This window comes from Polyodon spathula, chromosome 13 (genome assembly GCF_017654505.1).
Source record: "Polyodon spathula isolate WHYD16114869_AA chromosome 13, ASM1765450v1, whole genome shotgun sequence".
Taxonomy (NCBI): domain Eukaryota; kingdom Metazoa; phylum Chordata; class Actinopteri; order Acipenseriformes; family Polyodontidae; genus Polyodon; species Polyodon spathula.
The window spans coordinates 1644304-1788482 of NC_054546.1; the positions used below are offsets into that span (position 1 = coordinate 1644304).

Here is a 144179-nt window from a genome sequence, read left to right on the forward strand (position 1 = left end):
TTAGGGTTATCTTTCTGATAAATGTATTGTTTTCTTTAAAATGAGATGGTCTAGCTCTCTTACCTCTCCTTCGCCATTAGAAGCAAAATAGTTCATTTCTTCAACATCAGCCAGTTTTACTATGTTGCATGTAATTGGTGGTCCAACATGGCCTATATATATAAAGAATAAAAAAAATGTCTCATTTGGAATGGATACACTACAACATAATGACTTAGTAAATTAAAAAGTTTGCTGTATAGAGTGACTGAGACTGTTTGAGGGAACAGTTCAGTGGAAAGAGACTGCTATTTCAGTGCCAAACTTGAGAACAGGGGAGAATGAATGCCCTGTAGATGAAACGGCAAGGTCTTTGAAAAAAATCAATATTTTTGTTGATTGTTTTCTCAAAAGCTCGCCACTGTTTTGCAGGTGGTGAAGTGCTTTACCAAGTCCCTACAGTGCAATTGCACTCTCACATTGCAGCATGTGATACCCTGAAGCGCACATATACACAAATAGGATGACAAGGAAACCATAATGACAGCAATTCATGCTGTGACTCTACCTGATGTCCAGTCCCCAGGCATGGAAAAGGTGCACCCAGCTGTGCACTCAGTCTGTCCATAGGCCTCAAAAATCTGAAAGGGCAAAATAATACATTTGTTCTTAAAGGAGTGACAGCCAATGTCTTATTAGCTTTGTCTCACTTGACTGTGCTGAGAATATTTAGGTTCTTAAGCAAACATTATAATTACAATTCAACAGAAATTCCTGGTCCTTTACAAGCATTGGGTCCATCATTTATTTGCAGGATTTATAAATATTCTGTTATTAGGTGTGCTGTGCACGAATCTTCTGCATTGTGGTGAAGATGCTCGCTTGCAGTCCACGGGGTCAACGGTTTGCACCTAGCCTCCGCCTGGTTACATATTTTACATAAATGTTCATATATATATATATATATATATATATATATATATATATATATATATATACACACACACACACACACACACACTCACACACTCATAAATTACCGGACATCCAAGGGCTGCTCTGAGAAAGTTAAGAACAGTTGGAGAGATCGGAGCTGCCCCAGTGACCATCACACGAACACGTCCACCCATGGTTCCCTTTAGAGAGAACAGGACTGTTAAAACTTTTTAACTGGAGGGGAGAAACATGAAAAATAAAATCCAAGCAATAAGGAAAAGGAAATAAGGAAATTGAATCCATTAATTGCTTGATTTCTTGATTTCCTGTTTACTCAAAATGCTTTCTCTAATAACACATTCTGGGTGAGAGTCGACTTGACAGAATCTCAATGATGAGATATCACATGTCATATGCTGAATGAGCTGTATTATAGTGGCACATTGTCACTCCACTTTATCATACCTGGACTTTATGGAATATAAGCTTGTCCCAAATGCTGTCATTTCTGCTGATTCCCTGTTTAACCTCAGAGAATTTTCTATTTACAGCAAAGTTCAGTAACCATTTTTTAAATGGTGTCTGGGCTTCACTTTGAACCTAAGAGAAAAAAGACAAATGAATGTTAAAATTGAAAAAAGAACAAATTAACTTTAAGAGTGGACAAAAAAAACAAACATTAAAAGCAATCCCCAGCCATTCAATTGTAGCCCAATTGATTGGCCGTCTTAAGACTGGTGAAATGCACCTTGTCATAGACCCTGTTGAGCAGGCGCGGCACCACTGGGAAAACTGTAGGCCGCAGGGCTTTCATGTCATCGGGCAGCAGTCGGATATCCCCCTGGAAGAACCCCACCCTGGCCCCACTGTTGTACATTACAGTCTGTAGAGAGGAAACATAAACCATTAATACATCAGTCAAGATATACACAGACAATACATCATTTAAATACTCGTGAGCTTAATGCTAATATTGGCAAGGCATACAGTCATTTAATAAAATATTTTGGAGTTCCTCTATGGATATTAAAACCCACCCAAAATAAAATGTAATATATATATATATATATATAGACAGAGAGAGAGCGAGAGAGACATTTTTAAGTAGCTGGTGGATCTGTGAAGGATAGCCTCCCTTCCCTTGCAGTAAGCAATTAATGTAGCCAGTGGCACTGATTCCTGACTACAGTGGGTCAGACCTCACATCTGTGTTCTGTAAGCTATATGAAAGTAAGGTTAGACTGCAGCTCAGGGAGTGGGAATGCCCAGTGCTGAGATATTAAGGCAAGCATAGCACATACTCTGGGTTAATCATGTACAATATTAGAGATACACAGCTGTGGCCCTGAACAGAATCAGTTTTCAATTAACAACATAGCTAATTGAGAGTGCAATTATATCGCTGCTTAAATCAGAAAAATCTGAAAAAAATGTAATACTTAATTAAAAAGACAAAAAAAAAAAAAAAAAAAACACTCTTGTTATCTTTTTTCTGGCTTCATGGTCTGAAAAAGATTCTACATCTGTCTTACAAGGCAGATGGATACTGCAGAAAAAAAAAAAAAAAACTACAGAAATAACACATAATGCATGAAAACTGAACTAAGCCCATGTGGTTGAAATACCACACTTTACAGTCTGGAATCTTGTGTTCTATGTGTACCACAAGACCCAGGCAGGCCATTCTGTGCAATTTACATCATCACCTTCCTCAGTCTTACCTGAACAACCCTCTCAAACATGTGTGCAAGGGGTAGGAATGAGATAGAGATGTCTTCAGGCACCGGGCCAAAGGTGCTCTGTGAGGAAAACACATTGGGATTCAGTTGCAAAGGATACATATTATTATTATTATTATTATTATTATTATTATTATTTACAAACATGAATGCTGCCCTTGTGCTGCTATTGCCACTTTGTACAGAGCCATTTCATTGTAATTGCAGTGCTATTGCAGTCCTATTGAAGTTCTTTTGGTAAGAGCAGTTGTGCTTTGATAGTGTGTCCTATGAAAAGGCTCTGGCATGAGGTTGTGTTTTGATCATGTGTCCTGTGAAAAGGCTCTGGAGTGAGGGTGCGTTTTGATTGTGTGTCCTGTGAAAAGGCTCTGGAGTGAGGGTGTGTTTTGATCGTGTGTCCTGTGAAAAGGCTCTGGAGTGAGGGTGTGTTTTGATCATGTGTCCTATGAAAAGGCTCTGGAGTGAGGGTACGTTTTGATCGTGTGTCCTGTGAAAAGGCTCTGGAGTGAGGGTGCGTTTTGATCGTGTGTCCTGTGAAAAGGCTCTGGAGTGAGGGTGTGTTTTGATCGTGTGTCCTGTGAAAAGGCTCTGGAGTGAGAGTGTGTTTTGATCGTGTGTCCTGTGAAAAGGCTCTGGAGTGAGAGTGCGTTTTGATCGTGTGTCCTGTGAAAAGGCTCTGGAGTGAGGGTGCGTTTTGATCGTGTGTCCTGTGAAAAGGCTCTGGAGTGAGGGTGCGTTTTGATCGTGTGTCCTGTGAAAAGGCTCTGGAGTGAGGGTGCGTTTTGATCGTGTGTCCTGTGAAAAGGCTCTGGAGTGAGGGTGTGTTTTGATCGTGTGTCCTGTGAAAAGGCTCTGGAGTGAGGGTGTGTTTTGATCGTGTGTCCTGTGAAAAGGCTCTGGAGTGAGGGTGTGTTTTGATCGTGTGTCCTGTGAAAAGGCTCTGGAGTGAGGGTGTGTTTTGATCGTGTGTCCTGTGAAAAGGCTCTGGAGTGAGAGTGTGTTTTGATCGTGTGTCCTGTGAAAAGGCTCTGGAGTGAGGGTGTGTTTTGATCGTGTGTCCTGTGAAAAGGCTCTGGAGTGAGAGTGTGTTTTGATCGTGTGTCCTGTGAAAAGGCTCTGGAGGGTGTATTTTGTTATACTGCTTTGCATGCACCAGTGCAGGCCTGAGCTAGTAAAAGTGTGAGTAACTATAGAGTTGCTGTATCAACACTCGTACAACATATTTCAAAATACAATTCACCCAGAAGAGTTCAGTATTGTTAGGAGACTTACTGAGCCTTTACAATATTTGAATTGGTTAATCCTTGATCTATCTTACTGAGCCTTTACAATATTTGAATTGGTTATTCCTTGTTTTGTTAAATAAATATATACAGGCTTGTAGCTGTTCACATAAGGATAGCCTGTCATGGAGACATTTTCAGCTAATTTCCACTTTCTGTCTTAACAAACAAAAAAAAGCTAACCAGGATGTCAATGCTATTGAAACTTAAAAAAAAAACCTTGATCTGAACCAACCTCAAAGCTTTTAATAAAAGCAGCAGCATCTGCTATTACATTTTCATGGGTCAACATCGCTCCTTTAGGATCACCTAACAAGAGATCAGATATAATGATTAGATCAAATGTATGTTGCACATCTTTTTTAGGCACCAGAAGCTATATTATTGCTTAAGACATTGCAACATCTGTTTCTGTGAACTTTATTTTGTTTGTTTTTTACAAAATCCACTAACAATTACTCAATTTGTTTAGTCATTAGCTGCAAGATCTGTGATACTTCAGAAGCAGAGTGCAGACCCTTCTTTAAAAGAGCCTAGTGATGCCAATGCAATGAAATTCCAGACGATCTGTGATACTTCAGAAGCAGAGTGCAGACCCTTCTTTAAAAGAGCCTAGTGATGCCAATGCAATGAAATTCCAGACGATCTGCGATACTTCAGAAGCAGAGTGCAGACCCTTCTTTAAAAGAGCCTAGTGATGCCAATGCAATGAAATTCCAGACGATCTGTGATACTTCAGAAGCAGAGTGCAGACCCTTCTTTAAAAGAGCCTAGTGATGCCAATGCAATGAAATTCCAGACAAGCTGGGATTCAAACCAGGTAATAACAATGTCCCCACCTGTGGTGCCACTTGTGAAGCACACAACACTGAGATCCTCTGGTTGAGGTGGCTGTGGAGATAAAACATTGCTGTTAGAAATTTAACCGCTCCTGCAACAGCTTACTGCTTATTAAATGTACAATTCGTTGGGCATGATCGAGGGCTGCGTGGAGTAAGGGACCTTGGGAATTAATGGAAGATATGTGCTTATAACTTAAACAGTAAGGAGATTCCCCTTGACTCACAGAGCAGAACTAATATTTCCCCCAAGGCTATCTAGATGAGAGAAATGGGAGGTGTCAGTGATAGATACATTTGGACAGGGGTCCCCCTTGACTCGCGGAGAACCTTCCTCGAGGAGGACGAAGCCAGGGTGGCTGGTTTTCTAAGGCTGGGAAGTGAGCTTCACTCACCCCCAAGAGGGAGACTGTTGCAGAGGAAGGCGCAGTTGCAAGGTGGAGTAGCCAGATAGCAGAGAATGCTTAGTGGGGGAGAGCAGGATGGTGGAAAACAGAAAATGCAAGACAGAGAGCAACTCAAGCTTGGGGTTTAAATAGGGGATTAGCAGGTGTTATTGGTAGGAAGGAAGTAGGGAGAGGAGCCCTCATTCATGCCCCCTGAAAAACACAGAAGTTTACAGGAATGCAACTCTGAAGCCTCCCATTACTTACAATTGGTTTTCTCAAGTTTTCTTTGCCCAAAACCTAAAACACACAACAACAATTATAAGATACAGTAATATTCAGTAAACTTGCTTAAAAAAGGAAACTTTCCCTATGCCAAGTGTCTTTATATTGTAAATGTAAAAAGGAGTGAACCTTGGGGATGTCATTAGAGACAGTATTATGCTGCTGCTCACATGTTGATGCCAAAGCAACACACTGGAAGATTGCTTATTGTTATCATACTGTACTTTCAAATTACAGCTCAGGTCAAAAGGGTTTGCTACAGAAGACGACCTTAAGCAAATCCATTTGAGAGTTACTGACATTACCAAAATACTATACTACCAGTACCCCTGTGTCTTTAGAGTATACAACAGTGTGCAGTGTACCATTTATAATACAGGACTATAAAAAAAAAACACCCAAGTAAAGAAACCATTGCAGTGCACTTATTCATATGTGAATGAACTATTATTATGGTCCATATCCAGTGTTTGTAAACTTGAAGGATGAATGGTCTCAGTCTGATGATAACTGAATCCAATGACGATCCACTCTATTGTGTCCCTGACTCTTCTTCTGTATACTGGCAGGAGATATGATGTACAGTGTGTTCCTGCCTCCAGAAAATACATATGTAACTCAGTCGCTTGGTTTTACCTCAGCTTCCTGCAGAGACAGGATTTCAACTCCACAATTTGCCCCCCTTTCCTTGAGCTCAGTGTTGAATGGGTCCATGAGGATGATGGTGTTGAGGACTGGCGTCAGGCTTTTCTCACAGTTACTCAGAAGAACATGGGCCCTGTCGGGTCTGTCACATATAACTGTTGATAAATCAGCTGAAAAAAAATAAAAATAAAATACAAATACAATTTTAAAAATCCTCCTAACTCACTTGCTAAAATAATATTTCAAATTCAATGCAATAACAAAGTAGGTAGAAGACCCATACAATAAGATATAGTGTGTGTTTTGTGTTTTACCTTTATTAATTATAAATACGAGAGCTTCAGGTCCTAGTGTGTCATACAGTGGAACAACCACCATGGAGAAGGTATAACAGGCGTACTCTGCAATAATCCACTGCAGAATGAAAAACAGCATTAATTCCTAATCACCATCTGCTTACTGTTGGCATGGTAGTTAAGAACTGACTGCAACTATACATCATAAAGGTCTTGTGAGTAAGTTGCTTAAAGAGCTGCATAGAATACAATGATATGGAGAGTTTCTTCAAGAAAAAAATAATTAAATAAAACAATAATAATGCTTAAAGAGTACGTAGTTTCAAATCTAATTTGAATTTCTTTTTCTTATTTATTTACTATTTCATATTATTCACAATCATTCAGAGTGGCTCTTGGTTCTGGTGTTCCCTATATTGTATTATTATCATTTCCTCTAAATCTTCCATTAACTGCATGGCTCAGAGCTTGCTTTGGGTTTGTCTGGGGTGTTCTTAGTGCTGCCACCAAAAAGCCTTCCATAGAAATCATGTGCATTTCAGCGCTGCCAGCCCCCACTATTCTATATGTACTGTGTGTACATAGGCAGAGAAAGTAGGGGGGCGATTACATGGTCACACGATTCAAACAGAACAAGGAAGGCTTTTCATTCCAGACATAGGCATCTCCAGGTAGGCTCAGAGCTGGGTAAAAGGGATGTCTACATTTTAAAAAGGTAATGCCCCAGTATTGAAGCAACGGACCCCAGAACATAACCACACAGAATTACTGCAAACACCATATAATAGTAAGGAATATATATATATAATTTAATTTTTTAAAAAAGCAATTCAAATGAAATGTGAAGCTGCTTTTTCTTTTCAATAGTCTTAAATAACAGCAGGTGCAGTGCATATCTTTTTAAGATTTGAAACCTGTGTTAAAACCCATGTGAATATAAATATGATCTTTCAGTTCTTTATTTGGTACTTTACCTCAGGCCTGTTCTGAGCAAATATGCCAACAAGTTGTTCAGGAGACGCTTTCAGTCCTCTGTGTATCAGCGCAGAGCCCAGGTATTCAGCTCTGTCAGACACCTGCTCATTGCACAGCAAAACATTATGTCAAGTGAAACCTTCACAGGACTATGGGATGCATCCTTCTCTTGTGCAAGTCTAAAGGGAGTTACCTGTTTGTATGACAGCCACTGGTAAGGCTGGTTTGGTTTTCTGTAGCCTAAACAAGGTCCATCCCCTAAAATATATAAATAAATAAACTGGTGTTTCAAAGTTCGTGAAAATATCAAGGGTACGTTTCCTTGCTTTTTCTTTTTCAATATCAGGAAACTATGCTTTTTCAAAACGATTATTACCAGACACTTGTAGTCCCCTCTGGAAACCATCATATAAGGTCCTGGCATCATCATAATAATATGACATGAGTGTATCATTCCTAAGCAGAGCACTTCTTCTTGCACCATCCTGATTGTGAACAGAAAGAAACATGAAATAAGAGTAATGCAAATTCCAACATTCACTTGCAACTTTATACTAGCTTTTCCAAGTTCATTTTTCAACACTTTGTTTTTTTCATCATGATTTAAATAGTCGTCAACCAATTGCCAAATAAGCACTCTTCAGGATCTATGACCACCTCCTTAATAAGGTGCATTTAAAGATTATGTAGGTAATAAATTATATAGCTAATAGAGTTAATGTTATAACAGAATAGGTACATTTATCACTTAGCATATGCTAAATATGGCATTAAGGATTTGATATTGTAAAGTTATGGAGTACACAGGATCATAAGAAAAACAAAAACTTTATATACTGCACTTCTTCAGTACCTTGGTTCCCACTGTCTGCTTATTAAGGTCTACTGGAGGTATGATAGGCTTGGGTCGGGTTATCAGCCAGCACAGGACACCAGCCCCAAATGTGAAGAGCCCAATAATGGCAGGAGTGGGGAGCGGGGAAAATAAAAACTGCAGAATACAGTTCATCGTAACAATTTGAATCCAAACCTGAAAAAAAAACAAAAGTGAATTGAGTGTACCTGATCTTCAAATCACCATGCAGATAGAAATAAAAGCGTTTTACTTGTTTGTCAACACATTCTGGCTCAATCTATCTCTTTATAACCTCATAGAACATACACAACTCGGCACAAATCCAAATACAGTAATATTATTAATTCACAAATCATTTTTACAAGTTACTGATACTACCCCAAATATAATATATTGCAGTATATGTCAAATAAATAGAAATCTATTTAAAATACATGGTAATATATTGTAATCTCTTTCATTTATGTTCCTAAATACATCACTGTATATGCAATAATTTTTTTAATATATTCTCATTTTCAGAAAACATTCTATTATATATATTATATATATATAATATATATATATATATATATATATATATATATATATATAAATATATTTTCAGTGCATTCCTACAAGAATACAATATATATATATTTTATAAATATATTTTGGATTTCATCAAACTATACTGCAATACATTTAAAAAAGGCTACGTAGCAATTTGTATGTCTCCTTTCCTGAAGAGGAGTAACACTTTATATTATCATATACAAGTCACTATTGTCTTGACCCAAAACAATCTAAATGACATTTCCTCACAGTACAAGGAATCAGGGACCTAATTAGCAAATGGCCGGAGCAGGGCATGCTGGGACTGAGTGACTGGACTTTCTATCGGCTCCGAAGGACAGATGGACTGTTCTGTCTGCTCCTCTTTTCGGATGTTAACCCTTGGGTTATTGTTTCCCATTGTGTGTACCAGCGTCCGGTCCTGTCTGTGGTAAGTTGGATGTGTTACAGTATAGTGTATAGTGGTGTGCCCCCCCCCGTCCTTCCTCCTCCTGTCCTTCCCCTTCACTTCAGCTGAATGGGTTGGATGAATAAAACTTTATTTAACTATAAAGTTGAATCTGACATCAATTCTGGGTTGAATGGATGTATAGCAGTAATACTGCGATATGTTAGAAAACATTATAATATAAATAATGTGTTGTAAAAAATACGTGGAAGCATACTTTGAAATATGTTCCCTTATATTTAATTTTATGGACATGTTACATATTTAAATATATATATTTTTTACATATAGTTCAAAGTATATGGAAGCATACTTAAAAATATGTTCCTTTATATTTCATTTGTGAAAATCACGGAAATGTTTTTTAAAATTCACGGCAGTGTCACGGGTAAAGTATCGTATTTCGCGGAATGTGCACGGAAATATAAAATAAATTATGTGCAGATTTTTTTTTTTTTTTTAAACTGCAAATATCCAGAAAAATGTTTCTGACATCAAAATTAACATCAACTTTATTCAACAGCTTGTGAAACGGTGTTGTAATTAACAGCCTGTAGGTAAAGTGTATCTGCAAGGACAGCGTTCAGTTCCAGTACATCAGGTGCATGTTCGCCATTTAGGGCTTGCAAAACAAATACTATGTGTAACCCATACTGATCTTGGGCATCAGTCGACTCGTCAGTGAGCACTGACAAGCAACCAGACTGTTTACCAATTCCATAACCTCCTGCTTGTGATACCCGGCAACTTTAGGTAAGTATTCAGGTGTCAGCTGGGCCGATGAAGGAATCGCTCCACCGTTTGCTACACTCTGTCTAAAGAATTTCTGTAACTTTTGGTTGTCCAGTTTTTCAAAAGGGATATTTGCGCAAACAAACGCGTCTGTCAGGTCAAAATTTAATAAGTGGACTTTTGGAACATGGAAATGTTTCTTTGCAAGTAAAGCAGTGGTAGTACGCTCTGGATTTCCGCCTTTCTCTTTCAGTGAATACAGACGAGTTTCGGTAGTGATCTGCAGTAATGTTGCACAGTGGCACTGGAACCATTTTTAAAGTGGGGGTGCTGAAAGGGATTGAAGAAAACTGTAACCCCTGTATATGATGGAAGCCTAGCAAAGCCAGGGGGTGCTGCCGCACCCCCAGCACCCCTAGTTCCAGCGCCCTTGACGTTGCAGGACGTACAGAAGAGCTTACCTCCATCGCTGTATAAAACTCCTGCTGGATACTGCTTTACGTGATCTGCTGCAGACACGTTTTTAGCCTTTTACATCCACGTTTTTGTTTACAGTGTGTGGTATTTTAATTTCCCGCTTAGATTGCATATAGTGACATGACAATCACTGCACAGCACCTTGTGCATGGCAAATGTTACATGTAGGCACACAGCAGAGCTGTACAGTTCAATTCAATTATTAAATTATTTTTATTTCTTATGAATATTGTAAAAATTGCGGTATTGAGCTAATTTCACTATTTCCGATCAGCCCATGAAATCGCGATTTTCACAGGGCCCTATCATGCTATATATTGGGATATATTTTAAAATATATGTTAATCTATGTCTAAAATATATTTAAATCTATACAATTATATTTTTTACCATGTATTTCAATATATTTTTGCAGCCGTTTTTAAATATTTCAATATATGTTTTGACATATATTTGTGTGTATTTTTTTTTTCTGTATGGGACTATCTATATATTTTGCCATACAAACATTTATAAACCCAACAGGACAAGTTAGGTTACTTGAGCAAATTCTCCTTAAAGTTATAAATCGCAAAAGAGAAAACAAACAACCAGGATTTCCCAATGCACTAACATGACATTCAAAATGACAAAAGAAAGATTCAACTGCCACACAGTGCATACATTTCCAGCACAGTGCAGTATAGCTCAGTGTCTTGCTGGTTTTATGATTTCACTTCCCTTTTCACTTTTTTAAAGTTTTTTTTTTTTTTTTTTGTCTTCTCTGCTTGTGCAATAAAGTTGTATGCAATTGTTTATGGCCCAGAACAAATGCTGCAGCATGATTCAGAAGGTCATCAACTCTCACCCACAAAACGCATTTGAGGCAGGATGAAATGGCATGTACAGTGGTTAACTTTGGGCACGCCTCGACCTAAATGAATTGAGTAAATCTGTACAGTTTGTGTTGAATGCAGTTGCTCGTCTTTTCTATCTTGGAAACGAGATTGTGATGTTTGCATGTTGCATGTATCCCTTCTTTATAAAACAAATGGTTTTTTTTTTCCATTATTCAAATTGTTTTCCTGTTCACAATACCTCCATTGTGAGGAAATTAGTTAAGTGTATATCTGCAGGCAGTGGGTGCAGAGCAAAAATACAGCAAATGTGCTAGAGCTAGCACTACTGTATTCTTCTGTCATGGCAAAAACAAAGTAATGTATATTTGAGTATACTGTAGTGTAAAAGTGGCATATACAAGAGTGGGACAGTAATTCTTAAAGACCTATAGTAAATCGGTTGATAAATCCCTAGTGTGGTAAAAGTATAGTGACGTGTAGGCAAAGCCACCCTACTGCAGTAGACTTTCTGAAGGGTCTAACTGCCCAGGAGCAGTCAAGTTCAAAGTTCAAAGACTTGCCCCATGGAAATGCACTTCAATTGGAACCCCTGCAATCCAGAAGTTGAAACAGTAGCCACTATTGTCACAAACAGCAGGCTTTGCTTTGCAAATTCTAACAGACTAACGGACCTTCTTTTCACATGCTATAGTGCCAAAAGTTACATGCAGTAGTACCAGCTGTATTATTTGTGTAAAATGTTTTAGAAGGCTTGATGAATTGCAGAATGATGTACTTATTTTCTACCAAAAGAATGATTCTTATTTAAACAATTACATACATACACACTGTACATACTGTGGCAGAGTAGGAACAGGAAAGGTGCAGTCTTTCAGGTTCAGGACTACATCCCCCAGAATACTATGGGAGTGAGCCAGCATGAATTACACCCGGCTCGAATTTAATTAGAAACACCATAGCAGGTCAAAATGTTTGGGCTGGGTCTGTGTTCAGGCTAAGGCCTAAGAGGAGACCTGTGGAGACCCTTAAAGAAAGGTGTGTGTGTAATACTTGTGAAGTATTAGTTAGGGTGACTGGTAAGCAGCTCAGCTGTTCAGTTGAGCTGTTAGGATTTGGGAAAAGTTTAGTAAGCACTTCTTGATGGAGTTTTTTTGTTTTTTTTTGTGCAAATAAATAAAAATACCAGCACCACCCTGTTTACACCATATCTATTTGTTGTGAGAGTACTTCATTTGTACTAGAAGACAGAGATAAAGGTCCCGGAAAGAATACCCCACTTTCTTACAGTACATACGTCTAGATCTAAATTAGGACAAATAAACTAAATTAGTTTAAAGGTTATTTAACTGCATAGTATCTACCTGTAAGTACAACCTCATTACTGCAATATCTGCATTGTAATTACAATTCAAATACCCAGACTGTAGTAGCATTTACATCAGCACTATACAGTTCTTTGTTCAAATGTATTGCACTTTCTCATTAAATGCTGTCAAAATGTTACAAAGAATGATTAGCAGTAGGCCTCTTTCAGGAAACTTTCTCTCAGTAATGCAGGGGTCACTCTTACATACTGTATTGTATTTAATTGTGTCTTTATACAGTGTGTGCTCCTGTCTGACAACAGCATGGGCAAACACATGCTCTGCAAATTACAGAGTTAAAAAACAAACAAACTGTTGCAAATGCAGCAAAGTCTTAAAGCATTCTAGTAAGTTCCTGACAGATAGGAAAGTGTTTGCATACCCTTGATAACTTCTTTGATTACGAGCCTCTCTCTGTTTTCTGCTGCTATTCGGAGCACTGCGTGCTGGGCTGGTGCATACCTCCTTCACACAGTATCTCCACACCTGAAATGCGTTGCTAGACAGACACACCACAGCTTTCATACAATCCCAGGAAACCTTTGAACCGTGACTAGCGCTAGTTTCAAAGGTAACACCTCCTCAGTTAATGTAAATAATGGGCCTGGTTCCAGTCCAATAGTCTAAAAGATATATAATGTGGCATTGCATTGTGCAAATACAATGTTGCTTTCAATTGCTATTTGGTAAGAGTATAGATCTAAAGAATGTTTTATTAGTTAGCTAATGATTAACCATTAACAATGTAACTGAGTTAAGAAAATCTTTCCGTCAGACATACAGTACTGTATGCACCGTTAATGGATCTACATGCAATAAAATAAGGACTGTACAGTATTACCAGGGAATAAGCTTTCTAGTCAAGGTTGTAAAAGACTTACCTTAAGCCTAATAACCTTTGCCCTTATGTCATCCAGACTTTGAACAATGATGCTTTATCCAACTTGCTTCCAATCAGAAATTATACAAACAAATCAGAAACCAGCTGCACTATTATTTATTCTTTCTCTTTTTTGCAGAATTACTTTCCCAAGAAACAGAGAGCAGAAGTAAACAGAACAAGTACTTGGAGTAAGTCCCACATGCATTTGAAAGTATCAAAACAGCTCCTAGGCACCCACAATGAATGAATGGGAAAACGACATGTTCTATGTGTTGAACCTAGAACGTCGTCTTATATTTGACAGAGTGAAAGTAAACACGTTCAGATAAACCAAGAGGATATTTGCACTGATAGCCTCAAAGAAAGACACTGCCCTCTCTATGCAAACAAACAAGTGCTCTAAAACAATGCCTGAAGTCTAAGTGCATCTCTAACTATAGCGTTGTCAGTTACAAAGGCCACTTCAAAGACAGCTCAGGTCATCTGTAATTACATGTGTTTCTGTGTGCAGTGCATAGAAATAAACCCTGGGGGAATAAACCCACCTAAAAGTAGACAATTAGATTTAACTGGTGAAAATTCAGTTTTGAAAAAAAAATCTATTAAAACATCTGAAAAATTATCTTGTGCCCAGTGCAAAACTGCCTTACATGAAACAGGGGAGCAGTACAGGGTAGAATTTGTATTATTATTAACATCGATGCAAAATTGAAAAAACTGAATTGGGCCAAAAGTCAAACGCAAATAATGAGACATCAGTATCAAAGTGTATCGACTGAGGAAGTGCAGCTGAATGGGGGAGTGTTACAATTGGAATAAAATGACATTTTTATAAGGGAATGATTATAACAGCCCACAACTACAGAAATTATAGGCTATAAGTCAGGCTAATGGTTAATTAAGTATTTTATATAAGTTAGGTAACTAATAACTCCTACCTTAGAGTAAACATTTCCTGAGAAACCAAATAAAATGTGTGAATCAGTGGATGGTTTTACTAGTTCTGATTAGTGTGCAGTATATGTAAACCCCTTCAGTAATGTGAATGACTTGAGAAAAGCACAAACAGTTCTCTGACTTGTTTAGGACGTGCCGTATTGCTTCGGTGTTTCACTATTGCAAGGTGTTAATCACTGATTCATTAAACATGCCAAGATGTGTTGGGGCAGGTTAAAGGAAACACAGCACAATAAACACCTGAACAGAGCCAAACCTGAAGCAAAGCGGTAACTGCTTTAATCAGACCATTAACCAACAGGACGAAATGTCAAGCTCGCTCTATTTAGAAAATCGGATTCCCCCGGATATCCATGCTGATGTTTGTCTTGCACTGACATACAATGACGGACAAGGATGGCACTTCTAGTGCCCTGTATCTAATCAAAAAAAAAAAATAATAATAATAATCTTAAAATGCAATGTCAGCTGAGCGTTCTCCTTGCTCAGAACACACTAACTACAAATGAAAAGTCAGACTTACCTGTGAAACACACCTCCTGTCTTTAGTTTACTCAGCTTTGACGTACTCCAGTTTAACAGAACATCTACAGCACTCCTCAATGAATGCCTTTTAAACAAATCATGACTGTGTTCTCTATCTCTCTGAGCTGCTATCAGTCAACATGCATCATCTATATTGAGCAATGCTTTATTTCCCAGCAGTGGTTTAGAGTCATTGGATAGCAGACTTTTTTTTTTTTTTTAAATGTATGAAGTGCTGTGCAAATTCATAGTGGCCTGTGTAATTCATACCTAAGGACATTCTAATCATATATGGCAGGGTTAAGGCCCCACTCCTACCAAAACCATGTGCCAAATGCAGCCAGGTTCTAATTGGTTGATTGCCAATTAGCCCTGGCCACACCATACAGGCCCTTTCTCCTGCTGTTCCTTCGTTTTGAGAAAGGAATGACAGCCACAGGTTCTGCTCTTTGTCCTATCACCATGATAGCAAAGCTTGGGTGTGTTGTCTCTTTGGATTGGTATTTTGTCTAACTGTTTTGTTTGTATAATTAATCGTTAAACAAAAGTATGCAGCAAATGACTAAAAACTGCAATCTCTTGTCTCCTGCCTCTTCTATTCCCACTGCTGGCCTTAATCAAGGTTACACTACCACACTATAGTACAGTATGTAGAAATTGTATAGATTTCACGGTTCTCCTTGCAACCTAGTACTTTCAGGTTATGCAATTTCCACCTTTGACTTCTCCTTTTTTGTCAGAAGAGCATACTTTGTTGAATCAAACCCAAGTGAACTTTAATAATCATCTAACCAATTGACTGGTTAGTTATCAGGGAAAATATACATTTTGAATCCTATTCTGATAAAGGTCAATACAGTTTTGTTGATTAAACATCTTCTTGACAAAAATGACCAAAGACCAGCACAGTGTTGCAACATTTACAATCTTTTATTGACAACAGGCTATAATTTTATTTTACATTCTGGCTTATTGTGTGGCAGGCTGCCAAGATAGGCTAATTAAAGACATTTTAAGGCAATACGTGCTACAGTCAATTAAATATCATATGTTTCTGGTGAATCTTAGCTATTGGGAGAATATTGTGTTCTTACCTCTTATTAGCATTTTTACAGAACCCATTTTATATTAAATATCATTTGTTTCTTGTTTTTTAATTTGAGAGATACAAAACATTTCAAGTACAACACTGTAAATCAGAACAGATCAAAAGTTCCCATGGTATTGAATCACTTCCTGTGTGGTAGGTCACATGGCCTGATCACAGCTAAAGCACTGGCTTGAAATTGAACTACAGCACAAGAAGTGAGTTGCTACCTGAAAGTAGCAGGTTTTACTCCTTTACACAATATGGGATTAAAGACAGGACTAAATGCAACAGGACTACTCTGTTCACCCTGTTAATTGTTGTACTCTGCATTGTGCTTCGTTTTCTTTTAAAGACGATGACAAGAAGACATGCATTTTCAATATTGCCTTTGTTTTTTATTCTGCATTGAGAATGAAATGAAAAAAAAATTGCATTTCAATCTGGGTTACTGCATCTTCATCCACCTTCCTCCAAGGCTTCACAAGACAGGCAAGAAAAAAATGGCGTTTCAGTACTATTTATTACATTTGGACTATACCAAAATAAGTCACTGTCATTGTTCCACTGTTTTTTTTTTTTTTTATCAAACAGACTACTCATACAGCTCTATAATAATTAGAAAACTCCAGCTAGAAAACGTTTATTATTATTATTACTACTGTGTGTAATGCAATTCACAATATTTATATCACCCATTACTAGTGTAATGGTAGAGTCCACTACTTTCTGAAGCCTTGCCAGGAAACAATTGTCTGAGTTTTAAAGCGGCAGCAACAGCCTATTGGTAATCTAGTGAAACCACTATACTACTGTTACATAAACTTTTGAAAATATGCCCAGCTGTGAAGAACATAAAGCATGCTTTTTGATTGAATTCTTCTGAATACTATTTCTATAGGTTTTATCTGACTGATGAACCAGATAGGCTCCATTAAAATATGAACTGCAATAATCAGCAATGTTATGCCTGATGGAAAATGCACTTTGCTTTGATTGCCACACATTTCCAGAGCCCTTGGGCTTTGTACTCTCTGATTGTATTCAGTCTGTTATCTCCCGGCTGCTTGCTGACCAGGTGACTTCTAAAGTGAAGCACTTTTCTGAGAAGCTGTGCAAACGGCTACAAATGAGAGATTTATATTTCATATATATATATATATATATATATGGATTCAATATTTGGTGCTCTTAATTTAGAAGCATGCAAACTTTGCAGCATTACAATTAAAACAAATGTAACACTAGCATTCAACTAATACAGTGACAAATGTTTCATCTAGAAGTCTACTTCTATAACACTGCAGAATAGGTAAAACATTGCTTTGTATATCAGTGTAATTTAAAATCAGTTCATACATTAGATTACACTTTGTGCTTAAATTAATGTATCTATCAATGTATGATCACTATCCTACAGTACACACCCTCAACAACATCCAAATGTTGCATCAATACACATCGTATGTATGCCTGTATATATGTATGTATCTGCCCAAGTACTGTTTTATCTAGAATATTAGACTTTTTATCATAATGCCATATTCCCGATTTTTTAGAAAAACATATAACAATTATTTAACAGATAATTGTAACACATCCATTCCAACATATTGAAGGATATTTTCAATTATTGCAGCTATCATAACAACAACAACAACAACAACAACAACACAGAAACAGACTACTTTTATTTCATTTTAATGATAATTTCAGCCCAAAGGACAGTGCTAGCCAGTTAGCTTAAAGAACCATTTTGGTTAAAGTGATGTTTTATTTATTTTATTTCTAGAGAAGACAACCAAATCTTAAAAATCTGTCACCAAACACATTGCAAAGCTTCAATTGCATAATCAAGTAAATTCTGCTTTAAAGCCAATTAAATGGTTGAAAAGAGGTGATTTTAATAAGGCCATGGGAGTTAAGGATATGCTGTTAATTAAAGCTTGTTCATTAGCAAACGGACGAAGCGGCTCTTGAGAATTAATCATCGCACCTTGCATGTGTCAGTATATATAGGGGCATGCACCTTCTTCAGCACATCAGAAGTTCTTGAGCAGGTGCAGAAGAGCATCACCGCCCAGAAAATGATGTTCAGAACAATATTTCAGAATCTGGCCGGGTTTTATGCTAATGGTCACCACTTTCCTAGCATGCCTTTTCTACTGGCCTTGTGCTTCTTTCTGAGAGGCAGTGAAAGCGGGGCGGAGAGGTCTCGAATCCTGCTGGGCTTCCAAGCTCCCAAGAACATCTCCTTTGCCTTCAGTGCAATGAGACTGGGGGCAGCGATGCAGATTGCTATCGACAAGGTGAATTCAAATCCTGCCTCCCTGAATAACTACACTCTGGACTTTGCGTACTTTGACTGTGACTGTGACGCCAAAACCTCTCTCAGTGGATTCATCAGCCAGGTGTGGAACGACAACATCTCAGCCCTCTTTGGCCCTGCTTGTCCCGAGGTAGCAGAGGTAAAGAGATAATGTGTAAATAATTCCTTTTCAGCTGGAATGTAAATTCAATGAACAAACACAGCACCTGTTCTATAGCTACATTCTTTCACATTTTCCAGTGGCATGGAATATATTTTCAATGATGCGTTTTTAATTTTGTTTGCTAAAGTATTGGTGTGTTTGCAATGTGTTCCAAAAGATAGAATACAGAAATGATTAGTGTCCTTGTATTTTTGTAGGATTCATACTTTAACCACATTCACAAAGCTTGCTCTATTATATTGATTAACCATTTATAACCATTATTTTGTAAAGTACATAGCCATAGAACTTCATTGCATAAGGGTATCATTGTATATTCTCAATACAAAAAAGCACATCCAACTGCAATGTTTTAATGAAAGCTTTGGCTTCTGGTTACAAAGGGTCCTGGGTTGACTATATTAGTGAGCCAGTTTTTACTATACGTTTTATAAAACGTGAACAGTACATTTAGGCATTCGGGTACGTACTACAGTAAAGTGAACCCTTTTTGATGTGATTTCTTCCTCCAGCAAATGATGCAAATTGCACCTGAAGCTAAAATCTGTGATAAATAAGGCCTTCAAGTCTCTCTAACAACCTATTTGTCAAACAGGAGCAATTAGGCACCCACAGTACTCAATGCATGGCTCAAGAGGGGCGCATGAGTGTGGCTTGATCTTTATAGCTCTTGTGATTAGCCAACGGCCTGGAGTGAAGGGCTTTGTGTTGTCAGATGTGTCGTCTACATAGCACAGGGAGCAATTAGTAAAAAATAAGTCAGCATGCTTTATTTGGGAGCAATTAAGTCAAATACTTAATATTAAGACAAAACCTACCAAATAAAAGAGGGTACCCACTACACATTTTACTACTTCTCATCTGCAATGTGTTTTTGTCTGTAAATAGTTTTAAATCAAGCCCTGAAAAAACTATAGGCCAACTATAGGGTGCCCTTTGTATTCTTTGTTACATTTTAAATACAATAAACGTCAGCCAAGCCATGCTCACATGCTACAAGATTTATAACACATTTGTAAAGATACACATTGAAAAAAGCAATGATTTGTCTGACTGAAAATTGTTGACTGATGCAACATGTGATTAATCTATCTGCCCATGTAAACTGGGCTTGACCTGAAAATCAGAGAGCTCATTTTTAAACTGTGTCATTCATTTTGTTCAGGTTACAGGTCTCATGGCTTCCCAATGGGACATCCCAATGTTTAGCTTTGTAGGGCAGACCCCCAAGCTGGACAATGTTGCTGTTTATGACACCTATGTCAAACTGGTGTCGCCCCTTCAAAGAATCGGGAAGACCCTGCTGAAGGCTCTTCAGCACTTCGGATGGAAGAATGTGGCCTTGCTTGGAGGGGGCCGTGCCCATAGAATCGGGGACAAAACGGATGATCTCTGGAATTCTGTGCAGAGCCAGCTAAACCCAAACATCACAATTTTAGCCAGTGTGAAGTATGACACCAGTGACCCTGAACTCAACCATAAGAATCTGAAGCACATCTCAACTGTGGCCAGGAGTAAGTACAGCATCACAAAGGCTCTTTCCTGATTAGGGCAAGAAAACTCTGGTATGGCTGCCTCTTTTAAGCTAGAGTAACAATACTCTGTCAATGAAGAAATGTCAACACTGACAACATTATTCATCCCCTTCGGTTATTGCACACGGCATGTATTATTGTACCATGTTCCTATTTTTACAGTATAGTGATCACTACTGGCATCACATGGTTTGTAAAGACATCACAATACTGCTTCAGATTTAATGGAACACTGATATGATATTGTCCTTTACTTGACAATGTCCTCTTGGTGTGGTATCCGAGTATGTTGGTAGAACAGAATACAGCACATGCGCCCACTGTGGGTTCAAGGGTACTAATACTGCTCCTGTGTTCTTCTCTTTGTGTAGTCATTATTTTAATATGTAATTATGAGGATGCAAGGTCAATAATGCTGGAAGCTCATAACCTCCAGATTGAGCATGGGGATTATGTCTTCTTCATACTACAGCAGTTTGAGATCAGTGGTTTTATGGTGAGTAATGGTTCATGAAGGAGAAATGGCATTATTTAACATTATTAAAACCATAATCACACTTCTTAATACCACATGTATCTCTCTTTACAGCCACTGCATTGAAAAGACTTATTATATTTTGTATTGCTAAGGGATGCATATACTGTCTGTTTCAGAAGAAGCTTTACATTTCTCTGATTTAATAATGAATAGATGGCCAGGGCCAATTATTATTAGAGCTAATATTACAGCCAAATTCATTAAAAAAAGTTTAGCAACTGTACGTCTTGTTAACCAATTCTAAAAAAGGTGGTCAAGTCAATGGAAGTGGCAGTCCATTGCTGACATGTTTTAAATGAAAGTTATTATATAATAACCTGTGCTAATTATTATTTTGTTCATAATGCCATTGAACTTAGCAACAGCGTTGTTAATGGGTACCAAACACTTTGCACGAATGATTAAGACCAGCCACAATATGCTTAAGTTAAGTGTCTTATTTGTTTGCATTCATTTCAAGTCACCAATTGTAATGATCTGTAAGTACACATGTATTTACTAAGTAATTTCTATGTAAAGACAGTAATTAGAGACACTTAATGTAAAGAGTTGCCGATGAGATCTTCAAGCACTGTTACAGCCTAAGAAACAAAATGGGGATGGTATTTTTTTCATTTTACAGAAATGATAAAATGAGAATTGATCTCAATAAACACAATTGGTAATTACAGTGAGTAAATGTTAGCTAGGGGGTTCTCACTGCTGTGAGTCAGAGGGGACCCCCGGACACACTATCCTTTCGCAGCTCATGCATTAATCTTACCTTGTCACTCGAGGCTCTATTCTGTTTTCATCGGAACGTGGCCCGCTTTATGCTCTCAGTGCCGAGTCCCAGACTAACCCATCTCTCCCTGTTGCTGGTTCCCTGCACGATGGCTCTCTGCTCCCGGCTTCGGAGGCCTGTGCCTCACCTCATCCGAGGGCAGCACCAGATCAGTCACAGAACCATTTTCTATTTCTCCTTTCAGGTCCTGAATCATTCCTTCACCTCGAGAGGTGCCTCTGCCAAGTCAGACCCTTTTTATGTGTTTTCAGATACTCAAGGCTTCAGCCTTCGACCAAGCCCGGTCCTATGTAAAGGCTCATCAGTTAGGACCTCTTCCTATCCTAAGTTTTCTGGGCCCCTCCAAGCCTGGGCCATCAGCTCACCTTCTATCCTAAGTCCGGGCGCTCTCAGTCTGCCTCTGTCCCACTAACAATCTTGCCTCTGCTTCCTCTGCTCTATCCTTACAGCCTCAGCAAACGCCCCGTGAATTAACAAATCAATATTCAAATCAACATTTCATATATGACTAGGTAAAGCCTCAGTACTTCACAGAGTAAGGTTTCATTTTAAAGTTTGGATTCAACAACCAAAATTTGATTTGTGACACTTGTAAGAAAATGCTTGGGTTTGATACTCCATGTCTGTCTGTATTGTTAAAGCGAGGTCATTGTATGCAATTAAAATGTTTGCTTTGTTTTTGCCAGGATAACTTTTGGAAATATTCTGAAAATTCAGAAGCAGTTCAGACTACCCTAGCAGCCTTTGAGTCGGTGTTCATAGTGACATTAAAGTCCTATGGAGGATTTGACTACTCTGATCTAGTCAATCAAATCTACCAGAGACTGAAAGGGCCTCCATTCTACAGCAATCTGACTTCAGAGAAAGAGGTTTGATGTAATATACAGTAAAAACGTTTCTTTACATATTCTCTGCAACACCCATTATAAAATTTATTTAGAGTTCTTGTTAAATAGAGATAGGTATTGCTAATTAACCCGGTTTACGTAGTTGGAAAGGAGGTATGTTGGAAATCAATGTTTGAGCAAAAATAAATAAAATAAATACATGTATATAGCTACCTCCCACAGGGGGTCGCTGTTGCTCCAATGTAATCTGTGATAGAAAATAGTATCTAAATAAATAAGAGTTTTTGTTTGTTTGTTTGTTTGTTTTTTGTTTACTAAATATTGTACAAATAACGGCAGGATTAAACATAATGTAGTAATTTTGGTTATTAAAACTGTTGCAGTAATTACTGGCGAGACATAATGAATCAAATGGGCCAGATTCTAGTACTAAAAAAATGCTTTTAAAAGAAAAACAATAATAATAATAATATAATAATAATAATAATAATAATAAAATAATAATAATAATAATAATAATAGTGACTACAAACAAGAATACTGCAAGACTGTGCTGCATATCCCTAGATGAAATGTCTTGCTTGTTCGTTTTCAGTTTAGTAATTATTATTGCATGTATTTTATTTAAATATCAGTTCTGCATCAATTTGGAGAAAGAGCTTTCAGAATCTGTTCTTCATGCAGCAGGGCAGCCAGTGGCGATGGTGGCAGTCACTCCTAGGGTGTAATGTGTGGTTCTGTGGGGCTTACGTCTATTCTATTTTAACTGTAAAAACCATACTGTATTTATGCACTCATTCTTTTATATATGTTCTATTAAGGTGAGTTCGTATGCTGCTTATCTCCATGATGCAGTGCTACTTTATGCCACAGGGGTGAAGAAGCTGATAAAGGCAGGCAAGACGTCCTTTAGAGGGAGAGAGCTGGTAAACAGCTTGAAAGTCAACAGGGTCCAGCTTTATGGTAAGTGATCCTCCTGCTCAGAATCATTCTGTTTATGAACAACAGGCATCACATATTCTGAAAGGGAATGTCTGAGGTACAAAAACAGGACCTCCGACCGGAAAGGGGGTTGTTAAAAGTTTAAACTCCTTTTTACTGTATAAGTCCTACATTCAACCAACAGGAAACGTTAATCATGTTACTGCCGTAGTATTGACAACCAATTCACATTGTGCGTCTATTGCATTAATACTGTATCTTGATTTATCTAACTTGTGCTCAATTTATGTGCTGGCATTTAGTGTTCTGGGAAGGCATATTGAATTCCCCAGGACTACTTCCTCATAACCGTGATGATCCAGGGAAAACAGGGACAAGAAGCAACCCTATTAACTTTGCTGTTCTAAACAGTTGCAGAATACGGTTGTGTTTTATGAAAAATGTACCCTATTGTGTATGGAACAGTGCAGCTTGAAACTATAGTGCAGGCCAGGGAGAGGCTGATTGAAATGATTTCAAACAGCTGCACTGTTGAGATGATTGAAATCACGGTCAATGGCATTTCTTTAAAGGGTAAGCAACTTCAAAGGCCATTGGATTTACCTTTTCACCTTTCTATGGTATTTTCTGAATGGCTCTGAGTTCTGTTGCTGCAGTATTGGATAGTCAGAATCCACGGGGCATTATCTGTGCCTGTAGAACCCTAATTGAGGACTCCTTTTGTGTACCTCCTGGTTCCAACAAAATCACATGATTCTGTGACCTTTCAACTCTGCTGGACTCGAAATAGCAGGTGGGGCCAGCGAATGATCTCTTTGGAAGGTCTGCTTTACTGTATATTGCTTCATGTGTCCTTGTTTGTGAGCTGGGGTAGCATGCTTACACGTACTCATTGATTAACATGTAGTATTAGAACTCTTGCAGAAGTTGATTATTGTTGCAGGTGCGACGGGTGTGGTGAGTCTGGATGAGTCTGGGGAGAGGTTTATGGATTATTCTGTATATGACCTGCAGTCCTTTGGAAACATCTCCAAATTTGTGCCGGTTCTGCACTATGACAGCATCAGGAACAGCATCAGGTGAGTCCCAGTATGAAAGGTGCTTTATGTACAGAGCCTAAATATCACACAACCATGGTAAGGTTACTAACTGTTATACAGTAATTAGAAACATTGTAATTATGCTACTACTGTAAACTGAGTGTTGAGCAGCCCTTGGTTTATGATTACCTAATGGTGCTATCTTTTTTTATGACTGCAGCCCCACACCGGAATTCTCAAATATCATTTGGCCAAATGGCCAGCCTGTTAAAGACATGCCTGAGTGTGGATTCAACAATAACCTCTGTGGATTACCAAATAACAGTCAGTATCGCTCTCACATCTGCAACAACTATGTAAAGAATGTTTGTAAGCCTCATTTTTTTTCCTCTTAATTTGCAGGCATTTGGCCATTAATTCCACCCTTCTTCTTCTTCTTCTTCTTCTTCTTCTTCTTCTTCTTCTTCTTCTTCTTCTTCTCTATCAAGATGCCTCTGCGCTGATCTTAGTGTTGGCGCTCCTGGGTGCGACCACTGCAGCAGGAATATGTGTTGCACTACTGGTCGTAAATAAAAACAAACTACGAAAACAAAATGATGACATCTGGTGGAGAGTAAACTATAATGATATAGAAATTATCAAAGATATGAAGGTAAACATGTTTGGAGCTGTCAGACTCTTACCCCATAATAAAGGATGCAATCAAGCTATTTATGTTCTGAGTTGCTCCAAAAATACCTATTTTATATGGTTTTATTATTAACATAAGATCATGATATAATCATGATGAAATCTGTCAGGGGTTTTTCTTCGCTGATTTCATTTTTTTATGAACTGTAATATTAACATGTGGCGAGATGTATACACATCTACCAACACTGGCTGTTTTATTGACAGTCTACTGATATTACTACATAACTTCCAAGGACAGTTTTTTCAATCTCAAACTGCATATCCTCTTCTCTGTCAGGAAAATCAGAATATGAATAAGTCGTTATCTACTACACTGTCAGCAAAGGAAAGTGGAAGCGTTGAGTCCCACACCATGGAATCCAGCAAAATAGGGAAAGAGATCATTTATACAACTACAGCTCTCTACAATGTAAGTATGTCCACTCTGTGTATCACAGTATGTTTCCCCGACTATATTGATGTCTTATCCCTGTCCCTCCGGTTTCCCTTCTTTCTGATGAGGTTGGTTACATACAGGGCCAGCCTCGTTCTAAGGATACACAGGTGGGATGCGAAAGGCAGATAGTTTAGGTGTCGGTTTCCCAGGAAAAAGGTCCTATATATGGCAGGGAACAGGCTGAAGCGCATGCAGTGTGACGATGCAGGCAGGAGAACTAGTCTTTATCCGATTGTGTGTAGGACTGCAGAAAGAAAAGAATAAATTTCTGCTACTGTAGTTTAGTCTTGACTTGAATGCATTCCTCCAGATAAAGTTTTGAAAACTAAAACAACTGTATTCAGTACCCCTCACTGAGCTCTGCCAAAATACAAAAACAAAGATAATAACACAAAATGAGAGACAAAGGTGAACCATGTTTTGTTCAAATGAACTACTCGGAACACAGAGTTCCTTCAGAAAAAAATACTGCGATGTTTATTACGCAGGATAACATGTTTGTCAGGATCTCATTTTTAAACGCAATTCAGTTCGAAAATGACATATACAGTATACAGACCTAAAAGGCACTGTAGATTGGGGATCCACCCTTCCGGGATTCTGTAGGCCGAACCCCAGTGTACATTCATATCGAATGCAGAAATCTACCCTATTGCAGGCAAGGATTCATGGTAAACAAAGACTGTTGCACGTCCTGGGAATGGTTTGGAACTTTGTGGCAGTGATATGTAAATGTAAATTGTTAATTGTAGTCTGTTTTGATAACAGTTATTGGTATTCTTTCTTCAGGGTGATCAGGTTGCCATTAAATACCTTGATAGGCAAGTAGCTACTGATGTGAGAAAGCCATCAATAATTGAAGAGTTTAAAGTTGTAAGTATCATTTTTCTTTTTAATATTTTGATATTACATGCTGCAAATGTAACTGACATGACCTGCTAATATATGTATTTACTTGTATTTAATACCAGCTGCATAAACTGAGACATGAAAATCTGGTGTATTTCATTGGTGCTTGCATAGAACCACCAAATATCTGCATTCTTACACAGTACTGCAGTAAGGGAAGCTTAAAGGTACAGTGCATCGTATGTGATATCATTACATCAATATGCTGATCTCTACCAGTGATGGGGCTTCCTAACGTTCCCTCTCTCAATGATATTATCATCAGGATGTTTTAAGTAACACAGATATTGAGCTGGATTGGATGTTCAAGTTGTCCTTCGCTTATGACATCGTCAATGTAAGTATAAGAATGGTCAGGTATTAGACTTGGTTTGGATGAGACACTAATCACTATGAAATGAACTTGGATGCAATCAATAATGCATCTGAAAATCATTCAGAATAATTTTCATAAAAATTTGTTGTATGTTCCTACTTTACTGTTTTTTTTTTCCTCATGATTAGTTAAAATTGTATAAAGAAATAGGGCTTTAGGCAGAGAAAGAAGAAAATTTTATTTGATGCTTTCATTCTTATTTCCTACTAGGGAATGGTGTTTATTCACAACAGTAATCTCAGATCCCATGGGAATCTAAAACCGACAACCTGCCTGGTGAACAGTCGACTGCAGGTGAAGCTCACAGGATTCGGATTATGGGAATTCCGATATGGACCTAAGCACAGAGTCATTGCTCAAGAAAACCCCAAATACGACGGTTGGTTACAAAAACAAATGATACAATAAATGGTTCTCTGAAAACCTCCCTCACGAGGATGAGGCAAGAGCAGCCGGGCCACCGAGGCTGGGAAGCGAGCTTATATAATATTAGATAATATTGAGAGGTGGCAGGGGGGAGGATGGAGGAGCAAAATGGGCACAGACAGGGAGAAGTGGTTGAACAAGGGTTTAAACAGCAAACAGATTGAAGGTAGGGGAGGAGCCATTGCTTCTGCAGCCCCTTGAACCACCACCCATGGGTTAAGAAAATAATCTAATCCGTTTGCAGTGTATTTTAGATTATTTTTCATATGGGCATGTTTCTTTCCCGAACATGATGTATGCTGTTTCATTGAACAACAGAACTTTATTGGACAGCCCCAGAAATATTAAGACAAGTCCATCATACCTTTAATGGCACCCAAAAGGCAGATGTCTACAGCTTTGCCATTATATTGAGGGAACTGATCTACGATGGAGAAACTGGTCCATACCATGACTTGCAGATGGAACCGGAGGGTAAGATTTGTTTTCCATGCTGTGATGAGACAACAGCAATTCAGACATTCGCTGTGTCTCCTCAAAAGAGATTCCTCTTAATATTTTACATTGCCTATAAAAATGACCTGATATGTAGTGGATTGTATATCAACAAGAAGTACTAATTCAACTAGAAAAAAGGGCTGCCTTTCTCTAACTTTGTTTTAAAGAAATTATTAACAAAATAAAGGATCTCAGTGCGATGGTTCGATTGAGACCCTCATTATCAGCCGACAAATGCAACGAGAATATCATAGCCATGCTCAACACTTGCTGGGATGAACATCCGGAACGAAGACCAACATTTCTATCAATCAAACGACAATTACAAGAAGCAAGTACTGAAAGGTATGTCTGAGGTATCCTTGCTGAGTACGTTTCTTACTGGTTAGAGTTTGCATTCAGATATATTTATTAGTTTTTTCAAGCTCTCTCAGTCAGAAACTGTATGGATTGTGTGGTAGCTTTGTAATGTGGACCTATACTTAGTGAGTGCTTTTTTTTTTAAGTCATGTGTGCATCGTGAACAACATGGTGAACAAACTGGAGAAATATGCAAATCACCTGGAGGAGGTGGTAGAGGAAAGAACCAATCAGCTCACTGCAGAGAAAAAGAAAATAGACCAGCTGCTCTCCAGCATGTTGCCCAGGTAACAGCTTCATTCACACGGAACTCAGTCTTGGCACAAAAACTTACCAGTAATTAGGGCAAGGGTTACCATAGGACTCCATGTACATGGGACAGTTTGGGAGAGTTCAGGCTTTTCAACTCGCAGTGCATTCTGTTTTACCCGGCTCAGGAACCTTTTACAGCAGGACTACACGTAACAGAATGCATTGGGGTGTGAGCTGAAAAGGCTGAACTGTCCTAAACTGTCCTTGTGTACATAAAGTCATATAGCAGCCTTAATTAGGACTTTTAAAGATAATAAAATCATTGAATGTCTTTAATCTGTGCTTTGTTAGATCCCAGTCCATAGAAGTGAAAACAATAGGGCATATATACATATAGTGTACCATACCTTCCACTCATGAGTTTTAGATGAACATGTGGTAATGTAAATTCTTCAGATAGCATGTTGTTTTCCCTTCTAATTAAGTTTTTTTTTCAAAGTTACATTGCAGAGGAGCTGATAGCTGGGAAGTCTGTGGAACCTGAGAGTTTCGAGTCTGTTTCCATTTTCTTCTCTGACATAGTTGGGTTCACCAGCATGTGCTCTATCAGCTCTCCCTTGGAAGTGGTCAATCTGCTTAATGACCTCTACAGTTTATTTGATGAAATAATTAAGATCTATGATGTCTACAAGGTAAATGTAACTCAGCCTTTTCAGTTCTCTCTTTGAAACCCATGTCTGCAGTTAAGATAATGTTGCTTTCAATTCCCAGGATATATTATTAGTATTACTTGGTAATGTAATGGGCAGTGCTGTGAGATATTCTACCATTATAGATTCTGACCCCTATCAGTGAGATGAGGTTAAAAATGCCAAAACCCCTAAACCCAACTCTTTGGCACTGTGGTTAACACACTTGCTTATGATGTGCGGTGTCGCTGGTTCGTGCCCAGCTCCACGCTGCTAGTGGTCATTTTTCATGACCTGCAGATATTTTGTTGCATGATATAACCCTAATCCTAACCCTAACCCTTTTCAGATACAATTGTGTACTTACATATATCATGCAAAAATATTTAAACGTTAAGTACATTGTAACTATGAATAAGAACTGTAATTATGTGTAAGTACACAGGTGTTTACTATGTAACTTTTATGTAAATACAGTCATCAGAGACACAATGTGAAGTGTTACTAAATATTATTACAATGTAACTTGCAGTACCGTTTCTTTTAACACAGGTGGAAACCATTGGAGATGCTTACATGGTAGCCAGCGGACTCCCCATTCGCAATGGTATAAAGCATGCTGAGGAAATTGCCACCATGTCTTTGCACTTCCTTAGTGCGAGCATGATGTTTAAAATAAGGCATTTGCCTGATGAGAAACTGAAGATTCGCATAGGCCTGAACACAGGTAAAGGAAGTGTCCCAGAGAAACAATGAGCTGAAAATTCTATGAAATCATCACTGCTGCTACACCTGACAGCATATGTGAACAAATAAATCGTTTATTTCAATGAATGTAAGGTAACATGACTTTATGGAACTTGGTTAATGTTCTTTCTTTTTAGAAATGCATTTATTAAAGTAAATGGACAAATATAAAAGGTGTTTTCCTACTGCTTACTTACACAGATTCAGATCGTGCTTCTTTGTTCTTCTACCATTCGTCTCTGTAGGGCCAGTTGTGGCTGGAGTGGTTGGGATCACAATGCCTAGGTATTGCCTGTTTGGAGATACTGTGAATACGGCATCCAGGATGGAAAGCAACAGCTTGTGTTAGTATTTGTCCTTTTACTTGGCTCAGAAAAAATGTTGATCATATTCTTCAGAAAACACTTCAAATGAAATGCATCTTTTCCTTTTAGAGGTAGGAACCTAGGGCTTTTATAACAACTATAGAAGCGGAATGAATGCACACTATGTTTCCATTTTACTGTAGCAATGAAGATCCATGTGTCTGAGAGCACTGCGAGTATTCTTTATAAGATTGGCACATTTCAATTGGACCTAAGAGGAGATGTTGAATTGAAGGTAATTGAGATTAATATAAAAGCCCTTTGGTGCACTTTTTTTTTTTTTTTTTTTTTAATATACAGCATAATAAATAATAAACTGAAGACTTGAAGTAATTTTACTCTGAAAGTGTTTGGTTTTTAGAGCACTGGATGTGCATGTTAACTGTGAAGTGATGGTATATTATTAATATTTCTAGGGTAAAGGAAACCAAAGGACTTATTGGTTGAAAAACAAAAAAGGATTTAATCTGCCACTACCAGACTCCAGCTCTACTGTTGACCTGCTTGAGGTATGCTCTCTTACATTATAGTAAATATACAAATAACACTTTTATAAAAAATACCTTTTCACATCAATTTGTTGATGATCAGCTCCACTAGAGTCTCCATTCATTCAGTTTAACACTTTGATATGACCAATACCTGCTTTCTGTGTGTCTTATTACTGCAGCTTTCTCCTAACCTGAGATGTCTAGCTAAAAACAAAATGTCTATATACTGCAACCCCTCAATTAGGCTACTCAAAGGAGTAGGTCCCGTCTAATGTCAATAGAATTCCTATAGAATAATTAACTTTAATCTCTTTACTTTATCACATGTCTAAACTCTTCTAATTAGTTAATTAATTCGGACGGGGTGGTGGCAGAAGACCAGCAGAATGCCACCAGGGGAAGGCTGCGGGGATGCATCGCTGAGGAGAAAGCGTCAGAATAAAGCCCACGTCTATAGGTCTTCTACCAGGGCCAAGGCATTAACCAGCTCTAGTGTCTAGGAAGATAAATGCCAGCGACCTGCCTCCAATGAAGAAACCTGATGACATCCACCAAACCAGCGAGGGCCGTTTGCTTTGCAGAGAAAATATTTTCACCATTTCATATTTCTGTAGGCTGGTTGCAGCTTTGTAGGCAATGCCAAAATGATGGTGACCCACACAGCCTGTGTCTGTGGTTCAGTTCGGCTTGAGCACCACCAAAGTTAGGCATTGTTAGGTAATTAGGGTTCGGCTACCTGCACACCCTTGATATTGAATTACAGAAGTTCACGTCTTAGTTTCTTAGCTGTATCAGTTATCTGCTTTATATTATTATAAACATTCTCTGGCAAATAAAGGAAAAAACATGATGAACCCTGCTTGTTTTGACTTAAATAGTCTTTATTTGTCACAGACCATCACAGACATTAATCATTGACATTATCCACTAAACATTTCACTTGTTTTATGTTTTTTAATATATAAGTTTCACATATGGGTTAACATTTACAGTAACTTTGTTACACATAAGTACATATCAAATCCATACCATTGTTACAAAAAAAAATAGAAGTCTTCATATTCTGCGACTGACTAATTGAACAACCCTGATTATACCAATAAAATCAATGCATACTTAGAAAGTTGCTTCAAAGCACTCACATATTGCACTAAGAAGAATGTTTTTAAATTTGCCCAAATATATACACATATTTTTTATAAAGTCTTGTGAGATACCCGACATAATGAACACAGTGATGATTGATTTTCAGTCTATTTGCACATTGACTGATATCATGATGGAACAGAACACTCATAGAGGGTGTTATCCCACTAAACACACTACAGTGTCTGAGACAATAGTGCAATATTTTAGACATCAACATATGAGCATGGCAGATAACAATACTGCCCCAGTTAGAGGAGTGGAGTATAGAGAGAGACCAACAAGGTAAAAAAAACCAGTAAGAAAAGAATGGGAGAATCTGAAAAAAAAAAATATTTAGTGAGGATAAACTGTGTATTACAATAATAATACAAAATAACTCTTTGTTGCAATGGATAAATTACCTGCAAGGTTTCTGTGGCTTGATGAACCTAGAGCTGCGAGAGTAGGTGCAAAGCAATCATTGAGTTAAAACAGGAAACCTCAGGAGCTTGCAGTAAGAACAACATGCACAGTACAGCACTGAACGAGCAGTTCTGAAACAAAGTCTCCGTAAATCAATGTGACAGACTGTACATACAGACGGGGAGCATCTGATGTATTAAGATGCTGTACAGCCGCAGTATGCTCAGGCTTGCTCAATCATAATTCACATGTCAATTTCAGTGAACGAATGAAACCAGTTTCTGCCAGTTCCATTAGCCAAGCCAGATCCTATTAATATGAAGGTAACCAAGCGCACCCAAGAATACTCATATCAAGTATCAACACGTGAACATCATATAATTACACATGTAAGTGTGATGTCCGTTTGCATATAAAATATCAGGTAAGGTAAGTATAGCCTGGAACAAATACATGCCCTCGAGTGCAGGGTATTATGTAGATAATAACATAGTGAGATTCTCCACTATATAATAATTCTGGCTGTTGTTATTGACTTGCACTAAACAGGCAGACAAACGTTTCTTTTTAAAAGCTTACCTTTAAGCTGAAACTCTGCAGAGAGCACCCCTCCTTCTGGATCGGTGTGCTGACTTCGTTCTGTACATGGGTGAGTCTGAAAGTAAACACACATGGGAGAGATCAGAATGACATGTAGCAGCATTGAGAAGCCAGCAAAAAAAAAGATGATATAATTTGGTTCCATATGTCCAGTACCTAGCTTGCACTGTCCCCGGTCCTGCCCAGTGTGGCGGTATACAGTAGCTGTCTTATTGAACTTGTACTCATGATAGTGCTGCTGGGTGTCTGTAGCTGGGTATTGCATTGTACTCCCAAACTCCAATCACTTGTCTACTCACACCATTCATTGTCCTTGTGGTCTCAGGGAACCAGTGCAGAGAGAACACACTTAAGAATACAGGTACATTAACTACATGCATATCCACTGTACTTATCGTTTCCTGAGATGTACTAAATTCACGTCGCACACAGTTATGGGATTTCGAGGATACGCACCTTAACAAAAGGTGTTTACTTATATTTTGAAGTGTATCCAACCTGTTCTCTCTCTCTTGTTTTTATTTTTTAATTACCACATATGCAATGATTCAGACGTCAATACAGATCTCTTACTTACAGGCTGGCAAGTTCGTTTTTCACTGTCACATATTTGGACTTGACAGTGTAACCAGACTGTTGAGACTTTCTCCATCAGTTGAAATCGGAATGAATTAAATTTGAACATTGACCTGCTGTCTTTTCCGTTCTCAAAGATGGTTGCTGTGTTATCAACTGAACAGCTAGAAAAACAACAACATTAATGAATTACAATATTTGCAGGTTGGAAGCCTTACATTGCAGTAAGAGCTGTTATAATAGGTAGAATAAGGGGAGCTCCTAAAACCAGCCATCTCTACTAAGACAAAAAAAAGTCATGAAATCAAAAAGGACTTCTGATTTGTTTTAAATTAATACAAAATGTAATAAAGTTTTGACTAAGCTTGTAGTGAAGATGTAAACCCCCCAATAAACCAACCATCACCATTCTAAAACCAACTATCACCATTCTAAAACCAACCATCACCATTCTAAAACCAACCATCACCATTCTAAATTTTAAATAAAATCCTAGAATACAGAAGTTGGCTCCAACAGACTTCACATGAGACTTACCTGTTAATAATAAGAGTCCATCGTTTTTTGTCAGTGGATTGTGGCGAGGGGGTAGCCCAACAGTTGTTAATGACAACTTTGAATCTGAAATGTTAAATAAAATTATGCATGTTGCTTATCTTGTCAATCAGTATCCACAACAGTTAACAGTTTAATAATGTTTCCAGTCCTAAATGCTCAGAGAACATCTAAACTTTCTGTTGTATGGATAATACTATTTCAATCAGCTTTCTTGGAGTGTGAATAGCAATTTTGTAATTTGACTGTGAATTTAGGTTGGGACTTTAAAGTTAGGGTAAGGTTACATTAGTGTTTCAACTAACTGTGTATTTACATAGTAGTTACTCAGGCATTAGAAAAAAAAGGTACTGTGTGAAAGCTTTTTTGTGTTTTGTTAGCTGGTGTAACAGGTAAACAGCTTAGCTGTCCTGTTGTATAGTTTAGGTTCCTGTTCGTGTTCATTTAGTGCTCTAGTAAGAGCTAGGTGTTTGTATTTTATTTTATTTTTTCATAATGGTTGAAAGCACCATCAACCGGGCCCTCCACACAGCAGCATCCTTGAGCACACTGGCTGCTTTCTTTAAATACCCTGCACCTGGCTCTAATTTATAATGATAGCCAGGTGCAGGGGATAATTAACAATAAAACAATTAACACAAATATCATTAAACTAAACCAATTAAACCCAAATGAGCATTATTACATGTTTTTAGGCCCCCCCCCCCCCCCCCCCCCCCCGCTGTATTACAGTACACATGCATTTACTATACTATGTAAATATGCAGTAATTAGACAGGTAATGTAGGGTTACTGAGTTTCCTTGTTAAAAAATATAAATAAAAAAAACAGTAGATGGAAATAAAGTAGGATTGTCATTAAGGTCAGTTTTTTTTCTCTTTTTTGTGTTTTGTTATTTAAAGATGACAGCAGATTAGTGAATGAACTATCATGACAGTAGATTAGTGAATGAACTATCACAATAGTAGATTAGTGAATGAACTATCATGACAGTAGATTAGCGAATGAACTATCATGATAATAGATTAGTGAATGAACTATCGTGACAGTAGATTACTGAATGAACTATCACAATAGTGGATTGGTGAATGAACTATCATGACATTAGATTATTGAATGAACTATCATGACAGTAGATTAGTGAATAAACTATGTCACTATTATTAGTTACACATACCTGCTGCTCAATCCTTTGGCTTCTATCCCAATGAATACTTCTGAACCAATGTCTGACGTGTCAATTGTATAAGGTGCATCCTTAGCATATAGAAACTTTGAATTCTTTAGAATAACAGAACAATTTTAGTGTCATAGCAACAATGGGAAATTATTACATAAACTAAAATAAGAAACGGCCTCATTCATTCTGCTTTCATTTCTGTAAGGTATACTCATATAAAGTTTGCAGATTAAAAAAAAAAAAAAAAAGCAGTGGTTCCCAGATCAATCTTGGGTAAAACTCATGCATAGGTACTGGGTGTGTTTGGTGTTCAGGCTACTCATATCAAAATAGCAGAGTAGTGACCACATGCATTGGAATGTGAGCTATCATTGAATTGTAAATGAAAATCTTACTCACAGTAAACACGTTCATAGACAATTGTGACCTGAAGGAACCGACGCTGCCGTTGTTGATATAGACTGTTGCCACTCTGGAAAAGGTAAAAGATAGACACAGTGTTGGAACTCAAGTGCTCTTTGGAGAGTTGTTTGCAAACCAAACGCGTGAGGCTGTCTTACCTTTGGCTGAACACTGCGCTATTCACTAGGTACGATGCTTTGTAGCTGCAGCTGAAGGAGTAGTTCACAGGCTGGTTTCGGATTGTTAGTGAGGTATCATTGGACACTATTGAGTTATAGAAAACATATTTTGGCTCTTTTCCTCCGACATACTGAAAGGTGAGAGCAAAAAAAACCATCAGTCATTAAACTAGAACTCTTTTTTTCAGTTCAACAGAGAAGATTGAAATATCAAGCTGATTACAGCCAGGATATAATTTATTAGTTTACAGCTAATGAATGAATCATGTACTGTAAATAAGATTATACTGTATATTCAAGCATAGCCCTTCACATAGACGCACAATGCCTAGATTCACAAGTGCACCAATAGACAGTCCTCTCAGAAAGGTCTTACCTCAGACTGGGTTCCACAATATGAATTGTTTTTTGGGGTCAGGTCGGGAATTGCAAATCGGAAATATCCATGGCTGTTTATCCCACTATAGCAGACCCCTCCCAAAGAGAGCTGGTTCACTTCCCACCCATAGGGACACTCCGGGACATTAGCAATGATTAAATTTGGAAAGCAAGAGACCATCACAAAGTCTGGATACAAAAAAATAAAACATGTAATGTAAAACTATTAAAGAAGACATAGATTCTGAGCTTAAAATGTAGAGGTCATGGCAATTTAACACAAGAGCTTTCCATTTTATACTAATGCAGAGTTGCATATATACACACAGTAATAACACTTAAAACATATTAACCAGCAGCTATACAATAATAATAATAATAATAATAATAATAATAATAATAATAAATAATAATAATAATGTCCTGGTTGAGCTATGCAATGTACTGTATTTAATTTTTTTTTTTTCTCTCATTTTATTTGTAACTTACCTGCTTTCTGTGGAGGACAGGTCCATACAGCAGGTAAGAAGATAGCCAGGAGGCCAACAGGGACCACAAACATTTCAGCAAACTATATAAAGATTTACTGTATTTCTAAGAAAGAAATTGAGACACAAAATAAGCAGAGCTTCCAATTGTATTTCCCTTCTCCAATGAAACAGTGCACCCAATCACAAGCACTAGGTTAAAATAAACAAGAAATTCCTTTCATCTCCACTGTTGCTGTTGTTATTGTTTTTATGACTGATTTAATTGGGTTTAATGAAAAAGCAAAATAAGCAGCATAAAAAAATAAAAACAGACATAAATCATTTAACTCGTTGACTGGTGCAATCCCTGTTCCTCCAAATTGAGGGTACAGCAGTAAAAACTAAATCTGATTAAAAAAATCATTTTCCACATGAAGACACTAATACAGACTTATCATTCATCTAGGTGTCTTTTTAGAACTTCTCATTATTTTACACCAGAGAGCACAGAAGGCATGACATACCTGCAGCCCTTGAAGGAAGTCAAATAGTTTTTTTCTAAAAGGAGAAGGCATTCATAGATTCTGAATACAATCTGGACACTGAGTCAGAGATGTGTACAACACCTACAGCTATTCTATCAAACTGCCTGGTTGGAGTTTTATAGCTCCTCTGGTAAATGAACCCTTTCTGAGGGGACTCCTAATAAGGACCATTGTAAACCGATTCACAGAAGAGTGCTGTATCCAAAAGAGATTTCAATTACTCCCACTGAAGTGCAGATGGTAATAGTCACCATTTACTTAGCATCTCTGTTTCTGTGTGATTTCTTTCATCTTTATTTCAACAATGATGGCCCGGTAATTAAATATTTATTGTCAATGCTCATCCACTGTTAGAAAGACAATCCAAACAATCTGCTGGGAGAATCTTGCATAATTAGGATAAATTAATTAAACGGTAAGCTCAGTATTTTGAAGAATGTAAAAGCTCTCTGCATAATGTGATTTTCAGACTAGCAACTGGCTCCCAACAGCAAATATAACAGTGCTTTTTATTGCAGCTTTTTAAAGGCCTGCTATGCTAAATATTAGTTTACTACTATCTGTTGAAAATATTTCTTTATTTAGTGACAGGATTCGTTTTTAAAAAGTCTAACTTCTTAACACTAACTCACGGCTACAAGGGAGGGGGTGGGGGGTGGGGGGTGGACAATTATTTAGTAATTCGTCGAAACTAAACTGGACTACCCTACATATTTGTGAGAAGTTAAAAGTAATGACCACAGTGGAAATAGCAACCTACCTGTACACAATGTATTAAACCAGATTTACTTGAAATTACTTGAAATGTGAATGAGCATCTGGGGAACTCATATCCAATGTTAAGCTGCAGCAATCATGGAAATGTAAAGGTGTTTTTGTCATAATGATTAAGTTCTGAGATCAGCCAGCTACCAGGCACTGGACGAGCACTGATGGGCTGAATGGCCACCTCTTGTTAGTAAATGTGCTTTGAGAAACTGGAACCAAGTCAAACGTATGGAATAAATCAACAGCATTGCATGACAAGTAGCATTAGATAATGCAGAACTATAGTACCATACAAAAGAAGAAACCTGACCATCATATACCTGCCTGTTTCTATACTGAATGCTTGACAAGGAGAAAGAGGAACAGGGGTGCAGTTTACCATGAAAATGCTGATCGTGGATGCGCTGTGAAAAAGGATATTGCCATGGCAAGGTTACGGCAAATAACCTGATAAAGAGAGCAATTCAGAGTGCACAACCATTCTGTAGAAGAGATGGGATCTGTACCTTCAGAGATTCAGAGGTTGAGTTACACACAATACAGGCTCACACTATAGATGAAAGGTGCATCTCATCAATAAGGACACTGTTTGGGAATAGCAGATTGTATTTTGTCCTGGCTAATCTTCAGTGTCCCACAGTTGTAAATTAGTCTTATTCTTAAGAATCGTTGTATGTCTCAAAACACTAGGGTAGGATCTTAATGACAGAATAATGTAAGTTAGGTAATTTCCATGGCCTTTTTTGTTTTTTTTCAGATCCTATTTAGGTGTGATTTTGTGAAGGGGAGCATTCCATATTGACACTAGCTTGATCTGAACCAGTTTTTAAGGGCCATAATTTGTGTAAATGTCTTTCCAGTTTTAAAAAGGCTTCCCTCTAGATACTGTAAGCTGCTATTGCCTTGCTTTTCGTAGCTGCCAAACACCCCAACAGGACCTTTTAGGGCCAAATAAGATTATGGATCTCAGTTTGAGTCAGTTTGAGTTGATTAAAAAGTTAGGGGTTTAGCAGGCCAAGGTGTTCTTCTAAAGAGTAGAAGCTATTCCATCCATGATGTGTTCTGTATAGGGGGACTGTACAAGTGTTGCTGTGGGGAAATGGGGAACTGAAGTGCTGTCTGCTTTGCAGATGTTTAATTAACTTTGAAGATGTGGTTGAAGAAAGCATCTTTTCACTGTGAGACATTTCCTGCCTCTGATATCCTGAGCCTCTCCTAGTAACAGGGATTTGACAGGTTAAAGAATGTCCGGTTTCAAATGAAGTTCAGGGCTCCAAGAGAACTATCTATGAAAAGGTTTCTGGTTACATGGTTCAAGGTTTCATTGAATCTTTTCTTGAGGAAGGTATCCTGCCATGCACAAACCAGCACTGTCATTAAGGAACAATGCACTCCAGAAATGCGGATGCCACCATTTGCATTAAAATGAACAACAGTGGGAATGTATTTAGAGCAAAGGGCATTTAATACCCACACCTGATCTCAATCAGTATCCAGAAGTTGCCAATGAGCAGATAGGGTTTCTGCCTTTCTAAAAAAACGAGAATAGAGAAGACTGAAGAATAGAAAAACACCAAGACTGTTGTTGCATGTTGTTATCTTGCTGGTGAGATGCTATCCTGTTTGCTTTCAGCAAAGAGAACATTTTCTTCATATTATTTTTAACGGGTCTTCAGAGACAAAAACGTGTTTAAGGAAACTGTTTATTTCAATTAAGATAATATAGAAATGTTTCTAAACAAAATAACTAATTAAATACACATTTAAATGTCTAACTTCTAGCTTTGAAAAACATTCACAACTCTAAAACATTAAATTGTGAGATATGTGGAAATTGAAAAAAAAAGAAAGAAGTACAATTCTTCGACCAGAGGTCAACACCTTCATACGATGACTTCTAGTTGAAAACATTTTTTCTTCTACTTATCCACGAAAATTGTTTATTACATATTAGTTTAATTTATTAAAACTACAATAAAAAGTACTGTAGTAATACAGACCCTATTGCAGGCACCAGGTACCGCAGGCAAGAAGACTTTACGTGTCGCTCTTTTTATATCAGCGCCATAAGAAGCTGCCCTCCCCGCCTGGCCTATAATAGCAAACTGACAGATTACTCCAAACATGCTTTATAACTATGAAATGAAACAGGATCATTATTGCATGTATTTACTATACTATTGATTCATGGGATGCCCTCATAATATGTCTCTCTTTTTTGTAACAGTGTGTTTTTACAGACATTGTAAAAGGTTCACTGGTTTTGGTTACGCAATGAATGCATGGGGGGGGCGACAACGACGGTGTAGTAAAAAAAAAAAAAAAAAAAAACTGATTATTTGGGGTCCAGACCATTATTAGGGGACACAGCCCAACATACTGTGCTATTGTGGCACTGGCTGTTATGGGACTTTATTTGTATTGAGATATGGCAAAGGAATGGTCATGGTCTGCTGCCTATGGGGCATTTCATTTGATTTATTTTTCTTGTAATTGTATTGACTGTGGTTTCCTTCAGTTTCTCAGCATGCTGCATCTTGTTGTCTATTTAAGAATGACTAAGCTAAGCAGAGAAAGAGCAAACCAAGTGTTGTGTGAGCAGCAATTAAACATGAAACTCAATGACTAGGTCTTAGAATACCACTTTATATTTATTTTAGATGTGCTTTATACTAGCATATAAATTTCATTTAATAGATTTATGTAAGCAGAAACAACAACCATTCATTCATTATTGCCTAAACAAGTGAGGTGGGTTGCACAAGTAGGATTCCTTTTTCAGAAGCCAAAGGAAAGGATGAATTGCAGAGTCTCTGATGCATCCTTTCACACGTGAGATTAATCTCTTTTACAACATTTGCAGTGTTGAAGAAAAGGAGGAACCCTGGTAGCCTCTGCAAAGTGACTGGCAATGCAGAATACAGGCACATGAACAGTGTGTCAAGAAACTAATGATTAGTGCTCTGATTAGGAAGTGCTAATTAAAAAGCATGTCCACTCTAAGGACCCTCTCTTATTTTAAATTATCGGTGTGTGAAACTAATTTTCCCTACAATAATTAAACACAGACACAGGTTAGCTCAAAAGATAATATAGGGAAAACTCTGTGATATGATATACTTGAAACTCTACTCATGAACATTCCTGGTTGAATTCCTCAATAACTTCGAACACATGTGTCTCCTCTGTTGTTAAGGGTGTTCCACAGTATTTACGGGTTCTTCGGGGTACAGCGGAAGAACTGCGAGTAGTTTATTTTCCCAGTCACGTCTCTGTCGAAGCGGGACATGACGTGGTAAATGTCGTCCTCATCCAGGACAACATTGCAGAGCCTCAGGACAGATCTGAATTCAGGTAGCAAGAGGAACCCGGTGCTGTGCACGTCCAGTTTCTTACAGGCTTTCAGAAGGCTCTTCCAGTCGCCAGCCAGCTTGAACACAAACAGAGAGGTTAGTTTGCCATCAAATGCCAGTAGTAATTGCAATATAAAACCATACAAAGGCCCAAATCACTTGAGCAAATATTAGCATTTGCCTCAGATGTTACTTTTGCACTGCACATTGTGCAATGGTGTGTGTGTGTGTGTGTGTGTGTGTGTGTTTGTGTCACATATATATACACTTTAACACAGTTTAACATGGTGACTAAATCTTTGCAACAAGAATCTTAAATATCAAATCCGTTTGTCCCCCCCCCCCCCCCCCCCCCGACATTTCTTTAAGGGGTAGTGTAGCAAGCACATATCTTCTAGTTAAAAAAAACAAAACATATTCAACTAGATCTCATATTATATAACACAAGAGAAATCTGAAGAGAAGCACCTTCTGTCTCAGTTTCAGTGTGATGTCACTCAGACCCTTCAGCATGACCTCATCGTAAACTGCAGAGTGTGCATCAGATCTCAAGAGCTTAGAACGGGCAGCTTTAAAATGTCTTCTCCGTTCTTCAAATGGGTGAAGAAAATCTACATAGGAGACCCTGGGCACAAGAGGAGGAGAATCTCTTGTTATAAATCCAGGGACTACAATACTGTGCAGTAAAGCAATGCAATGGGAATATATACTCTCACCACATGGATTTACAGGCAGTGTGAACGATGGTAACTTGCGAGTGGATACAGCATGAACTGTATCATTGATACCGTACAATATATAACACATTACCAAGTGAAATTAGACACTTTAAAAACTGAAGAAACAAACAAACAAACAAAATACATAATGTAATGATGCACAACAATACTGCTTTGGCAAAAACAAGAAAACTGACCCGTTCTCTCCATGGACAAATTTGGAGGCGATCATGTGACACTGGTAGTCAGTTAACTCGGGACAAAGGTCAATCAGCACATCCTTAAACTCCTCTTTGGCAACAAATCCTGAACAGCTTGAGTCTAATTCCTGAAACTGGGTCCAGAGTTCTTCAACCAGCAGCTCCACCTATATGAACAAACTCAAAATATAACCCTGTAAACCCTATTGACACATGACAGAACACTCCAGTGACCCACACATTGACGTTAAAACCTGCAGACCCGCGACAGCCAACTTGTACAACCCGCAAAATAAAAGTGATGTAAGATGACTGTTTGGGTGATGTAAAACTCAGAAGTTTGTCCTTATCAACATGTGATTGTATGTACGCTACAGTCATTGATGGGTTCTTAAGACAAGTTGCAAATTATATCATTTTAAATTAACCAATGATGTTTTCTTTTATTGATTGAAATGTAATTAATAGGTCAAATGAACCATTGTGCAACATTTTGTCAAGGAAGGGGAATACCGTGCCCCCTTCATCTGCAGAAAGTAGTCTAGACCAGCATTCTAGCTGATGAAATGTGGGGCCTATACAGTATTGGAAAAGTTCAGTATATGATGACATAAAGCACACCTTTGCACGCAGGCATTCCACAGTTATTTCAGTGTCAGAATTGAGTTTTCTAGACCTGATCAGAAAGTCGCTGTCTCCCTTCACAGGTGGTACCCTTTTGGCATTGGGATAGCATGCCGACAATGGAGAAAATCCAAAATGGCGGACAAACTGCAGAAAATCCAATGTGCCATCTTCATTGGTTATTACAGGGCCCCACAGCTTGTCAACCTCTTCTCTGGAGACGTGGGGATGGATATCACAGCTGAAAAAAGGATAAAACAACACCTGTAGAGGATTTACAACAGTGTAAACCAGCTCTATGCAGAGGATTTACAACAGTGTAAACCAGCTCTATGTAGATGATTTACAACAGTGTAAACAAGCTCTATGTAGAGGATTTACAACAGTGTAAACCAGCTCAATGTAGATGATTTACAACAGTGTAAACAAGCTCTATGTAGAGGATTTACAACAGTGTAAACCAACTCTATGTAGAGGATTTACAACAGTGTAAACCAGCTCTATGTAGAGGATTTACAACAGTGTAAACCAGCTCTATGTAGAGGATTTACAACAGTGTAAACCAGCTCTATGTAGAGGATTTACAACAGTGTAAACCAGCTCTATGTAGAGGGTTTACAACAGTGTAAACCAGCTCTATGTAGAGGATTTACAACAGTGTAAACCAGCTCTATGTAGAGGATTTACAACAGTGTAAACCAGCTCTATGTAGAGGATTTACAACAGTGTAAACCAGCTCTATGTAGATGATTTACAACAGTGTAAACCAGCTCTATGTAGATGATTTACAACAGTGTAAACAAGCTCTATGTAGAGGATTTACAACAGTGTAAACCAACTCTATGTAGAGGATTTACAACAGTGTAAACCAGCTCTATGTAGAGGATTTACAACAGTGTAAACCAGCTCTATGTAGAGGATTTACAACAGTGTAAACAAGCTCTATGTAGATGATTTATAACAGTGTAAACCAGCTCTATGTATAGGATTTACAACAGTGTAAACCAGCTCTATGTAGAGGATTTACAACAGTGCAAACCAGCTCTATGTAGATGATTTACAACAGTGTAAACGAGCTCTATGTAGAGGATTTACAACAGTGTAAACGAGCTCTATGTAGATGATTTATAACAGTGTAAACCAGCTCTATGTAGAGGATTTACAACAGTGCAAACCAGCTCTATGTAGATGATTTACAACAGTGTAAACCAGCTCTATGTAGAGGATTTACAACAGTGTAAACCAGCTCTATGTAGAGGATTTATAACAGTGTAAACCAGCTCTATGTAGAGGATTTACAACAGTGCAAACCAGCTCTATGTAGATGATTTACAACAGTGTAAACGAGCTCTATGTAGATGATTTATAACAGTGTAAACCAGCTCTCTGTAGGAGATGTAGCTTGTGGCATTGTGAATATTAAAGTAAAATAGGCACCGTTTTAGCAGCTGATACATGGTTTCTGGAGAAAGTCTTCTTGTGTTCATTTCATCCAGCTCATTGAAGGCACTTTCCACTGACTGAAAGTTTTTTTTCAGGAGATCTTTAATGATCTTTGACAGCTGTTTCAAAACATATAGAAAAAAAAAAAGTATATCTAGGTTTATGATCCATACCAAGCGGAATCTTTAAGGAATAATGATCACAATTGTGTAAAATACAGCACCTGGAAATGTGTTCTTTCTCTGTTTTTGTAATCCTCTAACTGGCCAGCCCTCTTTGTTTTTCTGCTAAATTGTGTCACAATAGTCTGGCCATCCTCAAAGAGATTGCGCACACCATTGCTGTCAATTATAAACATAGCCATTTCAATAAAACTGCATGGGTTATAAACTGGACTCAATCACAAACAAATGTCAGAGATAAAATAGAAGGAAAACTGACAAATATTTGTTCTAGAGGAATTGGGTACTGGTTTATACATTGGCTATTATTTTAACTTTTCTACAGCTGTCATTTAAATTTTTGTCAGAATTGCACTGCATGGAAATAATGTGCTTTGACGTATTTTTAACGAGGTAAAGTCTTTCATGCTTCTCAAATACACACACACACGTTATACATATATATAACATTATATATATATATATATATATATATATATATATATATATATATATATATATATATATATAGAGAGAGAGAGAGAGAGAGAGAGAGAGAGAGAGAGAGAGAGAGAGAGACTTACATTATATATATATATATATATATATATATATATATATATATATATATATATATATATATATATATATATATGACACACACACACACATTTTACTATTGTTTGTTGACCACTACCTGCTGTCAAACTTGGCCAGGAATTCCAGGTATCTAACATTTCCAAGTTTATCCTGGGGAGTTTTCTCCAGCAGGCACTCAACTTCTTCATCCGTCATTCTTATAGAGAACCTGTGCAGCATAAAAACTGCCATGAGATCTCCAGAACACCCATTAATAAGGCACTGCTGAGAAAGTTGACTCTACAGAAATGGCATTTATAATATTTTTAATGGCATCATGTGTGGCCAAACCCATAACATTTCCCTTATTTGCAATTAATAACTCTGTAGTGCTACCATCTAGTTACGTTCCTTCCACCTGCTTGAAGATCCTCTACACATTAAAGAAGTGTACTCACTGTACCTTGTTTCTATCGCCGTTCTGAATTGCTGTGGACTCACTGTGTCTGTTTTCAGTGTGTCCATTTTGCTGAGGAAAAGGTTAGTGTTTTTAACATTAGCAATGCAGTAACAGTAAATGCCAATTCCTTAACAACACTCTCAACTCTCTCACATGGGATTCTCCCGGCTATTTTATCATTCTGACCTGGGATATGATAAACCCTGTCTGTACAACTTCACATACATGTGGTTTATACATACATAAATACATACAACACACATACAAAAAATAGATTGTGGGGTGTTAAATTATAAAGTAATGCTATCTTCAAACTTATTATTAGTATTATTAATACAGTATACTTATTTAAAAGAGAGATACTTACTGAAAATCCCCTAGCAGGGAGATGAAGTCTGACTGTAGAAGGTTAATTAGCTTTGCCTCTAAAGCAGATAGCGTGGAGTAACAGGTGAGGCTCCCTGCTTGGTTAAACCTGTTTAAAATACAGCATTTTGCATTTCAGACAGAGCATTGTTATAAATCTTAATGTCAAATTTCAGTCACATAGACTGTATTAAAAACATTGCTTCCGGTTTTCTTAAACACAAAACACAAACAGGACTAGAACTGGTGCAGAACTGCAACCATCCGACTTATTATAAACAGTGTACCATCCACTGGTATTATAAACAGTGTACCATCCACTGCTATTATAAACAGTGTACCATCTACTGCTATTATAAACAGTGTACCATCCACTGCTATTATAAACAGTGTACCATCCACTGGTATTATAAACAGTGTACCATCCACTGCTATTATAAACAGTGTACCATCTACCGCTATTATAAACAGTGTACCATCTACCGCTATTATAAACAGTGTACCATCTACTGCTATTATAAACAGTGTACCATCCACTGCTATTTTAAACAGTGTACCATCCACTGCTATTATAAACAGTGTACCATCCACTGCTATTATAAACAGTGTACCATCCACTGCTATTATAAACAGTGTACCATCCACTGCTATTATAAACAGTGTACCATCCACTGCTATTATAAACAGTGTACCATCTACTGCTATTATAAACAGTGTACCATGCTATTATAAACAGTGTACCACCTACTGCTATTATAAACAGTGTACCATCTACTGCTATTATAAACAGTTTGGAATGTTTAAAAGGTCAAATCCATCACAAATATGTCATTTAAAACTAATTCCATTAGGTGGCAGTGCAGCAATGTGTACTTTTACACTTTTCGTTCTTCAAAGATTTGATATTACTGTTATTAAAAGTATTTGAACGAAATACTAACTTTCACAACATCGTTAATAGAGTGTTGTTTGTACTGGGTTTTTGAAAGGTGTAGATAATAAAGTACAGAAGCCTTTGTGACAAGCATACAGCAGGAGTAGGATTGCATAGTACAGTTACAGAGACAATCTAGAGAGAACAAAAGTCACAGCTTAACTTTTCTTGTGAAGTCCTTTGGTTCAGCTTCTTGCAAAAGATCCCAACATGTGACTCTTGCATTAGTTCATAATCGTACACAAGGTATTCTATGATTTCTACAAACATATAATACTGTGGCTGGTTCTGGTCACCTCACTACGAAAATCACATTGCTGCACATGAGAAAGAACAGAGGAGGGCAACCAGGCTAATCCCAGGACTGTATAACATGAACTGAGAGGACAGGTTAAGACTGTTAAATCTCTTCGGCTTGGGAAATAGACAGATAATAGGGGATTTCATTGAAGTTTATAAAATCATAAATGTTAAAAGATAAAGTTAATTCAGTACAGAAAATGCCCAAGTTGTATTGTGCAATTCAAATGATCTGAATGAAAGGAGCCGATAGAGATTCTGTGCTTTCTGTCACTAACTACAGCAGCACCTTTTCTTTCAGGCCATTAGCACCCCTCGTGTGATTTTCTTCTGTAGTACCAAATTCAAATGTTTGTGCATTGGATTTCTGTAGGTTTGCAAATGTATCAGTGTTTCTTTAAAAATCAAATTAATTGTACTTATTTTTTTGTTATATTTTTTGTATTACCTGCACTTGGTCATTATATATTGTGCTTTTAATTTTGCTTATAATCCTGTGATTACATGCAGTATGTATCTTGTACCTTAAATGGTTAAAAGCACCTATATAAGGGACGTACCTGTGATTGGGGTCTGAAAGGATCCTTTGAGACATGCCCTTTTCAGTTCTGTCCTGGAACTGTTGCAGAAAGTCTGTGTAACTCACATCGGAGGAAGCTTCGTCCAAGCCACAGCGAGCCAAGAACAGACTGAGCTGCTCCTTTTTCAGCTGCAGGTGGAACATACCCAAGACCTGCACAAAGTCATCTCTCGACACCTGTAACAAACACCAAATGTATTTATATGTGTATTTTTGCCTCTTGCAAGTAAACAGATTCATTTGAGGATGCACTTTGCTTGCGATGGTTGCTAGAAAATGATGAATATACAGCAAGTGAGTGTATTCAAATGTTTGGGTATGCATTCAACAAAACAGAGCAAATCCTTAACCTTTAATTGTTACTTGAAATAAAACTGTTACGTCTGCTGACAAAACTAAATGTCATTAGAGAAGAAAACAATTATTGAAAAAGAAAAAAAAGGAAAGAAATTATAAGAGGCTGGCATGACTGTACCTTTCCAGAATTGTTGGTGTCAAATCGCTGGAACTCAGCCAGCATCCCCTTGAGTCCCTCTGCAAACTTCTCCTTCAGCCACACCTCTATGTCCAGGGAAAGGGTTCTCTGCTTCTGGGACTTTGAAGGGCTTCTCCCTGAAAGCTCTGTATTAAAACATTGGCTGTCAATAGAGCAGCACTGGCACAATCCTGTGTGGTCACTTCATCATACAGTAAGCCCCTTTATAACTCCTTTCAAAAAATCTCTTTTGATGCCAACTTCCTGACAAATTGCTGCTCTCAGGCCAATATGTGGAATATTGAAGCGCCTGACACTTCCGTTTCATTTCATGTTCTCAACATGCTTTGCAATCTGCCCGTTGTATTCCCTCAAGTGTAACATGGCTAGTCTATAAGACCTGCTGCCCTTCTTTGAAATCAGGTTGGGGTTTGCTTGTCTGGAGACATGATGTTTGTCTTGTAGCTCCTCCACTAGATTCACTTACTGTATGGATCTGAATCAGACCAATGGGAGATGAGAAAGGTACCTGCTGTGCACTAATGACCTTGGAGATGATTGGATGAGCACTGTTGTCTCTTGATCTCTTGGCTTTTACAGCAATAACATACCATGGTCTGCCGAACTGACTTGACAAACGTCTTCCAGTATGTAACTCCAATCTACATCAATTCATATACACAATATATAATCAAAACAAACATATCTTTACATAGAAAAATAACCTACCATCCTCCAGAAGAAAAGCTGAAGGCAATCCTACGCAGAATATGAGTTTAACAGAAATGATATCAATATTTAATGTGTGCATTCTTCTGGCAAAACAAGAGGCAGGCGATTCTCACTATAAAACAGATGGCTTGCTAGTAATTGATTGCTTCAATTGCACAGGTCTGCTTGATCTCCTGAGTATAGCTGTTCTTACTTGGCCGGCTCTCTGGCACAGTGCTGCTGGAAACCCTGCTGAGAGCTGACAGAAGAGCCCTCCTGTGCTCTTCGGATGCACTTCGACTATCAAAACCTAAGGTCTTCATTACAGTCTGTCTGGTGACTGCTTCCCCACCAAATCTGTCATACCTTGATTCACAATAATGTGTAACATTAGGTCAATATAGAATGCAAACAGAAATATGCTCAATGAACTGTAATTCAGCACAACAAAATATATAGTGGTGCGTATGTTCCACATTTTACATAGTGACATTCAAAGAAATAATGGGCAACGTATAGCATGTTATAAAAACAACAGAATGCTATAACAGAGGATTTGATTAAGCTAGACTAGAGGGAAGCTTCATCCATGAGATGAACACATATTTAAAATGCCTTTGGCGATCTGTTATATAAAAATAAACAGTGGTAAACCTTTTCAATGTGTTCCTGTGCTACAGTTGTCAGCTGCCAGTGATTTATTCATGCAGAGTGCCATATCTTGTACTAATAGTAGCATTACCATGATGCTTTTTATAAACTACTTTATATAGTGATCACACTACAGTACATAGCATTGATAAAGATACACCTGTATGGATAAGCCCATGCTAGTTGGACCTTTTCGTAATCAAGTTTTTTCTAACTTTCTGATTGAAAGTTTCAGTACATTTCAGTGCAATATATAATATTTATAATGCAAATTCATGGTCATTTCAGACACTGATTGTAAAATTGACAATACATCAGAGTAAAAGAGTGTGAGACAAAAAATACAAATACTACCGTCAAAACTTTTTATGTTTGAAATACATTTAGTGCTCTACCTTTTCCAGAGTTTTTCAAATTCCTTCTCCTCCATTTGTATTCCCAGGCGGTGCAGAACGTGCCGCAGTTCTGGTGGCCGCACTACACCTTCCTTATTAGGAAACATAGCCAGAACTTCAAAGGGTCTACATATAAAGAAGAATATATGAGTGTAATCAGCAGGACATGTTACAATTTCAATTAACACATGTCACAAAGGCTTCTATTGCTGATTCACTGCACAGAGTGACTGATATATGTCAGACATTAATATTTGTCCCTGAGTGTTGCTAGTATAACAATCTTGAATTCGTATTGGATTTTGTCCACTGTAAAGACGGTTATCTTCTAGTGCACTTGATACCCCCTGTAGTCGTCACTTAAATAATTCATGTCGATGTTGTTATTCTGAATAGCTGCAGTACTTGTGTCTGACTTTGGCTGCTATAGTTATTGTTGCATAGCACCTTTCTTCAGTAAAGAAACAGGGAAAGCATGGGGAAGGAGAAACACTTCAAAAGAGCTGCTGAGGTGAGACTGTGATGTCACGGCATTCCTGAATGAGCGTGCAGAGGTGCTGAGGTGAGACTGTGATGTCACGGCATTCCTGAATGAGCGTGCAGAGGTGCTGAGGTGAGACTGTGATGTCACGGCATTCCTGAATGAGCGTGCAGAGGTCCTGAGGTGAGACTGTGATGTCACGGCATTCCTGAATGAGCGTGCAGAGGTGCTGAGGTGAGACTGTGATGTCATGGCATTCCTGAATGAGTGTGCAGAGGTGCTGAGGTGAGACTGTGATGTCACGGCATTCCTGAATGAGCGTGCAGAGGTGCTGAGGAAAGACTGTGATGTCACAGCATTCCTGAATGAGCATGCAGAGGTGCTGAGGCGAGACTGTGATGTCACAGCATTCCTGAACAAGCGTGCAGAGGTGCTGAGGTGAGACTGTGATGTCTCGGCATTCCTGAATGAGCAAGCAGCTGCTCCGTGATACGGGACTCCACCACAATAAGATAACCTCTAGTGAACAACAAGGACTCTGCTGGCAGTTGACGCAGGCTTGTATTACTGTAGATCTTCATTCAGAGGGGCTTGTAGATGAGCAGTGCAGTGGGACAGGTACCTGGCACACTACCGAAGGGGAGGGGTTTGTGAGTGTGTCAAACACCGCTCCAGCTTTTCACTCTTGTCGTTGTTGCTAGTTTCCAAACCCAGTCTTCCTATGCAGTGAGATTAATGGTAGCTCAGAGTTAAAGCTAGCTGACTTTTTAAAGTTTTTGTAACACCTGATATTTCTGAAAGGAATCTCCATGCTGCAAAACTAGAGAAAAAGTTAGAAATTGATTATTGCTCGTATTAAACTATTGTAAATGTCCACAGAAAATGCTGAACACTTTTGAGTCTTGTAACTTTATTATAATTTAATGATATTATATCTTTGCGGTCATGAATTCAAAGAAATGCTAGGTGTGTCCCTCTTACAGAAGATAAGCCTGCATTATGTAAGTAAATATTTAAATGAGGTTAATTGTTCTTTTCTTCCAGTTTAGTATACTGAAACAAACCAATCCTGATCACTGGTGCACTTTGCAGTGTTTCATCATTGCATCATACATATAATAAACACAGTTCTGCTGCAGTCGTGCTGTACCTGTCCCTGACCATCTTCTTTAATCCGAAATGCGCTTGTGTTGCACTTTTCTGAACAGTTTCTCCTGTTCTCTTCACAGGATCCAGCCAGGCAGGGTAAGCTTCACTCTCCTGTTCTCCAAAGCATCTGCAAAACTTTTCAAAGGAGACGGTTGACTTTTCTTTTAATTTTAGCCTGAAACAAAAGAAAGATGTGATGTAATAAATAAAGGCAGACACGGGCTTCTGAAAATCCTGCACACTGTTACCTGGTCCTGAGTGACGTAAATGACACATTTCTGTCACAGTGCTGATTAAAATGTGTTTTCAATACTAAAGAGGATGAAATCACAAGGGCAGTTAGAAGACATCCCCAAAATGGGAAGTGTAATGTGTGTATACAGGTCTCACTCAGGTAACGCCACTCAAAACAGAAGCCTGTGATGACCAATGACTCACAGAGTCACAATCTTTACTGAAATACAGGGTTTCAAACACAAGTCAGTATCCACAGATAAACTTAACAAGCATGCTCTAATAGCCACACCACACCCCAATACTATTTAGATAGTGGTTCTTGATTGCCCTTGTGCATGATCAGGCAGGGTAGGATCAGGCAGGGTAGAAATGCATACAGACCCCGAAACCCTTTCTCATAAACAATAGGGAGTCACACTTAGTCCATTAGTTCTGGCGGATATATACAAGGGGGGAATGAAGCCACTACAGAGCCTAAAAGCAGGTCCAAGAATGGATCACAAAGAGATAACAATGCTGTACTTCCACACTATACAACACCTGCAGACTGTTCTTTTCACAGTGTGCGGAATGAAACACAAATACCTTTCATTCCTTACCTGGTTAAAAGATAAGAACATTGTTTTGCACTGATGAATCTTCCCAAAAACTTAGTGAAAATAATAATAAGCGCTTCCCTGAAATACAAAGATTGCCATTAGCTTAATTTGTCAATAAATACAAAGATTTTAATAAAACATCTAAATTAACTGCCTCTGCCATGGAAACATGTCATTTTTTTGTAGATCAGGGTGCCGATACATAGTTTTTAGCCTTACTGTAAATATGCTTCATTCTTACAGCAAATCGCATATTTATATGGTGACACATTTCATTATTTTTGTGGTTCTTTCATATTAATTATACTGTTCCTTTAGACAGAAGACAACAAAAATGTTACCTTGATACAATCCCTCTGCCTGATGGGTCATTAGCCAGGAAAAGTTGTTTTAAAGAATAAAATCCACCGGATTTGATCTTCTCACGCAAGAGGAGCTCCAACTTTAGAAGCACATAATACAAATATAAAAGAGAGCGTAAGAAGCATCATACTAGTGCTGGTTCACAGCACTGCGACTTCAAATGACAAGATTAGAGGTTAAAATATATATATCTGGGTGTAATGCTAAAGAAAGAATACGCTTCAGCACCCCATAAACATCCCTGCTGTAGAATGCTTCTATATATTTCCATTGCTAGGAAGTGTACAGTATTCTGTCAGCAGCTGTGACTCACTTCATCACTCTGCAGTGTGACTTGTGTTGCAGGCCGTGCCGAGACCTGGCTGCCCTCCCGACACACACTCCTGCCCTCTGCCCATTGCTTATTGTCTAAATACAACAGAAACGAGAAGAAAGAAAAGTAGATCTTGTTTATTATAACAACAGCCTAGCTAAATCCTATCTAACAGATTGATATAAACCGTTTAAATATGAAATTAGAAACAAATGTCATTTTGCGCACTGTAATTACAATTATTTAGATTCCACCACAGTTCAGATCAATTGAATAGACCTCATTACGTTTTATATGTATATATAACTAGACTCATGACCAGTACACCTTCTAGAACCTCTATCTGTGTTATAGGCATTCTATTCATAAAGTATTAGTGTGCCAGTATTTCCACACATTTGTATGGTGCTTGTAGTGTAAATTTACCGGCAGTGTTTTGCACAAAGGGTTCCTTCCCCCTGGCTGTTCTGAAGCTTGGCTATCTGGTCTATGTACCTATAGGAATGTTTGGACTGATGTGGCATCTCCAGTAAAACATACCCAGTGTATTATCTAATACTTCACTTCATATCATCCATGTGTATCCAGGCCACATAAACATGCCCTTTTGCACTGAACCATGAGCCTTAGATAGACAGCCCTGCTGTTAAGCATGTGCAAAGATAAGGGCTGGTATCTAAAAAAAAACAAAACATTATCTGCAGGAAAGAACAGTTCATTTATTAGTGTTTGTTGTATACCTTTAATTATTGTACTCCTTTGCATCATAGTGTAAAATGGACCGAACCAAACAAAATGCAAGACTTGAAAACAATATTTTTCATCAGACTTACTCCAGTGCCCCCCCCCCACAACACCCCACCCTAAATACTAAACATAAAAGGAAACCATCTGAAAACTCACCTACATTGACCCACTTGTCCAGCTTTCTCCAGTTGTCTAGTTTGTCCAGCCTGTATTTTTTGTAGGCGTCCTCGAGTGAGGATCTTGATCTCTCTCTGCTGGACGAAGCTCTCCCCTTCTCCACAGTCCTGCCATGCCTGCCCTCTGGGTCCCCCTGTGTGGAACACCCCGCTACAGAGAGAGTCTCGGGGTCCCCCAGCCTTGATAAGGGGTGTACGATTTCAGGAAGCTTCAATGCAATCCCCAAATGTGAGGAAGCTCTTTTAGTGCACACTGCAGCCATTGTGCCTCTCAGCTGAAAAGCAGCTAGATTCATTTAGGTATGAAGCAAGTCTAATCGACAACTTTGGGTTGCTGCTGGCAACCGCTTGTCGTCTCATTTTTGCAAGCCACAGCAGGGAATCAGGATGACTGAAAAGGACTTTGCTGTCCAGTTGTATCAATTTACATTCTACAAAAGGGTGGCTTCACGTTACAGTCAAACTGGTTGTAATTCTGACTTTAAATGCTATATTATTAAACTTGTACAATTCATCTCACACAATACCAGCTATGCAGTGCATGTTATGAACAGGCAAGCAGACATGTTTAAGGGAAATATTGCATGAAAGCTTTTTTTTTTTTTTTGCAATCTATCTTCCTAAAGATTAATCACAGCTGCTTGGTAAGAAACAATGCTTTGCATTGTATGGTACAGCAATACAAAACAAGATGTGAGAACATTATGTTCCAAATCCAGCAAATAAGTGGCACTGGATCTATTTGCCACTTCTTTGATCCAGACAACTATAAAAGCATGATTGCTTCACATTGACTAATAACAGAATTGCCTGCATTCACAAGCCTACATTTTTATCATCTGTCCAGCAGGTGTATGTGAATGGAAATGCCAAACACTGGCATTATTGTATGCTGGTGTACTGTAGCATTTCTCTGGTTATGTTGAAATGCTACAATTGGATTACAGTTATGGAACAAGTTCACAGGTATTAGTGTAGATCACAATCATTTGACTTCAGAATTCTTTTTAACTAGTCTCTCAAACCAGCATGACCAGTTTAAAACTTGTATTACCACCACTACAGTACTAGTACCAGTCCTAGCTGGGACTTCGAACAGGGATAATGATAATGAAGAATATAAAAACGGATTTTAATTGTGCTTTTAACTAAAGCTAGTTATTATTCTTTTTTTAATCTACTGTTTTAAGTAGCTCTGCCCAAAAAGTATTTCTGCAGAAGCTTAAAATATATTACACCTAAACACTGCATGAACCCAAACTTTTTCATTTATTTTATTTTTTTATCATATATTAATATTCATTTTTGCAGATGGCATTAAGCATTGAGAGTAGGGCATCAGAGATACAGACCTGATCAGAAACAGCGCCGTTTGCGGTTTTTTTTTTTCGTTTTGGTAACAACAAAGCACGTGTCAAATACACAAGCCGCCTATGCGGACCTGAAAGAGAACTAAGGTCGGAGCAGCCTTTCTTCTGCACACAGCAGCTGCGAGTCACTTTCAGCGTCTTCAAGGACGGAAAAGCGAGAAACAGCAGGGCATCTGTAGAAAACACGCCGGATATGGTAGCAAGACAGTTCGCTTACAAGGTAAGGACACAGCAGCTGTATCGACGTTATGAGTAATAAATACGGGGAACTTGTTTAAGAAGTTGAGGGTATGTAAAAGAGGACAGTAGCAGTGGGATCGAAAAGGGCCTCTTCGGTAGACACGCTGACTGCAATGCAGGCTGCCGGTATGTTCACTGCACCATCATCGTACTACTGTCGTGAAAGAAAGATAGTAAATGTCTAGGTTTCCTGCCTGTACGTATTGTGTAAAATATTCTTGGTTTTAATCCATTAACATACGCTGTCATAAAAATAAGGACTATAACTGTCTATATACACGCCGTATTTCACGTGCATCAATACTAACGGTAAATATGAATTTGGTCGTGATTTCAAATAGTTTTGCTTTTTATTTTTGTAATGCCAACATCATTAAAACTGTCTCATAGTTTTGTAATGCATCACTGTGAATGAATCGCAGTTGAAACTTTTTTTTTTAAAGTCATCTCGTTTAATTCTTAATGTGAACGTACACCGGAGGACAGTGTCGTATTTAATATCGTGTTATAACCCTGCGCACAACGGTTTGTTTATTGAGTTCAGTATTTCTATCAAGGGACCCTGCTGTCAAAGGAAGCTGCCTCTTTTCCGTCAGAATCTACGGTGTTTCAGTGCAGCAGCCTGTATCATTATGAACACAAGTTGTGCAGTTTTATGTAGTCCAGCAGTAACTGTTTATTTGACCTACTTAAGGTATAACCCCATACTTCCCTTTCGTCTTATGCTGGTGTAACTTAATCATGCTTTATGAGCGCTTGCCCCTGTTTCCGGTTTTAATCGCTGCGCCAGTTTTAAACAGCTTAACTGATTAGTGTTGGCCGAATTTACAACTAACGGGTTTTCCTCCTAAAACTAAAAGCTTTTAAATATTTCTATACTTGTTTTCAGCTCTTAAACAGCTGCAGATTTCTAGTTAGCTTTAACATTTAACATAGTAACTTGAAATCTGCAACTTTTTAGGAGCTGAGAACAATTAAAAAGGTCTAATTAGTCAAATTTAGTTCAGTTAAGGGTATAGTTAAGGAATTGAGAACTCAGTTGGAGTAAAATGAAATTAGGCTGTGGTAAGGTTTATTTATTTTGCCCCACTGCAAGCAAAAATACTACATCTTTTTTTTTCAGAATTTGTTTGGAGTTTCGCTGCAAGGTCAAAACCCTTTTGCGTTTGGTGTAAATCGAGTGAGGTAGGGTGTTAAGTGAAAGATTGCTTGGGTGATTTGTCGAATGACCCTGTAGTGACCATGCGGATGAATCCAATGGTAAATGGTCACTCTGCAGTTTGGCTGTATGCTAGTGGTTTCGATGAAGTCTTGTTTAATAAGAACACAGGGGTCATTGCCATCCTCTATTGCTGTAAACACTAACCTGGGGGATGCCAGGTGTTTGGAGGCAAACATTAAAAAAAGAAAGAGAACTGCTTCTACTAAATAAGATATAAACACATGCAGGTTTTCAAGGTTAGTGTTGTGATTCAGCTGCAGCCATACTGTACTGCAGTTCGATCCCCACCCATCACGCAAAATCGTGGTCATATATTCACAGCTCTCTCTAACATGTGCCACGAACCTTCGTTACAGGGATGTTGTCCCTAAGATTTTCAGTGTGTGCCTCATGCATGACTGTATGACTGCATTGTTACTCAGTGCTTTAAGAAACGAAATTGCCATCTCTCATTGTGAAAATAACCATTTGTAATGTTTCCTCCCCTGGTTTGCATGGTTATGGATGAGTACAGTAAGGGTAGCTATACAGTTTTCAATCACAAGGACGAGCTATGATATTTGTCTAGTTATTGAGAAACACAGCACATTGACACTCTTAATGATGTAGTCAACATTTGCTAATTACTCAGCACGATAATAACAGTGCTGGGTGATTAGTAAGTGTAGTCTGATTTTGTATTTCATAATATTGTTAAATGTAGATTTTATAAAGTGCTCAATCAGTTTTTGTTCACATCAGTTTTCATTTGCTTGCTCTGTGCTTTTCTTTACTGTTGCCAAGCACCTCTGTTTGCTATTCTGGCTACCAGCAGGGGACATATACAGTGCTATAGAGGTCTCCAGTATCTCTCTTGTGACATTTTAATCACATGTAGATATTTCTAAAGTGGCTGCAGGGTATACGAATGCTGCTAATACGAATGCTCGATTCAAAACTTACCCGGTGTTTTGACATGTTTGTACAGGGTGTTGCTATACAGCTAGTAGACACTCCACCTATAATTGAGCAACTTCTACAGTGGCAGTGTGAAACTCAGCCAGATTCAATACGGGCTGTATTGTGTTCCACAGTATGTGGCTGTCACACACTATGAATAACCAGTTTGATGGACCAAGTTCCGCTGCGATGAAAGGAAAAGCTGCCCGTTTCATAAAGCAGTTGGGGTTCTAGCAGTACATACATTTTAAATAACATGTTGTATGACTAATGCACATGACTGCAAAGATGCAAAACAGGAACACAGTTAATCCTTAACGAATTAATCAAAAGCCATCTCAAAATCTCCAACAGTAACATTTTAATCCATATCTATCATTATGAAGCAGGCTTTTGTTGGGTTTTTGGTTCGGTATCTCGATATGCTAATCCAAGTTTTCCATGCTATTTTAGATGTGTTAATTCTCTGTCCCTTCACTTTGCATTCAGTACCAGTGTTTTAGCAACAGTTCAATAGTAGCCATAGAGACAACAGTACAATATGTTACTGACAGCTAAGGATATCCACAGAACCCATTTGTCACAAAGGGAGTCTGAAGTAAAAACTTCATTCAGTACAGACTGGATTTGGCCGGAGTGTTAAACCAAGCTATGTATAGCTTTATAGAGGGTCAAGAAGTTTAAGGACTGTTACGTGTTGTAAAGTAGCTGGTACACTTTTATAGACTGCATATCACTCGTTGTAGTTTCCATCTGACGACCGCGTGCCATATTGAATGTATTGTAATTTGATGCAGAGTAAACAGCTGCAGGTACAATACTGTAGAAGGTGCCACATGTCTCTTCAGGAGTTCAGACACTACTGCATGCTGGATCTTGGTGAACTTGAGGTTGTGCTGCTCTGTTGAACAGTACAGTTAAAATAATCTCCTGTGCCAGCTCTTGTTTATATTGGGTCAGCTGATCAACGTTGCGTTAAAGAAAAGCTGACCTCATGTGAAACATGATTTGCGCTATTTTAAGCACGGTACAGTGGAACATATCTAAGTGAATGAACATGAAGCAGTGATGTTTTCTGGACAGTAGACCTAATTACTGTGCTGTTTAACAGTTTATTTTTCTTTGTTTTTAGGTGTCTTTTTTTCGGTCTGTAATATAAGGAGGGGGATGGATGAGGCTGTGCTCTCTCTTGGGTCCCTAGACTCTGTCTTTGTGTCCAGTTCAGTGGAGCAAGGTGGCGGTAGATGGAAACACCCTAGTGAAGACTTGGTAAGACATGTCACGTTATTATTGTATTACTGTAACAGCTTTATCTTTAGAGCAAGAGGCTAGATTTGACTCCAGGGCTGTACCATATTAGAAAGATGAAGGTGGCTCTAAGAAGTGATCTCTTTCAGCTTTTGCATTTGTAGTGTGCTGGATCACAGTAAAACTGTGCCTCATTATGCGGTAGATTTTGTTTTTAAATTATACTTGATGTGTACGGAATAATTCATTTGGCTTTTGGCCAGGGAATTAAATAAATAGTTTCAGTAATAAATTAATGAATGCAATAAAGGTAATAGAATGTTGAGCAGTTTTATTTGTGTGTGGGTGTATTTATTTAATTGACACATTATCAGTCGTAGATCTAAATAACAATGCAATGGTCAATATTTGCTGTATTTTTGCGGAGCGCTTTTCCCAGGTAATTGAATTTGGTCCACTGGTGTTAAAAGCCTGGTCTGTTCAGCTTCTTGTGCTTTGCTCCTTACTGTTAGGGTGACACACTTGAATTTACCTGACACCAATCAGCATAAATTAGAAGTAATATGCAAAAAAATATTTGTTTTTCCAGGAGCGGAGTTCAAGTCCTTCAGTTCTTAGGTCCACGGCCTCAAAATGGAAAGAAAGCCTGCTGAACCGCAAGAGGCCCTTCGTTGGAAGGTGCTGTCACTCTTGCAGTCCTCAGAGTCACGTAAGAAAACATGGTGCATCTTTATGGGTTTCTTGACAAATATGTTTTTGTTTTATTTCATTTTGTTTTTCAGACCTGTTGCTTTAATGTTCTGTAAATGCATCTGTTTTTCTGTCAGAAGTCTTTGTCAGTTTAACCTTGTCCCCAAAATCAAGAGCTTTGCTATCCGGCTCAGTATGCAATCATAATGACAACCTAACCCTGCAGTTGTTTTGAGCAGCTCTGTTCTTCTTTTCTCCAGGAAAAGCTTTTTAATCCCGGCATTCCCTCACTTGGCCTGCGCAATGTCATCTATATCAATGAAACACATACTAGGTAGGTCTCATCATTGTGTTTGTTTTGTGTATGTATGAGGCAACGTGGCTCTCGGCTGATAGATTAGTTTGTTGGTAGATAATTCACCCGATTGCCACACGCTGTGTGTGTATTTGGGGATTGGCCCTTGAACAGCAGGACTAGTTTCAGCCAGTTTTCTCATTTTTATCTTTACAGGGGAACATTGCATGACTTGCTGCACAAATTGTATGTGCCTGTGCCAATGGATTCAACCCACCATTTGAGGTGGTGTTTTCAATAATAAACAAGAGGTTCAGTTTCACAAATCCTTTTACTTGTGCTTCATTACGGCAGTATATATATAAAAAAAAAAAAAACACAAACATTTAATAGTTGTATTGGCTTCAAACAAAGAGAATGCAACTGGTTGGCATTCTTGGGAAATGTGTTTTACATTACATTGAAACGAAATGATGGATTAATTTATTAATTTGCTTGCTTTCAGGCACAGAGGCTGGTTGGCCAGACGACTGTGCTATGTTCTGTTTGTTTTGGAGCGAGATGTTCAAAAGGACATGTTTGCCAGGAACGTGGTGGAGAATGTGTTGAACAACAGCAGGTATCATAAGCATATGGGCTCTTCCCATAGCCTTTCCTTGTTTCAGTGGTTGCATGCCTGATATCAGTCTTGCGGAGTCCCTTTATAAAGATCAGATCATTTTCCTTATGAGATGATCTGCCACAATTGCCAGTTGACAACCCTATCGCCATATCTGCACCAATGTGTGCGGTGCTCAGGCTGATAACTGTTTGCTAGTAACACAAGCCTGATACCTTTTAGTAGTTCTGGCACACCCTTTGTCATATGCAAAATGACTTGCATCTATTGGCAATAGTTTAGCCAGGCTGTATTTATTTCAGAAGATGACCACATTTATTTTCTGTTTGAGCTTCCCCACAATCACCACCTTAACTTTACCATTTTGGAATCACCATGCTGGTGAAGTTTACCATGTTTTTCATGCCTTGCAGACACTTGATATCTCTGACACTTCTAGCAAATGTGCCTGTAAAAGCATCTGCATTAAAAGTTTTATTTTAATGACCAATTATTAATTCTCTCTCTTAAGGGTCCAAAAGGCTACTGTAGACGTGGCAGAAGAAAACAGCCCAGGGGTGGAATCCCAGCTAGATCACAAGGCTGTTAGCAAAGTAAAGAGAAAGGCAAGAGAAATCCTCCAGGAAATGGTGGCCAACATTTCACCTGCTTTTATCAGGTAAACAGGCCACTGTATCTAGTGCTAGCTACTGGACAGGGTTAGAGTTCACTTGGAAAGTCTACAGTTTCACATGTATAGCAGCTGCAGAACCTATAACATTTGGAATATTCCTTATAGGATCTGTGACAAAATGAGGAATAACGAAACGGCTAAAGATAACAATTGTAGCATATACTGTTTTTTTGTTTTTGTCAGCATTATTACTGTTGTTCACAGTATCAGTAGGCTGCCCGAGATGTCAGATTATACTGAGCATGCTTTTCAAACAAACTGTGATGCAACAGGGATCTTTAAACAAATGTATTGCTTCTTGTTTAGCTGCAGGATACACACTGCTCGGTCTGTTTTTATGTACATTTGAATTGCTTGCGTATGTCAGTTACATTTTTACTTGAATCTAGAGCTCTGTGTATCCAACTGTGATGAACTTGGTTATGACATTCTGCAAGCTATCGAGTATCATGATCAGTGTGGGGGGTAGAATGGATAAACCCATCCATCCATTCTTAGTGTTTACAGCAGTGGAGAGGAATGTATGTTACGAACATATTTTAAAGTAGCTTATTGGTTGTGCAACTACAGTTTAAAATTCTTTACGGTATGGGACTTCTAGTGCAAGGGAACTAAAGGTAACTTTGTTTTTCTGACATAAAAGGATAACCGGCTGGGTGCTGTTGAAGTTGTTTAATGGCTTCTTCTGGAGCATTCAGATACACAAGGGCCAGCTGGAGATGGTGAAAAAAGCCGCGACCGAGGTAAGCATGCACAGGGTGAAGTGCCTATTTATTGATTGATTGGTTTAATTGTTTAGAAACTGTGTAGGATAAATCCGAAGATAGATATAAGGGCTACTAGATGGAAAAACATACACGTACATTTAAGCAGAAAACCACATTTGAATCATTTTTTCTGCATATTAGAGCTGAAACTGGATTTTGTTTTTGCTATTTTTTAATGTTTAACGTAGCTGCAAAACCAAGCGAAATACGTTTCCAACAAAAGGTGCATTCAGAGAGGATTAACAAAGCTGGAACTGAAGTAGCTCCTGCTTGTCATTGTTGGCACGGCGTGTGTTTGGAGTTATGAATGTTGCTGGATTTGTGGTTTTGTTGCTACGGAATTTGGCTTGCAGGTGGGAAGCAGTCTGGAAGGGAATAGATTGTTGCTTGCTTTCTGAGAATCCCATGATCACATTATTTCTTCATAATGAGAAGCACGTCTAGCACATCACTCTGTGCATGCTCGATGTTGCAGATCTCCTAAGTGAACATATATTATCTCTTGGTGAAATAATCTGTTTTGGGTTGCATACAGTATTTAATTGTCAAGATAACAAAGTTCAATGTAATCTACAGTGTATGATCACAGGGTTCAAACTGTTTCTGTGGCATCAGCATGACTTGTCCGTGGCAACGAGTGAGGGTCATTCAAACTTCTCAGACATGTTTAGGACTGAGTGCCACCACAGTGGTTGTGTTCTAGCTTTTTGGCACAATCAAAATTCAACCTTTCACACTGGCCTATCAAAGTCATTGTTGAAACGTTTTGCATACACATAACACACGGCATACAACCTGTCGTCACTGGCACATTACAAGAGACAGCAAAGTGACTGTCTCATCAAATGCGCCGAAATGGTTAACTGAAGTCATTAATAGTGATGTTAAAGGTCCTGCTAGTAATGTAGTCAGAAGACCAGTTAGCTTACAGTATTTATACTGGCTTTGATTTTGTTGCTTTAGTTCAGCGAAGCTACTGTCTTGGATGGATATGGAAACCTACATGGTGCTGATTTATTTATTGCTTTTGATTAATTTTTCTTTTTACATTTCAGCACAATGTTCCATTGGTCTTCCTACCAGTCCATAAATCTCATATAGACTACTTGCTGATCACCTTCATCCTCTTCTGTCATAACATCAAAGCACCGCACATTGCTGCTGGGAACAACCTCAATATCCCTATTTTCAGGTGGGTTACAAACAAACTGCCGGCTAACCCTTCTCCAAGTAGAGGGGGTGTTTCGGTTTTCTATATGTACACTACTGGGAGGTTTTGAATTAGAATGCACGCTGTACGTTATTAGAAACTGACATTCCTTAATTTTTCTTTTAGCACCTTGATTCGCAAACTTGGCGGCTTCTTCATACGCCGCAGGCTGGATGAGACGCCTGGTGGAAAGAAAGATGTCTTGTATAGGTCACTTCTCTATGTAGTGAGTTTTGTCTGCATGCCGAAATGTGTTGGAATTAATACAGATACTACCGTGCTAATGTAAAACTACAGTCCCTTTCCAAAGTCCTGCGGCATTTTACACAACAAGGACATTTTAAAATGTATGTGCATTGTTCAATATGCAGAATGCATGGCTGGAAACTATAGATCCAATTTTCAACGGCATCTCAGCAGGCTGTTAATCTAGGTGGGTTTGCAGAAGAAATTCACTAAAAGCAGTAGAGCAAAAGGTATAATGTGTAAAAAAAAAATAAAAATAAAATATAATAATAATAAAAAATATTAAAGCTTACCACTCAATTTTTTCAATGTATTCGTTCTGAGCAATCATAGTTCTTCATTTCTTGGTTGTTTTGACTCTCTATTAGTGCCACCTCTCAGTTCTGATCTCCTGTGCAGAGCCCCCCGTTTCGATGCTCCTCGTGACCTGTGATTGGGGGGGTAAAAGTTCCCCTTCTCTCTGTTTTCAGTACACCGAGGAGCTGCTGAGGCAGCACCAGTTTCTGGAGATTTTCCTGGAGGGCACTCGTTCCCGCAGTGGCAAAGCCTCCCCAGCCAGAGCAGGCCTCCTCTCCATTGTTGTGGACAGCCTGTGCTCCGGGTCCATCCCTGACGTTCTCATTGTCCCTGTGGGGATCTCCTATGACCGAATCATCGAGGGAAACTACAACAGCGAACAGCTGGTGAGAACATTGACGTTTTGTAATTTTGTGAAATAAACGTTTGACCTAAGTTTCTGTTCAAAGGCTTGTAGTTTGAAGTAAGTGTGTCTCTTTCAAAGTACAGATATGTTTTTATATCCATGAATTACTGATATGTTATCAGCTGTGCGCCATTTAAAATATCGACAGGAAAGCTATACCTAGTGTGAGCTAGCACTGACTTTAATATCTTTATTGTTCTAGGGAAAGCCTAAGAAGAATGAGAGCCTGTGGGGAGTAGCGCAGGGCGTTTTCAGGATGCTGCGCAAGAACTACGGCTGTGTTCGAGTGGACTTCACACAGCCCTTCTCATTAAAAGTAAGGAACCTTCCAGGAATGTTTGTGTACTGACATGCATTACAAGAAAGCATTTAACAAGCCGTGGGTGGCTGGAAGTCTGCGCTGGGATTCTCCCTTATGAACTGCAGCACTTCTTTAGAAAGGTGATTTGTGTGATGCTAGGTTATGGATCTATCCAGACTTTTATAGTGTATTGTCAGTATCATTTCATGCTTCATTGTTGGACTTCTCTAGATTGTGTTTGTTATATTGGGTTTGCTCAGTGCTGCAACCCTATTTTATTTGTTTCAGGAGTATCTTGATACTCAAAGAAGTCGACCGCTTCCTGCACCCCTGACCCTAGAGCAGATCTTGGTTCCAACCATCCTCTCAACACGGTATGTTTAATATACTGTACACCCACCCAAGGAGTGAGGTATCTGTGTGAAGTACATGTATCTGAAGTTTGGGTTGACAACCCCTATGCAGTCACCTTCATCACTCTGGTTTCTTATCACCTTTTCTACTCAAACATATACATTGTGCATTTACTTCTGCCAAAATATGTTGAAGACAGCAGGATGGAGTTTACCTCTCATTAGAAGAAGTACTGTAGTTCCAGGAGACCATCTTTATTGCTTTTCAGCAGGTTTTTTTTTTTTTTGGGGGGGGGGGGGGAGGGTGGTTGACTTGCATCTTACTCAAGGGCACACAAAGGTTAAAGAGGATAGGGCTACTGAGCACAGCACCTCGCTATTTTGTCTGCAGGGCAGCATTAAGTGATTGCAAGTTGGCAAAAGCTCCTGTTTGCTTGTTCTTTCAGTCTGCTTTCCTGTTCAGTTCCAAATACGGTCCATTAAACATATTTAAAATATATGCAGCATATGTTCAGGCTCCTTATCATGGAACCGATTACACAGCTTCATTACTGTAGGTCTTAAAGCACATTGCATAATACATTCTTACCGGATTCTTGGCTGACATTTACAGAAGATAAGTTATCTTATTAAACATCATGGTTATTAGAAATGTAAATTTTAAATGAGAAATAGGCAATGTACTATCCAATAGATCTTGGTCACTGTCACAGAACAAGGTTTGTGGCAGTTCATTTTTAATCAGATATTTATAGTGATAATACACTGACAAGTATTCTACACCAAGTATCATTTTTTCTTGTTTGATAATATACCTTATGTGTTTAAAACTGTATTACAGTACATAAGAAAAGTTTAGCTAGTCAAGGCTAGTCCTGTGTCAGCACATGAGATGGGGGGACGGGATGGGGGGGGGACTCGTTTAAAAGCATAAAAAAAAGAGCTTCCTGCCTTCTGTTCTAAACTTACTTTTACTCAGCTTCCATTTAATCCCCCTTGTTCTCTCTGTGCTAAACTCTAAACAATTGCCTTGCGTGTTCTTGTCATGTAGTCCAAACCAGGTCCTGTTTGATGAGGAGGAGGCTGAGCGGCATAACCTCAGAGACCTGACGGAGGAACCTTGGAGACGACAAGTGATTTCCAACTTGGCAAAGCATGCCCTGTTCAGTGAGTGCCCGTTCCCAATTTCCACGTTCTATCCTGCGGCACAGCAGCACCATGCTGACAGTCATCTGAAATGTTCTGCTCTTAAGGTTTTGGGATTTTTAGTACAGTAGTTATTTCTTGAGGAAAGTTTACGTAAGAGATTAAGGATGTTGATAGGATCAAACTGCACCTTTCTGAATGTTTTACAGAACCAGGGAATATACTTGGATTGCATTCCTTCTTTTTAGGTATAACCACCCCTCCCCCAACCAAAGTTACTCAAATGTACTGTTTAGAATGTAATGCCAGTAGCCAGCATCACGCTTCTGAAGTTGATCCAGAACATTTTAAAGACAATTTCAAGTTGAAATCTCAAAAAAAGAAAAGCATCTGCGCTTTTGCTGCTCTGATAAAATGTAAAACAGATAAGGATTTCAAGTGAGCGTTGCTTGTAAAATGCTAATGGTAAGTTTGTCTCTTTCCAGCTGCCAATAAGTCATCGGCTGTGATGTCCACTCATATAGTCGCTTGTTTACTTTTGTACAGACACAGACAGGTAAATGTTTGTTTGGTAAAATGCCTTAGAAGTTTGCAAACTGTACTGCCTGTACTGCTTTTTTTTTTTTTTTTTTAAATGTATGTATTTTATTTTCTGACCTCTCAACATGATCCTGATTTGTGTTAATGAGACATTTAGTCTCATAAATCCTTGATCTTTTGTCCTATTCTGTTTTTGCAGGGAGTCTGCTTGTCGAAGCTGGTGGAGGACTTCTTTTCCATGAAGGAGGAGGTTCTTGCTCGTGATTTTGATCTGGGCTTTTCAGGCAACTCTGAGGATGTGGTCATGCATGCTTTGCACCTTTTTGGAAACTGTGTTAACATCACCAGTGCCAGCCGCAACACTGAGTTCTTCATCTCTCCCAGCACAGCTATCCCTGCCTTATTTGAACTAAACTTCTATAGCAATGGCTTGTTTCACGTTTTCATTACTGAAGCCATCATTGGTGAGTAGTAAAATGTCACTTCAGTAATGACATTTGGTTCTGTTTTATTCTGTAACTATATAATATAGTGCTCCTGAGATGCAGTAGACTTTTGATTGCACTGCACTCTGAAAGCTTGCTTGTCCCGTGATTGTCCCCAACAGCACACGCTACCCCTAGTGGACATTCCAGGGATTTCCAGGCACCTGTTTCTGAACAACTGTATATCCCAGTTTGAGGTTTTCTAATTGCATTGTTTGGTTTCATGTACACGCTTAACTTTAGGTGTTCTTGTTCCAGGGCTATATCAACAATAAAGCTTCATAAGAAAGGCTGATTGACTGCATGAGACGGTGGCTTTGAACAACTGTATGGGCAGCTCTGCATTCATTGCTTAGCTGAGACCACCAGAACTTATTGCGCACAACAGGGCCTAACAGCCATGTATAGAAATGACTTTGCAGTTACTGCTGCCCTGTGTGAAGCTGAACTGATGCTCTTTCGGCATGTTTTGTATTGTTTCTCCTGACAGCTTGCTGTCTCTTTGCTATGCTGAGGGAAAATACCACAGAAGTGGTACAGAGCACATCAAAGATACTGGTAAGCCAAGAAAGACTGATCCGAAAAGCTGCTGGCCTCTCCCACTTCTTGTCTAACGAAGTGGCTGTTGCGCTGGTGAGTAAAACGAATTGTCTCTTTATTTTAAATGATGTCTATGTTATATTATCTGATAAGGTAGTCTATGTTTATAGCTTAACTCGAACAAGGAGGTACAGTGCTGTATAGTGAGACAAATGCAAGACTTACCTTAATTGTAAATTGACTTCCAAAGACTTTCTCAAAGTGATTTACTCCAAATTGACATTAGCATTATTTTTGTCTGATTTGGACAAAATACCATTTGCTATTCTAAAACAAAAATGAACGACAAGACTACTCGTAAGCCCTGCGTTATTACTTTGTGAAAAAAGTCATGTTAGTGACATTTTGGAGTAAATGGCTCTGGGGATCTATCCGTATGTGTTGAATGACTTGCTGTACTTTGAAAGCTCACTCGACATCTGGCATAGGTCAGTATATAGTGCCCCTTTCACCATCGCTCCCTTGGGTCCGTTAATCTTGAGCTGGACTTATCGGCATAATGTTGAATGTCTGTTAAACTTCAATTGTTAGAAAGCGCTGAATCAATATCATAATTAATGGGCTCTTCTTTTCCATGAACAGCCTTGCCAGATGATATACCAGGTTTTCCATGAAGCAGTGGGGAGATTAATCCATAATGGCACCCTTCTGGTTGCAGAGGTAAGCTGCATGCATTCATTGTGTGTGTGCTGGCTCATGGCATTACAAGCTGTGTTTTTATCAACTCTAACTTTATGGGTTTAAGTTTGAAATTGGGCTGCAGAAATATCATTTAGTACTCATATGTCACTTGCATCGATAATTCGCTCACCTCGGTTCTCGTTACTTGAAAAGCTATGTAAACATTCCAGAGGCGTCACTGGGATTTCCATTTTTGGTATAAATCAGTTCCATAATATGTAGCCTACTGTGAAATACAGGTTATATACTGTCTGAAAGCACACTTCTTAAAGTTAGTCGTTTGCAGTCGTGACGTATGTTTTATGCCCCAAATCTTACATATTGTTTCATCTTGATCAGTAGTTGAGAATATGCGTGTAAATGAAGACAAGATCGGCATCCTAAAAAAATGGCAATTGTAAAAACTAAAGACTATGATTTCATCTTGTGTTTATTTTATATACACTAGAGGTCCTCAGTGTAACACTTATAAGCCACCCACGGGTCTGTGTGTGCAAAACAGTGTTTACGAGGTCACTCATGTCATTTGGAGGTTATCTGCCTGTGGATGTTTTACATTTTAATGCATCACTTTGGATTATTCTCCACATCAGTTAATTTAATCTAAATAGAACCGTTAATCTGTATTAGCTGTTGTAACCCCTCCCCTTCTTCAGGAAGATCAGGAAGATCTGAGCCCCAGCCCGACAGAGGAACCCTGGCCAAAAAAATATCCGGAGCCTCTGTCCTGGAGGAGTGATGAAGAGGATGAAGATAGTGACTTTGGAGAGGAGCAGAGAGACCGGTACCTCAAGGTACAAGCTCGTCCGTGTTCTGCTGTGCCTAGCTTCTGTACCATGTACTGCAGAAACAAAACATGGATCTTCCTGAATACATTTTTATCTAATTTCTTGGTATTGTACAAGAATTAAACTACTCCCGACACTTATCAGTGATGCAGATCCTGTTAACATTATATATAATATATAATTGCACGTTAGTTCATATCTAAATCTTTCACACATTATGCCATTCCTCTTCTTTGTTTTTAGTCACAACTCCTATGTATTTATTTTTCGTAAATTAAGTATCTCTGTGATTGATTTAAAAAAAACCTTGCAAACCTCTAACAGTGCATGTGTGTTCGTCTGAATAACACAGTAATTAAAATTTTGTGAACGTAATTTGATGGTAAGGGTATTTCAATTTGCCACCTTTTTTAAAAAAAAATTTATAATTCGATCTGAACCCTTTGTCTCTTTGCAATTGCAGACGGTATCGTGATGACATCACTTTTCTTTGCAGGTGAGCTCATTGCCGGAGCACCAGGAGTTCATGACCTTCCTGCAGAGCATTCTGGGTCCTGTAGTGGAGGCCTACAGTTCAGCTGCCATCTTTGTCCACAGTTTGAGGGGCCCTGTTACAGAGAGGGATTATACCAACCAGCTGTTTAAGTACCTGATAACAAGGACAGAGAAGAAAGTGGCTGCTTTTGGTGAGTCACATTGTTAGTGAAAGGTACTTCCTACTGTAGGTTCTGTATGATATTCTGTGAATAGTGTTTTCTTTAGGGTATCCTGTAAAACTAAAGCATTTTATTACTTTTAGGACTCAAATGCAAATATTCTTTCAAAATGAGTTCATTTTAATTAGCTATATTATTCTAGTACCTTTTACTACAGTCTGTAATAACACACTGAGATGACGAGTATAAAGTTTCTTTGTTTGTTTTTAGGCGAGAGCGCCACCCACCATCTTGTGAAAAATACAGTGAAGACCTTTAAAGAACTTGGGGTACGTTCTTAATGAGAATATCATAACCGTATTTACAGTTCATTGCTAACGTGTTTAATGAGAATATCAGGGTAAAACCGAAATTCAGAAGCCATATATATTTTACACCAAACAATCTTATTAGTGACTTATTGGGGAAGCCTTTGTATTCCATGGTTCGGAGATTTTTTCAGTGACTGTTTCTCTTCTGTTTTTTGAGGATGGTGGTTAAATAGAGCAGTTGTGTGAATTCAGAAAGAAATACCAGTACTGTGTAAATTATTATTTTTTTTCCTCAATTTTGTAGGTGTTCAAAGAAAAGCGTGAAAACCATGTGACCATCTTGGAGCTGAGCAGTACCTTTCTACCTCAAGCTAACCGTAACAAGCTGCTGGAATACATCCTTCACTTCAGCGTGTTATAAAACGAACCATCTCCTGCACTGGCAAAGGGGCTTGTACTGGCTGTCAGACACAAGGTGCTATTCTAGCTTTACCTGGAAGTGCCTTTATGAAGTACTAAGAAATATTAGACTGTGTCATGTACAGTTATTAACACACAGCAAATATCATGCTTTAAATGCAAGCAATCCTATTAACACTGATGCATTCATAGTTTGTCTTTGTGTTTAGTACATTGGCCTGTGAAAGGCCTGTTCTGTGTTTTATTTTTTTTTTTTTTTTTTTTTTTCTCAGCTCAGTACTTGATAATAACTTACTTGGTCACACACAGTCCTAAAAATACATACGGTTGCCTTTTGTATAAAAATATGTATAAGAAGGAACTGGGAATACACTACAGTTAATGTAAGGACATTACATTTCTCCAAGTGTGAAAGTAAAACTGGGGATACACTGTTTAAATTGCAGTTACAGCACAATGCCCTTTTAAATAAGAAGGCAGTGGTAGATCAGATGTATTTGTAAAAAGATTATTGCAATGTAATCGGATGGTTGTCTGAAATGGAGCCTCTAAAAGCATGTGCCTCTGGGACAATGGATACTTGAATTAACAGTTCTCATATCTCTGATAGAGAGATAATGAATTCCCTTTTTAATGTGTGTACCCCTTTCTGGCCTGAGTTACATATGCAATTCAACACTGAGGTACAGTCAGTCAAATTTAAGTATTAAAATGAAAAAATAAAAAAACCTTAGCTAGGGTCAGACTAACAGTTGCTCTTGTGAAGATTAACAGAGGCAACATATTATTGAAACAACTTTCAGCATTGTTTTCACACTGGTTATAGTGGACAAGGCATGAGAATATTGTTGCAGAATACACATTGTAATACTTTACAGGAGAAGGAGGTGATTAAGAGTGCTGGAGTGGCAGGCTTCAGAGCCCCGTGGTTGGGCATGACTATCTAGCAGAATAGATAGTGATGACACTGGGGTATCTAGCTGCCATTGTCCTGGATGGACATCCTGAACTGTTTCTGTGCATCAGAATAGCTCTTGCTCTGTATACAAAGCCTGCTTTTAGGAGCGCTGCACTAAAACAAACTAACACATCATACTGACTGCAGCAGAGCTTAGACAGATGTACACTTCAGCAGCTGCCCGGGCCACTGTGACATAACCTCCAAGCCTCGCAGGTGAAGTGCTGCAAATGCTTTTTAAAACAGACACCTTCTGGTGCCATTTTAACCAAAAGCCATATAACATAAACTGTGAGAGCCTGTGTACATACTGCTGTTTGAATTTCATAAGATACAGTACGTAGATCCTAAAATGTTTTTAAATTACATGTTTTGCCAGTATCATGTGTTCTCTGTGTTAAGGGCATCAAACTTGCATCTCAAAAGTGCTGAGAATAGTTCCTAAATTCAAGATGCAGTTTTTTTTGTTTGTTTTGTTTTTTGTTTGTTTTTTGGTGTAGAAGAAAGTAGGTTGTCTTGGTGTGCTTTTTGAAGGATACACAACAGTTTTTAATGTATTTTCAGAAGTGCAGATCAGTGGCTACCACTAAGGTACATGCTTAGTAATGACTGTAAATTCTGTGTGTTGCATTGTTGTCTTAAGTATGTAAAACTGTACCAAGCTTGTTTACCTGTGTAGAAAATCCAATAGTCCAGTGTCTGTTGAAAATCTTAAATCGAGAAAAGGTACCTCTCTACTTGCTAACCCTGTTATATGTGAAGTCAATGTAGGGGACAGTGCATTCAGCTGACATGTACATTTGATGTACGTGCTTTTTTTTTTTTTTTTTTTTTTTTTAAACCTACAACTAAAGTAGTTTACAGTAAAGATAGCAAAAACCACAGATCCCTTTTCCATGCCAGTATGAAAGTCACTGGAGCTAGGTATGAGATTGTGCACTTTCACAGAAAAACACGTTTGTAAAACTAGCCGTAATTAAAATGTGAGTGTGGTGATCTGATTTCCCGTTCAGCTTCAGTTTAAGACCGTTTAACACTTATTGCTGGTTTGTAATCTGCTGTGGTTTGTGTCTTGTTGTACTAAAGATTTTTAAAACGATAGCTCTGATTGTTTTGTTTAGCCTCTGATTTGAATATGAATAGAGATGACCTGAGGACATTTTTACCCTGTGGGGCTTATAATATTGCCTGTGAAAAGATATTGAATTATATGAAATTGCTTTGAGAAGCAAGAGCTCATTATTGAAACTTTTAAAATTAAATAAAAAAATGTGAATGTCATTACTCTGTAATAATGCAATAATCATAACTGCAGGAATATTTATTGGGTCAATACGTTTTTTTTATGCATGCTTCATATTGTTACAAGACTTCTGCATCAGGCTTTATTTGAATAACCTAACTGCTGCTGAAACTGGATTTTATAATAACTGGTCTGGTGATGCCTATTGATTTGTACCGTTGTTTACTTGGAGTGTAAATTCGGTTTGTTTCTGTCCTGTAACGTTGATCCTGTAGTGCAATGCACTGTTGTCATTGTTTGTTTTTAAAATAAAGTAACAAACTAACCATACAAAAATACTTCACTGCTTGTGAATTTAAAATGTTACCATGGCAACAGACTCTTAAACTGGGAAAAAATAAATCCTGATATAGGACTCCTTCCTACTTCTTCAGGGTGCAGTGTGTCTGTGCCACTTCATACTTATCATGAATTACAACAAGCACTGTAAAACGAACAGGCTTTGTTCAAAGAAGTGTTGTGCTTTAACCTTATCAGTGTGACCAGGTGGGAAAGGAAACTACAAGCTGATCAGCTTTTTAACACAATTAACACTATGCTATACAAATGTAACCCAGGTTACTTCAAAGGTAGCACACTACCTTGTTCTTATGTATTCAGACGCTGTGGGAGCTGCCTGACAAAGCATCAATATTGCACTTCCCTTCTCACATCTAAAGGTCTGTCTCCAGACTGTGCTGTGGCCATACTGCTCAAGAGATCATGCACAAGGTTTTATTTATTAGCAGAGTTTGAATGTGTTTATTCCTCTGCTTCTCATTTCCTGGAATAGTTGTACTTGCACTTTTTATGGCCTAGATGGCAGTAGTGGTCTTTTAAACTTCTTGGTGGCTTGCAAACTCTCCAAGTCATCAAAGTTTTCTATTCCAATGTTTTTTTTTTTTTTTTTCTGAAGAATGTAACATCTGCATTTTGAACGAACCGTGCAGTGTTTTATGTATCCTATTTTTCTTGGTTTGTAGCTGTTCTCTTAAGACTGGGTTTTGCAGTGTACAGCTATGGTCAAATGTTTTGCATTACTCCATACAATTTGTTTGCTTCATAACATCGAATGAAACCTGCTAAATAATGTTAAATTAACATATTAAATTACATACCAAACATCACCAAATACTTCACAAAAATGTGACATTTCAAAATGTAGCATGAGATGCTGTACTACTATCATGGCTTCCAGTAGACACTTCCACTATCATTTTGTAGTTTCTTTAATTTACATGATAAATAAACATTTTAAATTATGTTCATATAGTGGGTGTTATTTGACAGATAGTGGACATGTGGAAGGGATGGTCCCTTTGACAGACAGTGGACATATGGAGGGGATGTCTCCTTTGACAGACAGTGGACGTGGAGGAGTTACTATGGGATGTTTTCACAACTCTGTTATGATTCAGTGGGGTTCCATCTAATGACAAAAGTACAAGCACATGCATCTGCTTTTCTTCTAGTACTTCATGTACAGCACATGTGCAAACAAATGTGAAGATTATACCCCTACCCGGGGGTGTTATGTGTAACGTTAGATATTATGATTTTTTAATTAAAAGAATCTTTCTATACCCTGGGTGAAATTATTGTAATAAAAGAGGATACTGAATAAAGGACTTTTAATTTGCAGAATAATCCCCAATAATCTTTATTGATCATTTGTGTGAGCATGGTATATTATTAATTTGCACAGTCCAAATATTTGAAATGACTGGACTGTAGTTGTAGCTTGTAGAATAGTTAATCTTCCAGCCACACACTGCAGCTTTTATCGTTTTCACAAAATAATAACAAACCAGTTCCAACAAGAAACGCAACTCTCCCTGTACTTTTCTGGATTGGTTTTGTGTGTGGTAATTGGAAGTAGTTACACTGTATCAGTTAACCAGTTACTCGTAAAGCAACTTGCTAAAAACAAAGATTCTAATGATATTTTTGTGTATAGACTATTTTTTTCTTCTTTTAAATCCAACAGTTTTCCAGCATTGTTCACAGCGTGGTTGCTATGGGCATCTGTATTTCATTTATTCATGTAGTTCCATTCAAAGTGGTATAAAGGCCGTATTACTCAACCTGTTTTGAGTGCCAGAAAACACTAACTGATTTGCTGCCTGATTATACTAACAATACAGCATACACACAGGTTACACAGACCCTGGCTATCACTGCTCAACTACCTCACCTAAAGTAACATTAGGTAGTTCATGATGTGTGCTCATTGAGTTTGGGCACCAATGAGTCAATGCAAAGTGCAGTTTAGTTTAATGAACTGCCTGTATTTTCACATTTAGTACAGGGTAGTCTTGCATGAAAAACATACAATCTGTTTACAGGGCCCAGTGAAAACAATCTGTCACAAATGGAGAGGGGATTTCTAGACAGTCGCAGTACTTTGAGTACTCGATAATGTCCTCTGCACATCTCTGAAGTTGTGTCTGACAGTGCAGGAGTTGCTGGTTGGAATAGAGGAGATGGATGAAGAGGTTTTACTGTTCTGTATCTCTGCTGTCTGTTTAGCAGCATGATCAAATGTCCTGATTTCACACGGGCACTGTTGGTCCAGGAAATTTAAGCCCCAGTGAATCCATGCAGCAAGCTGCTCTGATGCTTTTGGTGAATTATCAGTTGCTCAGTACAGTACATGGTGCCCCTTTTGATGCAGTTTGAAATACATTGAAACTGAATGAAATGTTCTGTGGTATTAAGAGGGTTACAGGTAGATGCTCTGTATTGCGCTCAATAGATATTAAGGATTTGTTTAAGAGCATGTTTATGAATGCCACTGTCTATTTAGGGCCATGTCCACACTAATCCCTTTTTATTTTTTTGGTGTCCATGAAAGTGTGTTTTTGTTTCTCTGATGCTGAGATTAGTGGTTTGTTTTTTGCCTGGTCTCTCAGAATATTGTGACTTTTCGTTCCTATTATAATTGGCACCGCCCAAAGATAAACCGAGCCGATCATTCATACAACATGAGCCCCCACCTCTGCTTTGATAGTATACAGGTTGTGTGTGCACGAGTGCATGCTTCTGTTATTCCACTGTCTAACCTGCATTTGACTTCCCACAATCTCATTCTCAACTTCTTCAAAAACAAGTTGCAATGTACTGCTCAATGAAAATTATTGAAAAACACTTTGATTGTAAACAAATGATTAATTAGAAGCCAGAAGTCCATACAGCAAGGGTTGCAAGAGCCCTGTCCGCTCAAGCCCTCTGAAGAACACACACAAACCCCTACAAAATCCCAAGATCAGGCTCGCCCAACCATCTTCTAACAATCTGGTAAGGCTTTATTTGTGGGAATAATAATGGACTTGGGTCTAGTTCTCTTGCGTATTCTTGGAAATTCAAAGCAGAATAAAATATTAAAGCCGAACACAAAAGCTGTCATGTATTCTATAGTCCACCATGTACAGGTAGTGAGCTACTGACAGAGTCATCATAATTATGACTACTAAAAGAGCACTTTCTACTCCTGAATCAGTTGTATACATTAAACAAACAAATAAAAAAAAAACCCATTCACAAGCTAGGCTGCATGAGTATTGCTTGGGTAGGTGGCTGTGCTGAAACTCAAGGTTATGCTGTACTTGAACCTCTTAGTCACCATCACCACTGAACAGCTGCAGTATAAACCAAAAAGTTTTGACATATATAATGGAAATTTTCATTTCCATTTACCAAAAGAACATCATTCCAACAAAAAAGAAATCATATTGCAGGTAACAAGAAAGTCCATTGTTTTTTTTTTCTCCAGAGGTAGGAAGTACTTTCCCAATTAAAGTGCAGAAAAGCCTTCATGGGTTAAAGAATATTCTGTTGTAACCAACACGCTTGCTTTAGTTCTGTCAAGTATATATGACATACTTCATGCATGAAGGAGGTTTTGATTCGAGTGAAAAATCATTTTTAGTTAACAATATGAGCATGCAGTTGTCAGTTTTATGTTGTGTTAAAGAATCATTTTACAAATCCATACTGGCAGACCCTCTGTGTGCTTGAGATTGCTAGTCACCCTCTGGTGTACTGGTTATATTGTTACTGATTGGTTTGGGATATCACTTCATTGTGCATTTCTTGCATGTATTTTTTGAGACTTCTACTGGGAAAAATATAGATTTTTTTTTTACATTCTTTTTTTGCGAATGTTGCCCTGTAACTGCACTTTATGTAATGTCTTTTCTTTTAGTGTTGTTTGTAGGCGGACACACTAATAACCATGCATGAATAGTCTCCCACCATAAGCAAAGATCACAGTGTGGCGTTCTTGTGAATAAAACATCCACAGTAACAGTACCGGTGAAAAAACTCAAATGCTGTCCTGATGCTTATTAATGCAAAGTTTGCTTAACCTCAGCATTTGTCACAGCCCAAAAAGCAATGCTAGTGGGATACTTGAAGCCCATTAGGAGTAAGTGTTAATCATTCTCATTTACTTATTATGTATTTCTTGGCATATGCCCTTATATAGGGCGACTTACAGTTGTTACAAAGTATCACATTACAAATTATCTTGCAAATTATCACATTACAGAATATCACATTACAGCTAAAAGCAGTTAAGTACAATAAGATCAAATTCAAATAAGAGCAAAATAAAGAATCCAGTAAATAATTACATTTAAGAGCAAGTTATTTGCTTATAAGTAATGTCCAGTAACAGCACGTGGTAAGTACTATAAATGGAGGAGAATGATTTCTATACTTGAATCTATATACAGAACTGTACATTTGGAATAGTTGCATTTAATGCTTTGTTGATGTGTAATAACATTGTAACCGCATGTCACGGTGGTCTGGAGTGTTGCCTTAAGTGATGCTTCCCATTTAAAACAGATGACATAATCATACATAAGTATATCATCCCCCGCCATGGCTGTAAATTAAAAAAAAAAAAACAGTTGATGACCATGCACTTTATCAACAGTATTACAGACAAGTATAGAATATGAATGGAACTGATAGCAATGAAATGCTAAATCACAATTTAATAAGCAATTCTCCAGATTAATGCAAAAATGTGGCATGAACAGACACCCCTCTATATCCCCAGTATCTGATATTCTAATGCTACTGCCAAGTTTTGAGACAATTTGGTAAGCTTTACTCCATTTTATCCCATACCTGCATACAGTACACACACGCCTGTATGCATAGTCAGACCAACATGAATCCTGGTTCTATACCAACGAGTTTTACAGATTTCACAGCTGGCATGAGAATTGATCTACCAAATGCTAATACAGTTAGCAAAGCTTCAAATCTGGCACAGCATCAAGAACAGCTAGATTGCAAATGTAAATTGTAAATGGATGTTCTGTTCCTCCAGAAAACAAGACCTGCAGGTTACTCATTCCTCTGCCTCCTCCTGCTGAATTAGATTTTTGGTTTAATGTGTATTTCCTGGAGTGGCAGAGATGGAACGCTGCACTTGTCAGCAGATATTGGCATACTCTGCAGAACTGAAATGCCAACGATTAAAACAAAAAACAAAACCTGGACACTCCAAATTCATAAACAAGTGTGCCTGTAAATATGGGATCCTTATTCCTTAGCTTTAACCCCTTGATTAATTTCTAAAGTTTTAACTGCAGTGAATCATATTTAACGAGGTTTGAAGATGTGGGGAATATCATTTGTAATGTCTAGCAATGTAGCTCCAGGCACTTCATTAGCTTTTTTTAAAGGATATGTGTGCTATAATACAACATACCTTAAGGTGGAAAACCTTTTTGACTCCATAATGAATTGTGTAACAAGCAGTCATGGAAATTTTAACCGTTGTGCCACTGTTAACTTGGAAACTCAACTTGGAAACACAAAAACACGTCATGTTGCTATCATGGCAAGTCTGGCACCCCGTGTAGTTCTATAAACGAGACACGTAGCGATTTCGTTTCGCGGTTCAGAGTGAACAGAGTAAAAACCACAATATATTTGTGCGTTTTCTATTGGAATTTTGGAATTTTTTCTCGTGCACACGATTTGCTATCTTAAGATAGTAAGTCATGTGTACAAGGTATCTCAAGACCACAAGACATATATTTCTCTCATGTCACCTCCCAGGCTCTGTCCATACAGACACACCAATGGTTGTTTTGACAAGTATTAATAACGTTAGTTAGTATACTTTTGTATGTAAAATAAATATGACCGGGTGTAGTGGGAAGATGTGACAAGCAAGATTATGTTTTTTGTTTGCGCAAATTATTGTAATTGCTCCTTACACTTCTACAAAAATAATTAGTTACTTGAAAATGCATTACATTTTCTTTTAACGTGCTTTGTAATTCAAGCAAAGTACAGTTTAAAACAGATAAAAGAAGTGTTATTGTCTCTTCTTGCCCATGTGTCGGTAAGATCAAGGGTGCAGAGCAGCACATTTGCATTCAAAAACAGCCCTCTTCTCTTACAGGAGGCTTGAGTTGCACTTTACACAGCAAGAAAAAAATCCCTTTAATGCAACTGGAGAGGCCTTTTAAAGGATCCGGCACACAGATCACATCTAACCAGGTGGACAGATATATTTTAAACTCCATTAAAATCAAGCAAGCCATGGGCTGTTAAATATAGCATAGCAAAGGCTAGGACTGCTCCTTTGACTAAGGGAAAACACCAGCTTGCATATTCCAAATGTCGCCTTCGTCTTCAGTGAACATGTGTATCGTTCATTCTCCTCACTTTCTCTTTCAGATAGATTATAATATGGCTGCTGCTTGTTCTACCATCAAAGGGGTTCTCGTGGAAAGATAAGCCATAAGAGTGAGCCCCAGGATGGCTCTCCCACAGGGTGTAAAAGCTTATAAAAACATTGGATCCCCACAGTCATAGAATAGACATCTATGGCCAAAAGTTTTGTATGACCCTAAAGAATTGACTCATTTTGCTCCATAAAGTCGAATTAATCTGAATGATGTTACGTTAACATATTGAATTAAATTCCACTTGGTATTTCTTCATATGCTTAACAAAACAAATTGCATAAACTGAAAAATACTGTACTGCTATTATGCTTCCTGTAGGCTTTTGCAATATCATTTTGTAGTTTCTTTTGTTACATGATAAGTAAAATACCTCAATTGTGTTCACATAGTTTTTTGGTTATCAATTATGTCTCAATCCTAAAATTCTAGGTGATGCTAAACCTTCGTCCATAGCTGTACACACATATATAATGTGTGATTTAGAGCTTAGCATTCATAAGAAGAGAACTTGCATTAGATTGGTCCTGATCAGAGGTCAGAGGTCAGAGGTGCAGTCCAGCCAGAACCCAATTTTGATACTATTTTCTATAGGCAGCTCAGACACACCCATTCTGCCACGGACACACAGACACGTGTGCTGCTAGACGTTTACTATAGAAATAAAAAAAAAGAGAACTCATATGATAATTTTCTTGATAAATCAATATGTTATTATCGTTCCAGGACCTTCAGATATAGGACTACACCACTGGATGTGAGGCCAGAAACTGAAAATGATACAAACATATCCTGCAGCCTACTCACTTGATTCTGTAAATTTACCAGTCATGTTCATACTCACAGGCAAGGTGGCAAATCAGATGAGCAGCACTATTTACATTTGTAAAGTTTATGCAGTTTATTTTTTATTTTGTTTTGAATTATTATTATTATTATTATTATTATTATTATTATTATTATTATTATTATTATTATTATTTGTTTACTCAGAATGGTGGAATTAATTAGAATGAATGTGAAAATCTTGTTTGAATGCTTCAGGTCTCATTGAAAAGGTCTTCAATAACCCATTGAAATAGTTAATAATCTCTCTTCTTAACAGTAGACCATAATAATGAGATCCTCCCACACACTCCATTAACTTGCAGTGTAACCCTTTTGGCTTTCAATGTGCATTGTTTTCTTATTCACTGTAATAGTACTTTATGAAATTGTGTTAACGTCAAGGTACTTCAGATTAATGAGAAAAACTGAACTGGAGTCTTTCATGTTTGAACAAATTGCCTGTGCTGTTACATTGTTCATGTTTGTTCATTGCTCTGTCATCAGGGTGGTTTGATGCTTCTCTTTTGTGGTATTGTAGCACAATGTTTTGTAGCACAGCTCTGGTTTTTGACAGTTCTAAAAATGGGAATGGCCATGTGAAGTGATTGAGAACTGTCCAATTCTAGGGAACAGTTCAAGAATAACTTGAGACTTTCTTAGAGTTTACATTTTTGTTTGATAACAAAAAAGTACCTGCTTTTTATATATTGTATCTGTGTATTTTATTTATTTAATATTCTATCCCCCCCAACATCAGTTCTTTTATATAAGAAAAGTAATACTAAATAAATGCTGTTTTGTCTCGCATGTAATTTGAAATATGATGTTTCATAAGGAGAAACAAAACAAGTCCTTTTGTAATATTCTACCCATTGTGAATTCTTTGACAGGGGTCAGTGTGTTCACATACAGTATGTGAAGGTCAGTAAGGGCTTCATTACAATTAGAGCGGTGAAAAAGGAGACAAAGCACACAGCTGAGCAACGTGTACACGTCTTTGCACTCCCCTGTTGTTTTATGTTGTCCATGGCTTCTACAATATACCACACGAGAACCACTTGACATTCAGGATAATGTATTTAAACAATACATGCTAGAATGAGGAGGCACAATATTGTTTCATTCCAAATGCACTATTTATAAACTTTAAATTAAGGGCTCCGACCTTCGCATTTTGTCTTCTGCCTATAATTATGTATGATGGCTTTTTTTTGTGCTGCCGAATCTAATTTTCTTTAGTTTTGTATTATAAATTATTTCAACCCCCACACACCTTTTCATTCAAATGATGCCATGCGCTGCCAGTCTCCACCTGAATGCAGCCCACTGTGCATCTTCTTTTGATCTGTAGTCAACCCCTGAATCCTGGGGGCAATTATTTTTGCAATTCCTTGTTTGTTGGCATACCTGTTACTAAAATCAGAAGGCTTCAGCATGTTCAGAACAGAGCTGCCACACTGCTCTCTCACACATCTTTCTCAACGCTTTGCTCCAGTGCTTAGGCCCTTGCATTGGGTACCAGTGAGCTACTGAACTGATTTTAAAATTGCTGTAATAACTTAGAAAGACCTTCATGGATTAGAGCCATCCTGTCTCCAGGAACTACTAACTCTACTCAGGACTCTTAGTTGTTCCAAAAAATCGTCTCAAATCAGAAAGCTGTTTGCTGCCTTTTGCTGTTGAGCTCCTCTCCTGTGGAACTGTATCCCGGTTGACATTAGGCAGGTTGAAACACTGGACTAAATTTAAACTTAAGTCTAAATTGAAAATGTACTTTTATGCAATTGGCTGTAGGTGGAGTTTATTGTACCTATTTACTCTCTTGTTTTGTTTTTAACTTTGTGCAGCGCTCAGAGATGCCATGGTGTGAAAGGTGTTATATTAAAAAAAATGTGCATTGTATTCTATGTAAATATTTGTTATTTAATCCAATGTAAATAAATACAATGAATTGTTTTAAGTAAGATCATCAGTATGCTTATATGTATACTGTTTTAGGTTAGCAGTCTAATACTGTCATGTGTTTGCAGGAGTAAGCAGGTACCACACACAGTATCAACACATTCTTAAGCAAAGGGGCACTCAACCCAGCCATTCTTTACATTACACCCACATTTTATCAAACAGTTTATTTGTCATTGATTGTTCTAGTAGTACAGTAGTCTCAACGAAAGTGAGAAATTCACAAAGTGCACATACTACAGTAAACAGGATGTGTAGACAACCCCAAAATGAACCGCCCAGTGCGTTAAGGGCAGAGTGCAAATGTTAATGTCCTTAATGTGTATGATTTTGTGCTTATGGAACTTGTACTTAAGTTCTATCTGTTCAATTCCCTTAAACACCACAATATTTCAAATCACGGATCGTTTCAATTTGGCTTTCTTTTCAGTTTGCCTTACCTAATACTAATACCTAATTACTGAATGTGTGCCCTATCTTATTTCTATTGTTTCTGTGTATTTTTTGAACTGCAGAGTTTATGAAAAACTATGCATATTTACTTATCTATGCTAAAGCCCTTTGTGACACTATAGTAAAACCCACTATTAAAATATAAGTTAATTAATAAGGTTACTAAACTGCACGTTGGCTAAGCATAGCTAGTCCTATTTACTGTACAAAAGCAAGCAGTGGTTAATAAATGTGGAGATATTTACAGCTAGCCTTTTACATGGAGGGAAGCATTTGTTTCTCCATCCATTATTTGTGTACCCAAAAATATCTAGTCAAGGAATAGCAATGCTTGGAGGCTGGTTTGATTTTTTAAATCTTGAGTTTGCTGTGTTCTTTCAGAATGAAGAATAAGGTAATACTCCAGCATGTGCTGGCACTGTAATCAAGAAAGTGTCTCATTTGTTCACATGGTGTGGTCTTGTCTTGTCCAAACTTGGTGAGCTGCTGGTCCATGGTAGATGATTCTTTAACTAAGATTACTGGAAGAGTAGTACATCGGGACCCAAGATTACTGGAGGAGTAGTACATCGGGACCCAAGATTACTGGAGGAGTAGTACAGCGGGACCCTAAGATTACTGGAGGAGTAGTACAGCGGGACCCTAAGATTACTGGAGGAGTAGTACAGCGGGACCCTAAGATTACTGGAGGAGTAGTACAGCGGGACCCTAAGATTACTGGAGGAGTAGTACAGCGGGACACTAAGATTACTGGAGGAGTAGTACGGCGGGACCCTAAGATTACTGGAGGAGTAGTACGGCGGGACACTAAGATTACTGGAGGAGTAGGGCAGCGGGACTGTAAGATTACTGGAGGAGTAGTGCAGCGGGACTCTAAGATTACTGGAGGAGTAGTACAGTGGGACTCTTAAGATTACTGGAGGAGTAGTGCAGCGGGACCCTAAGATTACTGGAGGAGTAGTACAGCGGGACCCTAAAATTACTGGAGGAGTAGTACAGCATGACCCTAATATTACTGGAGGAGTAGTACAGCGGGACCCTAAGATTACTGGAGGAGTAGTACAGCGGGACCCTAAGATTACTGGAGGAGTAGTACAGCGGGACTCTAAGATTACTGGAGGAATAGTACAGCAGGACTCAAAGAGGTGTCTTCTGAACTATTTGAGTCATGGGACACATCTGAGCAAAGATTAATATCAGTGGGATGTGTGACAGCAAAACGACTCATTGCAATCAACTGGAAGGATATTGACAAAATTACTGGGGACTTATGGCTTTGTTCATACTTAGAAATGCTATTGCTTGAAAAAATGTCTTGTAGTTTAGTGGATATGTATAACGAAGAACATATCATTTGGAAACAAATAGTACAAATTATAAAAGACATCCCAGTTTACCCCATAACAGAGCTTGGAAATTCTGGACAATAAACTGCTGCCTTGGGTTTTGTAATGTCATAAATACACATGTATGTGTATCCTGTTTTCTCATGTAAATAAACTAAACTAATAAAAAATGTAAGTTTGAAAAAAAAAAGAAGAATGAAGAGTAAGGTGGTACCTGCACAGATTTAACAAACTGAAATTCCCAGGATTCTTCACTGTCAATCTGCAAAACAGCTTGCCATTTACGATCAATAATCGAGGTGTTCGGGTTAAAGTCTTTCACTCCAAATTGTATACCAAAAAGGTCTGTGAAAAGGTCTTGTCAACTGAGGACACAGAAGCAAACCGTTTAACGGATCATTAATTTAAACTAATGCAAGACTGAAAAGAAATGCAGCTGTCGTACTTGGATGATGAGCATGTGTTTGAAATCAGACCCTATCTATTTTACATCAAGAGTTATTGGAACATGAATCCTCCCTTTGACTTAAAGGGTAAATCACAATAATAAGGTGCTTCACAAATCCCTTAATCCAGGTCAGAACGAGGTGGGTTGACTAACATCAAATAATAATAACTGCTTTCCCTGACAAATGTCACCCCCTCCCAGTCCCCTCCCCAATGTTTTAGTAGTGAGAATTTGGTCCAGTAGCTGTTTATTTGTACTTTACATGAACAAAATACCATTTTAATTTTAATGAATAAGGTAAATTACCACAGTGTATATAAATCAAAATGTTCCATAGGACCACATTATATTAAATTAAGTAAAGCCATCTTGTATATAGATTTGTGAATATCCTTCAAATATATATACCGTATATATTTTAATTTAGAGTTTAATAAAAATCAGCTATCGAATGTCACATTACACAAATATATTCTATGATCATACGTGTTATATCTGATTCTATGCTTAAAATTGCAAAACTTTCAAACACAACGTGCAATACACACTATAACTCCTTTTGGGTCTTCAACGTATATAAATTGCTAATTATTCCTTTGAAACACCCATGCTAAATATGAACACAACTAAATAATAATTAATTTTGTTCAAATTCTTACAATAGGTAGGTAATAGGTAATAGCTATGACATGAGTAATGAAAGAAGTTGGAGAGAACGCTAGTAATTGAAACACAGTAGTTCTGTTTTTTTAAACTAGTAACATATGCTTTCATGGAAGGGGTTAGAATGTGTATGCTCAAAAACAGCATTCCACTCTTTTCTTGAATCGAGTGTCCAAATTGAACCATTCAGCAGAATTAATATTATAGCCCCCAATTCATTGAAATGCAGCTTGCTTTATTGTTATTATTATTAATTATGTTATTTTTCATTCATTCATTTATTAATTTATTATTATAAGTATTATTAATTGCTTAGCAGTGCCTTTATCCATCCTTTATCATTTAATTTTTTTGACAATCACTTCCATATAACTTTTTTATTGTTTATTTTCAGATCATGCAGCAATATCTGCTTAGATAATGAACAATAGGCTGCTTGTATTTCTTCTTAGTTGTTTTATGAATGAGTAAAAAATCGCTTTGGTGCCCTTGGGTTGGATTTTTGTTTTGCCTCTTTGCCTTGGTGCCCTTGGATTTTCATGCCCACCAAAGGCAATATTGCCTTGCCCTTCATGAACTTAAATTAATGCCCTGCATCAAGATGTATTGACATAGAAATCTAGAAATCACACGTGATGATTTATTTCCCTTTGGTAAGCATAAACTCTGTATACATGCCTTTTCATAGCAGTCTGCTCAATGTTCCACCTAGACCCAATATTGACATAGGAGATAGTCAGTATCTACAGGCCTTATGCCAACCTTCCTGTATGCATATAGGGCGTTGGCAGGTATGTGTGGGATCAAATCCACACATATCTGGGTTTGGACTGATCCTGCACCAGGGCACCACAGATCAACCCTCAGCCATCTCTTGAGAATCAACGCATTGTAATTCGTTTGCACTTGACCCCTCTTCGAACCATCATATTAGCTGTGGGAAAAGGGCTTTGAAAAATAGAGCTGTCAAGATTTGATGATCCACTTTCTGGGTTTTAATTTGATGCAGATCAAGTCCTGACTGCATAATTGCTCTGTACATTTAATGAAAATGCATCTTCCATGCTCCATTTTGGAGACACCATGAATCATGTAACGTTTTGTAACTGTAATAGTCTCTGTTTAGTCATTATGGGGCATTAACTCTTCGGTTTTCTGATTCGCTAATTGACATCCACTGTTCAGTCCTGGGAATAGTAATTAGTTCCAAGGGACACTCAATGATTTTCTATCTCTGATAGGAGTGTTAGAGGAACCACTTTAGGGTTCAAACTCAAGAATGCATGCGCATGCATGGAATGTATATGAACGGAATTTGGCAGCAACTATTCTGAAGAGGTAACAGAATGCATTTTAGATGGATAATTATTGTTATAGAGAAATGTTAGTGAATGGAATACTAAAAGAAAATATTATGTGTGCAACCTGGTAATCTGCAACACAGCCCTTAGAACACTGAAAAGCGAGTGCTAAAGTGAACCATGCCCCTTGCGTAATTCATTATCCAAGACTACATGTTTCTTATATAAAACGAAAGTACTCCTTTGCTTGCCTTAGGTAATAAGCAAGAAAGATCAATTTTTTCGCATTATACAATGTTATAATTAACATATTTGTAACCCTTTTTCTGTATTTGTCAGCATTATGTAAATTGCTGAACAGAATATTTGAGTTTATGTATTCTTACCGGTGTTTACATTTGATTTGTATTGCACCAAAGGGGGTTAACAGTTATACATTTTTGGAAGCAATTATTCAACACACACTTTTATCTTGGTAACATCAAAACAACAAATGAATGTAATATAAAAGATTTTGCATATGTTGTACTGTATGTAAATTATTGTATACAAATATGAAAATGAATATGAATTATTAATTTAATATTTTGCATTGAAAATGTCATCTTAAGAGTGCAGTATACTTTTCATTAAAACGCCTGATGCCACTGGCAAAGTTTCATCCTAAGTTTCTCACACTATTATCACACTTGTATAACTTCAGCATGCTTCTTGTATCCCCTTCTTTTTGGGCAGCAGAACAATGGCTGCTGTTTTTAAAATGACTATTATTCCTAACATACCACTAATGTGAACATGTTTCATGGCGTCTACACAGTATCCGTACAGAAAGAGAACATTAACCTTTTTTTATTAACATTTTTACAAAAATGAATTATCTATTGTACTGTAACTTGCAGTTAAATCTTAGGAACACCACTGCATTCAAATATGAAACATTCAAGGAAAGCTTGAATACATTTGCGTAGAATTAAAGGGCCGTTGTATTGAACAAACCCAGTCACAAGGCATGGATCATTTTGACAATTCCTCTTTTATAATGCAGAGACATATTCTGCATTATAAAAGACTTATTTCCATATAAATGTACATACCGGTACCTGTTTCCTACTTTATTGTTTTCTTTTGAGAGACTGAAATCTGAAATTTAAATAACTGATGCATAAAAAAGCTAGTCACAACTAGTGTGGGCCAAACTATATTAAACACGTGACTTTTACTAGATGGTAAGAGCATATGTCCTTGTGTCAGCAGCTCCCTGACACTCAGAGGAAAGCAGCAAGAGAGAGAGAGAGAGAGAGAGAGATAGAGATAGAAAGAGAGGCCCAACTAAATAAAACTGGACCATTAACAAATGGATCACACTGTCTTTCACATCTTGTCTCAGTAATTGTTATATTATGTGGGCTCCGATTTGATATAGTTTCATGCATCCTTTATTAGGCAATCACAAATGTAAGCTTGCTCTACACATTTAGTGTAGTATATGTTGCCTGGTCTAGCCCCTGTATGGTAATAATATATTCAGGCAAGTAACCGTATCTGAGTAACGTACATTGACTGTCATGTGACTGGAGGACTTTAAACTCTGGCCTGATTGGTGCTCCATGGAATAACCTCATAATTTCCTACACAAACTTTCCATTACCAGAGGGATTTACTCAATATAAAATGGAGAGTATGGGTCAGTAGGACCCATCGCAGTGTGCTGAACAATTATGCATTGACACATATTGACATAATGGATGGGGAATTCTATTCTAACTTAATTAGCATGTATCACAGAGATAGGCTTCTGAAGAATACAAATCATATTAAATCCAACAAGGTTGTATTTAACACAAAATAAAAAGGATTGTTATAGTACACAAACATATATATATGTGTGTGTGTGTGTGTGTGTGTATATATATATATATATATATATATATATATATTATATATATATAATATATATATATATATATATTTTAAGGTTTCAATGGTTTCTAAGCAGCACTTATGGCTGGTCATTTTAAAGATCCTTAAGATCCAATAACAAAGTATCCATTTAATTACTCGCTTTGGAAAAAGAGGGTCATTTAAAATGTCAATGCTCTTTTTCTGTCAGTTAGCTTAATGTAATACATTAAAACAATTGAATATTCGTTCTAAATGAATGGTTAATAAATGCTGCTCCTTGGTGTGTGTAATATGCTGGTATTATTGACACCTGCTATACAGATGAGGGAGCTGAAGGAGATAGTTACAGTTAAACAACACATTCCAGTATCTGGGAGTGATGGACTCAGAACATGCAGCCAGCAACACAGAGCAGCAGAGACAGAGAGGTCTGAGGAGCTACAGTGACTGTCAATCAAAGAAGACATTTGCAGTCTAGTCTAGCCCATCATTTACTGTTTACTGCCAATTTTCTTTGCATTCAACAACATACTGTCCTGCACATAACCAAACTAAAATATTATCATGAGCCAAGCTACTTTATTCATGCTTCTACTGTAGATTCCCTTTCTTGTACAAAATGCAATTATTTTTCCTGTCTGGCAACACAACATACTGCATATGAAAATTAATTTAAAAAACAGTAATATAGAGGGGTGTCTAAGCATGGATTCAGATGTGAATCAGAAGTAAGCATCACAGGGTGAATATAAAGAATGGATCTGTCTTGCCCGACTCTCACACTATAGGCATGTATACAATACTTTACACGCATGTGCAATTTGTGCTAAACATAGTTTAGTTTTTTATCCCACTTCCATTGTTCTCTAGTACACATGGAGGTGTCAAAATGAACCATTGAAGTGTATCATATACTTGCAGGGAAGAAAATAAATCAATGCTTTATGTTACATGTGTGGGTCCCTAAAGTCCCATTTGAATGTATTGATTCTGAGCTCTGATGCTTTGCCTATATGTCGGACTAAGATGGTAATGAGAACTGACTTTGAATTCGTGTTATTGAATTACTTTTAAAAGTAGCAAAGCAGCATTTAATTGTGGCAGAGTGACTAATGTGGATTACAGAAAGATAAAAACAAAGCATTGCCCCTGCTCATGAAGAATGATCAGCGCTTTATGAGTTTACTCCTCAATGTGACGAGAATGCATTGCTGTCGATTAGCAGACTTTTACACAAGAAACCCTTAGTGCTGGGAATAGGCACAAAAAAAAGGTCAGCATTAACTCACTGCTTACTTTCCTGGATTGATGGAATGGGCAAATTATTTCATCTCTCTGAAGACATCAGTCTGGTTTTACAATTGGCCGTTTTTTAATGTCAGGGACCTCATGTAAATGTGACTTCAGGCTCAATGAATAAAACAGGTCAGCTGTACTGAGCTCCAGAAATCTTTGTAAGATTAACTTACTGAGATATTTTCAATTGTTCTGAGGGGCATTTGATTTCAGTAATAAAAAGGGACCATCTTTGTACCATAGATTTCTTTCTGATAAATCATTGCGTTGCATTGAAACGATTTGCACTTTCTCGCATTTGTTAGATTTATGTTTAAAATACAGACACAATATGCTCCTCCTAGTATTAACCTCTTGTATGACGTGGTCCCCATTTTTCTGCAATGCATCAGAATAAGATACTTCCATCTGAGACACTTGTGTTATTAACAAGATGCTTTCAACTCAATGATGTTCTAGTTCATTTTTATATATACAGTACACACACACACACACACACACACACATAGGTACACAATACATTACATCTTTGACAACAATGTAAGGGGGCGGCTTTCAAATTAATTTTGTCATTTCTTTCTATCTAAATTGTATCTGGTTTTCTGTTTTGCATCTAGATGTGCTCACCATGTGATGCAGTCACTGGAAATGCTACACCTTTCCCAGTATTGTGCTTTTACTGGGACTGAATGCTAATTTCACTTTCTTTCAGGGTCCACATGACTTTTCACAGGACTTTTCTCATATCGATTTGCATTTTGAACCCATTTTTCAGAATGGATTTGTGGTTGTGCTTTTTTCCATTGCTCATACAAAGGAAGGGGAGGGGAAGGCAAAATATCTTTGGGTTTGGCCAAGCCCTGATTCCCCCCCCCCCCCCCCCCCAAAAAAAAAAAAATCAGCCTGTCAACCCATTGCTCGATGTGCTATGAAATAACGAAAAGACCATTTCTCTCGTTTTACGGGAACACAAATATAGTTTTCTGCTCCATTGGTCTGAATATAATATAATATAATATAATATAATATAATATAATATAATATAATATAATATAATAAAAAAGCAGATCCAGATTAAACTATATGACTCAACCTAATGATACATAACTTTTATAATTACAAAAGCACTGATAGGCATTAAGAATGCATGAAAGCCGAGCTGCAGCAAACACGACCGTATGAAATACAGAGAGCTTCCAACAAGCTCTTGGGGCTCCAGCAAAGGTCTGGAGGTGCTGGCACTGTTCCTAAAAAAGGTTGCATCTCGAACTGAACCCTGAAGCTCTAAATCGTGGAGGTTGGCTACATTGATTTCCTGTGCTCTCAGCTCATCTGTCCACTCAGGAAGTCAGAGATATACTTGAACTTGTTGCCACAGTAGTTTCCCTGGATATTTAAAGCATTTTTTTTTAAAGTAGAAAATGTGTGTATTCATATAGACGCAAGACCAGTACAGCCTGTCAGTCACCTGCTGTCACCAAGACAATAACATTTGCACTTATTTATTTTTCTTGGATGGTGATAGAGGGAGGAAGCAAATTCTATCTCGTGTCATATGAATACCCAAAAAGAAACAGACTGCATGACGTAATTGTATCGCTTCTTTCTGACACTGTATATTATTATTATTATTATTAATAATAATAATAATAATAATAATAATAATAATAATAATAATAATAATAATAATAATAAACGTTCTTTCATCTTTGAGCAGCTCTGAATACTGACTGAAGTAAACTGAAGCCTCATTCTGTACTGGACTTCAATACCGGAAGCCTTTTATCTGACAGTTATGTTTACGCACAGTTGCCCGTGTTAATCTTTACATATGGTACGTGTATTGATTTGATTATTATCAAACAAACAAAAAAAGCCTTGCATGTTTTTTCTGTGTTATCATAGAAAATCTAATTGGTAATGTGATAGGAAAAGGAGGCCTAAGTCTGCTTTGCATTCATATATATGTGAAAGGGATATATATATATATATATATATATATATATATATATATATATATATATATATATATATATATATATATATATATATATATATATGTGTGTGTGTGTGTGTGTGTGTGTGTGTGTGTGTCTGAACAAAATCGTGGTGTAAATGTAGGCTGGCCCTGGGTGCCTTTTCTTTTTTGGAGTGTTCACATATGATATAGCTAATATACAGACATTCCCCACATGGGTCCTTTAATGATAACTAACCCTAGACACCAAAGTACATTTAGTTATTTATCCTGTTACCGACTTCTCCAAACCTGTCATATAAAACCCTTGTGCAAAGAGACAAGGCCCCGAGTAAATTAGATCAGTGGATTCCAAACCGCTGTTATTTTATTTTTTTATTTCACGCCTACAATATAATAAGCTTGAGAAAAAACTGACAAATTATTACAAGTGCCAAAAATGCTACATTTTGCTTATTATTTCTGCTTGCCATTAACGATATGTGTGATCCTGACTGCCCTTAAAAAATGTAATGATGCATCACCATTTCAACAATCAAAACAATCAGTACCCTGCAATTCGATAAAGAACACAAAGGACTCCCAATGACAGATTGATGCTGTCATGCTCAGTTTGGATCCGTCTTGTCGAAACCAACCAAAAGCATGTCGGGTGGTGGATCAAAGGTGTGCTGCTTATCTGCCAGAACGTATCATCTCTAAGTGCAAAGGATTGTTGTCCTTTTCAAATTCACTTTACAGCAGCCCCCTAGTTATCCAAACTGCCACAACAAATTACACTTCTTGGCGGACGACAATTCTAGAAATGTTAAGGAAATCAATATCAATTTAACTCTTGACAAGTCTGCTGCTAATTCCAGTACGGAAGATTACTCTGTAGAACAGTTTCAGATTCAAAACTCCACTGTAGAACTTAAGAGTGTTTGTTCCCTCACACATGCAGAGAAATGAAAAGATTACAGCCGTAATCATGAATGATCGCAGGTCTGTTTTCAGGCATGGAAAGCTGCTCTCTGCAGTAGCATTAGACATGAAGATTGTGAGGTAGGTTCTTATATGATATCATTAGAGCCTGGCTTTTATGTAGGATGTGGAGTATAGCCACAACTAAACATTCTGTGCTATACAAGTGCCTTTCATCCCCCCGTTGTTTCATTTGCCAAAAAGGGAGGTGCCCTTACTATTTAATGCTGTTTGCAATCATTTCTCGTGGTTCAGGGTTCTGTTGCTCCAGTATTGCTTCATTACCATTTTGCTCTATATCTGCCTTTCCCAGGCTTTGAGCTTGCAGTGTCCTAAGGGCTCCTTCCACTGGCTTTGAGCTCGATCATTTTGTTTTGTTTGTTCTGTATTTTGTTCAACTGTTTTATTTGTTTAATTATTAAACCAGTGCATCAGTGCATTTATTCATATCCCAGCACTGTTGACTGTGTCCTCTGTCTGCTGTCACCACCAGCCATCCGTGACACATATGGAGTCAGAAGAGGGATAAACAACGACTCCATGAATCAGACCAGGAAGGATTGCATTTTTAAAATTATTTTTCAAAAAGTATTTTTTGTGTGATGGAGAGCCATTCCGCTGCCAGCAGGGCCATGGGAGGAGTCAGCCTTGGAGCTGTCAGCATGTCTGCTGACAGCATTGCCTCTTTTAACAACCGGTTATCGACTTTCTGTTTCATTGTGTCTGCCGTTCACTTCCAGGGTGTTTCTTGCAGTGTTTATGAAAGAATGAGATTTGGAAGAGGACTGTACTGTTTGTCGATGATTGTTTCGCAATGAGGTGGTATTGCTGTTAATAAAATTGACCTGCCTGGGTTTGGAAACAAAGCTGGGTGACAGGCTCAACAACTGCATGGACTGTAGGTTCAAGAATCATATGGACTGGATTCAATGGGTCTGCTGCCTGCAACGTTAAATCAAACTAAATTAAAAAAAATAAATAAAATCGCTGTTCTCTCAATAAGATAACACAGCCTACTGCCAATGTTCTTCCATCATGTAAAAAAACAAAACAACTATTGTAAATAGAACAAGCTACTGTATAATTGCCCATTAACCGTCATTAGACAGTCACAGTGGAGTTTATTTTCCTTGTTACTCGTGTTGAGTCACAAGGTTTCCGATCTAACATTAAAACAACAGCTCAGATGGTGTGACCTTTACTCGACTATATTTACACTGCATGTTACACCAGCAGAACAGAAAGTAACACAACTGTACGGTAATGTAACCCAGAAAGAAACAGAAAGTATTTCTATGTTGCTTTTAGAGGTCAAGTAATTGATGCACTTCATGCTGCTGGCTGAATCTATATTCTGTGAATGAGTCTGAAATGTGTTTGTACCAGATACTGGAAAAAAATATCCAACATCACCTCGCTGCTATCCACATTCCTGATGCCCCTTAAGAGGAAAGCGAAGTAAGCCCATGCTTTTAATCCTGCCAAGAAACCTGAGACTCAGCTAGACTAGCTGGTGATTGACAGCTGGTGGCAAGAAACTCTATTTTTGCAATGTATATGTACACAGTTGAATCAGGAAAGGGGTTAGGGTTATATCGTTTAAAAAGATTTACACATTAAGTACATTGTAACTATGCCTAATAGCATTGCAATTATGTGTAAGTACACATGTATTTACTAAGTAACTACAATGTAAATAAAGAGTAATTAGAGAAATGTAATGTAAAGTGTTACCAAAATGTTTCAATGTAAAAGGTTTCTTTGCTCTTCTAAAGCTGTGTCTTCTAGACAATGCTGCTTCACTGACGGGCAGGTACAGGGACTGTAAATTACAATCCTTTTACTTCAGACATTTTTGATGCACGTATTTTCTTTATAGGTCTGCCAAGTGCAACATTATTCGTAGTATTATTATTAATTTAACAATTTCCCCTTTCAGACACGTCATGACACAAATCTATCATAACTTCTCATTCATTTCACAGCACTGGCGCAGCATGCATTTATTCATAGTGGAAAAAAGATGATTGGATTCAATATTGAAACAATCACAAGTTTCATCTTGTTCTGTGTAATTTGACTTCCATTCACAAGCTTCTTCCAATAAACAAAACCGAACCAGGTAATACAAACCAATAAGCCTGACTTCTATTATACGTAAACTATAATAAGATCCAAAATGGAAAATTAACTATATTGTTACAGTATCCTGTGAGACAGTCAGCACGGTTTTAGGAAAGGGAGATCGTGTCTAACTAACCCACTTGATTTTATCTGAAAATGCAACATCAACAATGGACTCTTGCAGCATGATATGGTTTATTTAGATTTCCAGAAAGCTTTTGACAAAGTCCCGCATAAAAGATTAATTCTCAAACTGAACATGGTAGGAATTCAAGGAAATGCATGCACATGGATTAGGGAGTGGCTAACATGTAGAAAACAGAAAGTACTGATTAAAGGAGAAACCAGATAAAAAGGAGAAAATGGAGCGAGGTAACCAGTGGAATACTCCAAGGATCAGTATTAGGTCCTCTGCTCTTCCTAATCTACATTAATGACTTTGATTCTGGTATAGTAAGCACACTTGTTAAATTTACAAATGACACAAAAATAGGAGGAGTGGCAAACACCATTGCAGCAGCAAAGGTCATTCAAAATTATCTACACAAGATTCAGAACTGGGCAGCCACATGGCAAATTATATTTAATAAAGAAAAGTGTAAGTTACTGCACGCAGGCAATACAAATGACCATTATAAATACGTTATGGGAGATACTGCAATTGAAGAAGGACTCTATGAAAAAGACCTAGGAGTTTATGTTGATGATATGTCTTCATCTAGGCAATGTGGGGAAGCTATAAAAAAGCCAACATGATGCTTGGATATATAGTGAAAAGTGTTGAATTTAAATCAAGGGAAGTAATGTTAAAACTGTACAATGCATTAGTAAGACCTCATCTAGAATATTGTGTTCAGTTCTGGTCACCTCGATACAAAAAGGATTTTGGTGCTCTAGAAAGTGTGCAAAGAAGAGTGACCAGAATTATTCCTGGTTTAAAAGGCATGTCATATGCAGATAGGCTAAAAAAAATAATCTATTCACTCTTGTACAAAGAAGACTACGCGGTGATCTGATTCAAGCATTCACATTTTTAAACGTGACTTTTTTGACCTGAAAAAAGAAACAAGGACCGGGGGTCACAAATGGAGATTAGATAAAGGGATATTCAGAACAGAAACTAGGAGACACTTTTTTACACAGATAATTGTGGGAGTCTGGAACCAAGTCCCCAGTAATGTTGTTGAAGCTGACACCCTGGGATCCTTCAAGAAGCTGCTTGATGAGATTCTGGGATCAATAAGCTACTAACAACCAAACGAGAAAGATGGGCTGAATGGCCTCCTCTCATTTGTAACCTTTCTTATATTCTTAAACTACGGAACATTGTAAATGTATGAAAAATAAATAAAATGTAGTTACTATTATTTTAAAGTCTGCTTTTTAAAGCTCTTTTCAAAATGTTTGCAAGTGCACTGGGATTTGAGATCTGTCCTCTAAATCAGGGGTTCTCAACCTTTCCATTGGTGTCATACATGCCTGTATGCATACTTTCTACCGCCCCCTCATCAGTGCTCCAGTGCTGTGACACACAGCAAATCAGTACGTGTGTTCAGGTACCTGTAACTCAAATGGAAAGAGCTAGGAACACAGTCAACATGTTCCTAGAATGAATTACAGCATCCAGAATACAATGGTGTCTTCAATTGCTAAGAGACAGATGCACGCATTGGGCATCTTATCCATTTTGCATAGCATTATACCAAACGCTGGCTAGAAGTAAAGGAAAAGTTAAATAAATTGTTAATATACACACTTACACAGTTTTGAAATGTGTAAATTTTTTTGGCACTGTAGTGTGCCAAGGAGGTGGGGAAACAGAGACATTGTCTCCCAAAGTGGAAAAGCAGCTCTTCAGCACACAACGCCAAATCAAACACTTCAATGGGTGGGGGCTCATTTACCTTCAGATTTAGCTGGCAAAATAAATATTTATTTTGTGAAAATCTGGATTTCTTTTTTGAGATTTAACAGCTTAACGATAATGTTTTTCAGATTCATCTGTTAGGTAAATGCTGACTCACCAAATGTAAAAGTTAAAAAAAAAAAAGATTGATAGAGTTGGTTTTAAAGGATACATTTATAAAATGTGTTTTCAATATTTATCAATTATATCTGAAAGTACAATTTTGAAAATTTGCAAGAATGTGTTTGTTAACATTTCTGTATTTATCTGGACTTTTGTGGTTAAATCTAGTATAAGGTTAACATGTACAGGTTCAAATCCCAGCTCAGCCACTGACTCACTGTGAACAAATCACTTAACCTCCTTGTGCTCCGTCCTTCGGGTGAGACGTTCCTGTAAGTGACTCTGCAGCTGATCCACAGTCCATACACCCTAGTCTCATATCTTGTAAAGCGCTTTGTGATGGTGCTCCTTTATGAAAGGTGCTATATAAAGAGTATTATTATTATTGAATCTGGAAAACAAACAGCTGTTAAAGTATAAAGTGTCGCGGGAGGGGATGGGGATGGGGATGGGGATGGGATGGGGATGGGGTGGGGTGGTGGCATATAAAAAAATTGTGCACAATGTGGGCAATAATCCTTAAACTATCAGTGTACTAGAACAGACATTTTGAAAAGAGCTTTGAAACAGACTTGAAAGTTAAAACACAGTTGTAGCAACACACAGGGATGTGTAACACTATAAAGTTTTGGAACCCTGCTACTTACTCTTTAACATAGTATTCAGAGAGAGTTTTTACCTGAAATATGCATAAGCATTTTTCGTCACAAATTTCCATTATGAAAAATGATTGAGTTGCTCATAGATATGGTACCGACACACACAACAAAACAGTAACTTCTAAACAAGTACTATGACTTAGTAAACTGGTATTGCATTAAATATTTAAAATGGAGGAATTTTTCCAAAGAAAAAAAGTTTTTTTTTATAAATTATGTAATTTTTGTTTCATGCTGCATAGAGATTTGGCCAGCATTAAAATTATTTAATTTGTTAAATAATACAAAATAAAAAAAACATCTTATGGGATCGTTTCATTTTGTAATTTCATTTACACAGTTACATTTCAGACATTTCTTGAAGTATCTTTGCTTCAGGTCACAATAAGTGGATTTTATTTTTTATTACAAAAAAATGCTTAGTAGTTAAAAGGATCTCCTTTGCTCTCTATATATTAATATTTTAATTTCCTGTTCTTTTTAATATTAATTGAGTTCCTCATCTCAAATCTAGTTATATAAAAATGAACCTATTCCATCATTTATATGAGTACTGTATTTGGTTTCTTCTGAAAGCTTATATATGCCTTTATTTTTAATGCTGGCTGTTCTGCTGAATGAACTTGAAATGCTTGTATTCTTGATCTGCTCATATGTATATATAAGTACACACACACACACACACACACACACACACATGTTCTTATGAAATTTTTCTCAGTAAAAAACCCAGTGATCATGTCTTAAAGAATATGGAAGAGTTTTTTGGAGTGTGCGACCTGTTCCATCTCCACTAATATCAACAACCAAGCAGAGTGTGCATTTACCATTGCTAAGAACTATTGCATGAAATTGTAGAGATATTTGCTAACATACAGCATGCTTTATATTGGTCAGCACTTTTTTTAATAAATAAAAAGCTTTGATGTGGAACAGGAAGAGCTGAGTAAATCTACAATGAAAATGTATATTTCATATCTTCTTTTATGATCTGGACATGCTGCTATAGGCATGTGGTAAACAGAGTGCATTGGAGTACAATATGTAAAACACCTGAAAAAAAAAACATTTTTGCAGACGGAAACTGATAGGTTATGTTTGACTTGATTTCCCAGGGCTTTGACACTGTGATTTATTCATCCCTATTTAATATGAGCCTGAAGCTGCATGTAAATACTGCATAATAATAATAAGACAAACAGCATTTCAATTTTCATTAACCCCGCTCCCCCCCAGCACCACCATCACCACCACCACCGTGTCCCTTAAAATAGACTTAACGTTATACAGAGTAACTGTACCTGGCAAAGGATACCACTATGACTAATTAACACAGTTAATATGAAATATCCCTTAATACGTGGACCTGTCAGTCTTGACTGAAGATCATTATGATGGTCTTTAATACAATAAGCTTGCCTCTTTGTAAGTTAGCCATGTGTATGCAAGACAGTGAGAGTTCACAGGATCATTTTCTATTTATTCTTTACTTCAGAACAGCAGCTGACCAAATGCAGCTCAAGGTGGAAATATCCAATCTCAGCAAATGATACAAGCATCAATCATATCTGACCCTTACCTATATAGATATGAAACAGCAAGGGTCCCTGCAGCTCCCCACTGAGTATATGGCTCCAACTAGAAGTATCCCCTCAAACTTAAACACACACTATCAATCACAAACTTTCTGTTGTAAGAAATAAACAAAAAGAATAATTTACACTGTTTTCTTTTTGAAATTGAATCATATCCCTGTATATTCTCCTCCTGAATGGCAGGAAATAAACTTTCTACAGTTCGATTTGCATATTTATTTGCATTTTTAATAGGAAATCAATTAGATTAAGCTAACTTTGTAAGCTTATTTGCGTCAGTTATTTAGTGGTTTATCATGCAAGTAATATTTCTTTCTGTCATCAGCATGGAAAAAAATAAATGTTCTGAGAGACACTGAAACGACATAATGATCCTGCATGCTACAATACGAGGATATTACTGTAATTGAGGTATCATTAACAATTCCAAGTGTCATTATTTTTGCTTTTAATAGAAAAAGTGTGAATAATAGTCACATTATGTGAAACCCACAGTACCGAAGAGTAATGAAGAAACCTTATTTTGCAATGCTTATACCACAAATGCGTTAATTCTAACTATGAACAAAGCTCCACGCCAGTCCTTACACGTTGCCTTACAATTACCAGCCCTTTTGTATATTAATAATTTATTATCTACAGTATATAAAGTAAACATTGCTGCTAGTCAAAATCAATATTATTCTCATATTCAAAGTCACTATCATTCGAGCCCGAGTCCGAGTCACTATCATTCGAGTTCAAGTCCGAGTCACTATCCTTCGAGTCCAAGTCTGAGTCCCGAGTCCTTGACTTCGAGTCCGAGTCCGAGTCCGAGTCACTATCACTTCGAGTCCGAGTCCGAGTCCGAGTCACTATGATTCGAGTCTGAGTCTGAGTCCCGAGTCACTTCATTCGAGTCTGAGTCCGAGTCCGAGTCACTATCATTCGAGTCCAAGTCTGAGTCCCGAGTCCTTGACTTCGAGTCTGAGTCCGAGTCCGAGTCACTATCATTCGAGTCCAAGTCTGAGTCCCGAGTCCTTGACTTCGAGTCTGAGTCCGAGTCCGAGTCACTATCATTCGAGTCCAAGTCTGAGTCCCGAGTCCTTGACTTCGAGTCTGAGTCCGAGTCCGAGTCACTATCATTCGAGTCCAAGTCTGAGTCCCGAGTCCTTGACTTCAAGTCTGAGTCTGTGTCCGAGTCACTATCATTCTAGTCCAAGTCTGAGTCCTGAGTCCTTGCGAGTCTGAGTCACTATCATTCGAGTCCAAGTCTGAGTCCTGAGTCCTTGCGAGTCTGAGTCACTATCATTCGAGTCCAAGTCTGAGTCCTGAGTCCTTGCGAGTCTGAGTCCGAGTCCGAGTCAGAGTCACTATCATTCGAGTCCAAGTCATCTTGTCTGTCACTATTTTATTTTGGAATTGGAATACTGTTTGATGAATGTACCTGAAGTTTATAGATTATAGGCTTCAATTTCAAATTTGTGGACGTTGTTTTTCACTTTGATAGAAGCTGTGATCTGGACTATAGAGTGGTCAGATTTTGGTACACATGCAATCAATCATGATCTGATGGGTGTTTTCCTACTGTCAAAAAGAGGTACATTTACCATTATTATTTTTTATGCAAACTTAAACTAGAAACAGACAATGAATTTCTTTAAAATTTGCACAAGTAAAAAAAAAGTGAGCTTTTTAAGGGACTCATTTGGGGGTATCATTGTTAGCTTTTTTAATGTTTTTGAAAAATGCGCCTATTTATATTTAAAAATTATTTTTAAGAATGGCTTGAAAAAAGAATATGTATTCATGTGATCTCCAAACTAAGAGAAGTGACAGTTAAGTTATAATGCTTTGTCAAGCTGGAGGTCATGCTGATATAATATACTGATAAGATGGATCCATTACTAATATCTTCCTGCACATGCAGACAACCAGACTTCATTCAACTTGAGTTTCCCCCTGGAGACAATGTCTTTCCACTGTGCAAGATTTTAAACTAGATTTATAAATCAACAATGTTTTGCCAAAAAAGACAAGACAAGACAAACTTAAAATGAAGAGCTTTACAAAAATATGCATGTGTGCTAGAGCTGGAATGTTTTTAAACTATAAAGTATTCCTTTTTACTGTATTTATTCCTGATCATCACTAACACAGAGGTAAAACAGCTCTTATTAGAACTTATTTTTTTCTTGATACAAGTTAATTTCTTAATGTTTGGTTGATTCCTCTTGGTGGTTGATTCTATTGCTTGTTCTGCTATGATCAATATTTTTTTTTTGTTTCTAATAACTGAAATGACCTTTATATAGAAATTTCATTTGCTCAGCTTCATCATGCAAAAAACATCAGCCTTATTCTTAAAATAAATAGAATTCTCTACACCAGCATAAGGGTCCCTATTAAGCCCCAGCACGGAGAGAGGATGCTTAACTAGGCTGGTGCTGCAGATGGTACAAGTGGAAAGGCCAAGGACAGGAAAATATCCCCTTACCATTTATTTTTAAGTAAACTCATCTGATATCTGAGGTGTTGGGAGTTTCAGGATTTATTTTTTTGTCTTCATGCAAAACTAACAATAAACAAAACAAAACAAAAAAAAAAACTTAGTAAGCAACCTGTCTGATACTTTTACTAAGCAACCAAACAATATGTTTTATTATCCAGACGAGCTGTCTATTCTCTTTATTGCACGCCGTATGTGTCTTGTCCAGTGGACGGAAGGCGTATTGGCTTGAACCGCATTGCAAACCCTCTCCTATGAAGGCTACTCCATGAATAGATGATCTTTCCCTCTGTAGAGATGAACACTGCCTGATCCCCAGAGAAAAGGAACTACTTTACTTCTCCCTTGATCTGCACAATGTATGCATTACATATTGCTACTATACACTGGGAACCTGCAAAGCTGTATTTCATACAGAAGAGTACCACCTCTATTCTGTAAATCATTTCACATCTAGAAACCCCAGTGATATATAGAAATGAAGTGGAAGGTGATTATCTCACTGAGGTCATTATATATGTATTCTGCCTTCAAAATTAATGCAGTGTATATTAAAAAGTACAAGGCACTATCTAAAGGTGTGAAAAAATGATTGCAGCTAGATGCGCATACACATGTCAATGTAGAAACAAGTAACCTCTTCACAAGAATTCAAATGTGATCATATTGTTGTTTCCTCAATTGATATCATTTGCAAACCTTATATTATCTAATCAAAAAGGAACAAACGGACCAGACAAAAACAAGAAGGAACTGGGGTGTTTTTGGGCATCTCTTCTGTTGAGACGCAAATCTGTGCGTCACAGTGCTTCAGATATCCTTGCAGTTTACATTAACTTTGTACGTTTTTAATGTAGAGGCTTATACAGGGATCCCCATAGTGCAATAATAAGCAAATCAATGCAATTCACTGATACAGCGACAGACCAAAAACCTGTTGTTTGAATCCTTGACATTTAACATACTTTTCTGTTTTTACTTGTTATATGTTTAAGTTTCATAAATGGGGTACAGAAAGGGCCCTGTTTTAGTTGTCTTAATAGTCAGGTTATAAAAATGCACTTAGTTCTTCCTCTCCGATACCAGTCTGGATGGGGTAAGGGATGCATTTGGGGATTCTTTCAAAATGATGAATGCAATTATAACTGAAACAGAATTATTAATGTATTAATGTAAAGTAAATATATTGTTATTTTAGTTATAACTTAAATATTCCAGACACACAGACTATAATTCAAAGGAATAATGCAAACCTGAAGTAACTGTACAAACTGCAGTAGGTTGTAATATTTCAGCTGATTAGAGCAGTTTGGTATATATGTTAACGCAATCACTGGAATAAAAATTATGAATATAATTAGAATATGACATACTTTTTTTTTTTTCTTTTTCTGGAAGTAATGTCTCGACAGAGTTTAAGACTCAAGCACAAGGGAACATAAAACATCTGACATGATTGTATAATGTGCTAAATAACCCATTTTAACAAAAGGCTTTCCCAACGCAATTTACTTCAGACTGTCATTTTGCACCATTTATTTTGAAATGAGTTGAAAAAAAAAAAAAAAAAAAAAAAAAACTGCATTCAATTTACAAAGCTTGAAAAGAGCACCCAGGGAATTGAATGAGGGACCTCGTTGTTATTCTTATATTTCTTATTTCTAGTTTTTTAAAAGATGTGTGTTTTTTTTTTCTCTCAGAAATTTTCATTTCAGAAATAAATGGCGCTAATAACACTTTGGAGAAAATACATTAGCTTTGTTAATGTGTGCACTGATATTGACATTATTCAGTTCCAAGCATTGGAATAAATGTGCTCGTAGTTTGCCCACTTTATATGATAAGGCTGTATGCATTTGATCACATTGGTGATAACAGAACCACACTGGTGCTCTGATTGTAATGGTTATTGTTGGAACAGAAAGCCAGCAACATGTGGTTTTTCTAGTTTAATTGAGGGGCTTAGGCTCAACTTTTCACCTTTAAAAACAAGTTGATCCACAAAAAGCATAAACTTCATTGGCTCCAGCTGCTCGAGGTGTCTCCCAAGGATGAGATAAGATACAAGATCATAGGATTTTTTTTTAATAACTATTAAAGTTTTAAAGTCATACTCCCGTGCTACAATTGCATCCAAACACCATGTAGCTTGAGCTTTTGTATGCAAAACAAATAAAAGGTTACATTATAAAAAGGTTTACTTTCTGTTACCTGGTTTCAATATGTCAAGGTTATCAACAGAAGACATTTTTCTGCAGACTAGATTTTCTTTTCTAAGGATTGCATTTTATGTGGACTTTGATCAGACAGCAATTTGTTGCAACTTTTGTCCACATTGACTCTCAGATCTAAGTCATCATCTGCAGCTGTATTAGAAGCCTGTTGCTATGGTTGCTGCAGTGTGCCAGATATTGTGACCTAGCTCAAATATCGTCTCAGCACTGCAACTCTGGTACGGATAAGGAACTGTCATCATAAAGAAGCATCACAATCCGTCATTTTCTGTCAAAATATAAAGATTTTCCATGCTTTTGTATTTTAATGTTTAAAGTGGGTGGGGTGGTGGGAAGATCTGTTTTTTATCATTGTCTTTGATAACACTGTGTAACAAAAAAAATAAAAAATTTGTTCCTGGATAGTAAGTATTATTTCCTAATTGCTTATGCCTCAAAAGTATAGAAAATGGCTAGTATTCCTTACAAACTTTGCTTTTGTGACCAGGACAGTGATGTTTCAAAATATCACTATTTCCAATGGGAAAACGGGCAAATGTGTGTCTTTTCATTCACATAAAGTCAGAAAAAAAAAACATATGAATCCAAATTAACATGTATTTATACTAAAGTAATACAAAGATGACTACAAAATATTTAGAAGTGAGTAGTTTTTCGAGCTTTACAATTATACTGTAAATACAGTATAATTGTAAATCTCGAAAAACTACTCACTTCTAAATCTTTTTAGTGCATTTCTAAATCATTTTAGTGCATTTTATACTAAAATATGATTTTCTGGTAACTGTTAACAACATTCTTATGCTATTATATGTGAACTTTACTCATAGACTAAACCTTTTTTTGCATTTCAGTGTGTTTACATTTCAGTCATTAAATTTATTTATTAAAATATAGACTGGACAGCAGTACAGCATTATGCATATTCTATACTGTATTCTTTGGCCTTGCCTTTCGAGGTACCCCTGCCTATAAATTAGCTCACACTTTCAGCAGCAGGAGGTTAAACGTCACATCTACAAGCCTACTGTAGCTCAGGTAAAGAAAACAAGGTGGTAAAAATATTGCTGAAACATGTAATAACAAAATAATACTACTAATAATAAAGCCACCAGGGACACTGGATCAGCACTGCCAGTGGTTGCTGGGAACCAGAACCGTTATGGGGGAATAAATATTAGATGTTCTACGTTTCTGTGTTGACCTTTTGACCTCTTGCAGTAACAGCTACTGTAGTTATATAAATATTGAATTAATATTATTTATTAGGATAGTTATTGTCTTTTTGCTTAAGAATAACACATTTTCAGTGGGGGGGTATGGGTTAAGTCTGCTGTTAGATGTAAATCTAAAAGAAGCGCAATGGTGAATCAATCTGGAAAACAGTTGAAGGGTAATTATGCTTCTGTCAGCCTTAGACGTTTTGTAATGGTGTGAAATCCTAATGCTTACTAGGCTGTCTCTTTTTCCACCGTAAGCAATTACAGAGGAGGCATTGTTTTTTTCATTAAAGTGGAAACCTGAGAGCTTGCTATAGAAACAGACCCTGAAAGCCTGTGCTGTTTTAATTTGTCTTAGAAACGTGTTTAGACAAAGGAACTACCTTGTAATTGTCTGTGGTACTAACTTACTCAACTAAAGGCAGGAACTTCAGTAAGGTCAACATCTAGAGTAAATTTCCAGTACAGAATACTAAAAAAAATCAAATAAATTGGGACTAAAAAAGGGATGAATGAAGAAAGTGAACATGGGTCATTGCGACCAGGCTGGGTGGTGGTAGCATCACACCTAGATAAAGATGGACAACCAGTCAGTACTGCAGGGTATGAAAGTGCTGAGGCACGTGTTTTATTAATAAATAAAAAGTTGAAACAAAGCAAAATGGCACGTTGGCCAAAATAAATAGACAGACAAAACAGTGGACAAACCTCAAACAAGTATCGTGTTGAACTGTTTCAGTACGAGTAGCAATTGTTATTTTATTGTGCCTCCTCTCTCTCGTTCTCTCCACACTGAACACTCCGCCCCGTGTGTGTGAAACACTCACTGGTTTATGCAGCTGTGCCAAGACTCGATTGCTAAATCAGGTTTCTACAGCAGCCTCTTGAGTTTGCTTCTGAAGTCTCCTTGCTATTGTGCAACTTGCTGGTTTAGTTTTATTTTTCTATTTATTTATTTATTTATATTTCTGATACTTCTGATTGTAACCCATTTGTTACAATGTAACATACTGATTTCCAAAACAGTAAAAGCTGTAATAATTACATTGTAACCACTGTGTCGCTGTATTAAACTACTATCTCTCATTACATCTTTATTAACAGATGGGATGATGGAAATTATTCAGAGCATTGTTGCAGATAATTCTTTCCAGGACTACTTGGCATGGTTGTCAGTTACAGCTATTGTACCAAATATACTTTTTTTTTACTCTATGTTTTTTGCGTGAAAGGGTGGAAATATAACTTACTGCTGTCCTCAATAGGCAGGCTTTATGTTGCTTGTCACTGCTGAGGATAATTCAAGCAGTTCTGTTACTGGAATTCATTTGCTTTGCTCTTGGCTTTATGTTTTATATGCTTACACTGCAGCCATGGATTGTTCTCCAGAGACAAAGCTGCAATTTTATAATAAAGCATCATGCTCAGGCATTCTTCAAACATATTAAAAATGTTGATGGCAATTCCCTGTAATAGATAACATCAAATCAAAACTCTGGTGAGAATGTACCTGACATTTTTAATTGAAACTGCATGATTCATAATCAGCCTTGCACAACAGTGCAAATAACTGCATTGCTAAGAGAATGCAAACTTGTAGCTCTTTCCTGTAAATTGACCTGTACAGAGGGAAGGGACCCATTAAGTCTCTCATTGCCTTTTCTATTCTCCTTTTTGACATTGTTTCTCCAGAAACAAAATGTTGCACAAAGAAAAGATATCAAAGGAGCCATAGAGGTCCTGTTTTCTTATGTTAAAGTAGCTGATCATCTCCAGCTCTTAAGTATATTGAAACGGTAAGGGCATAATTAGTGTGTTTGTCACACACTGGGTACACTCACTTAAAGGAAGAAGCTTTAACAGTCTGTGCTCCAATGGATCTGAATGCAATGCAATCTTGTTTTTGTTGTGTATGTGGGGGCTTGTTTGATTCTTTGTTTTGGTAATTAAATTAGTATTGCTGGCTTTCTGCTTACAGAATAATTACTGCCTAGCTTCTGTGAAGAAAAAATAACTGCATGTAGTCAGAATTATTTCCTAATTAACGGAAACCTATTATAATTAATGTGTGTGTTAATTTTAAATAAATAAATGTATTGAATGACTAGCGTTTTGACTATCTGTTTGAGGTGAATCAGACATATCTCTTGGAATGTATACATTTCATGTTGGTTCTGAGGATAAGCTACTTGGGATAACAGGCTTGCAAGTGGTTATCTGGTATACAACCTAAATATGGTGTAATTACAAGTCATGTATAACAAACTCCTTTTCTTTTGCAGGTATATAAAAATGAGAGATGACAGAATGCTTCTTCATATGGTAAGAGGATACATTATTCTGACACCAGTTACCTACCTGCATGTACTGTTCAAAAAACAACTATGAATGCTAAAGGTATTTCACGGGAGAGGAGCGAGGGCTGCATCTAGGAAGGACCTCCGGGCTTTAGAAGGAGTGCTTATGACTTAATAGAGAGGTCAGGGCTTCTGCTTGGCTTGTGGAGACACCCCCTTGTGGAGCTGAAGCAGTGCAGCTGGGCATCGAAGGATGGTAGGCTAGCTTAACTTCCCCCAGGGGAATGAGAAAATAAGCAAAGCAGAAGAAATGAAAAGATGTGCAAAGTGCAGATGTGCCCCCTGGCTGGGGGGAAAAGGAGAGATTGAGCACAGGAAAGTAACCAAGAAAAGCGTAAAGATTTTGATGGGGGGTTCCCCTCTGGCTCTCGGAGAACCATCCTGGTGGAGGAAGAGGCCGGCACTGCTATGCCTCTGAAGTTGGTAAGTGTTTCACTTGCCCTCAGAGGGAGACCGTTCAGAGGCTGTGCAGCACAGTGGAGGAGGAAGGGAGGAAGGAGTAAATGAAAAGCGAGAAGGGGAATATGGGTGGGAACTAGGAGTTAAATCAGAAGTTTGATCTATAGTCTAACGAGGGGCAGAACAGGAGGGAATATATTTGGTCTCTTTTTTTTCAATAGTATTGTCTCATATCTGGTTATGGAAGCCCTGTTTGAAAGAAATGAAAAAGACACAGACGCATTTAGAAGTATACTTTGTAATGCTATAAAATAGACATGCGTGTGTATATAGAGATAAGTACCTTGATTTATTTCAATATCTAAAATCAGTTTCAAGGATAAAAGGGAACAAAAGATTAAAGCAGGACACTGTGGGATTCCATAATAAATCTTTGAAGCATCTTTGTATTCACAAAGCATAAACTCGTCATCCTACATTGCTGTTGGTTTCCTGAACAGCAGCCTGGGAAGATCTTTAAATAACCAAAAGCTGTATGAATAGGGCACACAGCATTGTCACTGATGTATGATCAAGGCACACAGCATTGTCTTAGCTGTATGAACAGGGCACACATCATTGTCTTAGCTGTATGAACAGGGCAAACAACATTGTCTTAGCTGTATGAACAGGGCACACAGCATTGTCTTAGCTGTATGAACAGGGCACACAGCATTGTCTTAGCTGTATGAACAGGGCACACAGCATTGTCTTAGCTGTATGAACAGGGCGCACAGCATTGTCACTGCTGTATGAATAGGGCACACAGCATTGTCTCAGCTGTATAAACAGGGCATACAGCATTGTCACTGCTGTATGAACAGGGCACACAGCACTGTCTCAGCTGTATGAACATGGCACACAGCATTGTCTCAGCTGTATGAACAGGGCGCACAGCATTGTCCTAGCTGTATGAACAGGGCACACAGCATTGTCTCAGCTGTATGAACAGGGCACACAGTATTGTCTTAGCTGTATGAACAGGGCGCACAGCATTGTCACTGCTGTATGAACAGGGCACACAGCACTGTCTCAGCTGTATGAACAGGGCACACAGCATTGTCTCAGCTGTATGAACAGGGCACACAGCATTGTCTCAGCTGTATGAACAGGGCACACAGCATTGTCACTGATGTATGATCAAGGCACACAGCATTGTCTTAGCTGTATGAACAGGGCACACATCATTGTCTTAGCTGTATGAACAGGGCAAACAACATTGTCTTAGCTGTATGAACAGGGCACACAGCATTGTCTTAGCTGTATGAACAGGGCACACAGCATTGTCTTAGCTGTATGAACAGGGCACACAGCATTGTCTTAGCTGTATGAACAGGGCCCACAGCATTGTCACTGCTGTATGAATAGGGCACACAGCATTGTCTCAGCTGTATGAACAGGGCACACAGCATTGTCACTGCTGTATGAACAGGGCACACAGCACTGTCTCAGCTGTATGAACAGGGCACACAGCATTGGCTCTTGAGTGCTGCATTGGTCGCTGCAATCTAACAGGCAACGGAGGAAATCGTCTGGGGTTGGTTTGCCGTATCGTACCACAGAGACCCCTGTTGGTAAGGCTGCCGACGGGGCCAGTTGGAGACTAACAGACTGGTCTCTTGACCCCAAAGTCAAGAAAGCTTGTAATTATTTTGGCAAATAGCAGCATGTTTCTGCAGATAGTTGTTACCTTCTGGTCAGTGTGAATCTGGGAGCACCACTGTAAAGCCTCTACACAAAAATCACGATATACCAATATATAGAATCTCACCTTGTTTTGTTTTAAGCACAATCACAATCATGGTATTTTTCTTTAAGATCTGAAATCATTGGCTTACGCTGTCTATTGCTTTGTCCTGGAGGCATGGGTTCGACCTGTAAATATCCCGGTCATTAAAAATAAATAAATAAATAAATAAATAAATAAATAAATGTTGGTGAAACTGAGAAATCAACCCAATGGCAATATGGCAAGATTAAATACATAAATACATACATAAATACATGAATCCAATTACCCTGAGGGCACTTGCTGTAAGTCATGTCTTGGGAAGTCACAGGTCAGAAAACACAGATATGTGTATTTCAAACTAAAGTGCCTCATTAAATGTGAGCTCTGTGGGATCCAGGGAGATAAAGGACATGTCAGACTCTGCTCTTGCAAAGCACACCTTTATCAGAGTGTCTGGATTTCCAGGAATGACTAAGTGAATGTCTAACTGATAGCTCGTGTAGGGCACTTACAGTTAATGCCCGGGGAGGCTGCAATGTAACGAATACCAGTAATATCCATCTCAAAGCCTCCAAAACAGGTGTTAGAAACTGAATGGACAAGACAGTAAACACATAAGGAATAAAAACAAATGCATTTAAAAATCAAAACAGACTTTTAAAACAACTTGAAAAACAACATTTATGAAACAGGTTCTAATATACAGTACAGGCATAGTAAGAATGCATGTTATCCTGCTATAGTAAAGATAGATAGATAGATAGATAGATAGATAGATAGATAGATAGATAGATAGATAGATAGATAGATAGATGAGTTGTATTTTGTAACATTTTCTTTACACATATCCAAGATAAAATGTCTTTAAGTTAAGGTTTGTGCTTAGAGATTTTCCATCAGCATCATGAATACATGTTTTACAGTAAATTGGCAGGGTATTACTTTTATAATGAGAGTGGAGAAATGTTATTTTGGAGCAAATGTAAAGGAGATGAATACCATTTTTGTAATGGCATTAAACTAGCAAGAAACTACACAGAATAAGGATGTCACTGCTGTTTCGTGGCCGTGAAACTATGTTGTTTCTTGCAAGCATCACAACAGAACCCTATCTGGCATCAATGAAGCAATAATGTTTCCCAAATGCTTAAGCCAAAGGGGGGGAACCCTTTGTAATATTACAGATCATAGATCATAAAGTCTTTGTTTTAGATTGTTTGTGATGTAGCTTGAACAACTGCAGCAGGCAATGGAAGTACTATCCTGTTATTATTTTTTTTTTTTTAACTGGCAAATGGGAATTTTAAAAGTTTAATGTATTCAATTTTTAGTTGCTCTGTATTGTAGTATTGCGTTCTTATAGTTTAATTTATACATCACAATAATTCCCTTGATAAACTGGCCTTTATTGCCTGTACAGTATAAATGACTCGACTAGTTCTAAATGCATGAGTTTTGATCGATTTCCAGTGAGACGAATCAATATAACATGTTTGGAAATATGAGTTTCTCTTTCATCCCACAGAATAGGTTAATCATTATTTATAATTTACAGAGAATGATGGCTACTTCTACCCCTTGTGAAAAGAATAAAGGAAGAATGCAGAAAATAAAACACACATCTACTGTTCGAGGTAATGTTTTAAGGAAATAAGATCTGTATAGTCAGGACTTAATTGGCAGTTTAAGCTGGACTACTGTGGACTCATCACTTCTATCATTTCTAAATAAACCTGTCAATCAATTTTCCAACAGCTCTGCTACACAAGCAGCACAATAAAAAGATGGAAACAATGCATTAAGATACTGGCAAAAAAAACAAAAAAACTAAACAGAAAAAGTATGAAAAGGATAGAAATAAATACAAAGAGGTGCTCTCTTCAAAATGAACAGACTGTGCCAATACATGACTACACCTGGGCCCTGTTTGTTTGCATCATCAACCGTGAATCAAAATATTGGAACCTTTCGCAACTTAAAAGATGGAACATGTTGCAGATCTCCAACACAGCCGATCCTGTCTAAAATGACCACTGGTACTGGGTCATGGATGTTTGCTGTTTGAGTGGTTTGGGAAATGTCTAGAATCCATTAGGGTTACTGAAATGCATCAGGTTTCAAGAAAATAACAGAATTGAGACAAATGTGCATTCTGTTTCAAGCTCTGTGCTGACATACCCATAATGCTGCTATGCATGCCCCCAGCAGCCTAACCTGAAGATAATGGTAACACATCAGAGCTGAGAGTTTACTGAAAATGAAGTTTCAGTGCGGATGAATTGCACTTTTATACACAGTGGGAGTGAATAAGAAGAGTACTTTTCAGGATGTGATGTACAGAGTAACAGAAAGTTTCAGACAAACTCCCAAAGGGTTTGAGGGGAAAAAAGTTTTTTGTTCACATCAAAAAGATAACTCTTTATTGAAGGACCTTTATAGAATATCAAAATGGCATGTTTGTACATTTTTTTTTTTTAATACTGTATGAGTAATATAATTTAAGAACTACAGGAAGACACAAATACAGAGCAGTCGATTAATCTGCTAATATAGTAGATTATACATTTTTAGTCATTTGTGGTTTATGTTACACATTCCAAAAAAACATTATATAAACCCAAACAAAACATGTTTTTTGTAGGTGTTTTCAAAAATAGATTGCAAATTGTGGAAGTTTTTTGACCGTTTTTTTTATTTTTGAGCCAGTGGCTAGAAAATGGGAACAAAACCCGGGTTCTTTTACAAAGAGTAAGTGGATTCCTCTTTCCACAGTGACTATTACATTAATCCATGAGGTACTTTATATAAGGCTTTCTGTAAATGACGGTCTGTAAATAGCTTTTCAGCTTGTGCTTTCAAACATAATTGGTTTGGAAGGTACAATTCTAATTTTAAAAAAAAAAATGTTATTGAAATTCCCATCACATGAATTATTCCGTTGCAAAAAGGGAAATGTGCTAATTTATTAATTATTTCATCTACAAAAATTGGGCTCTGTAGGGTTTGCTCCTTTACTCCATATGAACAGTTTCAGCTGTAATAAACTTTAGGAGCTCCTTCGATTTTTGTGAACATTGCTGTACTAGTATAGGTTTTTGCTTTATGTTTTATTTTGCCTTTGCAGCTTGTTTTTTGCAGGATGAATGGCATGCATACAATGCTTATCAATCAATCAATCTTTCTTTTATATAGCGCCTTTCATAGTGGAGCACCATCACAAAGTGCTTTACAAGATGGAATAACAACAAGAAAATCCATAATACTTTAAATACAGAGAAATGCATAATGGATGATATACAGTAAAAAAAAAAAAAAACACAATACATAATACATAATACAATAAATACAGTGGAAAGTGCAGAATACATGATAGTAGCATAATACATGAAATAGCAGCAGCAACACAGCAGCTAATAGCAGATATTAGGCTCAAAGAGCATGGAAAGCGAAAGAGAACAGGTGGGTCTTGAGAGTTGATTTAAAATAAGCGAAGGTGGGAAGAGAGTTTTGAAGAGTTGGATCCATGAAGCTAAATGAGTGTTTTCCAAGTGTGGTGTACGTTTGCTTTGCTTGTGTAGTAATAAGGTTGCACAGAGAAATGCATCTTTGGAAAAACACTGCAGTCAAATATTCAGGAGCTTCACATCAGGAAAAATGTTTGAGAATAATAATATAAAATGCTTGTTCAGTCAATATATTGGTAGCCCTATTTTTACCACTAACTCTCTGTAAAATGTACATATTTTTATGCAGTTTGAAATGTACAAAAAGTATTAATACAGTACAACTCAAATGTAATGCAATTAGTATTTGGTGAATAGCAGACATTATGTATCACCTCCAGCATTGTGTTCATTATGTACAGCACTATGTACAGAATGTACTGAGGAAGAAAAAAAAACACTTTAAAAAAATTGTTGCTGTTTGAGTGGGGAGGGTTACATCACATTCTGAAATAAATGTTTGTTTGCATGAATTGCATAATAAATTAACAATTGATGGATGTTAATGTGCTGTACGTGTATTTATTCCATATATATGTTTCTGGTAACATCTACTAGCTACAGTGCTGCAGTTTTTAGTTTTACTAGAAGAACATGCAGTAAAATATGCCATGTGTATGTATAGTTAACAACACACCAACAGCTAACAAGCATTCATACATTGAATACATTAGTACCAATAGCTATTTTTAAGGCTTTATCTGTGATATATTAAAGTAAACATACAGCACATTATTTCATGTTTAAAGGATCATCTTTAGTGTTCTTTTTAAAATATATCAAAAATAGTGCCAAATATTAAATGATTAAATCCCAAATGCCTGCTCTTTAAATCTAATTCCCCTTGCTCATTAATTGGTGGCCATACGTGGTAGAGCAATCATTGATTATCTTTGTATGGATCCAATCAAAACACACTTGAGTGAAACTCGTGAAAAATGTTTTTCCTGTGTTTTAATTACATTCCTGCCATGAGTCTGAACACTGGGCCTCCCAGAGTTATAGAGTGAGCCCCATCCTGAAGGATGATGTGGCTCCAGAGATCAGTCTGATGCACTGCATCCCTGCATACTCATGGGCACCCTTCTGCCAGATGACCGCATGGAGCATAAAGACACAGCAAACAGACAAACCACTCTGGTCTATTGTGACATCATCCAGAAAAGCCTAATGCAGGGGCAATTGCTGCACATTCAGAGAACTTGTTTTTGTTTAGGAAGTTTTGGTTTTCTGTGTTTCAGAAAAACCAGCACAAACTGGTCAATAGGCTAACATTTTCATAGGAAGTGCATTGCTCCTCGTGCGTGATGTCTAGAAATGAACCCTCTTAGTCTCCACTGTTGAAAGAACAGGTTGACAGGAGACTGGTGATTTTCTTCTTATTCTGTTTGTATTGCAGCCTGGCTTGATGGTGACCTTTTACTGCCAATAGATGTTCATAATTCCTTACTTTACTTTATCCCCCAACAATAATGCTCCTATCATAGTGTGAAGGAGGACATATTAGAAGGCACTGAGTAGATTATACCAGACAATACATTGTCACCTTATTATTCTCACTCTCTTCATGCTGCCCAATGCTGCATTGAATGTTCCATGTCGTCTTTATTTTGTCAGACTGCCCATTTAAGTAACTGCAAGGTAACAATGAATTTTTCATCCATAAACGCTGAATCATGACAAACAAGGTAATCTCTTCAATGAATGTCTATAGTGGTTTAAAGGGAAATAAAGATGGAATTGATTGTTGATACTAAATAAAGTTTTTCATTTGAATTCAATGTTTTAAATCTATAAACCATCCCATTTTTTTTAGCCCACAGTTTGCAAATTACAGGATGTGGCTGGTCATATCTGATGTATCAAGACAGTTGTTTGGACTCAGCTACCCAACGTGCCTGAAGAACTACCACATTGATTTGTCTAACATCTTTGAGGCTAATTACCCATATCTAAAAGATTACTGGTTAAATGATCTGGTTTTAATGGCTCACACTTCTGCAATCAGAAATTGAAGTTTCGTGAAGTTAATTAATGCAAACGTTCAAGAAAACATTGTACTCCAACCTGACCAATGGAAGAGTTAGATGTAGGCTGATAAGAAAAAGTCCCTTAAATAAAGCTTGCCCTAGTCAGTGTGTGTTATCTGTATCAACAGCATAATGTTCTTGGGCTGGAGACACACAAAAAAAACATTTCCAGGCGCTGGATTTGATAGAACTACAATCTTAAGCAGAGTGGCATGAGAGTTGGTTTCAGGAGCTCAGGAGACCTAGTTTGAGACAGTTTTTGTTGTACCAAACCCCAAGTCTCCCCTGGTGTGCATGCAGTGACCTAGTCTCCTGAAACCAAGTTCTAAGCCACACAGTGGCTTTGTGTTCCCTCAGCTTAGAAAACTGGCCTAGTAACAACATTCATTTGCTTTATAGTCCCAAAACACTAGAAGACACTTGTTTAATTCAATTCAATCAGTATTTTGAATTTCATGTGCAATACCAATGGATATGTTCATACTTTATGCAGCTCACATAAAGGAGTTACCATGGAAACATTACAATTGAATTTTGAAGGCCTGATTACGTGTGCCCAATGTAATCAAAACTTCTCCCTAAAATGGTATAGCTGCATAGACAGTCAAAACTGGCATTTTCAGGAAGAGCCCTTCATTTGTTTGCATCCAGAGCTGATGCTATTTTAGCTGTTTGAGTTTTATATAGGTTGCTAAATGGATACACCACTCAATATATAACAAACGAAAAGTACAAATGCTATCAGAATCAAAAGCCTTAAGAGTTAATTATTTGAATATTTCAATCTTCTGCATGCCATCAGAGATACTATATTACAGATCCAGGCCTTAAGGGTGTTAGTAGAGTTCTGCATTACAGGGATTGTTTGAATACTTGTGGCTTGGTCATTTGATTTGTCAGGCTCTGTTTATAGTGTTCTTCTCGAGTGCATTTCAATCCCGATAAGAGACACACACCTTGTTATTCTGTGGTATTGCCATTGCTTTTGTCATAGGAAAGTGTACATGCCCTATGTATGGAAGGATAGATCAATGGAAGGGAATACATTATGTTTTTAAGGCAGGCGATGTCAGAACTGAAGAACATTGGAAAGGCAAAGGAAATCTTCATTTTTTTATGTGAATAACAAAATCTTCTTTGATTCGTTCCAGATGGTGCCCTTCAGATTCTAAAACAGCTTTAACAAAAACAATATTATAATAGAGAACAGCTTGTATTAATCAACAAATTGTTTACACTGCAACCCTAGCCAACTGAGAGATTCAAAGACACTTGGCTCTTAAGTTTCAAAAAAGTCCAAACATTATGTCAGGTGGGAATAGCATATGGTAGTGTAACACAATGAGAAGTTTAGCAGAACTAACAGTGCTTGGATCTAGACCAACATGTAGAATACATTTATACAAGCTGGGAGGAGCATGGGTACCTTAAATGGAAATAATATAATAATCTAAGTTGCATATGGACTGAATCAATCTGCAGATAGAGGTCACTAGAGATCTTTTGAATCTCCATTTCTATATCTTTACATACATAGTATAATGGATGAAAGCAGATTTTGCAAACCTTCACTCGATAGTAATCATGCTACTCTATTGTTAATGGAAATAGGTACAGTAAATCTAAACAGAAGACGTTGTTGAAAATAATTTCTCTGGCCCTCTTTTTTTTTGGGATACACATTTAAAATGTGCTGTTTTACAAGTCAATTAAACATGTTATTGGGCTGTAAAAGCACAGTTAAATTGTGGCATGTTATGGTCTCATAATTATTGATGACATTTTTACACATTTAAGGTGGTTTCTTTATGTCTTTTTTAGTTTGTCTCTGTAATGAAAGTTGGGTATACGGTAATAGTCATTCTCCACCAGCAGACAATGACAGGTACCACTTTTAGCTGTCTCATGGGTGGAAAAAGAAAAGCAAAAAACGATTGGCCTTTCCCATAACTCCTCTGGGAATCAGTTTTAATTTGTATAATTTTTACCACACTAGGGATACTTTTCAGACAATCTGACATATTGTATTTATACGCTAGAACCTTTTTGTGTATGAGAGGAAATTGCATAGTAAGCATATAATGATATCACCTAAACTGTTTATTGTATAATTTATGTGGTAACACTTTACATTAAGCATCTCTAATTAATGTGTATTTAATTAGTAGTTACATCGTAAATAGATGTCTACTTATACATAATTAAAACGTTATTTGCATGCTATAACCCTAATCCTAGCTCTAAATCTAACCCTAACCACTCCTTACCCTATCTTTAAAGTTTACCCTAGCCCTTTTCTGATACAATTGTGTACTTACAAATATTGTGCAAATATATTATGTGTAACATTTATGTACATACCCAGTAATCAGAGTCACAATGTAAAGTGTTACCTAAAGTAATTAGTATTGGGTGAATAACAGTACTCATACTGTGTGTATTCCCTCCATACTTGGCTACAGTATACCTACAACTCTACTTCTGCACCAGTGCCAACATATTTTGTCCACAGTGCTTATACAGGTGTTTCACTGTTTGCACATCTAAATAATGGTTGTAATTTCAGATGCATTCAAATGCACTGGCTGCTGTTCCCATGGTGTTCCACTTTAATTCATTATGTATTTGTGCACTTAAGGACTAGAAAAAGATAATTACAAAATAAACATAAAACATGTGTTATCAAGATATTACTTACATGTAATTCTGTATTGAAATGCATAGATTATTTGATCATCTTTTTAACAAGGAAGATATGGCAAAGGGGGACTCAAAGCATTCAGACCCTTTTATTAACCAGTCAGTCCTCCACACTCCAGTGCAATAAGAGTCTCACACCCATCCCAAAAATGTTTCATTGTTCTTTTTTTGTGCACAGTAGTTGGTCTCAGATCTTTTTTTAAATATTCTGTGTTGGAGTTCTAAAATCAATGTTTATTTTAGATTTCTTATTTAAAGATGAATTATTTCCAAAATATTACATATACATAATTTGGAAATGGAACATGTTTTAGGGCAATGTACAGGAGGATGCAATTAATAACTTTTGCAAAAATTAACAAGTGTTAAAAAACTGAAATATGTTCATATGTGATCTATATATACAATAAATACAATTTTGCCAATGTTCACACACAGCAAATGCTAACCAGTTTCATGACCTTAGCAGAACTCTGTTATATTACAGATACAAAACAAACCTCAAAAATGGAATTGATAACCCTGCAAACAAAAGGCAAGGCTCAGAATTACAAGCAGTCATATCTTAGATAATGACCAGTGGGATCCAGGGGGGAAAAAAGGCAATATTGTGTAATCAGTTTTAGATTATTCCTTTACAACACTTATATAAAAAAAATGAAGCAACATTAGTCATAGAATACAATAAACACATCATCAAATATAAAAATGTCAAAGTCAGTAGTGGCTTTGAAAATTATTGTATTGATTTTTAGGGACAACTTGATAAAACAAGGATTGTTTCACATTGACAAAAGCAGAGAATTCCAAAATCTGTGTTTTATTTCTTTCTGCTCACATCCATGGTGACTGTTCCCTTGGTTACTAACAGCAAATGAAATAATTCCTAGCAGGATAGGTTCCTACTGCTTCTCTTGTAAGGTCTAGAATGCAGCCACACGCCTAGCTGTTGTTATGCTCAGGATATGACTCCCATTTTAGTTATTGTTGTCTCAGACATTAGTCAGCACTTTAAAATAAAACATCTCAACAGAGTTGTACCCTGGAAACAACAGCAGTTTGTATCGCTCTACAATTCTTAGTATGGCAAATAATAAAATAAAGTCACGGGTCAAAACTCACAAAAGACTTATCAAAAAACCTTTTCATTATAATTGTTTTGTGGTATTTCTTTTAGTTTCAGTACATCTTCTCATACCACATAGAGGGGAGATGGAGGCTGAGTAAACAAGCCTTGGTCAAGGGTATACCCCCCTGCAGGTCTGACCTAAACGCAAGGAGACTAAGAAGAGATAATGTTTGCTGTGCTGACACAGCAGGGAATAAAGAGACTACTGAGGGACAAACACAAAGATTCTCAATGCCGATGCTGCTTGGCATTAGCTAGGCTAGCATGTTTTAAAACGTCAGGTTTCAGCTGCAGCGCTCTGTGACTGCAAAAATGAGTCTGTAATGTACCTGCTATACCTTTCACTCTGCTGAATGCATTGAGAATAATGTGTGTATGTGTTATCCACTGTGGTGTAAATGCAATCAATTCTTCAACAAACAAAAATGTTACCTAGTTGTTGTTTTATAAAACAAAAGATGTATCGATTCATTTTGTTAATACGACAAATTTATTTAGAATTTGAAAGAGAAGGCAGCTGTCCGGTTCTGGATAAAATCATGTGTTTTGTAGAAAGAGATATTGTTTCCAATGTATTTCTGGGTTGAACATAAACTAGTATATGATTGATAAAATAAAATAAAATAAAATAAAATACAATAAAATAAAAAAAATTAAAGAAAAAGCCTTATTATAATAAGTGTCAACGAGTCCTCTTTTGAGGCTAATAGATTGTACAATTCACTAAGGTTTTCTGAAATGAAGAATGCACAGATTACATTTTCACCTTCTATATTATGTTGATTTATAGCACACTGAAGTATAGCAGAGATGGACACTTACTGTTCTCCCTCTGGGATGGACAGAACATTAAATACTGTGATCTACTGAATGTCACCCACATAGAAACGCCTCTCAGAGTTTTAAATCAAATGCCCCTTGCTAAACATGTGTTCTGTAATGGCAAATTGAGTCATTCAGAGTAGATGGATAGCAAACTATACCCTTCATTGCAGAACAGTGTCTTCTTATATTTCTTCTCCTCAATGCTTTCATAGAAGAACCATAAAAGAAATGCTGTTTCACTAAACAACTGGTCAGGGCTCTCTTTCTTTTCAGTTGATACAACATCAACAAATGCAACCTGCCCCAAGTAAATAGCATCAATATTATCTAAACAACCTTATATTTTCCTTTTTAAAGTTTAGTTTCTTGATTTCAAAATGCCCGCTAGCTTGGTTTTTAACATCGATATAGTCTTGACGAGCATCTTTTTTTTTTCTTTTCAAGCATTTGCATCTCAAAGAAAAATCAATTTTAGATATGAACTTGTTGACTCTTTCATACCGCATTCACGCTCTGGTGGATAAAAGTCATCATCTAAGGCAGCATATGGAGCAGGTTGCTATGGTTCCCATACAGCAGTGGTACTCAACTCTGGCACTCGAGATCTAATCCAGTCCAGGTTTTTACTCCGAACAGGTTCTAATCTAGTTAATTGAAGCTGCTAGAGTCTAATAACTAATTTAGGACTGGTTGGAGTAAAGACCAGGACTGGAATAGATTTCAATGGCGAGAGTTGAGTACCACTGCTACACAGTATACATGTCTGACAAAGCTTGTCGAAGTTGGAGCAGATGTTAATTTCTCCTGAACAAACTTTGTTATTTGAAGAGCATTCAAAGGATAAAAAGGCGATCTACAACATTAACTTTTTCATAACTTTATTCCATCTAGTTTCAACAGGAATAAGATAATAAAAGGAATGAGTTTCCTTTTACTTATATATGCATCACATTTCATCAGCTTCAATTAGTCATATACAACCCATACTTTAAATAGGCCTAAACACATTCTAACTGATTTTGTTTCAAAGACTGGCAGCATTTCTTTCTGCAATATCATTAATAGGAAAAATGGCTGTGGCAAATGTGAAAGTAATGGTTGTAAATCCTTTTTTGTAATGTGTTTTTACAGACCAGACAAAAGGGTTATGTGGGGTAATTAAAGGTAATGCTCTCCATCTAATCTGAGGCATACTCTACCAATGCCCTGAGACGCATCTTGGGAACAGTTTGATTGGGATTGATTTTTAAATTAAGATCCTGTCAGAATTGAACTTCAGAGAGACTGTAATTAAATTCTAATTAGTTTATTTTAAAGTTGCTGTGCTATTGAACTGGGCAACATTCAAATTGACCTTGATTCATAGATTCACAGATTAAAGGCCAGTCTTTATAGAATTAACTAATTTCCACTTGAACACAGCAGAGACAGGAACATGCTTTACAACCTAATTAACATCAGTAAAAACAAGTGCTTGTTTGTTCTTTTGGGATACGTACCTTGTACATTTTGCTGTGAATTCCATGATTTGGATCATAGTGTGATAACTCTATGTTGCATTGAACTGTAATTTGGACAGGAAACTCATGCGATAAATTACGTATTAAAACAGAATAGACAACACTACTCCCATATACTTACAGTATTGTACACTACATTCTTTGCCCTTTGACCTTGCCTTTTGAGGTACCCCTGCACACAAATTAGCTACAGATAAGTGGAGAGGCTGACTGTAGGGAAACCATGAGCAGGGAAGCAGGATAGGTGCCCTCACCTGTTGGATGAAGCCAAAAAGCATATAGTAATACAATTTTAAATAAGCATTCATTTCAGTCAGATTGGTACTTTTGAAGTCTTAAAAAACTATTTTTTCGGAGGACAGGAGGGGACATTTCTATGATAGAAAATATCTGTATAATATTGAGACCATATACATTGGAAATGGTATCGCAATTGAGAAATTTCACAATGAAAAAAAAACCCTGCTAGAAAAAGTTCCTCTCTCCTTGATAACATCCATACTTGCCAAAGCTGCTTCAGTTGATTGGCATTTCCACTTGGTCCTAGTGGAAACCACTGTACTGACTATTGATTATACAAATAAATGTATAGTACTCCTGCAATGTGAGGTCCCTGTGTCCCCTATGTAAATTACACTTATGGTTGAGTCATCTGGGAAACTACAGTTAAAGTTGAATCAGGTCCTTGATTTTGACTTTTCCTGTGAGAAACCCAGTCACTTCAATGTGCAATAAAACTCTTTTAATCAAATGCTCCTGGGTTTCCAACAGCTGTGGATCTTTAGTAGTAGGCACTGAGAACAATATATACTGTACATTGAGATAAATGCTTTCCAAGCAAGGATTAATGTCTGCAGTAGAAGTGGAATGCAATAAATAGCATTTGTGTATCACTCTCACCACAATACAACATTTTTCAATGTCAAAACAAGACCGTTGGGCTGGAATAAAAAGAATTTACGAGGGGAGAAAAAAAGTAGTGACTCTTGCAGTAATTCATGTTTGGTCTAGGTCTTTTATTTGAGCCTGAAACACATCTGCTGTATCTTCCCAGTGATGTGGAAATCCCACACCCTGATGAATACCAGATGTAGATTGACCAGGAGCCAAAACTTCAGTATTGCTAAGGGCAATTAATTTTATTTTTGGTAGGTCCCTAAGACCTTTTTTATTTTTACTATTACAATAGAATACTTTGAGTTTCTAAGCAAAACAACCCATTAAAGAAGCAGTACTGCCCCTGTGCTTCAAACAGTTAAGGGTCATTATTTATGTTTAACATGGCATACTGGTCCCATGTAGCTTCGTTTATATTTAACACGGTGCAATGCAGCTTTCCCTTATACTAAGTCATTCTAGCATCTTATAACTTGGTAATTGACATGTGTCCTTCTGTTTGCACCTCATAACACAAATGAGTCATCCATGTGGAAGTTGAGAATTTTTGTATTTTTTTGTGGGTGTGCGTGCTGCATTTGTTTTGTTAATAATTTAGTATTTCATTCAGGGCTACTCTTTTGCCCATTGTTGGTCTATGGAGGCTCTGCTCAGCTCAAGTAGCCAATATGTCCATTTTGACCTAAATGTATAGTGTATTAACCTGTTAGTCCTGTTTATGATTGTGAGTTTTTGTATGACCTTTTTGTTTGGGCCCTTGTGCCTTTTTGTTTGTTAATGCGTTTTGTTAATTGTACTGTCTTTGTTGATTAAACGTGTGTGTGATAGCGCTTCACTGCAGCCTTCTTTCCTCTCTCTTCAAGTCTCTCTTCCTGCCGGTAACAGTTTGGCCGTGACCCTACCCTGTCACAGGGAGACAAAGCTTTAACTTATTTATACAAAGTATGTTTTGAAGAATTAAAGAATGTTTTGTAAAGAAAACTTTTGTTTTGTTTTGTTTTTTAAACCGTCAAAACATTCTTAAATAACTCACAAGTTAAAGCTTGTGATTAGGGGCCCTGTATTTCAATTCCCATTAAACAAAAAAAAAAAAAACAACGTCATGAAGACTCCACGCATTGTGATCTTTGACCCGCACACACTTACTCTTCTTATTCCTGGCCAGCCAGCAGAGTGGCTACCCTCACACTGGTGAAGCTTGAGAACACCAGTGCTGAAGGCAAAGGAAAAGCCAAGGAGCTGAGAAATGCATATAGGAGGCAAAGGGTGTGATGCAAATTCATTTTGACATTGGGGAAGAGCCCGGACAAGGCTTTAAAAGCATTTGTCAAAATAATGTTTTTAAATTAAAAAATGAGAAGTTTAGGATTGACTGCTATAAAAAAAAGAAAAGAAAGCTGAGCTGAGGCTCGGATGTGTTATCCAAACAGCAAAGGAGAATATTGTAGCCAATACCAAGGTAAAGTGGTAATCAGACAGTGGATGAAGTAAATGCCCTGAAGGAATATAAAAGCGAATGGAAACGATACAGCAAGCAGAATTGATCAGCAATAACATCTCTCGTCTGAATCAGATTATTTTCCCTGTTGCATTAAACATTGCATTTAAAGAGGGGCTCCAGTCATATGTAGGAAAAAAAAAAAGATTTGTTTAAAATAGAAGTCGATCTTCCTTGAAACTTACAAGAGAGCTGGGAGCAAGATCACAAAATGCAACTATTATTTAATGTATTGACCAAAAGTTAATAGTGTGATTTCATGTTCTTGTTAATCTGGGGTTATATTTCAATATGAGTAACAGCATACCGGTTCTCTATTGGGATTTTTATTTATTTATTTATTTTTAATGCAAAGGATTGCTTTTCTTAGTAAGTACAATATGAATTAATAACAAGTGGTACATAAATATATAAGACCAGGTTTATCCCCAGTAATGCAAATTAACACTCCTACTATGTTCAGAATTTAAGTATGTCTGTTATGTTTTAGGTCATATTGACCTGGTGCAATTTCAAACAAATTGAAAACAGCCTTGAATTGAATATATATATATATATATATATATATATATATATATATATATATATATATATATATATATATATATATATATATATATATAGTGGTTTGCAGAAGTATTCACCCTCTACAAATTACAAATAACATGTGCACAGTTTCTCAAACAAGCTTTTTTTAGTCAAAGTTGTAGTGGTTAAATTGAACACTGTTATATGATGAGGAGGTTAAATGTCAGTAAAACTTGCAAAGAAAATGTACAAAATGAAATGTACTGGTTGCATAAGTATTCAGCCCATTAAGTCAGTATTTGGTAGAAGCACCTTTTGCAGCAATTACTGCAATGAGTCTTTTTGGATAGGTCTCTACTAGCTTTGCACAGTAGGATGGTGACATTTTTGCCCATTATTCACTGGAAAAATTGCTCCAGTTCTGATAAGTTTGTTGGGGATCGTTGATGGACTACAAAAGTCTTGCCATAAATTTTTGATTGGATTCAGCTCAGGCCACTCAAGAACATTAATTCTCCTCTTGTTCAACCACTCCTTAGCTTTTATTCTTTTATGTTAAATAAATATAATGTAAACTCTCATTATAATAAACTCAAAGATATATTTAATTGCATAGAACACAAATGTAATTGCATAAATGTCAGAATGACCCGGAGGAATGCTGTATAGACCTGGATTGCTGCTATGTTGTGATGCAATCAAATATGACCCATACTGAGGGAAATAACCAAGGTGCTCAGAGGATTATCTTAAAGGAATGCATGTTACTGTATAAAAGCTGACATTTCATTTCCAGGCATTATGGATATTGCCCCCTGTGAATTGACAAACTGCCTCTATTAATTATTATTTGATTATTTAGCAGACACCTTTATCCAAGGCGACATACAGAGACTAGAGTGTGTGAACTGTACATCAGCTGCAGAGTCACTTACAACAACTTCTCACTCAAAATACGGAGCACAAGGAGGTTAAGTGACTTGCTCAGGGTGACTCAGTGAGTCAGTGAGTGAGCCACTATTTCAACCAGGGACCTCCTGGTTACAAGCCCTTTTCTTTAGCTATTGGTCCACACAGCCTCTATTTCTATATGGCAAGTAATATCCACTGGACCATCTCATTTTGTATCTAATCGTTGGAAGGATTTAGAAGCAGCTAGCACACATTAATATCTTTAAATAATAGTGGTTTACTCATCACTCAGGTTGTTTTTAAATCACATGTTTCAAGAGTGCTTTATGCTTAGAGAGCAGTAAAATTCAGTTTGCTATTCAGTTTATTCCACTTGCAGTCAGTTTTTGAGTGAGTGAAAGACTGGCATTAAATTAGACAATGAAATGTAATAACATCTGCAAAGCCCAGATTTCATTCTACTACAACATTTCATCAGCAATTCAGCTGTAATTATCTTCAGTGCTTTTGTAATGATTGACTAAAAGAACAGCAATTTAAACAAATTCAAAAGCTGGGCAGGTGTCATCAAGTATTAAAATGGGTTTTGTAGACATTAGGAAATGGAAAAGGGGCTTCATCTTGAAATTGGGACAGAAAATCTATTTCCAATGGAGATACTCCAGTATTGGTAGGGTAAAAATAGATTGCCTTGAAAATGCAACATGACTGTTATTAACCAATAGATTGAGCTGCTCAGATTCAATATTGTTCATCTTAACAACATGCAGACATTTTTACACTACTGAAATAGTACTGAAAAACAAATAGCATGGTTTTAAATATTTTAAACACTTTACATTAAGTGTCTTTAATTACAATGTATTTACATGGTAGTTACATAGTAAATGCATTCAGTTTTAGAAGGTACACAACAGCCTGGCCCCATTGCCCAACATTATAACATACTTATAGGCTAAACAGCTCAAGTATTACCTTTTGAAAAGTGGCAATATAAAAAGTCAGAGGAACACGACAACATGAGACCCCAAAGCCCCTCAAACTTAAATTCTTGTGTAAAATTATAATTCAAAGTGTTTTGTTGTTTTTATATTATTGATGTGCAAGATATTGACTATGCAAGTTAATGAGCATGGGGATCTGTAAAATAATAGAAGATTCACAGTGCTTCCAATTTCCCCTGATGCCTTAACTTAGCATTGCTCCTCTAGCTTTTAACATTGACACAATCAGTAAATAAATGTACTTTTCAATTTAATTTTTTTGCTCTTTGCTATGAAGTTGGCAGAAAGCAATCTCTCCATATCTCTTAAATGGAGGGAGTGACTCAATTAGTCTCCATGTACAAATGCAAAATGCAAGAAAAAAAGAAAATAGGCAACATCTATAGCCTTCTCTTAATGTCAGGCTGCAGCCTGGATTAAAGAGTGCATGTAGTACCAGTGGAATGCCCAAAGGGTGATCTCACCTTTATCACAGGAGACTTCCACACTGATGATGGCAATAATGATGCAAAATATGAGAGGTGCATGAGCAAACACAGATGCGGAAGAGTGGATCAAAAGGGAGAACTTCTTCTTGGTTTCTGCCTTCTCACCAACCTATTGGTTGCAGGCATGTTGTTTCAGCATTAAGATATACATACATTTACCTGGAACTCCCCCTCTGGACACTGCATTTAAAACGATCACTGTCTCGTCAACCAAGAAAGAAGAAGCTCTTTTATGTAAATGTAGCTGCCAGGCGAGATGCAGACTCTGGCAGTGACCACCTACTTGTACTGTACAAAATGAAACTGAACTTAAGTGACTATTCACAGAGAACTACAATAAAAGGCAGTGGAACTGAAGTCTCTTAAAGATAGACCTTGTGAAAAGCTCATTCAAGACAGAGCTTAGGAACAGATTTCAGGTATTATCACAACTGAATAAAACAAATCCAGAAGGGGAAGAGGAGAACGACGGATGAGGATTTCAAAGAAACTGCACACAATCTCCTCAGAGGAGCTGAATTTCTGCTGGAACTTTTGAACAGATAGAAGAAAGAAAGCACACCTAAGCAATGCCAATCTGGGAGAATCAAGACCAGGGTCATTAAGCTTGTTAGGAGTCTTAACACATCACTTGGCACACTGGAAATGACTGACTATCTGCTAACGGTGACAGCCTCAATCTACAGATGCTTTTGATTTTACTGCACACTTGCTGTTCATGTCATTGTACCCTGACACCCACTATAAAATGAGGGAGTACTTGTACAGTATTTTTTATTAGCCTGTTTGTTTTTCTATGGGTTTCTCGCTATATTGAGACCCTCTAGAACCAACTCCCATGTAATGTTGTTGAAGCTGACACCCTGGGATCCTTCAAGAAGCTGCTTGATGAGAATCTGGGATCAATAAACTACTAACAACCAAATGAGCAAGATGAGCTGAATGGCCTCCTCTAGTTTGTAAACTTTCTTATGTTCTTATGTTCTTATAGCAGATTTGGACCCCGACACCAGCGATATATCAAGTGGGTGGTATAATTTTGCAATGTTAGTTTTAAGTCTGTGGCCTGCTAATCTAAGTTTTTAAGGAAAAAAAAAAAAAAAAAAAAAAAGACCAAATTACAGTTTAATGAAAGTGACAAAATTGTGCTCTTGAATAAATGAATACATCAAAATTAATTTACAACCTGTATTTCCCTGAGGTTAGAACAATAAAGTCTGAAAGCGTTTTTAATATTTATACATTATGTATTGCAGGGATTTGAATCTTTTAGGTCATATGGAACTGTCATCCATCATTAAAAAAAAAAAAAAATGTGGGAATACTATTCCTGCAATAGTACTGCTTTAATTCCATAGTGACTTAAAAATGTGATTGTCAATTTGTTGCATGTGCTTCTAAATAAAACATTATTTTGCAGCAACAATGTTTTGCATACTAAAAACTACAGAACTAAAAATAAATGGAAAAAAAAAAACACTTGTAAGGAAACTATTAAAAACAACATCCTCATGTGGAAGTAAGAGGTTCCATTCCTCATTTCATTTGTTCTTTATAATGACTAAGCCATAATTTTAATTCAGTCCATGTCCAGGTTTGTGTTTACTCTTTAGATGGAGTGAAAGCGGTGGTGAGGCAACAACTAACCACAGGACTGTACTTGACAGACTTTTAACAAAGACACATTCTTAAATGCTTGTCCTGTACAGTATGCAAACAACAGATTGAGCAGAAATTACCCTGTGTGGTAAGTAAGGTGTGGGTGTCAGGGCTAGTCAGGGTAAAGCTTGCAACTCTAGATACATACAGTGCTGTAAAAGCAAGAACACGTGTTTGTGACATCCACATTGTATTGCCATTACCATCTCACAGTCAATGAGCTAATTATGTTCTTAGCTAATATTAGTTTATGACATACTAGAGAACCTTTTGTTAGTGCAAATGCATAGCACTGCTAGAAATACTACATCAAGATGTATTTTGTTGTGGCACTTCAGTGTACTTTTACAAAAAAAATACATGCATTGCAAGGACTTGAGTGATTCATTCAAACAAGACAGTTTAAACCGGAACAGTATTAGGGGCATATTTTAGTTGTTGAAAATTAATGGGGTCCCAAAAGTACTCTGTCTGGTAAAATGACCTCACTTAAGGATCTTTCTAGATCTTCAAAACAATCCATATTTCTTTTAAACAAAAATAGCTATAACAGTCTGTTACAGAAATCAGCTGTCATGTATTTTCTTTCATACAAACCCATATAAATATAACCTGATATGAACTGTATATGGTTTTATGTTTTGTGTTTGAAGATTCTTTTGGAACAACCCTTGTAAGAGATATGTGATGATGAGTCCTGTTCATTAATATATAGTTTTTTTTTTTTTTTTGGATGGATTAATACAACTTTCTTGACTTTAAAAAGCCAACAACTGAAAAGAACAGTTTCATGGCTATTGAACTGCATTTAAAACACAGCGTTAATAGAGTTAATATTACATACATATACTGTATATACCCTTACTATATAAATAAAGACATTTTCACAGTTATATTCCAAAAACTCAAACACAGTTTAACTTGAAAAAGGGACTCCTGATTATGAGTATGCTTTCACTTAAACATGGTCTCAGTTTGGTTCAGTTTTAAATAAACTCTCATAGTCTTTTCCTTTTAACATTTCAGTGTTCTGATTAAATCTATTTGATCACAGTTTGATTATACACTGCATTTATTTGTACTTTTTTTTAATTTGCACATTAGAAGAACTACAGTATTATAATAAAACTGTGCAATTGAAAAAATAAATAAAAAAGGCTATAAAATACAAATGCTGCCTGTTTGAGTCATCAAGTCAAAAACAATAGAGAATTAGAGCCACAATGGAAAGTGTTACCGAAAATGTTCAATGAAGTAATTGAGCACTTACTTATTTTTCTCTTACTCATTTTCTTTATCATCTTTTTTTTTTTTTTTGCAGTCCATGGGGTCCAGCTGACCGACAAAGGACATCAGTGGCAAACAAAGGACTGGTATCTTGCAGGTTGTGAATTTTCATGCCATCTGGGTGCATCTGTCAACTGTTATCAAAGCTGAGTAAATATTATCATTTTAGATGACACACAGAGTATGGGCAGTTCATTGATTCAGTTAACTGCTGTCCAAAGAGTGCAGCATCTCTCTCTAAATACTTTAGATAGTAAGCATTTCCTAATAATAGGAAAGTTCAAGGAAGGATACTCTTGATTCTAGAAAAATACTTTTCGTCATTATTATACTGTAGCACCTCCCAAATGTCAGCAAACGTAGTCCTGTGCCAAAGATGAATCTAAAGTAAAAAATAAACCAATGCAGTACATGAATATAAAACATTTGCATAGTAGCAAACCTTTTGGAAGTGTTTTCTTTTCTTCCATGTTTGAATGTGAGGCTAAATATAAATTTTGACAAAGTCCCGCACAAAAGATTAATTCTCAAACCGAACGCAGTTGGGATTCAAGGAAACACATGTACATGGATTAGGGAGTGGTTAACATGTAGAAAACAGAAAGTACTGATTAGAGGAAAAACCTCAGAATGGAGTGTGGTAACCAGCGGTGTACCACAGGGATCAGTATTAGGTCCTCTGCTATTCCTAATCTACATTAATGATTTAGATTCTGGTATAGTAAGCAAACTTGTTAAATTTGCAGACGACACAAAAGTAGGAGGAGTGGCAAACACTGTTGCAGCAGCAAAGGTCATTCAAAATGATCTAGACAAGATTCAGAACTGGGCAGACACATGGCAAATGACATTTAATAGAGAAAAGTGTAAGGTACTGCACGCAGGAAATAAAAATGTACATTATAAATATCATATGGGAGATATTGAAATTGGAGAAGGAATCTATGAAAAAGACCTAGGAGTTTTTGTTGACTCAGAAATGTCTTCATCTAGACAATGTGGGGAAGCTATAAAAAAGGCTAGCAAGATGCTCGGATACATTGTGAAAAGTGTTGAATTTAAATCAAGGGAAGTAATGTTAAAACTGTACAATGCACTAGTAAGACCTCATCTTGAATATTGTGTTCAGTTCTGGTCACCTCGCTATAAAAAAGATATTGCTGCTCTAGAAAGAGTGCAAAGAAGAGCGACCAGAATTATTCCGGGCTTAAAAGGCATGTCATATGCAGACAGGCTAAAAGAATTGAATCTGTTCAGTCTTGAACAAAGAAGACTACGTGGCGACCTAATTCAAGCATTCAAAATTCTAAAAGGTATTGACAGTGTCGACCCAAGGGACTTTTTCAGCCTGAAAAAAGAAACAAGGACCAGGGGTCACAAATGGAGTTTAGAAAAAGGGGCATTCAGAACAGAAAATAGGAGACACTTTTTTACACAGAGAATTGTGAGGGTCTGGAATCAACTCCCCAGTAATGTTGTTGAAGCTGACACCCTGGGATCCTTCAAGAAGCTGCTTGATGAGATTTTGGGATCAATAAGCTACTAACAACCAAACAAGCAAGATGGGCCGAATGGCCTCCTCTCGTTTGTAAACTTTCTTATGTTCTTATGTTCTTATGTACACAGATTAAAAATAAAAAAAGAGAGAGAGAGGAAGTTGTGAGAAACGTTTTCACAATCATAAAATGGAATAGGAACCAGCTGGCTGAACATTCCAATGACATGCCAAATACAGTATTTACATACTGTATACACACTACAATTTGTGAAGATTAAATGTCTTGTTGGAGCATGGTTATAGTGGCATATACATCAAGAGCAATAATCTTTGGTTACTGGAGCAGAAAATCAATCAATAAAGCGTAGTAAAAATGTGAGCAATGTGCTTCATGTTAGAACCAAATTAAAGATTGATCTTCTGTAGAATTTGCAAAGCGTGAATGGGCACATCTTGCAGTCATTTTCAATAACATCTTGTGCTGTTCTTGTACAGAGTGGGTGGGGGTAGTAAGCCTAATTTAATGATATTGGACTGCTTTGCCAGTGGGAACAGGAGACCAATGAATATCCTCTCCATACTCTTGTGAGTGACGGTTTTATTTCAATGTATAGGCTCCTTTAAGAAAGGAGTGCAAGACACAAGTCAGCAATGCAATGAAATACCATTGCAGCTTAGCAGGGATAGTTAACATGCTACAGTATACACAAAATACTAAGATAACAATAACAGGCATACATAGAATAACACCCAGGGTATTCATGCGTTCTATTTCTGTTCTCCAGCTTGCTTCCCCTCTATTGATCTACCTGTTTCCTCTTCCTGGTCTGGTGTTTACATACCTGATTCTGCTGTGTAAACACTTTGGGAATGTGGGAATGGGAGCTAGAATCTTTTTGTTTTATTTAGTCACTGTGCTTCTCGAAAACTGAGCAACGATTTGTTACTGAGAAATAGAGCCTAAGCATAAGTCTTCATGGAGTTTCCTATTATGTAGAAAACTGCTAAATTACTCAATAGTTTCTGTGGTTTGAACTCTAGTCCCCTGCTAAGTCAGGGGCCACTCAATGCATTTTTACCCATATTTTACAGATGTCTGACAATAAGACCGTCATGCTAGAGTCCTTTCAACATTTTCCACTCATAATTGTGTATGCTGCAAATCATTAGCTTTAAGAGTCCAGTTATTTGTCAATTGAATCAGAAGTTTAGTTTAATGCATTAAAGTGTGTTTTGAAAAGCTTTCATTTAGCACATTTACATCAGGCATGCCAGGAAATGAGCTATAATGTTGTAATTACATCAAGTGATCATTTACAACGGTGCCTGCAATGCTCTTTTGTCTTATACCAAATGAGTTGTGCATCTTTGTTAGGACACAGCCTGGGCCTGCTTTATCACCATTCTGCTATCAGCTATGTGTGAAATAGTTTGTGTTCTGTTAGAGGATTTGCCTTCAGATAAGATGAAACACCAAGGTCCCTTCTGCTTTGTGGACTTTCAAGATCCCCTGGCTTCTGTTGAAGCTGAGCAGCAGAGTTATTTTTCATGGTTAGCAGGACACATTCATTGCATGCAACCTCCAGCATGTACAAAGCCCCCCCTAGTGAGCATGAGAAGGGCTTTTACAGGTACACACTGAGCAGCCAGATTGTCATTAAACTCATCCATCAAAGAACTGGTTTACCTCAAGGCAGTGTTTTATCTGCCTCTTAGATACACGTCACATGTGTAAAGCAAACTTAAATGCTTAGCAAACATAATTACCAATAGAAAAAATGTAAGTAATTTCCCCTTTTCCAAAATCTGATCCTAAACTTTCAGAATTCTGTTAGGGTCTGAGGATGATCTGCAAGAATACAGTGCTAGCTTCGTCTGCTGTGTGTGCAAACCATGTGTTATAAGTTCTAAGTGTAAAAAGCTGTCAGGATGTTAACAATGAAAATAAAAATCACAGGTACTTCATTTAAACAGTTGTAGCAACACATGGGGACGTATAACGCTGTACTTTTCAGAAACCCTCTACTTACACTTTAATGTGTACATCTTTGTGCACGACACAATCCTAACCTGAATCCTTTTCTGATTCAATTGTGCACTTACATATATTATGCAAAATTATTTAAACATTATGTTAACTTTTTGGATAGAATATGTACATGATATTGCTGTTTTTACTGTACCTGTGTTATACATGCCTCTGCATGGTCATAGTCTCTTCTTGAAGCTTCATGCTTCCCTTCTGTTACATCTCAGAGCTGTTTAGTAAACCACAGCTGAAACCAAGAGGGTGAACTGCAGATCATCTTCAGCATAGACTTCCAGTGCTTCACAATTCTGTAAGCACTAAAGAAGTGTAGCTGGGAGTGTCATCAAAGCAGAATGTGAACACACTACACACTATCCTATATAAAATCTAAACCAACAACCCGAAAACACACGTAGGAGACTATTACACCATGTAACTATTTTTTTTTTTTTTTTGTCCCTGGGTAGTAAGTATTATTTCCTAATTGCTTGCTTATAATTGTAGTTTTTCGAGATTTACGATTATATTTTATTTACTGTATAATCGTAAATCTCGAAAAACTACTCACTTCTAAATCTTTTGTAGTCATCTTTGTATTACTTTAGTATAAATACATGTTAATTTGGATTCATATGTTGTTTTTTTCTGACTTTATGTGAACGAAAAGACACACATTTGCCCGTTTTCCCATTGGAAATAGTGATATTTTGAAATATCACTGTCCTGATCACAAAAGCAAAGTTTGTGGGGAATAATAGCCATTTTCTATACTTTTGAGGCATAAGCAATTAGGAAATAACACTTACTACCCAGGAACAAAAATTGTGTTACATAGTGTTATAACTGATTCATACCCAAGGAAATCCCTGTGTGGGCTATTTTTAGAAAGGGTTTATTTTATGACAGAAATCGAATTACCAGAGAAAAAAGACATTGGGTTAAAGAGCATGCACTCGGCCATGCACATACAGCTGTAAACAGCAGGCATCTTACATTTCCTGCCCATGTTCATTAACTGACTCTCAGTCTTGCAAACCTCATTTCAGGTTCAGTTTGATCCAAATTGAATTAAACATCTGGCAGAGAGGATACTGCCGCAAGGCAGATTTGTGCAGCTCTGGGTAGCTATGATACTGTGGAACACAAACAAATGCAATGGGGGTCTTTGCTTCTATCTGTCAATGGAAGCAAATTACTGGTACAAAAAAAACTGGAAACAAAAGAGATTTAAACTACAGCTAGGGATGATCACACCCAGGCATTCTGCATTTTGGAGTGTGTACTCTGTACATGTCGAGCCAAAATAGCTTAGAATTTCTGCAAAATACATTGACTAGGGGCAAAGTACAGCATTATCAATAACATTGTCATATTTTAAACAAAACAGCACTGGCTGAAAACAGAATATAAAGCTAGATTTATTTTTCTACAAGCTTTGGGAAATTGACATGATATTTGGCAATGAGATTTGCATTCAGTATTTTAATTACAAAAATCTGATACCCTGGAGTTCATGTAATGCCCCTAAATAGGTAATGCATGCCTGATGTGTGAGTGAATTGGAGTGGGAGGACACACCAGGGGATTGGGCTATTGAGAAAATGGCATCACTCCTCAGCTTTAAGACTCCCGTTCCAGGAAGCACAGATCAGATCTGTGTGTGACATACTGATAGCTGGCTGTCTAAGAGTGATTGTATCTCCGCCATGATATGAGAGTTATCTTCATCATCACTGGTGCATCAGTTATATTTCACAGTGCCACAACGCAGGTGCTACTATTTTTTTTAGGTTGATTGGTGGGGTTGTGGATGCATTAGTGAAGCTACCATAACTCTACACATTCAAGGAGACCATACTGGTGATATGTTGAAGAACAATCATTTAATTCTGGCTACAGAATGTGGTATTCATTGTGTATCTGGTATGTCAAGAAAGGACAATTACAGGACAAACCCTTCTTAATAATGGATAAGGTTGAACTTTTTATGAGATATTCCAAAGACACCCAAAGCCTTCATTCATTTTTATGAAAAATGTTTCAAGGACTCTCTAAATGACATAGGGGCCAAATAGCTGTTAGTGTGCCTCAAGTCCCTCAAAGAATATATTGAAATGACCTCTCCAAACAGAAACTGCATGTTCCACCTTAGTGTTTTGAATACAATACAGGGGCTTCTCAATACATTTTAGGTCTGATACATTGATGTAGACTCGTTCCCCCATTCAATATTTATTTCTCGCACTGTGCTCCACCACCTATCTCTGTGTCTTTTTAAGTAATAATACCCAAGGCATTAAGGAGCGTTTTGGTAGTAAGGGGTCTGGTTTGTGGTCTGGTTTTCTTTTTACAACCTTTCTATTCATGGCTGTCCTTTCTAAAAGTAAAGGAAGACTGGATTGACATTAGATATGACTTGAGGTTGTACAGAAAGGGTTACTTAAACCACAATCATTAGATCGTTGTTCGGCAGTGCTGCTTCTTAAACTGACGTGGAAAAAAAGAAATAAACTGATCTCAAATCACTACTGAAACAAGACAATAAACAGTAAGAAAAAAAAAATCAATCATGGGCAAAAAGGGTTTCAAAAGGGTACAGCAAATAATGGAAAATTTTGAACACAACGTGATGTGATGGTTTTCCTGCAGTGTGAACATGACCTAGGATGAAAGTAAATGTTTTTTTCAGGGTGTATTCTTTTGCCAGGAAGCAGCTAAGTTGTATTATCCTTTTTAAAAAAAGAAAATGGCAACAAAACAACCCATTAGTTGCAATTGTGGTCGGATATGCAGATCTTGTCCAGCTGTTACCCTTGTCTGAACAGCAGCCACATGATGTGATGCAATGAAATAGAGTACAGTTCCAAATGTTGCATCCACAACACTCACCACAAAAGTGATTATGCATGTGCTTTATTATCTGTAGTGCTTAGCTTTCTCTTTTAAAAAAATCATCATTCTTAGAACCCAGCTTACCAATGAGCTTTAGTCAAGAGAACTAAGTGCTTGAATAGTTCACTGGACAGGATGCCTGACTGGGGGTTTTAAATAGCAAGCTGATTGAAGATTGAAAAGGGAGGGGCTCTTTATATATAAGCATATAAAACAAAGGTGACTATGAATTTACTGTTTTCCATTTGCAATATGCATGTTGTCTTGTTTCTGTATAACTGTTATCCAGCTGTTGCAAAACAGAACCTGACTGTGAGTGATATTTCATCGCAGCGGGACTTATGCTGTATCTTATGGGAGTATTTTAAATGTGCTGCTTGTCCCTGTCAGCAGGAGGAAAGGATGCATCTTAAAAACAAATGCAAATGTTGAATGGAAGACAAGATTAAACTAGATTTGGTCCCCTGGGTAGTATGCATACGCTGCCTGTATTATTGTATACTATTTCATGTATTATGCTACTATAGTGCATTATGTACTTTCCACTGTATTTAATGTATTATGCATTTCTGTGTATTTGAAGTATTATGGATTTTCTTGTTGCTGCATCTTGTAAAGTGCTTTGTGATGGTGGTCCACTATGAAAGGCGCTATATAAAATAAAGATTGATTGATTGATTGTACTACAGAATAGAAGACAAGATTAAACTAGATTTGGTTTTGGGTGGTATGCACACACTGCCTGTACTGCAGTAGTTCCATTTACAATTTGAATGATTTGTTTGGTTGCGATTTCTATTAAAATGCTGCTGCAGAGGCTCGAGATTGCCACTTGTTGAAAAGAGGAGGAAAAATGAACATACAACCTACATTGTAACTTCATCCTTCTACCATCTCCAATAAAACAATTACCACTGAATTTAAAGCCTTTCCACCTTTTAAGTAACAAATACTCCATTCCCATCTCCTCTAGAGTTGGCTTTTTTTTTCCTTTACCTTCCATGCCATATTGATGTTTTAAGTACAAGTAATTGCCATGTTCAGTGAGCAGAGAAGGCACTGTTTGGACTCCTTGAGTCCTGCTCTGCCCTTGTTGTGCTGATAATGGTTCTGTGACACTGCCCTGCATTTAAATGTTCCTCTTGTTTTTCCTTCAAATTGTATGCAGATCTGTGCCCACAGCACTGCACTGATGGAGGATTATAGATGATGTTCCAAGCTTGCCTTCAGGAATCCAAACGCAGGGACTATTATGTACTATTACTGCTTGAGAGCTTCTGTTTTGTCTGGATAATAACATATAGGCATGGATCTTTATAAAGAATAAAACATCTACCAAGCCAATTCCAAGCAACAGAGTGGAGCTCTTTATACAAAACTGTGATTCTATTTGTTACAGCAGATCAGTACATTATTGTGATTTTGAAGAAGAGAGAAGATAAGCACTAATTTAAACAGCAGAGACCATGTGAGTTTGGGGAATCCTTTATTTCCTTACTTACAGGTACAGAACTAACCTGGTCTCCTCTCCTCAACACTCCTATATGTGTATTTCAAACAAACTATTCACATAAAAGCTGTAGAGTCTAGGCAGACACTAGCTGATAAATCACTGAGTGCTACTGGGGTTAGTTCATTGTTTTATGTGCTTTTATTAAAGATAAGATGTCTTAGCCTGAGGGTTACTATTTCCACAGCTGAGATGTTTAATTCATTTGGCTTCTCTTTACTGAGTCCCTTTTGTCCCTGGTCCTGCTTTGTAGAAGTTAACCAAGGCAAAATATTTATAATTCTGATGGCATTTGAAAAAAAAAAAACTTACCTCCACAAGAATCTACTGAGAATATATATAATTGCTTGCAAAGGGACAGCAAGATGAATACATTAAACCGTTTCTACTTATTTCCAAAGATGTCTTGTACTTTTACTTCATTGCTTTATTAAGCAACTCCTAAGCTAACACTGGAATTCAGCCAGCAAAAAGTTATTTTCTTTTCAGTAAGTTGGTGACTGTTTCAACAGTGAGTTAGTTCCTATTTTACACTACACCGTTCTGTGACTGGGAGAAATCCCTGTGCAATTATTTTTTGGCATAGAATGGCCCAGAGGATTTTGATTAACTCTTGCAGGGAAAGTGTGCTGCAGGAAGTGGGTTAGCTGATTTAAAGGTATTTCTAGGGGCAAGCTCTTTGACCATGCATACTAGGCAAAGCCAAAATATATCACTACAATGCACCTGTTGTGCAAAAATTATTCCTTGCAGATAGCGTCAGCAATTTCTATGCAATATTATTGCAAGAGGTGATTTCAGAGTAAATGTTTAGAATGTTTTACACACTGCAAAACATGAAAAGTAATTCCCACATCTCCATCTTCATCAGTTAACGTTGCCAGTAATCATAAATAATACTTTTTTTGCGATCATATACTGTACCACCTCTTTAAGGCAATTAAAAGACAGGAAATGGAGAACCTGAGTGCAGCAGGGCAGTGCCCTGTGTGTAAATATGTAACAGGCAGGGCTCTGCTTGTAAATAGTGTGGTTTGAGCATTGGTGGTGGTGGTTGGAGGGATGGGGTTATGCTGCCAGTGTATAGAAATTCTGTAGATTGCTTTCAGAGGAAAGATTAAACAAAAGAATTGCCTGTCTGAAGCCATTTGAACAAATCCATTAAAGATCCCTTGATCCAAAGGTTAGATTCCATAACCCTGAAAATGTCTAACTCAAGATAACTTGAGATGGTTACAGGCAAGCCTGCTTTCCTATATTAAATACTAGAGTCAATATACCTCCTATTTGAATTGGGACTTGTAAGAGCCAGGGGCTGCTCCTCAGTTCAATTTGCCATCTGTAATTGCTGGCAATATACCATGGCTGTTTACTAGGTCACTATTACTGACCCAGCTTATATTGTCCATGGCTTGTGCAGAACTCGAATCACGTTTTACAAAATGTGGACTGCTACACTTTCTGGAGGGGGGTGTCTTCTCTCAAATGGGCTATGCTGTCAATGTCAGCTTAAGCCAGAGGTGTCCAATGTTGGCCCTTTCTCTCCTGGTCTGTGTTCCCACCCTATTTTAATTTGTTTAATTGAACCAATTAAACCTCCATCTAGTAATTATATAATTTTACCTGTCAATCCTGGAGTGGAATAGCCCTCAAGGGCCATGATTTGATACTCCTGGCTTAAGTCATTAATAAACATAATCACACAATTTCTGATGGTGAACTGTTCACGGTTGATAAACGTATACATTGTTACAACTGCCAAAACTCACTATAAATAAAATACAGTATGTTTTGATCTGTGTGAAAGTGACTCTAATAACTACCTAATGAATGTTTTGTGGATATCTCTTTACTTCAAACCACTGGGGAACACATCAATAAACTTGTCTCCTCCCATTTAAAAAAAAAGTAGTAAAAAGAAGTTCTCTGTATGAGTTACTTCATAATAGACAGTTTGACTTGGGATGGGAATACTGTACAGACACACTGGCGTCTAATAATGCAAATCACCTCGTGTGCTTTGGAACCAGTTCAATCCCATACTTACACAGCATCCCTCGCTGGATCATTAAAATGCAGAAGCAGATCGTTTTCGTCTGAAGTATATATATGATATATATATAATATATATTATATATATATATATAAAATATATATGATTCAAATCTATTATCCTTATCAATATATATTTTATCAATATATATATTTTATGGAAACACTTTACATTGTGTATCTAATTACTGTGTCTTTACATATTAGTTGCTTAGTAAATACATGTGTACTTACACATAATTACAATGTCATTATGCATAATGAAAATGTACTTTTGCATGATATCATCCTAATTCTACCCTAACCCTTTTCTGTTATGTACTTGCATATATTGTGCATCATAAGATTTTATGTATGTATGTGTGGGTTATGAGAAGATGATATTTAGAGTATGTCAGCTTTTCTTGTGTATAATCTTATTCACAGTGGTTGTGAGATCTTATCATGTTCGCTATTGGCCATGAAAGAGTAATGTACTGTAAGAGAAAACAAATGTCCACACACTTTTTTTTTTCATGTTTCCACAGCTGAAATTATTTTACATTCGGTTAAAAATAGTTTTTTTTTTTTTTTATTATTTAAAAAAGAAAATTGTATTAATCATTTACATTTTGCCTGGTTGCTGTGAGTTTCTATTTTGTTTCCGTAAAATAGAGACATGAGTTCCAAAGACAAGACTGGATTATGTCTTTGAAGAAAATGGTAACAGCCAGATCACTCCTGAACCACCAAAATGAATAAAAGCAGAGATGGTAGTGGTGTCATTATACTGAAGACCTCAATCGTTGAGCTGTGCAACACTGTTAGATGCCAGTCAGATGGAGGATGTATGCCTAAATCCACGAGCAAAGGTTGACATTATATAAATACAATATAGAGTAGATAAGAAGACAAGGTGAATGAACAGATTACAGAAACACACTGCCTGGGGTCCAGAGATCATTTGAAAGGGTAACTGTTGTTGCTGCTGTTGTTTGGAGGGCCTTGCACACCGATAGCCTGAAGCACAAACATAATGATTGCAACCGTCTTCTAGATAACCAAAGTAAGTGTTGTTTTTGCAACAGGGGTTAAAGATAGCAAGACCAGCGTCAGATACAACATCTGCTAGAGAGAACCCGTGTGGAGCAGTGCACCAATGGTATTCTGTGCCTTGTCTCTCAAACATTCACATAGCTACCTACAGTACCATCATCTTCTAAACACACTGACCACCCTTCTACACATTGTAAAGGAACCTGTGTGTGTGTGTGTTATACAAAGGTTAGGGGTCATATATGAGGTATGTAATATACTCATATTGTAGTATTTATATAGTGTACTCTAGTGTTTTTTAATGGAGTACCTTATGTAGTGACCAATATACTCCCAGTAAAAACACTATAGTATACTACATAGATGTCTTGGTTATAAAAGGAATGTCACGCACAGAGTATGCACTATATTCAGAAATTAACGGTATAGACCTAAAACAAAGGAAGACTGGGAGACAAAAGCCAAGGTGTGTTGGAGCCATTGTACTCAATAAAGCACATTTGCACAAAGATTAAGAAGAGTGACACCACCTGACCTTGAAGTATGATGAATGCTTATACTGTATTCATTGACTCATCCATAGGAGCTATTTTGTCAGTTTGTTTTTTTGTTCAAGCAGATGGCAACTCGGATGATTGGATATATCCAAAAAGTAAAAAACTAGGACTGTCAGTCATAAGATATGTTGACACAGGTCAGCACAGTTCATTTTAATTGCACAGTTAACAATTTCTGAATTTTGAGGCAAGTAATGGAAGAAGAATAATTGAACAGAGATGAATGTAAGGAGTGACAACCCGACAACAATTACAGACAGCAAGCTGAGTCTGGTGGACACCATGCTGCTGGACTGCAATCTAAAAGGGGTCTCTGAGGTCAAGATAAATATGCTACTATTAAGAATTCTGAGAATCGTGTGTGAAAATAAGAGGGAGCTTTGTGACTCAAACCATTTCAAACTCAAAAGCAAACCTGACAGTGACTGACAGTTAAGTGTACATGGAACAATTATGGGTTGAAAATACCACTAAACTCCTGCCACCATTAACACTGTCAAAGTCAGCTCTCTGTGTCTGAATCCCGACTGTACAGAATTAATTTATCAGCAGTGCTTTGGCCAGGTTTACACGTTCGGGTTCCAAGCTTCTCATGATGTTATCTGGCTTTCATAACACCCTTAGTTTAGCATTTTGAGTAGAGTGACGATATTCAATGACGAAGATCAAAGGGAGTCATGCTACTGTTGCATCCTACTCAGCACTAACAATGTAAAAAGGCTAGGCTTCTAAATTCTTTAATGATGCAGTTTCACTTAGATAGCTTTAGGTACTGCAAGGAAAAAATTATGTCTTTTAAAAAAAGAAAGACAAGAAAAAGGAATAAATCTTTAGGAGTGTATATTTCTGTTCTTATCACATTGTATTATTACTGAAACATACTGACACACAGCCATACTTTTCTCATTGCTCACACACAGGAAGTAATGAAAAGAAAATAATAATGCAGATAAAATATTACTGGAATGTGTGTGGAGTCTTGCATCGTACTTCTGAGTAAGAGGACAAGGAAGAGCCTTCACAATCTGAAACAGTTTATAACAGAAACAGATTACCATCTGACATCTGGAACCCATTGCACTGGAAAACTCTCAGAACACCAAGTTAAAAATACCGGAAAAGTCACAAAAGGTGTTTTATGTATAACCTCGACACAAATATGTCAGAACTGACAGAATACAAGTGTGTGGAGCCATCAAGAGACTTATTGCTGAAGGAACGGTACAGTATGTTTTCAAACATCTTCAATATGAGATGCTAGCTGTGAACAAACTAAATTACAAAATAAAAGACAGCAGTTTAGATTTAAAGCATTACTAGTTTCTCTGACTTCTTGAGCAGGCATATTTTATAAGACCTAATTGATCACAAGGACAGCACTTCATGTTTTTTTTTTCTTCTGTGGAGGAAGAGCAGCGGTGTGGCTTGTCTGTGTCAGTTCCATCAAAAGCAGTCGCTCTCAGTTCTGAAAGCATGACAGAAATAGAAAAACTGCTTTCCTGAACGCTAAGCAGTGACAGTAAAATAAAGATGCTTTTGTTCTGTCTTAAGGTAACACTCTGGTTTGAATTCAAATGTGTTAAATGTGTCAGTAGGGTTTTTTTCATGTATTTATTTATTCCTTTTTTAATTAACATTACCTGGTAACACTTTACAGTAAGTGTCTCTAATTACTATGTATTTGCATAGCAGTTACTTAGTAAATACATGTGCACTTACACATAATTACAATGTTATTATGCATAGTTACAATACACTTAATGTATAAATCATTTCTGCATGATATATGTTAGTACACAATTGTATCAGAAAAAGTGTTATGGTTACAGTTAGGGTTATATCATGCACATTTTTTTTTACATTGTAACTATGCATAATAACATTGCAATTATGTGTAAGCACACATGCATTTATTAATGTAATGTAAAGTGTTACCCATTACCCGACATTAAAAATACAACAAAAAGTCTAAATAAATTAAATTACCATTTGTGTAAAGTTACTTGTGGACCACAGCTAACATTATTGCTTTCAAATTGCTATGTATTATGTATTTAAAAATAGAAATCAGCTGAAAAAAAAACAACTTTCATCCCATATTTCATGTAATAACCGGGAAAGCATTGATCTAAAAATACGGTTTATAAAATTTGAAGTTTGAGAAAAACTTAATTTGCACAATTCCCACAGTCAGTAAGGGAAAACTTAGAAACGATCTCCCCTTCGATCCCTTCCTCCATTAAATATCTCAGCATTGAACTATATCATTGTGACACAATGTTTGACATGCAATATTCTGACATTCTTTATCTCTGTATTTTTTTAGAATGAACAGGTATATAGACCTACAATTTCAAACAGGTTTTAAATTACATTAAAAGTAATTGTCTTAGACCTATGATTATTATGATCATTATGATGATTACTGGGGGAGAGAATTGTATAGTCTTACTTAGGACTAGTTTCAAACCCGTGGGAACCTGCCTCAAACAACCCATAAAGCACATGTTTATAAGCCTTAGTGCCAGAGCTATAGCACGTGGCTTTGTTTAAACACTGCTTGAATGGGAAATGGCTTTGAAAATGAAAACATCTCATAAAACTGTATGACAGGCATGCACATTGGAAATATGAGGCGCACAGGAAATTGAGGGTTACTCATATCACTGCTGCGCTGATAAATGTATGTGAATGGGTCATTCCCTGCACAATTCCAAAACCTAATGACTTCCATGTCAAATGTCATTTCTGATTATCCATGACATTTTTCCCATGTTTTCCTTTCTTGCAATGATTTATATCTTAAGGCTTGTCTATTGCAATGCAATGTTTTTCTCTGGCTCCTACATTCCCTCATGCAACCATTCAGCTGGGCATGACACCCAGAGGGAAAGAGGGCATGTCAGGAAGCCTGGGGTGAAAGAGCACAAGTGCTTCTGCTAAATACAGCTACAGCCTGTTCAACACAAATCATGTTCATCTATTATCTCCAATAAAGAGTAAGCAAAACCCTTCTAAACAGCTCACATTCTCTCACTACTTACTGTTGTTGCCTCACATGTATTTCATAGGAACTTGGGGGGTTTTTCAAACAAAAATGGGATTTTAATATTTTGTTTGAATTGTGAATAATCGACCAGGTGATTATTCCCAGTGTTACATGAAAAATACACAAGTATATATTTTTTTCACACAAGGAATGGACATAGTTGCATTTTACTGTAACTTTGACATCTTGGCACTATGGCACTTTGGCAACTGTGGTCCACTGGTTAAAGTCCTGGGCTTGTAACCTGAACGTCTTCGGTTCAAATCCCACCTCTGCCCCTGACTGGCTCACAGTGTGACCCTGAGCAAGTCACTTAACTGCAGATGAGATGTTAAATCAATGTCCTATTGTAAGTGACTCTACATATAATGCACA

The 144179-nt window shown here is 37.3% G+C and overlaps 5 protein-coding genes across 10 annotated transcripts in view; 2 read left to right on the plus strand and 3 right to left on the minus strand.

Moving 5' to 3' along the window:
• Nucleotides 1-15132, minus strand: part of acsl5 (acyl-CoA synthetase long chain family member 5) — a 19227-nt gene extending 4095 nt beyond the window's left edge. For 2 of the 4 annotated variants that reach the window (XM_041268618.1, XM_041268616.1), the window contains exons 1-16: nt 14998-15132; nt 8217-8393; nt 7740-7848; nt 7557-7621; nt 7363-7464; nt 6407-6506; nt 6084-6262; nt 5430-5462; nt 4777-4828; nt 4173-4246; nt 2637-2714; nt 1664-1798; nt 1381-1515; nt 1020-1115; nt 548-620; nt 64-152 (exon numbers count right to left, since the gene is read on the minus strand). In XM_041268618.1, the coding sequence (XP_041124552.1) occupies nt 64-152; nt 548-620; nt 1020-1115; nt 1381-1515; nt 1664-1798; nt 2637-2714; nt 4173-4246; nt 4777-4828; nt 5430-5462; nt 6084-6262; nt 6407-6506; nt 7363-7464; nt 7557-7621; nt 7740-7848; nt 8217-8372 (1476 nt within the window). In that variant the 5' untranslated portion in view covers nt 8373-8393; nt 14998-15132. Of the gene's footprint in view, nt 1-63; nt 153-547; nt 621-1019; nt 1116-1380; nt 1516-1663; nt 1799-2636; nt 2715-4172; nt 4247-4776; nt 4829-5429; nt 5463-6083; nt 6263-6406; nt 6507-7362; nt 7465-7556; nt 7695-7739; nt 7849-8216; nt 8394-13016; nt 13121-14997 lie in introns of those variants that run through there. The other 2 variants (XM_041268617.1, XM_041268619.1) reach the window with 2 other exon arrangements.
• Nucleotides 15133-18239: 3107 nt separating this feature from the next.
• On the plus strand, nt 18240-31356 carry LOC121325852 (guanylate cyclase 2G-like). The gene is made up of 22 exons (XM_041268941.1): nt 18240-18554; nt 19744-20092; nt 20485-20609; nt 22122-22304; nt 23105-23246; nt 24169-24304; nt 24486-24589; nt 24754-24917; nt 25236-25367; nt 26184-26267; nt 26366-26470; nt 26569-26640; nt 26890-27058; nt 27424-27579; nt 27771-27948; nt 28110-28250; nt 28715-28907; nt 29457-29631; nt 29897-29995; nt 30160-30251; nt 30433-30525; nt 30854-31356. Exons 1-22 carry the CDS (start codon nt 18240-18242, stop codon nt 30947-30949), a joined length of 3303 nt encoding a protein of 1100 aa, XP_041124875.1. The 3' UTR covers nt 30950-31356.
• A 62-nt stretch (nt 31357-31418) lies between these two features.
• On the minus strand, nt 31419-37010 carry tectb (tectorin beta). The gene is made up of 11 exons (XM_041267409.1): nt 36923-37010; nt 36418-36522; nt 35927-36117; nt 35530-35681; nt 35369-35441; nt 34967-35070; nt 33772-33855; nt 33236-33398; nt 32638-32713; nt 32058-32090; nt 31419-31972 (listed from the first exon to the last, which is right to left on the minus strand). The coding sequence occupies exons 2-11, from the start codon at nt 36488-36490 to the stop codon at nt 31905-31907; spliced, it is 1017 nt and encodes a 338-aa protein (XP_041123343.1). The 5' UTR covers nt 36491-36522; nt 36923-37010; the 3' UTR covers nt 31419-31904.
• A 2749-nt stretch (nt 37011-39759) lies between these two features.
• On the minus strand, nt 39760-54204 carry LOC121325200 (EF-hand calcium-binding domain-containing protein 6-like). Its single transcript, XM_041267541.1, has 18 exons — nt 53708-54204; nt 52805-52899; nt 52470-52570; nt 52129-52206; nt 51294-51467; nt 49663-49788; nt 48831-48982; nt 47906-48051; nt 47411-47607; nt 45618-45725; nt 45254-45319; nt 44909-45019; nt 44274-44391; nt 44045-44169; nt 42605-42848; nt 41981-42150; nt 41533-41689; nt 39760-41141 (listed from the first exon to the last, which is right to left on the minus strand). The coding sequence occupies exons 1-18, from the start codon at nt 54021-54023 to the stop codon at nt 40923-40925; spliced, it is 2703 nt and encodes a 900-aa protein (XP_041123475.1). The 5' UTR covers nt 54024-54204; the 3' UTR covers nt 39760-40922.
• A 967-nt stretch (nt 54205-55171) lies between these two features.
• gpam (glycerol-3-phosphate acyltransferase, mitochondrial) lies at nt 55172-80062 on the plus strand. Of its 3 annotated transcripts, none has more exons than XR_005951344.1 (22): nt 55172-55317; nt 58631-58767; nt 59336-59455; nt 59697-59770; nt 60237-60350; nt 60862-61008; nt 61667-61766; nt 62846-62982; nt 63127-63226; nt 63717-63929; nt 64152-64265; nt 64539-64624; nt 65655-65770; nt 66235-66305; nt 66489-66753; nt 67265-67407; nt 67957-68034; nt 68712-68849; nt 69340-69529; nt 69770-69828; nt 70115-70285; nt 79913-80062. XR_005951344.1 is itself a non-coding variant. In XM_041268012.1 (22 exons), the coding sequence occupies exons 3-22, from the start codon at nt 58666-58668 to the stop codon at nt 70229-70231; spliced, it is 2484 nt and encodes an 827-aa protein (XP_041123946.1). In that variant the 5' UTR covers nt 55172-55317; nt 56461-56522; nt 58631-58665; the 3' UTR covers nt 70232-72541. The 3 variants fall into 3 exon arrangements, 2 of the variants coding, with proteins under 2 accessions (XP_041123946.1, XP_041123945.1); XM_041268012.1 differs by lacking the exon at nt 79913-80062 and adding an exon at nt 56461-56522 and having other exon boundaries at nt 70115-72541; XM_041268011.1 differs by lacking the exon at nt 79913-80062 and having other exon boundaries at nt 70115-72541.
• Nucleotides 80063-144179: the final 64117 nt, after the last annotated feature.

Coding starts and splice junctions, on each gene's coding strand:
- tectb (XM_041267409.1), bottom strand. CDS start 36,490: ATGTTTGTGGTCCCTGTTGGCCTCCTGGCTATCTTCTTACCTGCTGTA. Junction 36,118..36,417: donor CTGTCCTCCACAGAAAGCAG/GTAAGTTACAAA, acceptor TTTTGTATCCAG/ACTTTGTGATGGTCTCTTGC. Junction 35,071..35,368: donor TGTCTATGAACGTGTTTACT/GTGAGTAAGATT, acceptor GTTATTCTAAAG/AATTCAAAGTTTCTATATGC.
- LOC121325852 (XM_041268941.1), top strand. CDS start 18,240: ATGCCTTTTCTACTGGCCTTGTGCTTCTTTCTGAGAGGCAGTGAAAGC. Junction 24,590..24,753: donor CTGTGGATTACCAAATAACA/GTCAGTATCGCT, acceptor TTCTCTATCAAG/ATGCCTCTGCGCTGATCTTA. Junction 24,918..25,235: donor AAATTATCAAAGATATGAAG/GTAAACATGTTT, acceptor CTTCTCTGTCAG/GAAAATCAGAATATGAATAA.
- gpam (XM_041268012.1), top strand. CDS start 58,666: ATGGATGAGGCTGTGCTCTCTCTTGGGTCCCTAGACTCTGTCTTTGTG. Junction 59,456..59,696: donor CTTGCAGTCCTCAGAGTCAC/GTAAGAAAACAT, acceptor TCTTTTCTCCAG/GAAAAGCTTTTTAATCCCGG. Junction 69,829..70,114: donor AGACCTTTAAAGAACTTGGG/GTACGTTCTTAA, acceptor TCAATTTTGTAG/GTGTTCAAAGAAAAGCGTGA.
- LOC121325200 (XM_041267541.1), bottom strand. CDS start 54,023: ATGAATCTAGCTGCTTTTCAGCTGAGAGGCACAATGGCTGCAGTGTGC. Junction 48,983..49,662: donor TTTGAAAAACTCTGGAAAAG/GTAGAGCACTAA, acceptor TTGTGAATCAAG/GTATGACAGATTTGGTGGGG. Junction 42,151..42,604: donor TGGAATGCCTGCGTGCAAAG/GTGTGCTTTATG, acceptor TTGTTCATATAG/GTGGAGCTGCTGGTTGAAGA.